The sequence below is a fragment of the Eublepharis macularius genome, chromosome 8 (assembly GCF_028583425.1).
Source record: "Eublepharis macularius isolate TG4126 chromosome 8, MPM_Emac_v1.0, whole genome shotgun sequence".
Classification (NCBI taxonomy): domain Eukaryota; kingdom Metazoa; phylum Chordata; class Lepidosauria; order Squamata; family Eublepharidae; genus Eublepharis; species Eublepharis macularius.
Window position 1 is genome coordinate 128128065 of NC_072797.1, and position 144179 is coordinate 128272243.

The 144179-nt window shown below is 44.1% G+C and overlaps 2 protein-coding genes across 2 annotated transcripts; both read right to left on the minus strand.

Annotated features, from left to right (window-relative positions):
- Window positions 1-77544: 77544 nt before the first annotated feature.
- TMEM38B (transmembrane protein 38B) lies at window positions 77545-117819 on the minus strand. Its single transcript, XM_054987665.1, has 6 exons — window positions 117689-117819; window positions 104161-104317; window positions 94942-95126; window positions 92347-92434; window positions 81215-81332; window positions 77545-80157 (listed from the first exon to the last, which is right to left on the minus strand). The coding sequence occupies exons 1-6, from the start codon at window positions 117798-117800 to the stop codon at window positions 79942-79944; spliced, it is 876 nt and encodes a 291-aa protein (XP_054843640.1). The 5' UTR covers window positions 117801-117819; the 3' UTR covers window positions 77545-79941.
- A 25642-nt stretch (window positions 117820-143461) lies between these two features.
- On the minus strand, window positions 143462-143815 carry TAL2 (TAL bHLH transcription factor 2). Its single transcript, XM_054987669.1, has one exon. It carries the CDS (start codon window positions 143813-143815, stop codon window positions 143462-143464), a length of 354 nt encoding a protein of 117 aa, XP_054843644.1.
- Window positions 143816-144179: the final 364 nt, after the last annotated feature.

The window sequence follows — 144179 nt, forward strand, 5'->3', positions numbered from 1 at the left end:
TTTTAGACGCCTAAGACTGAAAGAATTCTTCAACCACTCTGCTGGACAAAACGACGAACAAAGCACTGAACAGACACCATCACAGCAGCCCCCACCCCCCCAACCCAGCAATACACAACCATCATTACAAAACTCCAGGAAAAAGAATTCCACATGGACACCCCCTGAGGGCCGTAACTCCTCATTGGACTTTTACATTGAATGCTTCCGTAGACGTGCTCAGGCTGAGATAATTGACAAACAACAACACCTAAAGCAGAACCTCAGCCGTGGAGAAAGAGAGGCCATAAACAGCCTCCAAAATAATTCTGGCATCGTAATCAAGGAAGCTGACAAAGGCGGAGCAGTTGTCATCATGGACAAACAAAATTATATACAAGAAGCAGAAAGACAACTCTCCAACACAACATTCTATAAAATACTACCTTCTGACCCCACTGAACAATACAAAAGGGAACTCAATAAAATATTAAAAACACTCCCCATGGACATACAAGAATGCATCCATACGGACACACCCCAGGAACCACGACCAGGAAGATTCTACCTACTACCCAAAATCCACAAAGCGGGTAACCCAGGATGCCCAATTGTTACAGGAAAATGCACCATCACAGTAGGAGTCTCGGGATACATGGACTCTATCCTCAGGCCCTATGCCACCAGCACACCCAGCTATTTACGGGACACCACTGACTTCCTCAGGAAAATACAGTCCATTGACAACCTACCAGATGACACCATCCTAGCAACCATGGATGTGGAGGCCTTGTACACCAATATCCCACATGCAGATGGATTGCAAGCCATACGGAATATTATCCAGGACAAAACCACAGCAAACCTCGCCACTGAACTTTGTCACTTCGTACTCACTCACAATTACTTCGAATTTGGTGACAACTTATATCTACAGGTTAATGGCACAGCCATGGGCACACGCATGGCACCACAATATGCTAACATATTCATGGCGGACTTAGAGCAACGCTTCCTCAGCTCCCATCCACTGGAACCACTACTATACTTAAGATTCCTGGATGACATCTTCATCATTTGGACCCATGGGAAGGAAGCCCTTGAGAGATTTCATCAGGACTTCAATAACTTTCACCCTACTGTCAACCTAAGCCTGGACCACTCTACACAACAGGTACACTTCCTGGACACCACTGTACAACTACATAATGGACGAATAAATACCACCTTATACCGGAAACCAACAGACCGATACTCATATCTACATGCCTCCAGCTTCCACCCTAAACATCCCACTCGATCTATTGTCTACAGCCAAGCCTTACGTTACAACCGTATCTGCTCCAATGCTCTCGACCGAGACTCACACTTAAGAGATTTACAACAAGCATATTTGAGACTACAGTACCCACCAAATGAAGTGAAGAAACAAATCAACAGGGCCAGACTAGTACCCAGAAACAGTCTGCTCCAGGACAAACCTAAAGGAACTAACAACAGAACACCACTGGTTGTCACCTATAGCTCCCAGCTCAAACCCATCCAGGACTCTAATCTGGAGAACTGGATTTGATTCCACACTCCTCCACTTGAAGCCAGCTGGGTGACCTTGGGTCAGTCACAGCTCTCTCCGAGCTCTCTCAGCCCCACCCACTTCACAGGTTGATTGTTCAGATGATAATAATAACAAACTTTGTAAACTGCTCTGAGTGTGACATTAGGTTGTCCTGAAGGGCGGTATATAAATCAAATGTTGTTGTTGTTATAGAAATGTATCCCGAATCATAGGACAGTGGGAAGCACCATGCCATCATGGTAACATCAAAGACTTTTCTCACACATGTGGATAATGGAACCGGGTTCGTATGTGAAAGAGAAAAGATAGCTAGTACAATAACTCTATTATATAAATGCCACCATCCCCAAGGCCAGGTCTATAACATTTTGATGGCAGGATAAACATAAGGCCAAACTAGTGATCAAGTGGAGTGCAAGTAGAGCGCAAGTGAACAGGGAGGAATACATGTGAATCTGTTCACTTGCCTTTCAAGTGTCATTCGTCACTTGTAGCTTGGCCCATAGTTAATCCTATAAACGATGAATTCTATCTTACCTGTCTTTGATGAAATTGAGTTTTCATTCCGTCTGTTTAAAACCATTTGTTTGGTGGAATGTTATCAACTGGACCATGTCCTTGTGTTCTGGAAAATCCTTGTGATCTCTTTACCAAGATTTTTTTAAAACTTATTTGGCTGTAGGCAAATCTAGACTTTAGCACTCATGGCCACTGCAGTTGGGGAACTGAGATTGAGAAGCTGGCCTCAAATACAGCAAGCAGCAGGTATCATTCTCTAAACCAGGCAAATACAGGAGGTCAGAATCCAGTCTGGTGTAGTGATTAAGAGCAGCAGGACTCTAATCTGGAAAGCCAGGTTTGATCCCCCACTCCTCCACTTGAAGTCAGCTGGGTGACCTTGGGTCAGTCACAGCTTCTAGCTCTCTCAGCCCCACGCACCTCACAGGGTGATTGTTGTTGTGGGGATAATAATAACATACTTTGTAAACTGCTCTGAGTGGGTGTTAAGATGTCCCAAAGGGCGGTATATAAATTGAATGCTGTTGTCGTTGTCGTTGTCGTTGTCGTTGTCGTTGTCGTTGTCGTTATTATTATTGATGATGATGATGATGATGATGATGATGATGATGATGATGATGATGATGATGATGATGATGATGTAATATCTGATCAATCTAGGATTATCATGTGCCATTCAGTCCAAAGGGGCAATATTGTACACCCTGATTACCATCTGCAACTGAAGTGGACCCTACATATCTGACATCTTCCTGAGGTTCTTAGTTCAAACCTTGTCAACACCAAGACAGGACAACCAGAACTACAGCAGTATAGTGTACATCTTGCAACATTAAAGAAGAAACTGGCAAGCAGGGAGACGCATATACTGCCTTCTTTCATATCTTGTGCAATAAGTCGGCTTTCCTTTTTCGTTATCTGGCAAGGTGACAAGATCCTAAAAGGAGCTGGAGAGATGATTGATAAGTGCAGGAGAGGAAAGTGCCATTAAAAAGGGCAAAAGATCACTCTGTAAATATGTGCTTCCTATGGAGAAAGGTTCCTACAGATCCCTCTGCATTTGTAACCTTAAAAAAGTCAAATAATTCTGAATGGCTTATTGTGATACTTATTATGGAGGAAAATATCTACTTGGTTCCAAACGTCCAGACTGCGCGAGAAACCGGATTTGTTTCTGACCTCACCTCTTGTCAGTTTAAATCCACAAAATGATCATGGTTTAGAATTGCAGGGCATGACTTTCTGTATTATCGACGGTTTTTCTCCCCACTCAACTTAATGTCCTCTTAAATGAAAGAGAAATGCTGACGTGTTCTGCAAGATGTTTCCTCCTGAAATTTGTTGCCTGCGATTCTTTTCTTTCTCCCCTACCACGGTTCATTGTAAAGCTCTAGACAATAGGAGGGATATGTAATGTACTTCAGATGTATTTTTGATTGAAAGGGGAAAAAACAGTCAAGCTTTGTTTGCGTTTCTGTTCTCATTCATCAGGCGTAGGTAGGTATGGACTCCCCCCTTCCCCCATAGCAGGCCTCAATATCATGGTTCCTGGATCCTGCCCTCTTCCCCGTTTAAACAGAACGAGGCAAAACTGAATCACTTCCTGAAATGTAATTTCATAGCTGAATGCAGAATTATGCAGCTTCGATAAGGTCACAAACACATAGATCTGTCACCAGACAGATATGCTGGCCTACTTAAGGCGGAAAAAATAGACTCGACAGAGCAGACTGCATTATTGTTTTTATCATGGGTGGAAAGAAGACAGACAATGACCACGGCGGGGACAGAGATTGCGCAGCAAAGCTAGCTTCTCACCTATTGTGGCAGGAGAAAGGGAAGGTTCTTAGAGGTTTAGCAGCCTCAGATCTTTTAAAGGAGGATCAATATTGCTCAGAGAAAGGGAGAGAGACAAACAGCCAGAGAGAGAAGAAAAAGAAAGCTATTGCAGTGTGCCCCATTTGGTACAAGGGAAGATAAAAGCTTGCTGCATCATGAAACCTAATATGACACGTCGCCTAGAATGAACACCTCCTCAGAGAACCAAACGACGTCCTGTTCTTTTCCTATCTCCACAGTTCCTCAAACTATGTGCCTCAATCTCTGGAAAACCCTTAAAGAGATTAGATTCATTAAATTCGGCATTCGTGGCCAGTACAATGATGGAGTAGGTGTTGTGTATATTTTGCATAGTATGCTTGATACAGTGTGGTGCCAAAAGCATTCTTCAGGGGGAAAGATATTATGGTACATACAGGGCTTTTTTTCTGGGAAAAGAGGTGGTGGAACTCAGTGGGTTGCCCTCGGAGAAAATGGTCACATGGCTGGTGGCCCTGCCCCCTGATCTCCAGACAGAAGGGAGTTTAGATTGCCCTCCACGCCGCTCAGTGGCGCGTAGGGCAATCTCAACTCCCCTCTGTCTGGAGATCAGGGGGCGGGGCCACCAGCCATGTGACCATTTTCAAGAGGTTCCGGAACTCCGTTCCCCCACATTCCCCCTGAAAAAAAGCCCTGATGGTATATATATACTCAGCTGGTAGAGTAGGGGAGGGATCCATAGCTCAACCACAGAGCACATGCTATGAATGCAGATGTCGGATCCAAGGCATCTCTGGCCCTCAAGGGAGATACCTGTGAAACTTCTCAGGTATCTCCCTTGGTCCCTGGTCCCTGACCTACACACCTTTCGCCGTGCCCTTAAGACGTTATTATTCCAACAAGCGGGGCTGGCCTAAATGTGTTTTAATTAGGTTGTCCTGTTCTGAGTTAAACTATTTAATATGTTTATATTTTATATTCTTATTGTTTTATATTTGTATGTTTTATTTTTGCTGTACACCGCCCTGAGTCCTTCGGGAGATGGGTGGTATAAAAATTCAATTAAAGTTAAAGTTAAAGTTCTCTGCTGAGACTTTGGACAGATACTTTCAGTCAAAAGATGTTGAGCTTCATAGACCTATGGCCTGTAGAGGGAGAGCAGCTTCATATGTTCACTCATGGGGGTACCAAAATCATACTTCAACTCTATCCAGAACCCTGGCACTAGGTAAACAAACAGTTCAAGATGCCTTCATTTTTAGAAAATACACTGTCTGCTTTCCCTCCCACCTGAAACAGGAGACATGAACTGGAAATGGTTTCCATATGTCCACCTCAAACAGAATTCTGAAAACGGAAAATTCTGAAAAACAGGGCACTGCTGCAGATGCCACCCTGCACATGGGTGAAATCAACAGCTAGCCATATATATGCATTCTCAGTGGTGGCCCCTGTCCTATGGAACGGCCTGCCTGAGGAAGTCAGGAGAGCCCCCACTCTCCCGGTCTTCCACGAACAATCCCAAACTGAATTATTTAAAAGGGCTTTTTACACAGATAGGAGGGCTGTATTGTAGGGAGACAATCTCAAAGGGATGCTTCGCTAATGAGACAGGGACCATAGACTTCACCATTATGTTACCTCATGTATTATCTGTTGCTTTAAGTATCATCCTACTGGGTAGTTCTATGTTGTCTAATGTCAGTCATAGAACTGCTTGTGCTCTGTTTCAGCATTTCTTCAACTCTGTATCGCCTGTAAATTGGAAGCTGGCCTGTAAATTGGAATTTGCAGTATTTTGAAAGAAGGTTCTTAATTGACTACCAGTTTGCTTGCCAATGCAACTCAAAAAGCTGAGCTTGGCTTTTAAAACACTAAATGATTTGTGACCATTAATGGTCTGAAGGACATGTGAACCAGCTCAGATGTTCAGATCTTCAACTGAGGCTCCTGCAACTTTGAAGGAGAAGGGGATAACTATTAGTACCTGGTCTTTGCAGTGGTAGAGCCTTATTTGTGGGACTCCATACATATTCATCAAGCATGGCCTGCCTAAAGAGATTAGGAAAGCTCCCACTCTCCTGGCTTTCCACAAACTGCACAAAATCAAATTATTCAAGAGGGCTTTCTTACGCAGATAAGAAAGCTGTAAGAGGTACAGGGATAGGGACTAGAGGCGGGCACGGACTGGCAAAAAGCCACGGACCATTGGACCGTGGTCCGTCATGTTTCAAGGACCATGAACTTTTCATAGACCCTCCCTGGTTCGCAGACCAGTTCGTTGGTCCATGGTCTATCCTTTCTGGAGGCCCTAGGACTGCCTCCTTCACAATCAGAGATGCCAAACTCACTGCAAGTTTTCAGTCAGCTCTCCTCCAACCCCCCTCCAAGTTTTGCCAAGATTGCATTTCTGAGGTCTGATTTACAGACCCCCAAAGCGGCCACCCCCAGGAAACTTCCAGTAGATAGAATAGGCGCTGCAAATACCAATTGACTTGCATTGGCTTGCAGCAATTGGAAGAGCCCTAGGCTAGCCCCAAACCCCACAATCAAATAAGAATTGGAAGTGGGGGAAATGAGACCGAAGAGTGAGCCCTCAAGGAGACCAATAAGCTTGTACCCAGAGCCTGACTGGAACTCTGAGACTGAGTTGGGACAGAGCCCAAGGCTAGCCCACCACTCCACAAGCAAATAAGAACTGAAATAAAAAAATATTAAACAGAAGAGTGAGCCCACAGCCGAGGAATCCCAATAAGCTTGCTCCTATCCAGAGCCTTGCTGAGGCATAAGCCCCAAGCCTCCCTCTGGCGCAACCTAAAAAACTCCCACAACAAGCAGTTCCTCCCTCAGTAACCAGCTAGAAAGTGAAACCGCAGTTCAGCGGTGGGTGTTATATATACTGCTTGCTCTCATAGAGAATAATGGGAGTGCTCTGGTTGGCAGCCAGAGCTGCCTATCAAGGATTTCAGGGCTAAGATTGGTATGTTCCACAGGCAGCAGAAGCTCGCCGGCAACTCCCCATGTTGCCTAGGGAATTGATTGCTCAGCACCGGGAGGTCTGGTTTCCCAAAAGTCATTGCATCTGTGAAAAATGCACATCCCATGACCAGTTTGCAGACGCCGAACCAGGCCGGTCCATGTCAAATTTTGGTCTGTTTTTCGGTCCATGCCCACCTCTAACAAGGACTGTGTAATACTATGTACTGTCTATTGCTATAAGTATAGTTCAACGTTGTTCAATATGTCATATCAATATCCTTGTGTTCTGTTTCAGCATTGTTTTCCAGCTCTGTATTCGGATTTCTGCTTGCTTTCATATTTCTGCTATCCAGGCCCTATTGTATTATTTATTGAATGTCCCAGCCATTGATCATATTGACTTGTACTGTGTTATCCACCTTGAGTCTCAGAGAGAAAGGTGGACTTTTTAAAAAGCACCTCCTTTGTTAACTTTGGATCCATGTTTGATCAAGCTTTTAACAATGGTGACTAATTAGTTTCTGCTGTTTTATCTACAGCATTTTATTGAATTAGCTTTGCTATATTGGTTTAACCGGCTGTGAGCCAAACAATTGAAAGACAGGATTGAGGACCATAACACCCTGACTACATTTTAGAAAGCGCCCAAATGGAATTGCTTGGCCCTTAACTATCAAACCTCAGGCCGTGAGGCTGACACCTTAAGACAGGGGTGTAATGTATTTCATATGCTGTATTTCATTTAGATTTCATTTCTGCTCACTAATGTAGGTTTTTTTTAACATCATTGCAGTGAGTGTAGGCCTCTGTGGAAAGAAGGAGAGGGGCTGGATGCGTGAGTGGCAAGCAATCTGATTGGACAGTAGCTGTACCCTAGGGAGCAGACTGTAGTTTTTAGTCAGTGCTGAGGGAAAGTTTTCACCCTTTGTATATCTTAGGGCCAAGCTATAAGTGACGAATGACACTTGAACGGCAAGTGTATTTCTCCCTGTTCACTTGCCCTCCACTCAATCCACTTGCCGTTCAAGTGTCATTTGTCACTTGTAGCTTGGCCCTTAGACAGAGGTTATTCTAGTTGAGTCAGCCAAACTGTGTGGGGCCTCGTAGAGTCTATGTCTATGTGTTTCTGAGAAATAGTATTTATTCTGCCAAGTTCAATGAAAATCTGTGTTCCTGAGAGAACCTGTGTGTTTCTTAGAAGAAGGGTTCTGTTTAAGTCAGGCAAACTGTGTGTGCACCAGCAGCAGTCTGTGTGTATCTGAGAGAGAAAATTATTCTATTTAGGCGAGGCAAGCTGTGTGGAAAGGCCTGAATGAATCTATGTCTGTGTGGAGTTTATTCTGTTAGAGATAGGGTTGCCAGCCTCCAGGTAGTGGCTGGAGATCTCCTGGAATTACAACTGGTCTCCAGGCCACAGAGATTAGTTCACCTGGAGAAAATGGCTACTTTGGGGGGTGGACTCTATGGAATTATGCCATGCCAAGGTCCTTTCCCTCCCCAAAACCCACTTTCTCCAGGTTCCCCCCCCCCAGATCTCCAGGAATTTCCCAACTTAGAGCTGGCAACCTTAGTTAGAGATGACCTGAGTGTAAGGTTCCCAGGTCCCTGTCCCTCCTGGTGGGAGGTTGGGGACCTGGGACTTACCCTCTGAGGCCTACAAGCTTAAGAACTATCCTGATTATAATGATAATGATAATGATAATGATAATGATAATGATAATGATAATGATAATGATAATGATAATGATAATGATAATGATAATGATAATGATAATGATAACTGCACTTATATACCGCTCTTATAGATAGATTAGTGCCCCACCCAGAGCAGTGAACAAGTTCATTTTATTATTATCCCCACAATGCAGCTGGGGAGCTTGGGCTGAGAGGCGTGGCTTACCCAAGGCCACCTACTGCGCTCATGGCAGTAGTGGGATTTGAACCAGTACAGTCCTGATTCGCAGCTGAACCACTTAACCACTGCGCTACAGCAGCTCTGAAATGAATACACTTTTCAAAATTTTGCAACCGTCACGCTGATGCACTTAACAAATAAATTCTACTTTTGTTTAAGAAAAAGATCCTTTTTTATCTCACAGCCACTCTCACATGCTGACCATTCTGTCAAACTACCATCTATAAGAAGCCTTTCTATATTACAAGTTACAACAAGGAGGTCTTAGGCAAAAGCCTTCAGTGGCAGTGAAAACCTTTTGAGGGAATTATGGGGCAATATATAAGTCGCACAAACAAAAGAGAAAGTGTTCTTGAGGGGAAAGCTTGGATAAAGCAGAGAACACCTGAATGTGTACGTGGAATTAAAAAGGATGTTGGCTGTGACGAGAATCCTCTCGAGGTATAAGTTTAAGGAGGGGCTGAATTTAAGGTACAAAACCAAAGGTTTAAAAAGATTATCAAACTAAGCAAACATTTCAAGGGGAGTCCATAACTTTTGGGGGGGCTGCAAGAATCTTTGGAGTTCTGACATAGGGTGATGGGCACAGCCACAAAATGTCTGCCACCAGAGGACAGCACCCCAGCACAGACCTCGCTACGTTTCATTTTTAGTGAACTATTGGACGGTGAGAATTCTGTTGCTTTTCTATCCACTTGAATCAGGACAGAGCCAGCCACACTTGAACAGTCATAAATCCTTTTGATTTCAATGCTTGCTATGGAAAATAATTGGATTTGTTGGTGGATTGTGCTCCCAGATTTTGAGGGAGAGGTTGACTGTCTGTAGCAGCCAGGAACGTGCTTCTGTGGTCAAAGAACACAAGCCACATTTACTGGTGTTCTTTCTTGGCTGGTGATAAAAAGGTGGCTGTGGGTTCTAGCTCTCCTCCTACTGAAGCAGAATAAGTATTGGAAAGAAAATAACAGCAAGGCTAAGTAGCATATTGCTTTAGTGAAGGGCAGAAATGTACCGAGGAAGCAACCACTGGAACCTCCTATCTGTAATAAGGTCTGTCAAGAGGCCAAAGTCTCAGGCCAATATAATGTGACTTAAAAAAAAATCTACCCAACTGCATTGCTTACTTTCTAAAGCTAAGCCAGAGGGATGTACATAGTAAGATCTTTGTCTCATTCCAGGGAGGATGCAGGATAAAGATTCTGTGCCAGTAATCTTCCTTGGATTAATGGTTTCTCTTTTATCTGCTGTATTTCTGCTCAGATGTCTTTGCTGGGAATGAGTCAGTGGAATGCAAATGACGGCGAGTACAGTCAGTCTGAAAATATTTAAATCTCACTTTCCACCGCACTGCAGGTTCGCAATTCATATATATATGCCGAAGGAAGGGCAGATGAAAATTATAGATAGAGCAATAATACAAAAAAAATAATAATAACAATAATAATGTAGTGGTCCAAATGAAAATAGACTTGGTTTTCTTTTTTCCTGCCCTCTTTACCTTCCTCTCCCCAACTCCTTCATTTTATAAATAAGATAAACATTTAAATGCCTCGTGCTACTGAGGGTGGGGGAGCTGCAGCCTGCGACGCTCCTTGTCTGAAATGCATACACTTGACAAGAAGGCATCTGTTGAAATGGAAAACTGATTTTATTTCAGCTGCTAAGTGACAAATCTTTATTACTCTGCAAGCATATTTCTTGATACGGTATTGTTTTAATTCTAACAAAGAAGCAGCGAGGTGGTTCAGCCACATTTTTTTTTCTGATTTGCATTTTTCTCCTTTCTCCTTTCAATTTTTTTCTTTCTTTGTTGTTCTGGCTGTTGTTTTGAACAGGTTACAGGGTTTTTTTTCCTATTGCAAAATTAAATGATTTTATGATCAAACAGTGCAATCTGAAGCAGAGTTACACTCTTTGAAATCGATTTAACTTTAATGGACTTTGAATGGTATAACTCTATTTAGGACTTCAGCGTAAGATTGCAATCCCGAAGATAACTAGGGTTACCGCGAAGCAAGCCCCATTGAAGCCATGGAACTTTGGACAGTGTTGTGCATATACTGCTGCAGGAAACACTTGGGTTACAACTATGTACATATGCATTGTCAAGTCGCAACCAATTTATGATGACTCCAGCCATAAAGGCAAGTGAGGAGCAGAGGTGGTTTGCCATTGCCTTGCTCTGCAAAGCAATCCCAGTCTTCCAACATTGAACCTGCATAGCTTCTGAGATCTGGTGTGATTCGGCTGTACCATCACCCACAGATTACACAACTGGTAATGCATTAAATAGGAGCCCCATGGCGCAGAGTGGTAAGATGCAGTACTGCAGCCCAAGCTCTGCTCACGACCTGAGTGCGATCCCGGCGGAAGCTGGGTTCAGGTAGCCGGCTCAAGGTTGACTCAGCCTTCCATCCTTCCAAGGTCAGTAAAATGAGCACTCAGTTTCTTGGGGGTAAAGTGTAGATGACTGGGGAAGGCAATGGCAAGCCACCCCATAAAAAAAAGTCTGCCAAGAAAACGTCGTGATACGACATCCCCCATGGGTCAGTAATGACTCGGTGCTTGCACAGGGGACTACTTTTACCTTACCTAATGCATTAAATGTGGAAGTAATACATGTATTGACATATGCAGGGCTCATTTCAAGGGGGAACACACAGGAACGCAGTTCCGGCAGTTCCCCAAAGAGGTCACATGTCAGGTGGCCTACCTGACTCTTGGCCATTTTGGGCCCGATTCATCCTGGATTGGGGCTGAAATGGCCCAGATTGAGCCTCTGACGGGTGGTGGATCACTCTCCTGCTCAGCAGCGGTCTGATCCTGACCATTTTGGGCCCTTTTTCAGCTCCTTTTTGCCATTTTGGGCCCAATTTCAGCCCTGAATGTCCGGGATTGGGTCCAAAACAGCCAGGATAGGTGATACCAGGGGTTGTGGCATATGCAAATCAGTTGTGCTAATGACACATTTCCGGTGATATCAAGGGGTGTGGCACATGCTAATGAATATGCTAATGAGTTATGCTAATGAGTTCCTCCAGCTCTTTTTCTACGAAATGACCCCTGGACATATGTATAAAGATGCCTGACTTCCACATTCTATGCACCATACAGAAAGAACCAGAGCTGCTTCTTCATGTCTAGCACCCCCTAGATCAACATGGCTGGAATGGGCTACAACAAGCAGCTTTTGTGCAGGAGAATAAATGGACTGTTTACGTTCAATATGTAAAAATCCAGTCCTTTATCATAAATGATCTTATGACAGGTTGGAAAGCTTCTCTCTCGAGATCGTTGAAAGCCTGAATGGTGGGACACAGACAGCACTAGACTAGAATGGCTATCGATCTGCCTCGGTATAAGGCAGCTTCCAGGGCTGAAGAGTGCAAAGAGTATTAATTCCAAGTGCTGGAAAGAAGCTTTTTGTTCTGTGTAGCTAGAATAGACTCCTGGTCAGAATTCTATAATCCTAGCTAGAGTGCTACCGTCCAGCTTTGTCGGTAGAATTAGACGACTGAAAGCATGAAAGATTTTGAATGAGCTGTTTTTTGTTTTTTGGCATAGAGACATACACACTTCCAGCACCGTTTTCCTGCAATAATGGAACATCATGGAAGTTCTGGCTGCATTTGTAGTGTAGTTCCTTAATTTCCCAGAATTACAAGTGTCATGCTAAGCAGTTATACCTTCTAAGCCGACTGATGTCAATAGTTTTAGAAGACTGCAACTCTGTTTATGATGCCACCATAAGTCAACCACATTTCATTTCAGGAGACATTGCTAGACTGCAATCAAAGATTCAGCAACCGGCAATCCTACTCAGTTTTCGGGTGATGTCCTTCATTTGGAGAAATGAGAGAAAAGGAAATCTTGTTTTCTCAAATCTTGGGCCCTTTTCACACTACTTACCTGCTCCCAGAACGTTGCGAAATATCGTGCAAAAAACGCGGAAGATAGCGTCTTCTCACAAGAGACGATGCTATCTTCCGTGTTTTTTGCGCGATATTTCGCGACGTTCCGGGAGCAGGTAAGCAGTGTGAAAAGGGCCTTGGAGTGAGAGATCACACATATTCACCTAAATGCTGGAAAAAGTGTGGCAAAATAGGAAACTATGTGCACGGCTGATGGGACTGTAAGCATACACAAAATTTTGGGGAAACAACAATAAAGGCTATAAACTTATTATGGGTTATAAGGTACCAATGACACCGGAAATAGTGCTATTGAACTATTGTAAGGACCCATTGATCCCAAAGATTAGGAAAAATCTTATCCTAGTACTGTTGCCTATAACCAAGTCCATCATAGCTTCTAACTGGATCCAACAATCCGCTATCAATCACAACTTGGTACAGCCGTCTATGGGAGTATTTTACAATGGAAAAGCTAGCAAACCATATAACACAATTAGAAATGGCAAGATATAATAATTTTTTCAATCAATGGTTACCTGTACTTGAATTCCTTATTGATAATCAACCAATGATTCTATCGATTCCAAATGTGGACTACTATAAAGCACTAATATCTTATTGAAGTTACTAACCGGCATATATTAATAATTTTGTGAATTGTGATACCAAAACTTTTACTAGACTTGTGATACAAAACATTTACAAAAACATTTACTATGACTGTCTGCCGTGATTATTTATTATTTCGTTTTTAATGTTAAAAAGGTTAGTTGAAGTCAAAAGTTTGTTTGTATTATAAAAGTATTTTGAAAAATAAAATAAAATTGTAAAAAAATTGGCATGAGAGGTAGATATAGGATCCTGAAAGATAGGAAATGGTCTTATATGCTTCCGTCTCTCCAAAATATTGGGCAACATTCACGGTTGTTACGGAACAAAGAAGCAAATTTTAGTGATCATAATTCAGCAGCTGAAGAAATATTTAGGAACATGACCCTGAGTGTAAGATAATTGCCCTTTTAAAAGGTTATACACGGAAGTTTTTAAATTCCTGTGTATCACTGTAACTTGTATGCAGGTTCAAGATGGTCCTACTCTTTTTCTTGATGGCTTATATGAAAAAACAGTCTTCCTTTTCAGGTAAATAGGGTCGCATGGGAATCAAAATAACTCACTTTTCCCAAGAACGCAAGTGAAAAAGGACTGCTCTCTTTGGAATCACTTGTGTGTTTGCCACCACTTTGTTCATTTTCTCAAGTGACCTATTCATGATAAAAACCGCAATATATTCTGGATGGGGAAGAGCAGGGAAATGGTCCTTGCTTTACAAAAATACATCCCTGTACACACGCTGTGAATGCAAAAGGCCCAATCACAGGTCACGTGAAAATGACATTCTTGTTTGGCACCTCACTCTGTCTCCGTTGCCTTCCATTTCTTTTGTCCTCCACATACACAACAAGCAAAGAAGGTGATAGATTTCAAACCACATTATCTGCTGCGGTACAGTACTTAGAAGCAAAGAGCGCAACAAACTTTCTCTACTAGCGTGTCCAACAATCATGAAATTAACCTTCAGAGTTATGTAAGGAGATGCGCAGATAGCAGTTTTTGACAAATTCTGTCTTTGCTTACGTAAGATCGGAAGCAGAGGCACGAGGACCTATTTGCTGTCAGAAGGATCTTAGAACCTAGGTCAATGTGAAAAATGAATTAGCCCATTCATGCATTCGACAGGATAATTTTGGTAAAACAGGTGCTGACAGTGTTAAAGGACACAGTGATGGAAGAGCCTAGCCTTGGTGTAATTTTAATTGTCACTATGACTGACGAAAAAATGTGATGCCTTTTCCAGTACACTGATCTCTCATATTTGTAATATCTAAACACTATTCATCGAGCAAAATTCTGTTGCATAAGGGGTCTAACAAGATGAACTAGGGCCACGGCTCACCCTTGGGATTTATCTTGAACAGAATACATGAAGTAACCGCAAAATGGAGAGCATGCCCTGCTTACAAACCCAGTAGAATTCGGACAGATTCTCCTAAACTAGGAAAATCAAAAAGAGTCCAGTAGCACCTTCAAGACTAACCAATTTTATTGTAGCATAAGCTTTCGAGAATCACAGTTCTCTTCGTCAGATGCATGGAGGGCAAAAAGAAACTGGTCAGATATAGAGGAGGAGAGGGGAGGGAGGAGTAGATGCAAACAGCTCCTTCTGATATGGAGATGCAAACAGCTCCTTCTGATATGGAGATCAGTTTGCTTCTGTTAAGGAAATCAGTTACCTCTGATGATGAGATAACCATTCATAGTTCCTATTCAGTCCCAGCTTGACAGAGTCAAATTTACATATGAATTCCAATTCAGCAGCTTCCCGTTGGATTTTGTTTTTGAAAGGTTTCTGTTGGACTACAAAATCAAAAAGAGTCCAGTAGCACCTTTAAGACTAACCAATTTTATTTTAGCATAAGCTTTCGAGAATCAAAAAATTTTGATTCTCGAAAGCTTATGCTAAAATAAAATTGGTTAGTCTTAAAGGTGCTACTGGACTCTTTTTGATTTTGCTACCACTAACACGGCTAACTTCTCTGCATCTATGATGTTGAACTACAGCGACCTTTAAGTCTTTGATGGAATGTCCTGGTAGACTGAAGTGTTCTCCCACTGGTTTCTGGACGTTTCCATTTCTAATGTCAGATTTGTGTCCATTTATTCTTTTGCGTAGAGGTTGGCTGGTTTGTCCAATGTACAGAGCAGATGGACATTGTTGGCACATGAGGGCATATATCAGATTGGAGGATGAGCAGCTGTAAGAGCCAGAGACAGTGTAGTTGATGCCATTGGGTCCTGTAATTGTATTCCCTGGGTAGATATAAGGGCAGAGCTGGCATCTGGGTCTGTTGCAGGGCCTGGTACCTGTGCTGGTGACTCTGCTGGCCGATTCATGATTGTAAGTGAGAAGTTGTTTAAGGTTGGGGGGGCTGTCTGTAGGCAAGGAAAGGTCTTCCACCCAGGGCTTCTGAGAGAGAGGTATCATTTTCCAGGATGGGTTATAGCTCACTGATGATACGTTGGATGGGTTTGAGCCGGGAACTATAGGTGACAACCAGTGGTGGTCTGTTGTTAGTTCCTTTAGGTTTGTCCTGGAGCAGGCTGTTTCTGGGTACTAGTTGATTTGTTTCCTCACTTCATTTCGTGGGTACTGTAGCCCCAAAAATGCTTGTTGTAAATCTCTTAAGTGGGAGTCCCGATCAAGAGCATTGGAGCAGATACGGTTGTAACGTAAGGCTTGACTGTAAACAATTGACCGAGTGTTATGTTTAGGGTGGTAGCTGGAGGCATGTAGATATGAGTATCGGTCTGTTGGTTTCCGGTATAAGGTGGTATTTATTCGTCCATTATGTAGTTGTACAGTGGTGTCCAGGAAGTGTACCTGTTGTGTAGAGTGGTCCAGGCTCAGGTTGATAGTAGGGTGAAAGTTGTTGAAGTCCTGATGAAATCTCTCAAGGGCTTCCTTCCCATGGGTCCAAATGATGAAGATGTCATCCAAGAATCTTAAGTATAGTAGTGGTTCCAGTGGATGGGAGCTGAGGAAGCATTGCTCCAAGTCCACCATGAATAGGCTGCTTCTTCCTGACATGTGGCCAGCATACGGACACAGACCGTACTTTTCACTTTAACAAAATATTTTCAAGCCATTATTGGCACGTTCACAAGATTAACCATTATCCCAACCCCGTTTCTATTAACCTATTAGAACTTCAACATGGCGAATGGGGGAGATAAGATGGCTTTGTGATTGTCACAAGCACCAACCAATCAGCATTCTGTAAAGCCAGTATCTCCCCCTTCCCCCAAAACAGGAAGAACCAGTTATTTTTTCAGCTCAGTTAACTGTGAGGGTTCAGTTAAGCAATACTTCCACCTGTAATCTGAAGTGGTATCATCCTAGAAGAGTTTTGCAATGCAGGCTACAGTTTCAGCAGGCTTGCCCTAACACAGGGGTAAAAGAGTATTGACCTGAAAGTTATTGAATTACTGGGATCACTTCCATGAAGCCAAATGGAATGCTAGTAAAATTCTTTGCTAAATAAGAGAATAATATTATAATGCAAAAAGTTGTATTTACTCCTGGTTAGAGAGGGGCACGAACAGGAAAAAAACCAAACACGGTGTTTGTTGTTCGTTGCCATCCACGAACAGGGATTCACGAACATCGACGAACATGACCTGTTCACGAACATGTTCATAGTTGGAGGTTCATGGGAACCAGAACGGCCCCTTTGGGACTTAGCTGAACTTGAGCCAGGAAAGGCGTGATCCATGGGTCTCCCCCTTGTCATTTTCTCTTCACAGTGGCAAAAACTGGACGGTCTGCTGGAAGCTACTTTGAGGGGCTACAAACTCACCTTCCCAATGTCCAATACCCACCAAAGTTGCAGGGGACATAGTCCTCACTGTCCTCTGAAGATCCCCCCCCCAAGTTTCAGAGAGATTGCACCCTGGGAAAGGCATGATCCATGGGTCTCCCCTTTAATGTCACTTTCTCTTCACAGTGGCAAAAACTGGACTGTCTGCTGGAAGCTACTTTGAGTGGTTACAAGCCAGAAGGAGAGCCAGAAGGAGTTCAGACAGAGTTCAGACAGTCCATGCCTATGTTGCCAAGGGAATTGATTGAAAGGTGCCAGACTGTCTGGCTTTACGAATGGCTGATGAACGCCACAAAGAGGGCTTGAAACGAACACAGATTCACCAGGAACGGGGCCTCACGAACAGCTTGCTCGCAAACAGTGGATTGGGCTGTTCATGGCTTTTTTTTGTTCGTATTGCTGTTCGTGCCCATCTCTACTCCTGGTCCTGGTTGGCGATCACAGCCCCGATCTACTTCCATAAAGAGATGCTGCTCAGTGGAAGAGTCAAACGAAAATGCAATGGAATAAAATTATGATTTATACCAACAATGGAATTTACCCTTTTGAGTCACTTTAGTCTCTAACAGGGCATGAAGGGAATTTTTTAGTTATCTGAAAGTCTCCAAGCATTCTTTTACTTTCTACAAGAAGTTCCGGATTTGGGGAGGGGGGGTTGAAGCTGTATACAGCTTTGGAAAATGACTTCAGTGGTATTTATTGCTTTGATAGGGTCAGTGTTCGTTCTGTGCATGTTGCCTTCTCAACACATGTTTCAGGCGAAGAATCAAAGCTAATTCCAGTGTGTGAAAAAGCAAGGAGATTTCATTACCGATTGTGGCTTCCCTTCAAAATGATAAGGAGGCCGGATACAGGTTCTCAAAACCGAGTGTCCAAATGGGAATTTATGATGTAGAACTTTAGCTTTATCATCCATGGACCAATACAGAAAAGGAGAAATTCTTGGCTTGCAGCAATCTCATAGTTAACTTGCGAGCCGACTGCCTCATCTCTCCTCCACCCCACCTTCTCCATGCAGCTATTTCCTCTTTCCATCACAAGAAAGAAGAATCACAGTTGGCACTAACCCCTTCTGGCATCTGCCAGAAGAGACCTGATTTCTCTTTTTTTTTCCCCTCTCTCATCCCTCCCTGCAAAAGTGTCAGCAGAATTCAAAACAAATTTCAACTAGAAAAGCTGCAATAAAGAACCCCTTTCATCATGAGGATTCTTCCCCTATAATATTCTGGCACAGCGTTAACTGCAAAAAAGCCATTTGTACCAATGCTTCTCTCATTAAACCAAGAGTATAGGAATTACAATAGCTGTAGAATTACTAAAGAGGTAGAAGCAATACTATGAGTACTCGGCAAAAATCTGACAAAATTGTTGTAAAAGCAGCAGATTGGAGACTTTTAGAAAAAAATCTTAGAATAGCAGTAAATTCAGCATCTACACATTTGCAATCCTAAACAGAGTTACTCCTGTCTAAGCCCATTGAAATCAATGGGCTTAGGCTGGTGTAACTCTGTTTAGGATCGCACAGTTAAGCAACTCATCTTAGACACCTTTTTAGAACAAGTCAAATGCCACCGAATTCTGGGAATGTGAATGTCTGCTGAATATCAGCGAGAGGAGACAACCTCAAGGGAAGGAGTTGACCTCTATGTTTGTTGGGCAGCTGCGGGAAACAGTTTCAGGTAGTTAGCCATATTGGTTTGCAGTAGAACGGTAGGATTTCAGTCCAGTGGCACCTTAGAGACCAACAAGATTTTCCGGGTATACACTTTTGAGAGTCAAAGCTCCTTTCTTCAGATGCATATTGTGAATGAGTCTCTCCTACTTCTTTTATACTCCATCACAGAATTAATCAGGTTAGTTTTCTACGCAGCAGCAGCAACAAAAAAGGGGGGGTTAAAAAACGATATTTACCCCTCCTATCCCACCTGAAAGAACTACTTTGATTTCCCTAGCGGTTCAGACCTCACAATACCTGTTTGGTAATTCCGCAAGAGACAATGCCAGAGATGGCTTTGTCTCATGTTGGAGCTACAGCAAATACAACCCCCCCCCCCCAAAGATCACACACAATACTCATAGGGCTATACCATCTGCTGAAGCACTGGAGAAATGATAATCATCAGGCCCTTAAAAAGCTGTAACTGCGGCATCTATAAATAAGATAACGTTAAATTGCTGAGCTGTGCATGTTTGTGTGATGGGATTCTTTCTCTCTCGCTCTCTCTCCCCTCCACCTTTTCCATTTCAAATACATTTCTTGAAGGCTGAACCAAACTACTAGAGAAGGAGCTGAAAGCCATTCCAGAACCTACAAATGAGAGGAACTGGAGGCTGACACATTATTGACTGAGGCAGGATAAAAGAGGAAGCAATTCAACTCTTACATCTCTTTCACTTTGGTGCAATGAAGCGAGATCAAAGGCTTAGTCTCACATTAACCCAGAATAATACATACTCGGTATAAATGATGCAGAGAAAAGGACATATCCACCAAGACGTGACAATCCCATCAAATGCCCTTCTACAAAGTTCAGGTCAATGTAGATATTTTCTCGAGTGGGATTTCCCGCCCCCTCCCTCCATTATGGTCCAAAGTCCGTCAGTGCCCAGCACTAATTAGATGCAAAGGGAGAGATCCAGACGAGTTAGCCATGTTAGTCTATAGTAGCAAAATAGCAAAAAGTCCAATAGCACCTTTAAGACTAACCAACTTTATTGTCACATAAGCTTTCAAGAGCCACAGCTGTCTTTGTCAGATGCATCTGAAGAAGAGAGCTGTGGCTCTTGAAAACTTATGATACAATAAAAATGGTTAGTCTTAAAGGTGCTACTGGACTTTTCGCTAGTATGCAAAGGGAAGCCACTCTGAACTCCCATATTATCTACAATGGCTTCTCAATGCTGCTGAATTTCTCTGGATAAATACGGAAAAGGTGTGCGCACTTTTCTCTTGCTGTTTTCACAAGTTACAGTGAACACAAGTATGATTTCTGTACAGCATACAATCGTTTTTTCTTTATGGCTGTTTTCACATGCACCCGTAAGCATCTGGAAGATAGCACAAAACTCACAGCACGATCCTCTTTAATGGCGCAATGATGTCAGAAATCATGCCATTAAACAGGATTGTGCTGAGAAATCACGCTAGGAAGACGCTTCATGCCGTGAGTTTCACGTGATCTTCTGGAGGCTTTGAGCGTGTGAAAATGGCCTATATGTACATTGAATAATTCTCATGTTTCATTCGTTACCTGTACAGCTCAACATTTATTCAGGTGTTGGTTCCCAGTTCCATTTCTAAAGTGAACACACTTTGCCTCTTTCCTACAAACCGATCTAGACATGTACACGCAGGATCTATATGCATTCACTGTAACATCCGTCCTGAACCTGCTGATCTGCCCTGAGCCTGCTTGTGCGGGGAGGGCGGAATATAAATCAAAAATATAAAATAAATAAAATAAAATGTGAACAGGTCTATCTTCTTAGTGCTAAACAGAGTTGCACCGAAATCAAGGGGCTTAGAAGGGTATAACTCTGCTTATGACTAGAGATGGGCACGAACCGCAAAAAAAACGAATCATGATGTTCGCGGTTTGTGGAGTTTCACGAACCAGGAACCACGAACTGGGGCCAGTTTACGAACCAGTTCATGGTTCGTGGGGTTTAAATGCCCCTTTCCGGCTTAGCAGCAGCAGGGAAAGGGGCATCTGACAGTTTAAAGGGCCCTTTCCTGCCTTGCAAGTGGCAGGTCCCTTTAACCTATCAGCTGGCAGGCGGCAGGGGGGAATCCCCTCCTTGCCACCTGCCAGCTGATAGTTTAAAGGGACCTGCCGCTTGCAAACCCCAGCCCCCAGCCCCCAGCCCCACACTTACCTTGCCTTGCAGGCCCACGGCATCCTCCCCTTCCTCCCACGAGGGGCAGGAAGGCCATTTTTGGCCTCTTCTGCCACTGTGTGGGCCTGCAGAACCACGAACCAGCCTGGTTTGTGTGGTTTTTTGGGTCATAATTCAATTCGTGCCCATCTCTACTTATGACTGCACTGTCAGGTTCCTGTGGCCCATGTCCTCTAATTTGTAATCTTTAAACAGACCCAGACACAAAACCCGCACATCTAGCTTGGCTCTCAGTCACTGAAAGCATACATATGTGGAACACTTAAAAGGCAATAAGATTCTGACAACTAACCCAATGTGCTATCCCTTTCGTTATACCCCAGCAGATCACCTTGCCTCATGGTAGCGTAGTCTTTGAGTAGCTTCTCCTGTAGGGAGCAGGTGTAGAACTATGGTTGCCCATTCCAGCTTGGAAAACTTACGGCGGAAGGAGCTCATCTGCCCCCCAAGCCTGCCATTTTCTCCAGGAGAAACTGATTGGAGATCAGTTGTAATGATGGGAAAACACCAAATCCTCCGCCTTGAGGCTGGTAACCCTATGTCGAACAAAGATTACAGAAGACAGGATAGAATGAGTTTTGCTATAGTGCACTATTGAAGGACCAGTGTGATCTGGAAGAATAAGATAAGGTTCTATTTGTTGAAGTTAAAAGAATGAACCTGATGGAGACCACCTAGAACGCCACGCAAGCTATGCTGAAGCTGGCAAGAGAAGAACAGATAAACTATAATAAATAAAATGATATCATTACAGTAAGGGAAATGTTTTGGAACAGGCAAGGAGAACTATTAAAAATAGTTTATATGATTCTCACAATTTGGGTGTTGCTGAGGCTAGAAGAATAATAAGACCACTGTGGATTCATGTAAGATTTGAATCAGGGACTATTCAGTTCCTAGTCTTAGAAACTGTACTCAATCTGTTCAAATTCCAATACACTAATCTTCCTTATCTGTATAAATAAGTCCACAAGACTTCTTCTGCCTGAGATCTGCAAAAGGATTCATAGCTAAAAAGACCAAGGCCTATTTTGATTAGATTCTAGAAATCTAGACTCATCCTGGTTGCCGCACAATACATTCGCTCTAGGCAATAATAATTTTCTGCCCAAAAGTATGATTTCATTTCATGTAAGATTCTTGATGAGGTTTCATGGTAACTTGAACAAACATTGTCTTCATGTTGCATTATGTCCCTGACATAATTCTATCTGGCATCCTGTGCGCTATTTCCATAACGACTGGCTTTGAAAGAATTTTTCCAACCAAAACTTTCAGTATTTCTTCTCTGGCAATTTTTCCCCCCAGTCCCAACGGTGCTCTTTCTTTATTGATTCATTATTGATCCCAAGTTTATTGCTTTACATCTGTCTGTATCATCTTGGACTACCTACAGGTTTTGCGAGACAAAGAGCCCAAAACCTGTTTCAAGAATACACTATATATAATGCTAGTATTTAATTAACAGATTAATGAAGATTTCTATCTTGTGCTATCCTCAAAAGGCCCAGTGTGAGCTAGAACATGTTTTAAAAAGTTATATTAAGGATAAAACACTATAGAATCCAATAAAATTAAAACCCCAGCTGTGTCTCATCCCCTTATACAAATTTAATTACTGCCATTAGGTAGCCCAAGAGGTCCTCAAATCTAGTCAAATATTCAGGAATACAGTCTCCCGACATATTGCTTATAGCCATGTATCACATCAGAATTCATACAGGTAACTTTTCCCCCCCTTCAAATGTTCCTTCAGGCCAATTTCTTTACACCTGGAATCTTACAGCCCAGAGAACCACCACCCAGCCTAGCTTTCCATGTGCAAGTCAATCACCAGATGAGTATGACACATTAAAGAATTTCTTCACCCCCTGCCTTTAAAGGGTAACTCACTGCAGCTCAGAAGAACACCAATAGGAAAGGAAAGAGGGGGGGACCCCACACATACTAACAAAACGGTCAGAGTAGTTCAAAAGTGGAATCAGCTGCCTAGGGAGGTGGTGAGCTCCCCCTCACTGACAGTTTTCAAGAAGAGGCTGGACGAATATTTGTCAGGGATGCTTTAGGCTCATCCTGCACTGAGCAGGGGGTTGGACTAGATGCTCTGTATGGCCCCTTCCAACTCTATGATTCTATGAAAACAAGGTGAATAGGTGCAGCTGAGCTAGAATCAAACTATTAGTCTGCTGTGGTTGGTAGCTTCCACTGGGCCTGGCAGCAGCTCTTAAGGGTCTTTCATCTTACCTATTCCCTGACCTTTTACCTGGAGATGCCAGGGGTAGGGCCTGAACCATCTGCCACTCCTGTTGAAAGAGAAGCATGTGTACAGGACAAGTCCCCAAGGAAAATCCACAGGGTGGAGGCAGGGTTACAGCACTCGTGTCGACAGTTCCATGTGCAACAGTGAAGGGGCTCCACTCAGCGTAGCTTTCCTGAGGGCTCTACCATCTTTCCCCTATATCCCTTTCATCGTCCCTAACTCAGCAGTTGTCCATAATCTTCCTTTTCCTGTCCTTGGTGTGCCTATTCTTGGCACAGCTCCTCTGGTTCCAATTCCTTCTGACTCAGGCCCTAACCATTCCTTGCAGCCTATGTTCCCCTTCCAACAAAGTGAAACCTCTGAGATGTCCCTGAACTGTGTCATTCTATGATAGCCCTGTACTGACGGAACACATAGTGTGCTAGACAAAGCTAGTTGGATTGTCTTCAAGGGCTGATTTACATTATAACAGCCAGTTGGGAGACCTGCGAAACAGCTCTCATATGGCTGCTCCATGTGGCGAACACAAGGAGATTGTCCCTATCTTCTCACATGCTTCATATTATAGCTAGTTGCTATCAAGAATATCTACGTGGGGATATGAAGGCTGACCGCGAGATGGAAGTGATTCAAAAGATCAAGAACTCAACACACTAGGGTATCAGGACCACAGCCAAAGAAACTTATCATATCTTGATACAATTATTGGCTCTTTTATAATAGAAATGTCTCTTTATGCCATGGTTTAAAGAACCATGCAATGCTAGGATAAGAGATTCGGGTCATTTGATCAATCTGAGAGGCAGTAGATAAACCCTTTCCATTTGCAGATTCGTGACTCACAACTTGCTTGCTCCAACAGTGATATGGTTTCCGAACTGGGTCGAATCCACATTCACTCATTACCCGCATGTTTATCGGATATCTTCCGTTTGCCTCCAATCCGCGATTTTTTCCTCTTCATTCACATTCCTGCTTCCAATCTGTCTTTCTCGCATGTCCCTCCGGTCACACGGCCGCTCAAAAACCGCTTTTTTTGGGCGGGACCTTTTTTTCCCACCCATTTTTTTATTTTTTTGAGCGCACTTTTCCGTTATTTCGATCTTGCCTTATAAAGAAACATCATTGAAGATAATGATGCCTCTCTTCCCCCCACTGACAGCACTGATGTCTCTCTCCCGTTTCTTTTTTGGAAATTTGGAAGCATGTGGGAAGCTTTCATGGGCATTTCCTATGCAGGACAGTTCAGTGCCTGAATTTTACTGAAGTTTCACTTCCTTGGAGTGTCATTATTTCGATATTTCGTAATTTCGATATTACAGTAATATAAAACAAAAAAAATAAAAAAACAGTTAAAAAGGAAGTTTCGCGAGTCCGTTCTGAGGATGGATTCACCCCAAAATGATTTTTCAAACTACCAGATTTGATTCAGAAACAGCATAATCAATAAATCCAATGCTATGAAGTCAAAAACAGTCTTTTGCAGACTACGGAGCACTTGCAAGTTGAATCAGCCAATACGAACTCTCGGAACGGCCGGAGAGACAGGAAGGGGGGTGGTTTTTTAAAAAACCGCGTAAATTGCGCATTGGCCCATTCACGGCCACCGTGAAACTCCCGTTGAAAACCTGTGACCACATATTCGGGAGAAATGCGAATGAAATGCATCTGTTTAATGAGGTAATGTGACCGGCACTCAGGATTGCGTGGGGAATGCGGGGAACATGCGACTTAGAATGAGTAATGTGGATTCGACCCTGTTCTTGCTCCCATCATTACATTGTTAAATTTTGAGATAAATTTGGTTGATTTCTTACTGGGAGGCAGAGGTCTGCTGCCTCCCAATATTGGTGGATTTCGCCATTTGCAGAGATCCCAGGAACGGATCCTCCATGAGTGGTGAGGGCTTACTGTACAGGAAGGGCCACAAAAGAGACATACTATACCACGTATAATGCATTCATTCCATTGTGGCAGAAAGTTCCAAAAGCCACTGGCCTTAATGACTATTTTAAAGGGTTGGGTTAATTCATAAGGGAATCTATCAATGACTACTTAAGCTATGACAAATGGAGTCTCCATTTTGAGAGGCAGTGGAATTAATAATAATAATAACATTCAATTTATAGACCGCCCTTCAGGACAACTCAACACCCACTCAGAGCGGTTTACAAAGTGTGTTGTTATTATCCTCACGACAATCACCCTGTGAGGTGGGTAGGGCTGAGAGAGCTCCGAGAAGCTGTGACTGACCCAAGGTCACCCAGCTGGCTTCAAGCAGAGGAGTGTGGAATCGAACCTGGCTTTCCAGATTAGAGTCCTGCCACTCTTAACCACTACACCAAACTGGCTCTCTTCAGTTACTAGTTGCTAGGAACAAGCCTCGGAGGTTGGCTTTCATCCCCACTTTCAAGCGACATCATGTCAGATTTCCAATGCTGTAAATTGGGTTTGTGTTCCAGCTAGCCATATGATCATCTCTGTGTCAGGAAACTCTGGTATAGTGGTTAGAGTGCTGGACTATTACTGTGGAAAACTAGATTCAATGCCTAGACAATCATGAAACTCACTGGGTGATCTTGGGCTGCTCACTGTCTCTCAGCCTACCCTATCTTACAGTTCAGTTGTGTGAGAATATAATGGAGGAGGGTTGAACTCTGCACAAACTCCTTGAAGGGAAAGAGGGATAAAAAGGTAACAGATAGAAGTTTGGAGAATGAGTAGCAGGGCTTTTTTCCAGCTGGAACATAGTAGAACGGAGTTCCAGCACCTCTTGAAAATGGTCACATGGCCGGTGGCCCCGCCCCCCTGATCTCCAGACAGAGGGCAGTATAGATTGCCCTCCATGCTGCGGCATGGAGGGCAATCTAAACTCCCCTCTGTCTGGAGATCAGGGGGCGGGGCCACCGGCCATGTGACCATTTTCACGAAGGGCAATTTAAACTTTTAAAAACTCCCCCTTTGTTCCAGCTGACCCAAAGTGACATCATTGTGTGGTCCTGGGAGCATGTGCACACTTTGCGCGTGCGCATGTGGTACCAGGGGCACCACCTCCCGCCAGGAGTTGCCCCCTGCGCTGGCAACCCACTGAGTTCCACCACCTCTTTTCCCAGAAAAAAGCCCTGATGAGTAGAAATAGTGGCTAAAGGTACTAGGCTATGTGAGCTTCAGCTCACAATGAGGCCTTCTGCAAACCTCTATTCTCTCTCTGCAGCAAGCCCCTTAACTGAAACGTAAGGAGAACACCACCTGACTTTTCACGAGTGTTGTTAGGAATGTTGTGATAAAAAACATATAAGGTCCCTGGACCTTTGCAAGGCGCTATGTAAATGCTGGTTTTTGTTATATTGCTATAGCTTATGAGCAGGTCTCATTTTGAGGGGGAACGCGCTGGAACACAGTTCCGGCAGTTCCCCAAAGAGGTCATATGACAGGTGGCCCCGCCCACCTGACTGCCATTTGGGGCCCATTTCAGCCTGGATTGGGGCCGAAATGGCCCGGATTGGGCCTCTGACGGGTGGTGGATCACTCTCCCGCTCAGCAGCGGCCCGATCCTGACCATTTCCGGCCCTTTTTCAGCCATTTTCAGCCCCTTTTTGCCATTTTGGGCCCAGTTTTGGCCCTGAATGGCCAGGATTGGGTCCAAAACAGCCAGGATAGGTGATGTCAGGGGGTGTGGCATATGCAAATCAGTCATGCTAATGACACACTTCAGGTGCTGTCAATGGGCGTGGCATATGCTAATGAGTTGTGCTAATGAGTTCCTCCAGCTCTTTTTCTACGAAATGACCCCTGCTTATGAGTTGCTCAGAAGAATATGCTAGAGAGAGAAAGGGCAGAGCCCACGCTGAAGTTTACTTTCAGTCTGATCCAGCAAGGCTATTCTTATATAAGCGGTCTCACACTTCCAGACTCAGCAGAAGGGCAGCATCCAATTTTTCCCCTTTTAAGCAAAGGTGCATTATGAACAATTCCTAAATCATCGTTTACCTATCAAAATAAGTGGCTTGAAGTTCAAAAGTGCTGTGAATGTTAAAGTCTGCAAGATACACTGCATTCACAGCCCCTTCAAAAGTCCTATCACTTACAGGGGACCACCTTTACCTAACTTATCAGTCACTGATTAACTTATGGAACTCACTGCTCAAAATGTAGCAATCAAATTCACCCTGTGGTTCAGATACATTAGATTGTACCTTGGGAGCATCTAAAGTAGACCTCTCTGATTTTGAGGGAAAAGAAAAAAAGTAACTGCAAGAAGTTCTCCGAAATGTATGCCCAATTGACAAGAATTTTCAGGAACAATGCTACATAGATTAGTTTCATATGCCTCTGATGGTAAGCCAGAGGCATATGGTACCTTTGTAAGACTTTCTTTTATTTACAAATACACAGTCATAGTGTATTGGAAGCAAATAGACAGACACTCTTTCAGCAGGCAGGAAGCCTGCTAGCCTTGCGTTACACTGAGAGCCAAGCTACAAGTGACGAATGACACTTGAAGGGCAAGTGAACAGACAAATGTGTATTCCTCCCTGTTCACTTGTACTCCACTTGCACTCCACTTGATCACATATGTGATCACTATGTGACCAAGTGGAGTGCAAGTGGAGTGCAAGTGAACAGGGAGGAAAATACGTGAGGGCGAAGCTACAAGTGACGAATGACACTTGAACAGCAAGTGTATTTCTCCCTGTTCACGTGTTCCACTCAATCCACTTGCCGTTCAAGTGTCATTTGTCACTTGTAGCTTGGCCCTGAGTCTGTTCACTTGCCATTCAAGTGTCATTCATCACTTGTAGCTTGGCCCCGACTCTTCAGGAGGGGAAGTTGATGCACAGCCTGACGCTATGCATGTTTACATGGAAGTAGGTCCCACGGAATTCAGTGGAGATTATTGCCAAGCAAGGATGGGTAGAATTGCAGCCTCATTCCTGAACAGTCTTTTACACTCTGCTGTGACTCTTCCTTTATCCCATCACGATCTCTCTCTGCTCCTCTACTGTGATCTAAAATGGTACCCCTCGGCTTTACTCTGTGCTAAATGGCGCTTTTCTGGCTAGAGCATCTACATCTGTGGTCCTCCGTGTGTCATTCCTGATTCAGCAATTGCCATCAGCGAGGAAAGAATGAAGGTTAATGGGGTGTGCGTGCGCGTGCATGCGTGCGCACGCGTGTGTGCGTACGCATTGGGGATCTCAGTACCAGAAAAGCAAAGTCAAAGGAGGAATGTGCTTGGCTACCCCTTGCAACTGCTGCACAGAGGCACTGATTTGTTTACAGTATGTTCACAGAACTAGCTCTAACCAGATCATATCATCATGTATGCATGAAACTCAGCCGCCACCAATAAATACAAAAAGGGGAAAAATTGCTACGGGAGAAACTATTTTTTTCCTGAATATTAATCATTGTGCTGGTGATAGTGAAGTGATACAAGTAAAATACAAAAGCCGAGCATTGCTGCAGGGCTAGGCACAGATGAGTGCTGTAGCAAAGCCATTTTTTTCTTCTCGAGATAACTTTGCTCACTTCGAATCATTCTGCAGTAGAGAGTTAATGCAAAACAGCATCACACCTTGGCCTCTCCCCCAAGTCCTAAATAGAATTAATGTGACTTCCCAGCTGAGAGTTGGATTCAACAGCTTAATTTAAAAACACACACACACACACACTAAAAGAAAGTTCCATAGGGGTTTTAATCTTAAATGACAAAAAAAAAATCCTACACCACAATATGCCAGATGATAACACAGTATGTTCCTGCTCATATTCGTTTAACAAATTTAAATAATGTTTCAAAGGGCTCAAGCAGTGGCTAAAGAACCAGGAGTAGTATAAAGCGAGAAAGTGTGAATGTTGATTTTTATTGGACGATAGTTAACTTCAGCCCAAATGTTTCCATTTAACAAAACCACTCCTGGCTGCCTACATTTTCCTTGCATTTCAGCATCATATGCCATGGAGTTGCACAGGACTGATAGCCATTCCTTTATTCATTGTACCTATCACCTAGTCTTTTCTCCGACAGCACCTAGTTGGAGAAAAGACTGCAAGCCAACTACCTGAAGGACGGCCTACTCCCTTAGTAACCACTGCAGTCATCTTTGGAGGCCCTGCTTTGTGTGCTACCACCAGGGGTCATTTCGTAGAAAAAGAGCTGGAGGGACTCATTAGCATACCTCATTAGCATATACCACGCCCCTTGACATCACCTGAAGTGTGTCATTAGCATAACTGATTTGCATATGCCACAGCCCCTGACATCACCTATCCTGGCTGTTTAGGACCCAATCCTGGCCATTCAGGGCTGAAATTGGGCCCAAAATGGCAAAAAGGGGCTGAAAATGGCCAAAAAGGGGCCCAAAATGGTCAGGATCAGGCCACTGCTGAGCGGAAGAGTGATCCACCACCCGTCAGAGGCCCGATCCTGGCCATTTCGGCCCAAACCAGCACAAAATGGCTGGAAGTCAGGTGGGCAGGTCCACCTGTCATGTGAACTCTTTGCGGAACTGCCGGAACTGTGTTCCGGCGCGTTCCCCCTCAAAATGAGCCCTGGCTACCACTTTCTGAAATTAAACAAGTGACGACCCAAACTCTCCACTCCGTGAGATTCATCTGTCCTTTCTGTTGTCATCTGTCGCCAACGATGGAAGACTGGTTTTGTTTGATATTTCCTCAGTGATCCTTACTTCATGCCCAATGTTTTAATTGTTGTTTTTGTCTGTAGCCCTGGATTTAACAGTTTTAATGATGTGTGGTTTGTTGTTATTGTTTCGCTTGGTTTTTAGTTGTTTTAAAATGTGATTTTATGATGTATGTTTTAATTTGTTAGCCTCTTTGGGGGTCCTTATGAGGACAGAAAGGCAGGATATACATTGTGTTACAAATAAACAAGGAGGAATCCCTGGGTAGAATTAAGATGTGACTATGGGGACCCAACTACCTTCCATTTGCCAACCCAAGGACGGCTACTATTTTTTACTCTTAGAAACTTGCCCTTCAATCCCAGGGTCGCCAGCTCCAAGTTAGGAAATTCCTGGAGATCTGGGGGGTGAAACCTGGAGAAACCTGGAGAAAGTGGGTTTTGGGGAGGGAAAGGACCTTGGCATGGCATAATTCCATAGAGTCCACCCCCCAAAGTAGCCATTTTCTCCAGGTGAACTGATCTCTGTGGCCTGGAGACCAGTTGTAATTCCAAGAGATCTCCAGCCACTACCTGGAGGCTGGCAACCCTATTCAATCCCTTTTCCCTCTCCTGTATAACCAAGGTTGCCATCTCCCCCCCCCCTTGCAACCAATGGAGGATGGGGGGACAGACAAGGTTGCATAGGGGCTTGTTGGCAGTGTACTCACAACGTCAGCGACACATTGAAGTCACTACCATGTGCCTCGAAGTGATGTCAGCACATTTCTAGGGGATGCCAGTGACACTCTGGTATCTGGGGAAAACCAGAGAATCCCCAGCATACTCTGATGACATGCTGACATCAATTCAGGGTGCATAGGAGGGAAGGCAGCATGTCAGGACACTGTCATTCCCGCTATTTTTCCATACTGGCCATCTGACTGGTGGTGGGGAGCACCTGCTGACAATGGGGGATCTCCCACCATCAGCAGGGGTGGGGTGGCAAGCCTGTGTACATCCCACTGGACAGCTCCTTGGTTTCTTTTCCTAACTATGATAACCCATCTCTCCCCTTTATTCACAGATTTTTATGCTGGTCCCCATTCACCTGCACATGGCCTTTGCACCTGCTTGCACATTCCCTTCTGCTGCCCTAGCCAGAGGGTTGCCAGTCCCCCCGTGAGGATGGGTGATCCCCCCGCTCCCAGCCTTCACCATCCACCATCACTCATCCAGCCAGCAGGGGGGGGGAGGCAGAGGAATGGGCCTCCTGGGATGTGGTCCTGACACAGCATGACAACATCGCTCCCAGGAGTGACATCATCACACAGGCCCCCAGAGTGCTCCTGCGCTTTGCACCAGGCCGATCTGGGCCCCAAATGGGCCAATTCTTTCAGAATCAGCCTGGTGTGAAGCACAAGAGCATTCCCGGGGCCTGCATGATGACATCACTCCCGGAAGTGACATCATCACACCAGGAGACCATGTGTACATGCAAGGACATTCAGAAGGCGATTACCAATCCATCCCCACACTGGGAGGGTAAGGGGACCTGACAACCTTACTTAGCCTTTAACTGACTAAATTTTATGTCAAAACATCCAACACAGGAAATGTATTTTTAATTAATTTATTTACTAGCTTGATACCCGTGCTTCACTATATTTAACTACTTTAAATCCAGTTATAATACTTATGGGTATGTAACATTTTTGGGTTGTATTTTTTTTTGAGTTGGCAAACCTAGTGAACTTTTAGGGGAAGACTGGGAGGTGCATTTTACCTCAGGACCCATTCAATGACTCCCAATATCAAATGTATACTGTTGGGTGGGGGGGTGGGGGGTGAGGACAAATCAGGCCACATATGCAAATGACCTGTGTTCCAACTGTCTCAGAGGGGGGTGAGATGTGGAATGTTGGGAGCCCCAATCACACCACATATGCAAATGACCTTGAAAGGCTGGCCCAATCAGGGAAGAGTGGCCGAGCTGGCAGTGGGCAGGGTAGGGGAAGCAAGCAGCAGCCTGCCAGCCACACAGGGAAGCTGTATCCCTTTGGGAAACCACATTTTACCCCTTTTTACCCCCTTAGTGGGTGAATTTCTTAAAATCTTAGTGGGTGTTTACATCATGAAAGGAATGTTCTCCCCAAATTTCATGTTTCTAGGTCCAGGGGTTTGGGCTGGGCATTGATGAGTCAGTCAGGACACTTGTATTTATATAGATAGATAGAGGCTAGGGACCTTTCCCATATTGCTTCGTTTGCCACTTGCAGCAGTTGTTATTTGCACAAATCTAGTAATTAGCCTTCTGTTTAGGACCTCTTGAAGGAGGACCAGTAAAGTGATTATTGATGCCTAAGCTTGAGACCCTCAAATCTCTCAGAGATCAGTATATAAGTCCTTTCTCCTAAGAGATCTTTAGTGACCTCATTTCAAGTACCTTTTTTTTGTAGTATTTTTAAAGCAAATGTGAGCGCAAGAACAACAGTTCATTGGCACCATCTTATATACTAATAGCCACGTGGCAAAGATCTCAGGATATTTAAATTTAGAGAATGGAGACATGAACAGACAAGACACTTGAAAAATATCCCAGGTTTGCAGAAAAATCTGAAATCTAAAAAAAAATGTGTTTTTTTTTTTTAAACAACTCCAAAATGATAAAAGGAGTACCTATAGCTTTATCCAGATGCCCTCAGTGGCTGTTGCTAAGCCACTATAGCAGTTTATCCAGTATTCCAGGTTTGATAAAAAGGAAGGGGGAAGGGCAGAGCGCTTTCCAGGACAGCTTTGGCCTTTGAGGTAGGACTCACTGGGAGCCAGGCCCAGATGTAACCTCTAGAGGACTTGATACCACATGACTGCATGACTCACCCGGGCCTGACTGCTTGCTACTGTTCAACAGCACACACACACACAAACACACACACACACACACACACACACACAAGTCAGTGTGGTGTAGTGGTTAGAGTTTCAGAGTAGGCTGTGGGAGACGCAGGTTCGAATCAACACTCCCCTGAGCAGCGCGGAGGGCAATCTAAACTCCCCTCTGTCTGGAGATCAGGGGCAGGGCCACCAGTCATGTGACCATTTTCTCCGAGGGCAACCCACTGAGTTCCACCACCTCTTTCCCCAGAAAAAAGCCCTTCCCCCCACTGTATAACACCTAGGATTCTGCTGAATGCTGTCAGCATCAAGAGAACTACCTCCTCATGCCCCCCCCAAAGCTGTACACCCAATAAGGGTTAGGTGTACTCTCTTCATCCATGATACCTCAAAGTGCTTGCTGTGTTTCCTGACCATCTCTGTTTTTGAAAAATTCCATTTATTTATTAGTTTTAAAACTTTTAATAAAAAGCAGGGCTCATTTCAAGGGGGAACGCGCCGGAACACAGTTCCGGCAGTTCCCAAAGAGGTCACATGTCAGGTGGCCCCACCCACCTGACTCTCAGCCATTTTGTGCCCATTTTGGCCTGGATTGGGGCTGAAACGGCCTGGATTGGGCCTCTGACGGGTGGTGGATCACTCTCCTGCTCATCAATGGCCCAATCCTGACCATTTTGGGCCCCTTTTCAGCCATTTTCAGCCCCTTTTTTCCGTTTTGGGCCCAATTTCAGCCCTGAATGGCTAAGATTGGGTCCAAAACAGCCAGAAGGGGGTGTGGCACATGCAAATCAGTTACACTAATAACACACTTCCGGTGATGGCAAGAGGTGTGGCATATGCTAATAAGTTATGCTAAATAGTTGTGCTAATGAGTTCCTCCAGCTTTTTTTCTACGAAATGACCCCTGATAAAAAGTAATCAAACTAAACAGAACGTACGGTCAATTTGTTTTCTGCTGTCCTTTACAGGGTGTCACGACCTTTTATATCTGCTCACCAATCATCAGGTAACAGCCTGTCTCCAACAGATGAGGCAGTCCATTTTGGGGTACCCTTTTATAACAGATTGGCCAAGTCCCCCACTACAGCAGGAGACCTCCCATCCCTGGGTTTCCGACTCCTGCTGCTGCTTGGTGAAGCAGTAGGAGCAAAATAAAGAGAAAAGCGGATCACTTCCAGTTAAGTATCAGGAAGTGATGTCATGGCATGGTGGCAACGCTCTAGGAATTTCGCAGATCTCTATGGGTTTTAATTGTAGACTGCAACATTGGCCTGCCCCACCCCCAAAGCACCTAAACCGAACCTTATTTTGGGGACTAAGCTGTGAGACCATCCGCCTCATAGCAATTGATCAGAACAGTAGGCGGAAGGTTGTTTGTATATGCAATTGGAGAAACATTGTCTTCGGAGTAACGAAGATCCCCACCACCACCACCTTTGGTGTTCTGTTTTGCTTTATAATAAGATAATAATAATAACATTCAATTTATATACCGCCCTTCAGGACAACATAATGCCCACTCAGAGCGGTTTACAAAGTATGTCATTATTATCCCCACAACAAAACACCCTGTGAGGTGGGTGGGGCTGAGAGGGCTCCAGAGAACTGTGACTTGCCCAAGGTCACCCAGCTGGCTTCAAGTGGAGGAGTGGGGAATCAAACCTGGTTCTCCAGATTAGAGTCCCACACTCTTAACCACTACACCAAACTGGCTCTGAGGATATTCTCAGAGGATATTCTCTGAGGATTACAGTCTGAGAATATTCTTATGTTATATAGCAATGTCCTAACATTGAGACTGGTGGCTAAATGCTCCGCTCTTTCCCCGAAGAATAAGACATTTCAAGGGCAGCACTAAGAGGTTTAGTTTCCTTTTGATGAGATATCACAGCAAACTTTCATTATCACTGCAGACTGCACAATTTGATTTATTTACAAAAATACCAGGTGATGGCAAAAAAGACATTCCTGCTACAGACAGGAAATCCACCAACCCACCGTCAGAGCCGTAACTTGCTCCTGAAGGTGTTTCACCTTCAGCCAACTTCTGTCTCCAACCTTATCAGCATGCTTTCCACATGCAATGTTGGTTTTAGCTGGTATAAACACATTCTATGCCACAGATCATAGCGAAGCCTGCGCTCGTCTATCACTTACCGTCTCACACATTAACCTGTACTTGACTATCAAATTCTCATCACACCCCTCATTTCAGCTGATTGCAAAATCAACAACAAAAGGAGGTTAGTATTTTACCACTAACACTCAACAACCACATCTTTACCTCTAAATCAATGAGATAACCCACAAATATCACAATGCTTAACAATTTCTCTGGTTTCTCTCTGAAGATATTAACAAATCTACCTATTCCCCATTCAGAAGCGTTCCACGAATGCATAATTGTTGGGTTTTACAGAACATTCAATGAAACAAAAATTATTGGTTTGAATTTTAAAAGTATCTAGAATTACATGTTTACACACTGCCCCACAGAGAATGTAAGATGGTCGAGGGGAAGTCTTTGCTCTGGGATTGCCGCTACAGGAAATCATTTGCATGTTATACTTTTAACCAGGGCTCATTTCGAGGGGGAACGCACAGGAACGCAGTTCCGGCAGTTCCCCAAAGAGGTCACATATCAGGTGGCCCCACCCACCTGACACTCAGCCATTTTGGGCCTGTTATGGCCTGGATTGGGCCGAAACTGCCTGGATCGGGCCTCTGACGGGTGGTGGATCACTCTCCTGCTCATCAGTGGCCTGATCCTGACCATTTTTGGCCTCTTATCAGCCATTTTCAGCCCCTTTTTGCCATTTTTGGGCTCTGAATGGCCAGGATTGGGTCCCAAACAGCCAGAATAGGTGATGTCAGGGGGTGTGGCATATGCAAATCAGTTATACTAATGACATACTTCCAGCGATGGCAAGAGGCATGGCATATGCTAATGCGTTATGCTAATGAGTTCCTCCAGCTCTTTTTCTACAAAATGACCCCTGCTTTTAACAGTAATTTAATGATACATTGAGCCACTGGAGATCTTTAGCTTTCCCATTGGATGGGGCAAAGCACAGAGACGAGTGGGACACTCAAAGCAGCCTACAGGAGATGTTTCCGCAACAACTGTACATTACAAGACTTACCAGCACAGTTGTGACTGTGTCGATGCCCATATCAAAATGTGCCTACTTGATATTACACTGACAGTACCAAAAATATATTTGAATTTCAAACTTGCTGAGAAGCCTGGGATACTTTCCCAGAGGGTAGATAAACAAGATGGATGGGCTAAACTTGAAATTGCTTAATGATCAAAAATGCGGCAAAAACTGTCATCGAAAGGACTGCTTCGCTCATCAAAGCTGACTTTATGGTTCCTGCCAAGTTATCCCTGCCTTTACCGAGGGCACGGACCAAGTGAGTAATTAAGTTAATGAATCCAAACTGTTGACCTGATAGTTGCCTACCCATTTAAATATACATCAAGAGGCCGTTTTGAAATAAGAGCATCAAAAAAAAGTCAAGGACTAGATGCAATAGCATCAGACAAATCCAGATCACGATCTTAGGGTAAAGATTAATTCTGTGGATTAAATGAAGAATTCACTGAGAATCGAGCTTCTCTTGAATAACTTGATTTTCTAGTCAATGGTAGCGCAATCCGAGGCAAAGTTATACCCTTCTAAACCCACTGAAGCCAACGTACGAATGATCAAATAAATCGGTAAACGTAAGCAATTCTGAACACAAATGCTGCAATCGAAGTCCAGTCCGGAATCGGCACTTTTTAAATGGAGCATCTGCATAAATTTCTTCAATGGATATTAGTGGGTCTTCTTGAATAATTTGGGCCAGAGCTTTTTGCCCCATCTTCAAGTCTCCCAATATCCAGTTCTTTTAAAAGAGATCCAGAATGCTTAGCATCTTTGCACTCAGTAGGCGCATTTGAAATTCCTCACAAGCAAAGGAATTTTTATGGTTGATTAATGTCTCCTGTAACATTTATCTTGGCTAGCAGGGATTTCTCATTTTGCTAGCTAGCTTTGTTTGGTGCTCTGTTACCAAGCTCACTCTCTTGCCCTCTCTACCATTACACAGTTTTACAAATACCCCCATCATCTAGACTTATAAAGATGACAGCCGTTTCATTCCTCAGAACTACCGGGTAGGTTAGCCCAAGAGAAAATGCTTACAGGAAAAAAGCATAACATAAATTAATTTAAAAACTGGGCAAGAGTTTTAACTTGGTGCCAGGATCAGGCTGAGGTCATGATGCATCACCATACCTAAAACTGTTGTAAGAGACTGCGTTCTGTACCCCAAAATTCCTGAAGTCAGTCGTTGAGAAATCAAGAAAGGAAGGAGGCCAGGTTCTTAGTATTTATACCATGCATGACCAACACAGAAGGATCATACTGTCTATCAATCACAGAGTAAACACTATTTCTTCTTTCCCTCCTAGGGTTGCCAGCCTCCAGGTAGTGGCTGGAGATCTCCTGGAATTGCAACTGGTCTCCAGGCCACAGAGATCAGTTCACCTGGAGAAAATGGCTACTTTGGGAGGTGGGCTCTATGGAATTATGCCATGCCAAGGTCCTTTCCCTCCCCAAACCCCACCTTCTCCAGGTTTCTCCAGGTTTTACCCCCCAGATCTCCAGGAATTTCCCAACTTGGAGCTGGCAACCCTATTCCCTCCTCCTGATAACTCCCCAATTCTCTCCCCTTTCCCCACTTCCTTCTTAACTTATTGGCCACATGGACATTACATATAGTGATGATATAAATACATGTATGCATGTATTTTAAGCTGCTTTTTTAAAAAAATGGTTTGGTACCTAGGGGTCCCTAAATTGGGTAGAAAGGCAGCAATACAATGTTTTACTAGGTTATGCACAATTATGAGTGATTCCGCACACGTTGGATAATGCACTTCCAATCCTCTTTATAGATCATTTGGAATGCATTTTTTTGTGTGTGGAACAAAAAATCCACCTCAAACGATTGATAAAGTGCATTGAAAGTGCATTATCCAACGTGTGCGGAATCAGCCTATATTAAGTTATGACTAGATGTAAACGATGGTCCGCTAAACATATGTGATCAGATCTGCTTTGGGCATAAACAGGATGGCACATTTTAAAGCAGAGTTGCATCTTTCGTGCCAGTTAGTCTGGCGAAACCCCACTGAACCCAGCAAAACAGCTTTACCACCCAAAACTTTAATCCCAACCACAATGAAGGCTGTTTCCATGCAGGGGTGTGAAAAGCTGCTCCTGGTGTGAAAGCAGCAGCAAGTGGGACTACATGTGCACACTTTTTCCTTGCGCCGGTCACTGGTGACACAAACACAGCAACAATTGTACTGGGATCCCCTCTTCCCCTTTCCCAGCTGAGCTGCTGTTAAAGCTACACTGTGGCTCAGATGGAAACAGGAGAAAGCTAAAGAGGGATGAAATGCGGAAGTTAGCGCCACCATTTTGAAGGCAAACCTTGGTTTCGTATTAGGGTTGGGGCTGAGGCGGGGGCACAGAGTCAGTGAGGTGCTTTCCTCTCTCCCATGAGCAGGGCTTTTTTTTTCTGGGAAAAGAGGTGATGGAACTCAGTGGGTTGCCAGCACAAGGGGCAACTATTGGCGGGAGGTGGTGCCCCTGGTACCACATGTGCACGCGCAAAGTGCACGCATGCTCCCAGGGCCAATGATGTCACTTTGGGACAGCTGGAACAAGGGGGGAGTTTTTAAAAGTTTAAATCGCCCTTGGCGAAAATGGTCACGTGGCTGGTGGCCCCGCCCCCTGATCTCCAGACAGAGAGGAGTTTAGATTGCCCTCCACGCCGCTCCAGCTATAAGCCAGGGTCCCCTGTCCGATTGAGCCTATGGTCACTTTTGGAATATAGAAGATCTGCAGTGCGGACTACGATCAAATAGCTGCCACAATAACAAAATGGCAATCACAAACTAGCTGATGGCTGATGTGGGCAGCGAGACTATTATATGCGCAAAAATGGAAGACTCCAACACTGCCTGCAATAGATGAACGGTTGATAAAGGTGTTGGAATTTGCAATAACGGCAAAACTTACTTCGCTGATTAGAGAGAGGACAATAAGTTTGTTTATTGTTGAATGGAAACCCCTTATAGACTTTTTGCATGAAATTCTTTATGGAATAAGGAATTCTTTATGGAATAAGGAATCTGGACATTAGGGAAAAAAGAGCCTTTATTTCTAATAAAAAGGAAAGGAAAATTTGGAAATGACACTTATATTTGCTGTGGAGAAAACCAGAAGCCTTTTAGTTTATGTAGTTTTTTTATTTTGTTTGTTTTGTCTATATGTTTTGTTATTTTTTATTGGTTAGTTGATGTTTTTTGGTTTGGTTATTGTTTGTGTTAATTGTCTTTTTGTCACTGTCTTTTTCATTATATAATACTGTCAGGTGCTTAGTACCCCCTGTCACACCCAGCAACACCCTGCTGTTATGATTGTAGTCTAATGCTTTATGTTATGATTATAGTTAAATGCTGAAGCTATTCTTTGACTGGACTGCAAATGTTACTCGCCTTGTCTTTCGGACCCGTGATATGAAACTATGCAAGGGACGTGTTTGTTCCTGCTGTTATCTGTATGCTCCTGTGAACTGTACCAGGGCCCTCTCCTTAGTCTGGGGAGAGGCGCCTGTACAGACACCACGACCTTGAAAATCCCAGACATCATTCCTGCTGTTTTCTCACTTAGAGCCAAACTACAAGTGACGTCTTACACAGGTTGGACACTAGTCGGCTTCCCTCAAGTTTTGATGGGAAATGTAGGCGCCCTGGTTTTACAGCTTGGCTCTCCATTACAGCTGCAAGACCAGGATGCCTACATTTCCCATCAAAACTTGAGGGAAGCCGACTAGTGTCCAACCTGTGTAAGACGTCACTTTTAGTTTGGCTCTTAGATGCGTTCTGCTGCACTTAGCTGACCATTAGACCTGGGGGCGGGGGGGGGGGGGTTTAGAATTTGCCTGCACTTTGGAAGCCTATATATGTTTGATGCTTGCCTGTAAACATTATTCCTGGCAAGGATGGAGTAAGCTCATGATACTAGCAGCTTTTCAATAAAGTTCTTTTTCTGCCTGCAGTGATGTTGAGAGGTTGCAAGTCAAGTATCCTTCAATGACAGAGGTGGTTGTTTCCAAATGGGCTTTCCCTGGATACTCAGTTGATGACTCTTGGGGTTTTTTAAAAAAAGCAGCTTCTACACCATTGAGGTAGAAGCTAGTCAGGACTAGCTTTTTGCTTTGGAGAAGACACATGAACAACAGTAACATGGCCGCCATGTACAATATGAAGCTGCAAACAGGCATCAAATAAACTGCAGCCATGAAACTCACTCAGTATAACTTTCCCCATATTTTGAATGAATTAAATCTTGCCCTCGAGTCATAATAACTGACATATGGCAACCCCTGGTGGGGTTTTCATGGCAAGAGATTAACAAAGGTGGTTTGCCATTGCCTGCCTCTTAGGATAGGATAAAAGGGGACTATCTCATATATAATACCTAGGACTTTTTTGAGGTTGGATACATGCAAGATAACTATAGGTGCCATCACTGTTCCTTCTTATTTTTCAATAGTGTGGGAAGCAGGGCTGTATTATTCATAAGGCTGACTAGGCCGAAGCCTAGGGACGTCGCAGGGACTAGGCTGTGGCACACCCCCACATAAATTACAATTAATTGATTCTCCCCTATAACCTATATTAATAAGATAGTTAACTGCTTCCTTACTGAAGTGAAACAAATTGTCTCTTATATTAAAACAATGATCCATACATTATATATTTTAATAAATAATAAAAAAATTATTCACTTCAAAATATTACAGTATTGAACCATGATACCCCCAAACTGTGCGTTCCTGAAGAGTTCTACTCACACAATAAAAGTATTTTTTTTTAAAATGTGAATAGAATTCTTCAGAAGACCCTCAAAATGGATATAGGGCTATGCACTGCGGTCTAGTACCTACCTGGGCTTACCATTCCCCCACCCAGGACAGGGGATCCCTTGCTCCCACCTACCACCCCCTGCCCCCATTTACCAGACCCACGAGGGGGGGTGCCCCTGCCCCCCCAGCAGCACGGCACACCCCCGGGTGGCACTTTTCAGGTGAATCGGGCCCTATGGGAGGGTGGGAGGGTGAATCAGCCCTTTGGCGAGCACAGGAGTACTCCCAGGCTGCCCTTTGACCCACATGATGATGTCACTTCCCAGAAGTGACATCATTACGTCAGCTGGGAGCGCACACATGCTGGGTGGGCGCACAAGAGGAAAATGAGGCGAAGGAGGGGAGGTAAGAGCCAACGTCCCAATCTCCTGCCAGAAGAGTGAAGGGACTTGGGAACCCTATACCTACCGTACCAGGGTCAGGCTGTCGGCTGTAGTGGGGTGAAAGATTAAAGTGCTGGAGGGGGCCCATGAAATACCTGAAAGCCTAGGGGCCAGGCCATGGGTTAATATGGCCCTGGTGGGAGGAAAATGTTTCATATTAGAATCCTGGAATTTGCCACATTCCATGTGTTAAAAATTAGATCCTTTCCTTGAAAGAGCGAAAAGAGGAAGCTCTGCCAGTTTACAAACACCTTGGCAATAACCTAAACCAGCAACGTTATTTTTATTTCCACTTCATTTAATTCAAGAATGTCATCGCTGCAAAGAATGTGAATCTGTCCCAGTTTCAAGAAACAAGACAACATCCCACAACAATTTCAGTTTGCATGCCAAGAGACCTTTGCTTTAAATGCAAAAATCTTGGCGTTTAATAAACCAGTTATAGAACCTTGAAAAGAAGACACCTGACCAATTAACAAAACAAGATGTGCCAGGTAAGGCCCAGTTGCCAAGGGTTTTTGTTCACAGAATCCGTATTTCAAAATGCATTAGGGTTCTAGGACTAGCAATACTGCTTTTACTCCCTGACTTATCCCAGTGCAAGCCAAGTTGTGGGCAAAGGGCTCCAAACACACCTTTTCCAAGGTAAACAGCAACAGAGACTTTTGTGTCTCAGAACCAAGCTACAAGTGACGCCTGACACAGGTTGGACACTTGTCAGCTTCCCTCAAGTTGTGATGGGAAATGTAGGCATCCCAGTTATACAGCTTGGCTCTCCATTACAGCTGCAAGACCAGGATGCCTACATTTCCCATCAAAACTTAAGGGAAGCTGACAAGTGTCCAAGATGTGTCAGGCGTCACTTGTAGCTTGGCTCTCAGCTGCTCATTCCTGTTTTCCTGAACCCTGGAAAGGTGAGGCAAATCCTCTGTTCAAGCAGCCGGGGATGGGATTTAAAATCCCTTTGCACAAGTTCTGGCTCAGGATAAAAGCAGACGAAGTGCACAATAAGGGACAGCATCTTCTGGATTAGGATCTAAACTGGGGACTAAACAAGACACCACCAGGTGGCCAGATTGGACCATATGGCTGGCAGTTGGACAATAGGAAACCCCTATTTAAGTGTTTCCATTGTCCTCCTCCTTAAATAATGTTAAAGTGCAAGGAATAGGGGGCACCTATTGAGGTTACAACCAAGTTAGTTTTATTGCCTGAATCTTTATGACAACAATATAAAGCAACTTCCACAATGCCCCAAAGATAAGCTCTTTAAAAGAAAACATAAAAGCATTAACTCGACAATTCATCTAAACTTCATCATGCATCGTAGACATTTTTTTTTAAAGTTTAACAAAGAAAAGCACATCATTAAAGAATACGGCTCCGTTGCCATTCTTATGCAAATCCTTTCCAGATAGTTGGGTGGAAAAATTCCATCTCAGCACGCAGCAAGAAATAAAATGTTGCTGGGTGGAGACTTCTGCAGTACCAAGTGCCTCTATCACTTGTATAATCCGAAACTCCTGTATATGTGCCCGGACTACAGAATTAGTATTGATCCATTCACCATGTAAACATCAAGTACTTTCTATTATTACCTGAAATCGCATGCTATCACAATTTCTATTTCCTTCCCCCCTATCTTAAATAGAAGTTGTGCACATTAGCCCTTCCTTTGGCGTCCTTCTTTGCACAGCTATCTAACTACAGTGTGCGAGGTTTTTCTCCCTCCCCTACCAGGTTTCCTGCAGACATCTGCAGTGTTACCATCAAAGCACTTTACTTTCAAGTCACCTCTGATGGAAAACAATGCAACTATCATTTACCCAGAAACCCATTTCCCGTGTCTTAGTTTGGTGGAGGCACAATCGGAAGCCATCATTTCAAGGCCACCTTTATCGCGTCTGCCAATCCAAGGAACATCAAATGGAGGTAGGGGGTCCAAATATTACAGACCTTAGCAGGACCTCTTGGAAAACTAAGAGCACTAGTATGAAAGATGGTCATACTGCTTGAAAGCATAGAAGCAGAAAAAGCACTAGTCTTTTATTGCGGGTGATCTCTCAAAGAAAAGAAATGCCAAGAGTGTTTTGGACAATGTAGTGCTATGCTTAACAGTTATCATCATTTTGTTATCGCCTAGTTTTGGAAGATCACGTGTCTCCACAATTCATCAGTGGGTATTAAAAACCAGAAACCAGGGACAGCTAAGTTTACCAAACTCAAGGTGGGGCCTTAGGTTCTCCTGGAACTGAGACATCTCCAGACTTCAGATATCAGTTACCATGGAGGAAATAGTAAAGAATCCAGTAGCACCTTTAAGACTAACCAACTTTATTGTAGCATAAGCTTTCGAGAACCACAGATGCATCTGATGAAGAGAGCTGTGGTTCTCGAAAGCTTATGCTACAATAAAGTTGGTTAGGCTTAAAGGTGCTACTGGACTCTCTGCTATTTTGCAACTACAGACTAACACGGCTAACTCCTCTGGATCTATGACGATGGAGGAAATGGCAGCTTTGGGAGAAGACTCTATGGAATTACATCTCTGCTGAGCTCCCGCCTCAAACTTCACTCTCTCCAGCCATCACCCCTAAATTTCCAGGAATTTTCCAAGTTCAAGTTGGCAACCCTACAGACAGCATGATTGCACTGTGTGCAGATGAACACACTAAAGTTATACGTTGTCCCGTATGCCAGATTTATACATCATCATCATCATCATCATCACAACAATGACAATAATAATAATAGTACTTACACAGATCAGCACCCCACTCGGAGCAGTGAACAAGTTGGTGTTATTATTATCCCCACAATACATGCAGTTTTTATCGTTTGCCTGGCAGACTCTCCAGCCAGTACGAGCTCCAGTTTAAGACTGATATAGTGCTGCAAACTTAGATTTTCCATTATGTCCAACAACACCTTTCTCTCTCCGCTTGTTTGTTTTAAGAGGAAGAGGAAAAGAGGGGAAAGTAGTGCTAGAATGCAAGGCTTTTTTCCAACTGGAACGTGGTGGTATGGCGTTCCGGCCCCTCTTGAAAATAGTCACATGGCTGGTGGCCCCGCCCCCTGATCTCCAGACAGAGGGGAGTTTAGATTGCTGGTGCAGAGGGCAATCTAAACTCCCCTCTGTCTGGAGATCAGGGGGCGGGGCCACCGGCCATGTGACCATTTTAATTGAGGGCAATTTAAACTTTTAAAAACTCCCCCCTTGCTCCAGCTGACCCAAAGTGACGTCATTGCGCGGTCCTGAGTTCCACCACAGAGTTCCACCACCTCTATCCCCAGAAAAAAAGCCCTGCTAGTATGACTATCACTACTGCCATCTGGAAATTTTGCTTGCTACTCTGCAATACTTTAGTGGGTCCAATTCAAGTATCACTTTGCTGTTGGCTTCTGGGTTTCTTCCTATGGGCCTACACATCTGCTTATACATTTTTCAACCACTCTAAGGGTGGAAAACCACACGTGGAAGGTGGCAAAAATAAATGTCACTCAATAAAGTAAGAGACGATGGTTATAGAATAAAGAATTATGAAGTGTGAGTATATTATGTAAAAATACAATAAGTATATTACTAGGCTAACATCAACTATTGTACATATGCACATAAACAATTCAAAAACTGTGCAGAATAAGTAATAATAAATCAACAGGTAACGTTTGGGAAGACACTCAACAGGTAAGCTTCCACAAAGTGATACGCAAAGACTCAAGGTCAGTACTGCTAAATACACCACCTTTAAGGACAAAAGAAGAAGGTGAGTTTGGCTCCACCTTATTCTACACGGTTTTTGAATTGTTTATGTGCATATGTACAATAATTGATGTTAGCTTAGTAATATGCTTATAACATTTTCACGTAATATACTCAGAACTCCTAATTCTTTATTCTATAAGCATTGTCTCATACTTTATTGAGTGACATTTATTTTTGCCACCTTCCACGTGGCACAGAATTTTGGTGTTCCACCCTTAAGAGTGATTGCAGTAGTTGGAAGGAAACTCCTCGTTTGTCTTTGTTCTTTACACATTTTTCAAGAGCAAAAGATTCCCAAGCAGGCACTTTTGGGATTTTGTGAAAAGATGGGGGCACCCCTACAAAAAGCTGTTGGGCGGGGAAAGCTGTAGGAATTAGTTAGCAGAGTAGAGTATTGCGCATTTGGACATGATAAGAACAGACTTCCGGGTTTAGCTCTAGAAAAATACTTTACTACATTTCAAAGTAAAAGTTTACATTGGTAAGAAAATAAAGAATAGCTATCTAGTTGGCTACATCTTGGTAGAAAAGGGGTTACATCTTAGACATTCAGCAGACTGATTTGGACTGAACAAATAGCAATAAAAACTTAGTATATGTTTCTAGCCAACAGCCCCGCAATAAACTGGTTCCCCAATAGTGAATCCCAGATCTTCTTCATTAAGCATAAAGACTCCCCTATCTATAGTGGGAAACTTGACAGCTAAACGGTCCTATGCAAATAAGTTACTAAGTATCACAACAACAGTTTAACACTTTTGTGACTGAGTGCAGGCCACTTGTTAAATCCCAACAAGAGGTAGAGGTAAAGGTAGTCCCCTGTACATTACTGTCATTACTGACCCATGGGGGGACGTCGCATCACGACGTTTTCTTGGCAGACTTTTTATGGGGTGGTTTGCCATTGCCTTCCCCAGTCATCTACCCTTTACCCCCAGGAAACTGGGTACTCATTTTACCGACCTCGGAAGGATGCAAGGCTGAGTCAGCCTTGAGCTGGCTACCTGAACCCGGCTTCCGCCAGGATCGAACTCAGGTAGCGAGCAGAGCTTGGGCTGCAGTACTGCCGCTTACCACTCTGTGCCACGGGGCAAAATGGTTACCATAGTGTTGCCAGGTCCAGGTTGGGAAATTCCTGGAGATTTTGGGGTGGAGCCTGAAGAGGGTGGGGTTTGGGCAGGGGAGGGGCCTCAGTGGGGTATAATTCCATAGAATTCACCCGTCAAAGCAGCCATTTTCTCCAGGGGAACTGATCTCTGTCACCTGGAGATCAGTTGTAATTCTCTAGCTATCACTTGGAGGCTGGCAATCCTAGGTTACCATGATGCCAACCACAGAATTTTGGGAGTTTCCAAGCCAAACATCCTCCTAAGGAAGAGGCAGCTGATCCAGGGAGGAGCGGGGGGGACTTTCTTATTCCTCCTGGGCTCTTCTGAAGTACCTCCAGCCTGATGAGGAAAGCCAATACTGGCTCTTTGCTTTGGGGAACAAATGCTTTTGTTGAAGAAAGAAAGGGGCACCAGGAAACAACTGGCCATAGAGCCCACAGGTGCCCTCTTGCAAATCATGTATCTCCAGGATTAAATAGTTTATAAACGACATTTAGAAATTAAATGTAGCTATTCAGCAACATTTAACAGTGCAATCCGAAACAGAGTTATTCCAGTCTAAGCCCACTTACTTCAATGGGCTTAGACTGGAGTAACTCTGTTTAGGATTGCCTTGTAAATCTTCATTCAAAATACTATAAAGCTCCCGATTTTTTTTTCCCTCCTAACTGGCCAGGTCATTCATACGTTAGCATGCAATTATTTATTTAAAGTTTTGTTATTAGATTTGAGCTACAGTGGCTTTTTTAGTGTGCAGTGAAAAGGAGAAAAAGATTTCCTATCAGAAACAAATTAATGAACCAACACAGTTGGGAAATATATCACGCAATAGATCATTAGCACTGTGATATAAGCATTCCGGTTTCTTCTGCTCACACTCTCCCACCCGTACTCGTTCATAATGAAATAATCAAGCTTTGCATATAATCAACAAGGAGGTATCTGAAATCAATTAATACACAAGAGCTTATTTTGTAGTTCACCATTAGCAACATGACTCCAGCCCCAGCTTTTATGGGCTGTACTGCTAACGAACGCTGCGCTTTCCAGAAAACAGAACTTTTGCCACCACAGTTGGGAATGAAGAGGCAGACGCATAAGTTGGGAACTAAAGGGACGCTTTATTAACGTAACAGCAAGACATATTCTTAAACACGGCAAGGGCCTAAAACTAGTGGTACAGGTCGGGCCCTGGGGTCACTCCTGGACCTCCGCCCCGACCTGTCTGGGCGAGTCACCCGCTGCCCCGGGTGCAAGCCATCCACTAAATGGCTGGGACCCAGCCTGGCTAGGCTAATGCTGATTCCGCACACGTTGGATAATGCACTTCCAATCCTCTTTAGAGATCATTTGGAACTGAATTTTTCGTGTGTGAAACAAAAAATCCACTTCCAAACGATTGCTAAAGTGCATTGAAAGTGCATTATCCAACGTGTGCGGAATCAGCTTAAGTTGTTCACCCCCTTTAAAGCTCCCCCACCCGGCTGTAAAGCTGTGGGGGGAGACTGGCTTGTCCAGGGGTTCCCCACCAGGGGGTCTGTCCTCGCAACTGGGCCGTAAAGCCGCCAGCCGCTCCTGACAGACCCCAGTTTCCCTACCAATGCAAGAGCCTAGAATTTTCCTATCCATTTAAGTATCGAGGTTCCCCATTCCACAAGAATTCTGCAACGTCATTTGGTGAAGGACAGATGTTGAGTGCGACTATTAATTTAGCAGAGATTTTAAAGCTTTAAATATTGACAAGCCCCCAATTGCCTCTTGCTGGAAGCCTGTCTCCCTAAGTCACTGGTCCAATCTTCTCTCCTTAGGGCTGCCATCTTTTTTACTGGCCTCTGGCACCCATGCCATTACCCCCCGTTTATATACCGACATTATGAGGCTATTTCCACGTTATGAAAACTTGCTGATTCTACATTCCAAGTTGCACAGGACCCAAACAGATGCCTGAAGGAAAAAAAATCCTGTTCTTTTAACAGAGACTTAATAGGATATTACATAAGGGCACTCTCCATAACCACTTAACAAGTGATGTTATTTACCACCATTCCTCCCTTGAAAAGCATTTAACTGCACAGTTCCACACCTTAAAGGGACAGGACATTTTTCTCCTAACCTGCTGGCAATCTTAGATGCAAACCATTTTTCTGTCTTGTTGGTTGGTTTTTGGCAATGCCGACAAGTGATAGTGTTGGATTTTTCAATATTTCTAGTTTTGGATACTGCACGGAAACATTGGCTTTCAATTACAATGCAATCTTTAGGATACTTTCCTTGGTGTAAGCTGCACTGAATATACCTGATTAGAATTCTGAGTAGACCTACTTAGGACGGCTGTCTTGGAAACTTAGGCCTCAGGCCATACAACGGCCAAGATTTGAACCAGTTCTTACAGCTCTGCTTTGAACTGCAGTTCGATCTGTGAAAATGATGAGATTTAATTGTTATCCATAAATCAAGCGGGTGATGTTTATATCCCATACCAATTTCAGCAGAATCACTAAGGCACAAAAGATATTATTCCCTATTTATAATATTTATATTTATATATTTATATCCCCTCCTGATAACAGGCAATAAGGTTGTAGTTAGCATCTAAGATTTATAGGCAGCCACCACAGCTTTGTTTCTTGCTTTCACTACACTAATCTTTATTGTATTGTTCTGCAGCTTTGAACTCCAACTCTTGCATGGTTTAGTATGCATTACCCTTAGTGCATGGTTTAGTATGCATTAGTGCATGGTTTAGTATGCATTAGTGCATTGTTCTTTAATTTTGAAATCCAGTTTTATTCACTGTTGATTGTATGCAGGGCTTTTTTTCTGGGAAAAGAGGTGGTGGAACTCAGTGGTGGAACTCAGGACCGCACAGTGACATCATTTTGGGTCATCTGGAACAAGGGGGGAGTTTTTTAAAGTTTAAATCGCTCTCAGTGAAAATGGTCACATGGCCGATGGCCCCACCCCGATCTCCAGACAGTGGGGAGTTTAGATTGCCCTTCGCGCCTGCGGAGGGGAGTTTAGATTGCCATTTTCAAGAGGTGCACGAACTCCGTTCCACTGCATTCCAGCTGAAAAAAAGCCCTCGTTGTATGTTTTATATTGTTCTTACTGTTTTTGTTTACTAGTGTATTATGCCTTGAGTCTTAGCAAGAAAGACAGACTATAAAGAGGTGCACGAACTCCGTTCCACTGCATTCCAGCTGAAAAAAAGCCCTCGTTGTATGTTTTATATTGTTCTTACTGTTTTTGTTTACTAGTGTATTATGCCTTGAGTCTTAGCAAGAAAGGCAGACTATAAATCGAGTAAAAAAATAAATACAAAAGTAAACAAGGTTTTTTTTCCCCTGCTACTCTCTGGAAACCAGACCTAAACCAGACCTACGCAGATGAGAGCAGGAAGGGTTACATCAGTGGTTAGTTCTCATGGCCCCTTCTTACATACCCAGCACTAATCAGCACTTCGGGGCCAGGAAGAAATTTTCCCCAGACCAGTTTGGCTACGACAGTGTTTTGCCATCTTCTGGGCATGGAGCAGGGGTCACTGCGCAGGCGGGAGGGGGGGTAGTTGTGAATTTCCTGCACGGTGCAGGGGGTTGGACTAGATGACCCTGGAGGTCCCTTCCAACCCTGTGGTTCTAAAGCAGAGCTCACACTCAGGCGTGGGCAGGAATGGTGGCGCTGTCTGCAGATTAGAGTGATCACCGTAGGCCTGTTCACATTACAGTGAACATAGATATATCTGGTTGTAAGAAAGAGCCAACAAGTGTTCCCTTTACAAACAACACTGGGGGCCAGTACCTGAATAAATATGGGGTTTGTACAACATGTTCAGCTGTACATATGTGGACCGGAACATGAGGCTTACTCAACACATATAGAACCGCAGGATTTGAGGCCAGTGGCACCTTAAAGACCAACAAGATTTTCAGAGCATAAGCTTGCGAGAGTTAGCGCTCCCTTCTTCAGAAGCAAGGAGGAATGAAGATCCTTGAGCCTTGTAACACCCCACCCACCTCTGGCTGGGATATAAAGGCTCAGAGATCTCCATTAGGAATAAGAAAATAAAGGTCAAATAAAATAAGGGTGGCGCATGCAGTGTGAGGACCACAGAACAGTGAGCACAAATTGTAGCTGCATCTGATGAAAAGAGCTGTGGTTCTCGAAAGCTTGTGCTACAATAAAGTTGCATCTGACTAAGAGAGCTGTGGTTCTCAAAAGCTTGTGCTACAATAAAGTTGCATCTGACGAAGAGAGCTGTGGGTCTCGAAAGCATGTGCTACAATAAAGTTGGTTAGTCTTAAAGGTGCCGCTGGACTCTTTCCTATTTTGCAACTACAGATTCATATGGCTAACTCCTCTGGATCTACCACCACAAATTGTAGAGGATGGAGAGATGCCGTCTTCCTCTAATGAGGGGACGCAGTTATTTTTTAAAAAAATATATTTTATTTTATCAAAGTAAAAAAAAAGGGGGATACAAAAAGAAAGAAGGGGGGAGGAAAAAGTTAATAAGGGCAAGATTTTGCGACTTACCGCTACAAGAATTCTTAGAATACAGAGTACACAAAAACTTAATCTTTTTCAATATTTATCGATATAGCAATAAAGATTGCAACTGTTAAGTCCCATTACTATATATTATTCCTCTATAGTACACAGACTTAGAGCCTCCCACCTCCTTCACACTTAGTAATAAAAACACAGGGGATGCAGTTACTGAGATTCAGGCTGACTCTTGTGAATCCCTTGTGAAGGCAAAACTGAGCAAGTCTGTTAGTTAATTCTCCTGGGAAGACTCCCGCAGCTCCAGAACAGCCCGTCCTGCGCCCCAAATGCGGCGAGTCTCGACCTGCAGAGGGCGCTGCGGCGCTCTGCCACGGCCGGGGAACCGGGCGGCCGCGGAACAAAGGCTCGCCTGCCGCAGCTCCGGGCAGCCACCTGCGGGCCATCTGCGGGGAGGACGGAGCCGCCCAGAGTCCCCGGGCGCGACCGGCTGCCCCTGCAGGGCTTGCGGGGAGGCTGAAGTCCGCCGGGCGCGCTTGGGGAGGAGCGCACGCAACGCCTCCGAGGCGCCCGGCGGGGAAACGGAGCGCAGGAGCCCCCTGCCGGCCAGCGGGAGCAGAGGAGGCGGGCCGGGGCGAGACCCCTTCCAAGGGGCTGGGCGGGCTGGCGGAGAGCCACGTGGCGTCTGCGGGGAGGCGCCGGGACTGGGACGCGCCGCGCTCGCTGCGGGAAAGGCGCGCGGCTGCTGCGGGGCAGGCGGAGCGGCGAGAAACGAAACGCGCGTTTCGTAACGGCGCGCTCTGCCCGGCTCCCGCCGCTCGCTCTTGCTTTCCGTGTAAGAGGCGGCCCCGATCCCGGGAGGCGCAGCACCAGCCCTGCCTTTCCTTGCCGATGGCCTCCAGAGCGCAGCGGCTTGCATCGCCTTCGGCGCGGGATTTGCAGCGAGGAAAGGGGGCTCTGGCAGAAGAGTTGGTGGGCAAGACAGAGCGGCAGAGGGCTGACTCGAGCGCCTTGCTCTGTAGAGCTTCGTGCATCTGGACGATGGGACCGTCGTATTACAGCTAGCCACTGGAGTTGCCAACTTCCAGGTGGGGCCAGGAATACTGGAATTATCACTCCAGAGGCGGTAGCCGTGTAATTGCAAAATAGTAGAGTCCAGTAGCACCTTTAAGACTAACCAACTTTATTGTAGCATAAGCTTTCGAGAGCCACAGCTCTCTTTGTCAGTTGCATCTGTGGTTCTCGAAAGCATATGCTACAATAAAGTTGGTTAGTCTTACAGGTGCTACTCGACTCTTTACTATTTTGGAATTATAACTGAACCCCAGACTACGGAGTTGAAATGCCCTGGAAGAAGTGGCAGCGTCCAAGGGTGGCCTCCATGGCTGAGCTCCTTCCCCCCCTAACCACCACGTTCCCCAGATCTCCAGGCACTTCCCAGCTAGATTTGGGAAATATATATTAACAACAGTGTGTGTTCTTACATCTTATATAGATCCTCAAAAATACCATAAACACAGTATACTGAATGTTAACCTGTTTTAAATGTAACCTCAAAGTAAGTGCAAAAATCTTCAAGTGTCAAGGGCTTAAAATAAATAATCGACCCCATATTCCACAATCACATACTAATGCCATATCCCTGCATATCAATAAATACATCAATCAGTTAATACATAATAAATACTAGAATAAATAAAATTATTCATGGCCACAAAATTCAAAGGTGTATATAAGCTGAGCTGATTCGGTGTAAATGTTATTAATCCATTTTTTTTTCTTGCAGGTGTTTCTCCAGCTTTATCCTAATTTTTGATACTTGCAACTCGTGATCTGTATCACAATCAGCTCCTGGTCTTGTTTTAGCAGAGAGAATGGAGCTGCTCCAACTTCTGCTTCCAATTATGCAATCAATTTGGTTCCTGTATTGGTCACCTGGTGATTTCCAGGTATACAATTGTCTTTTAGGTTGCCTGAAGCCAACAGGTTGTTGGCTTAACAAAATCCTATGAGTTGCTCTGCTTCATTTCATGACCCTAATCCAAATTTTCCAGCAGTGTTGATTCTGCTTTGTCACCTACGTTTGCATTCCAGTCACCTATGGTTATCAGCATATCTTGTTGAGGTGTGTCATTAGTTTCTTCTTGGACACCTGCATAAAAGTTTTTTATTTCTTCCTCCTCATCTGTAGTTGGGGCATAAACTTGAATGATGGTCATGTTAAGAGGCCTTCCGTGAAGTCTGATTGACTTTGCATTGTAGCTCTGGACTGCTTGTGCTGGGTCTTGCCTCACTATTACAGCAACACCGGTTTTTTTTTTAGTTTGTCATTTCCTCAGTAAAACACCTTGTGGTTTTCTGACTGAAAATGTTCTGAGTCAGTCCACATTAGTTCGCTCCTATCCAAGATTGCAATGTTTAAACGTTACATTTCTTGTTTTACAGTTTGTAGTTTACCTGGCTTCATACTTTTCACGTTCCCATCTTCCTATTATCACACAGGTTTGGATGTTCTTTTTGCATATATTCACATCCAGGGCTTTTTTTCTGGGAAAAGAGGTGGTGGAACTCAGTGGGTTGCCCTCAGAGAAAATGGTCACATGGCTGGTGGCCCTGCCCTTTGATCTCCAGACAGAGAGGAGTTTAGATTGCCTTCTGCACTGAGTGGCACTCTGGCAAAAATCGGGCCCAAAATGGCAAAAAGGGGCTGAAAATGGCCAAAAAGGGGCCCAAAATGGTCAGGATCGGGCTGCTGCTGAGCAGGAGAGTGATCCACCACCCGTCAGAGGCCCGATCCGGGCCATTTTGGCCCCAATCCAGGCCGAAACGGGCCCAAAATTGCCGAGAGTTGGGTGAGCGAGGCCACCTGACATGTGACCACTTTGGGGAACTGCCAGAACTGCGTTCCTGTGAGTTCCCCCTTGAAATGAGCCCTGGCTTTAACTCATGTCTCCATGGACTCGTGCAGTGAAGTTACTGAGATCTAAACTGGCAGTCCCCGACACTAGCCTACCTGTCTGAGTTCTAACTCACAAAAGCTTTGGGCTGGAATAAATTTTAGGAGCCTTTCAGGTACTGCTGCTTTGACTGGGATGGCTCAGGCTAGGCTGATCTTGGCAGATCTCTGAAGCTAAGCAGAGTTGGTCCTGGTTCGTACTTGGATGAGAGACCACCAAGGAAGTCCAGGGTCTCTACACAGAGGCAAACAATGGCAAACCACCTCTGAACATCTCTCGCCTTGAAAACCCCTCTAGGGGTCACCATAAGTTGGCTGAGACTTGATAACACTTGCTACCACGAAGGTACCATTGGACTCCTGTTTTATTTTACCTTTGTCAAAAAGAGGACAGGTTTTCCTTTTAGCTTTTTGCTGCAGAAGAGAGAATTGTAGCAAGTGCAGTTTGCCATAGGTTTGACCTGCAACCTGGGGAAAGACTTGCTTGACAAAATTCCCTGTTACACACCAACTATGAAAGGGTTGAACTTCCTGTGTTTTGTTTGGCCAGTTAACATAAGAGACTGTTGCTGATTCCGCACACGTTGGATAATGCACTTTCAATGCACTTTATCAATCGTTTGAAGTGGATTTTTTTGTTCCGCACACGAATAAATCCGTTCCAAATGATCTATAAAGAGGATTGGAAGTGCATTATCCAACATGTGCGGAATCACTGGTTCCCTGCATGTTCCCTATAAAAATGTCACTACTGCAAGCCCACATACTTTGGGGCACACTGAACTAACGGTAGTGTGACGCACCAAGGTCTACAGAGACCTCATAGTTTTATCACTTTTCTGGTACTGCAAACAAAAACCAAGAAGGTTGTGAAGTACTTGGCAGGCCACCGTATGTGGATGGTGGGCTTTGTTTATCTTGGTGGCCAACGTCCAATGTGACGCTATGGTAAATAACTGGTTGCTAGGGTGCTTGGTCTTCTACATAATTATCAGCTTCTTTAAAGACCATCAAATGCAGGATTTTTAAAAAAAAAACAAAATACCTCCTTATTTCCTTCTCAGGAAAAGTGTCAACAACTAGCATTTGAAAACAGAAGAATTCAACAGACTTCCTTGCTTTTTGGTTAAGCCTCACCCCTGCCAAGGAAATAAAGCCACCTCATTGTTTGCTGAAGCAACAAAGAGAGAGAGCTGACTTCCTGGAAATCTGAGTCTGTCCCAGGATGTGATGGATGTGCGTTGTTCTAACTTGCCTTATCCATCAACGTCTCGGCTGATCGTTTGATCCCAAGAGAGGAAACGTTCCAATTTGAAGAGTCTTTTTGGCGGAGGTAACCATAATTAATACCCAAATGCCCTTTTTGCTTTCCCAATAAGCATCTTTTTTGCAAGCAAAACTACAGCCTTAAATTTTTCCAATTCTTGAAGAAAGTTTCTGGGCCACTGTGAACTACATGGAAGAGAGGGTGAATCTGTTGGCGGTCCTGGAGCCCAGGCCTAGACGATTTACATGTCACAGCACAGCCAACCAGTCCTGTCAAGTTTCTGTTGGCTACAATGTACAGCTGGTGGAGGAATGGTGTGTGTGTGGGGGGGTCAAACTTGGGGTCTGCAGTTGGGGGGGGGAGAATAAGTGGAAATCACCCACCCCTCTTCTGCCAACAGTGGGACTGCTATTACCTAGGTGGAACAGCACCTTAGGATCCATTCCAGTCCACTGTTCGAAGGAGCAGTCGTCTTTTCATTCCCTGTCCCATTTACACACTAGAACCAAAATTACTCCAAGTGTGTCCTTCACTGACTGAAATTGACCCCCAGTGATCATTCAAACGAAACCTCAAATGATTAATCTGCTGTTTAAACTTTTTAAAGCATGCAAGGCTCATTCTTGCCTTTGGTCCAGAAAAATTAGGGCCCTGTAGAGTCTGGGAACTTCACACAGGTCAAAACGGCACAAGGCAACTCAATGTGGTCTTCAGGGCTTTTTTTCAGCAGGAACATGGTGGTACGGAGTTCCAGCACCTCTTGAAAATGGTCACATGGCCAGTGGCCCCGCCCCCTGATATCCAGACAGAGGGCAGTTTAGATTGCCCTCTGCGCCACTGACATGGAGGGCAATCTAAACTCCCCTCTGTCTGGAGATCAGGGGGCAGGGCCACCGACTATGTGACTATTTTCGCCGAGGGCGATTTAAACTTTAAAAAACTCCCCCCTTGTTCCAGCTGACCCAAAATGACGTCATTGTGCAGTCCTGAGTTCCACCACTGAGTTCCACCACCTCTTTTCCCAGAAAAAAAGCCCTGGTGGTCTTTAATATGTACAATAGCTACTTAAATAAATCAAAATGTTTGAAGAAGACAGGCTGAAAAGTTTGAGCCCCTCTCTTTCTGGTCAGGTATAAGAAGCAAAAGGGTCCAATGATTTAATGCGAACATGTAGAAAGAAAGAAAAACTTTCTAGAAAGTACAAGTGGAAAAAAATTACCATAATGCTTTTACAGAAGAATTCTTCCTCCTCAATAAGGAGAGTTGATAAGAATGTAGTTTAGCTATTTTAATGCCCATAGAGAGCTGGCCAAGTTGTTACTGAAATGAGATTTCCATCTGACAGGAGCCCTATAAGCTCTAGCGCCAGATAAATCCTGCTAGAACTCTGCACGCACACACAAAAATCCCAATTGTTATCTGTGCATTGTGTCTTTGTATTAAGGAAATGGAGTTCTGACAGGACAAATTAATGCACACCAGCCCAAGTTCCCTCCTTTATTCCTTCCTCTCTCGCGTGTAGATGTCACAGTTCATTGGTCTGCTTCGGTAGTCAAGTAAAATCTTTAAAACTTTGGGTGAGATTTGAAGAGAAACTCTTAAGATATTTAATAGCCTAAATCAGGGCTTTTTTTCTGGGAAAAGAGGTGGTGGAACTCAGTGGGTTGCCCTCAGAGAAAATGGTCACATGGCTGGTGGCCCCGCCCCCTGATCTCCAGGCAGAGGGGAGTTGAGATTGCCCTCGGAGGGCAATCTAAACTCCCCTCTGGAGATCAGGGGGCGGGGCCACCAGCCATGTGACCATTTTCAAGAGGTTCCAGAACTCCGTTCCCCCGCGTTCCCCCTGAAAAAAAGCCCTGGCCTAAATTAGAAACAGGCAATTGGCAAACCTGGAACTCAGGCTGACCACCAAAGGCTTTCCAACTGATCCACCATAGCCTTCCACACCCTTTGCACCTCAACGGCTTTCCTTTGTAGCAGAAAAGAGCAAGAGTCCAGTAGGGCCTATTAGACTAACAAAATTGGTGGTAGGGTATGAGCTTTCTTCAGATCAAGTGAGCTGTGACTCACAAAAGCTCGTAGCCTACCACCAATTTTGTTAGTCTTATAGGTGCTACTGGGCTCTTGCTCTTTTCTGCTGCTACAGACAGACTAACACGGCTACCCATCTTGATCTGCTTTCCTTTGTGTAAGCTAAGATACAAGCAAGGGGCTCTTTAACCCTTTCCTTTCTATTCTGATCAATTCATCCTTCACATAAATCTCAGCCTCTACACTAAAGACAGAGGCAAAAGAAGCAAAAGGCGCTAGCCCTTTGTAAGGCAAATATCAGCAGAACGCATATTATAGAGGAACAGGGAAATGCGTAAGAGATCTGCTTACAGGCTGTTTCACACGGTGGCCAACTAGTTGCCCTACAGGGCCAACAAACAAAATACTGAGGCCCAGGCCTTTACCTAATGTTGTCTCCTAGCACTGGGATTTAGAGTTTCACTGCCGCAGGATGTGGAGTTTCATCATCGGTCTTCTGTGCAGTCCCACTTTGGGACTGCGCAGGCGCAGGCTGGCCACCGGAAAAGATTTTCGAGCTCACAAACAGTAGGGAGCGCTCCCTCCCATCAACACGAGTGCGCAGAGTTTTCCCACCGAAATGCGGTGTTGCTGGGCGGAGTGAGCCCTCTTCCCCCTAAGAGGCTGCAAGTCAAAACTGAGATTCTCACAGCGGGGTAGGAGGGAGGGGATGTGTGCCTGCACAGAAGACACTAGGACAGTGATGGCGAACCTTTTCGAGCCCGAGTGCCCAAACTGCAACACAAAACTAACTTATTTCAAAGTGCCAACACTGCAATTAAACCTGAATACTGAAGTTTTAGTTGAGAAAAAACAACTCATACAGTTGTCCGAACTAATTAACATCTTTCTCTCTCTCTCTCTCTCTCTCTCTCACTCACTCAGGAGCCACGAATGAAAGTAAAGCAAGTTAAATCAAAGCAGTTTGCCCTTCTTTACACCAGCAGCCCGGCTTGCAGTCAGTCAGTGTGTGTGTCTCTCTCTCTCACTCACTCACTCAGGAGCCACGAATGAAAGTAAAGCAAGTTAAATCAAAGCAGTTTGCCCTTCTTTACACCAGCAGCCCGGCTTGCAGTCAGTCAGTGTGTGTGTGTCTCTCTCTCACTCACTCACTCAGGAGCCACAACTGAAAGTAAAGCAAGTTAAATCAAAGCAGTTTGCCCTTCTTTACACCAGCAGCCCGGCTTGCAGTCAGTCAGTGTGTGTGTCTCTCTCTCTCACTCACTCACTCAGGAGCCACAACTGAAAGTAAAGCAAGTTAAATCAAAGCAGTTTGCCCTTCTTTACACCAGCAGCCCGGCTTGCAGTCAGTCAGTGTGTGTGTCTCTCTCTCTCACTCACTCACTCAGGAGCCACAACTGAAAGTAAAGCAAGTTAAATCAAAGCAGTTTGCCCTTCTTTACACCAGCAGCCCGGCTTGCAGTCAGTCAGTGTGTGTGTCTCTCTCTCTCACTCACTCACTCAGGAGCCACAACTGAAAGTAAAGCAAGTTAAATCAAAGCAGTTTGCCCTTCTTTACACCAGCAGCCCGGCTTGCAGTCAGTCAGTGTGTGTGTCTCTCTCTCTCACTCACTCACTCAGGAGCCACAACTGAAAGTAAAGCAAGTTAAATCAAAGCAGTTTGCCCTTCTTTACACCAGCAGCCCGGCTTGCAGTCAGTCAGTGTGTGTGTGTCTCTCTCTCACTCACTCAGGAGCCACAACTGAAAGTAAAGCAAGTTAAATCAACAAGTAAAGCAAGTAAAGCAACAAGCTGGAAGGCTCGCTTAGTGCCCCTGGGACTTCTCGTTCGAACCCCGCTTAACATACTGTGCTGGCAGAAAAACACCCTCCCTTTTTCCCCCATTTCGCTTTATTTATTTTTGCTGCAACAAACTCAGGGAACCTGTACTTATATCCGCAGGTCTCCCCAGGATATTTTCACTACAGAAAGGAAAAGAAGGCCGGGAGATGAGACACTTGTGTGTGTGTCTCTCTCTCACTCACTCACTCAGGAGCCATAACTGAAAGTAAAGCAAGTTAAATCAAAGCAGTTTGCCCTTCTTTACACCAGCAGCCCGGCTTGCAGTCAGTCAGTGTGTGTGTGTCTCTCTCTCACTCACTCACTCAGGAGCCACAACTGAAAGTAAAGCAAGTTAAATCAAAGCAGCTTACTCTTCTTTAGAAAGCCAGCCCCAGCAGCCTGGCTGCTGCCTCTGCTTCCTGCTGCTAAAGAGACGGGCAGCAGGGAGGCAGCCTTGAGGAAAAGGAATCACGTGGGCAGGGCCAAAACCCATGTGATCTCTGCTCAGAGCTACTGGAACGCCATTCCAGGCGTTCCCCCTCCAAATGAGCCCTGGACATAGCGATCCGGCGACTTGGCTTGCATGCCCACAGAGAGGGCTCTGCGCGCCAGCTGTGGCACGCGTGCCATAGGTTCGCCATCGCTGCACTAGGAGAACAACAGTTACAGGTGAGTGTAACGCTTTAATCTCACTTGAAACCATCGGTTCTAGAGCCCTTTGCTTATGCGTCTCCTTGAGCAGAAATGAATCAGTAAAGCTGACATTGCTGGTCCTTCATTAGTTTCAAGTATTTTTTTAAAATAGTATTTCATGATTTATGTCATTTATAGTCCACCTTCTCCCTCAGACAAGGTAGATTACAGTGAGAGTCAATACAGCCAATTTCAAAGACATTTCAACCAACAATGTAACAGGACAAATTTGCAAAGATTTAAAGCCTGCAGAAATCCAATATAGAGTTGAAGCAATGTTAAAAAGGAGCTTAAGCTATTCTAAGATTGGCATGTTGAACAACATAGAAACTATTCTGTAGGATCATAATTACAGCAACATACAGTACATAGTAGTAAAGTCTATAGTCCCTATCTCTTCACTGATGCAGCTCTTTGAGACCACTTCCTTACAGTACAGCCCTCCTATCTGAGTAAAAAGCCCTCTTGAATAACTCAGTTTTGCATAGCTTGCAGAAAGTCCGGAGAGAGGGAGCTTTCCTGACTTCTTCAGGTAGATCATTCCATAAGGTGGAATGCACCTGAGATTCCATGTGCACATTTTGCCCATGAGCAAGGTGGCACCTGCAGAAGGCCCTGTTCAGATGATCAAAGCTGCCATGGTGGAACATAGGAAGAGAGGCAGTCCCGTAGACAAGGGTCATTTCATAGAAAAAGAGCTGGAGGAACTCATTAGCATAACTCATTAGCATATGGCACGCCCCTTGCCATCACTGGAAGTGTGTCGTTAGTATAACTGATTTGCATATGACACAACCTCTGACATCACCTATCCTGGTTGTTTTGGACCCAATCCGGGTCAAAATTGGGCCCAAAAAGGCAAAAAGGGGTTGAAAATGGCCGAAAAGTGGATCAAAATGGTCAGGATCGGGCCACTGCTGAGTGGGAGAGTGATCCACCACCCGTCAGAGGCCCAATCCGGGCCGTTTTGGCCCCAATCCAGGCTGAAATGGGCCCAAAATGGCCGAGAGTCAGGTGGGCGGGGCCACCTGACATGTGACCTCTTTGGGGAACTGCCAGAACTGCATTCCTGTGCATTCCCCCTTGAAATGAGCCTGCCCGTAGATATGATGGACCAAGGCCATGAAGAGCTTTTTATGTGACAGCCAATACCTTGTATTGAGCCCAGTAAAGCCAACTGGGACTCTAAACCAGGGCTGGGATCGTCCAATAGCCCATTAGCAGGAGGATTAATTTCAGCAGCATTTGCAGTACTTCAAGCAACAAGTTGCCACTAAGTCTAATATCACTGCGAGGGTTGCCAACAACCTGGAGGAAAAAAATGTTTTGCCCATTTTAACAGAAGCGTAACGGGATGTTATTTGTTAAGTAATGTCATTTGCCACCGTCCTATGAAAAGCTTGAGCTTCCCATTTCTACACATTCAGCCTCTGTTAGAGGGGCAAGATGGTTTTTCTCCAGATTGTTGGCAACTTTCACTGTTGCCCATTTCCATTACCGGAAATTGCCTATATCGTAGTCCTTACCAGTGCGGAAGAACATGATGAATGAACCGGACGCTGTTCTTGAATGCAGAGTTTCCACTTGCTACTAACAACAATTGATAGCTCTGTCCTCCAAGAATGTGTTTGGTCTTCTACTTTCAGAGGCAATTTCCAGCACAGACTTGCCCAATTTGCAGTGTAAATGATCAAAACGCTTATAAAAATGCATTTTCATATCTGTGTTGCATTACGCCTCCCCCCACAAACACAAAATGCTTTCCCCTTCAAGATATTTCTGTATGTGTCCGGCATGATTAATGGAAGATCAGCAAAGCTGTAGAGTAATCAAGCAATATGTATTAGTACATTTGGATAATGCAGGTTTACCATGACTACAAACCAGAATGAATTACGGAGCTCGGATTTTATTTTTTCACCCTTTGTAAAAGATAAACCATTCTTTTTGGTGCTTGGCGTTCTACTAATTATTTTGTTAATTTGTGAAAAATAGAATTTAGAATATAACAGTACAATCTTATGCAAAGTTACTTCAGTCTGCTAAAATCAATAGATTTAGACTGGAGCATCCTCATAGGTTTGCCTTCCGAATGACATATTTTACTTCCCAAATGAGACACTTTTTAATGTTTTCTTGATCATTGAGGGAAACGCTTTGGAAGCTTAAACCCAACAAATAATTGCTGTCAGATGTATAATTTCAGGGATAAAATACTTGCCTTCCAATAGCTTTTGTTTTTGTTGTGTCCAGTGGCATGGCCTATCTGCCAATATCAGGCTGTGGGTTTGTGCCATCGTTGAAGATAAGATTGCTCATGTCTGCCCAACAGCGAAGTCTGCCTTTTAAGTTTGCTTCCAGGTGCAAGTCAGAGTGCTGGTTATAGCCTACGTAGGCCGAAAGAGCTTGGGACCAGGGCACATGGAAGTCATCCATGTCTTATGTGATCTTAGATCTTCAGTTGGTGCCCTACTTGGAGTACATCCACCTTCAACCGTTAGGGAGTGGCAACCAAAGTCCGAGTCTTCGCTATTGTGGCATCCTAATTATGTAACACTGTCCTCAAACATATAGCATCCGTTTCACTATCTTGCAGGCTGCAAATGAAAATGAGCCAGCTGCCCAAAGGTTTGGGCCGTTTTCACATTGCTTACCGGCCACAGAACATCGCGCCATGCTCCCGGAACGACAGCATCTTCCTGGCGTGATTTTGCGCGAGAACGGCAGTGCTGGGAGCTTGACACGATGTTCTGTGGCCAGTAAGCAGTGCGAAAACGGCCTTTGGCATGATACAATTTTGGTACCGTTTATGGTATCTAGGATGCAGGGAGATTGTGTTTGCTATAGATTTGGATATATTCTGGTTTGCTCGTTTTTGTATCCTATCGTTTTTCACATTTGAATGTAAGCTGCCTTTAGGGACCGCTGGCAAACAGTTGCTTCAATTGGAAGAGTGGAAGTTGCACTATTTCCCCTGCTTGAGTGTCTTCTGCAGATTGCCTAGCTGATAATCCACACACCCCCTTCACCTCCATGCTGTTTCGGCTTGTAGATCTTAACACCTTCACATCCAGCCCATAAAACTCCAGAGTGTCTCTCCTTCTCACTCCAGAGGCGAAAAGGCCAGCAACCCAGAGGTGCTTTCTCACACACCCAAACCACTGATGCTGTTTTCTGCCATGGTCCTGCTATTCCCTCAAGCCAACAATATCCTATACGATTTAAATTCTAAGCAGATCAACTTGATATTATAACTGGGGCGGGGGGAGCAAAAAATATCCCAGCAGCATTTGCTGGAGATTTCCATCACTCCCGTTCTGCTATACTCCCCCCAACCCCTTCCAAATGCAATGTTATGCGATGGCATCAGCCATTGCAGCAGGCGAGTCCGTCTCTCCAGCTGGATCCTCAGCGGGCCCATATGGCTTACAAACACATGCTAAGGGGGGGGGGAGCTCTCAATAGTTTGCTTACGAGACTAAACACAAGGGCTCGAAGACAGCCTCGTGAATGAAGAAAGAACAAGCGTCTTAAGGCATGCCTTTTACACAATGGGCTGTGAAGGCATTCGTAAGCCGCCCCCCTCGCTTTGAAGAGCCTGAAAAATGGCAGGAAAATGACTGAAAAATGGCAGGAAAATGACTGAAAAATGGCAGAGCCAGACCCTTGGAGCAGCCAGGTTCTGGCAGCGAACAGACTAGCAGGAACCAGCCATGGACTCTGCCCCACAAAGGAGCCACTTGGGGTTACCGTCAGTGTGGGGAGGTTCAGGTTCCTCTCCTTGGCCTCCAGCCTGAGATGGAGCTATCTGCCAAGAGGCTCTGGCTGCCCAGTTCTCAGTCCCATTGGAACGGTGAAGAAAAGCTTCCAAATTGCTCTGGCAGTTCAGGAATACTCCCCCTCAACAGGGTGGGGGGGGGTTTGCCTATGCATGCTGCTGCTTACATAAGAAGCTGGTCCCAGATTAGTAAAAAAAAAATTCTGAATGGCCCCACTCATCCTCATTGCCAGCGCCACTTCTTCCCTGCCAAGCGTGGAAACCACAAGCAATTAACCACCATGGCAAACCTCACATTTGTATAAACACTGCAACGTTTAGCACGCTGCACAAACTGGAGCCGGCAGAATTCCCTGCAGCAACACGTGTTGAACTGGAAACGTTGCTTCACAAATAATCTCCGCTCCTTTGCGGCGTTTCCCGCTCCAGATTACATTTTTCGGGGTCCTTTGACCTGTAGGAAATAATTGTAATGGGGGGGGGGCGTCTTTGGAAGAACAATGATGCGTATCCTGCAGTCCACTTATAATGATGATGATGATGATTGATTGATTTCTATACCGCCCTTCAGGACAACTTCTGCAAGTGCAACTGCCCCTGAATTAACGAAGATGTTTTTAAAATTGGCAGTACTTTGTTGTGCCCAGAGAGCTTGATGGTATCCACCCAGGCATGTTCACTTGTGCAAGTACTAGCACTAAGGGCTACAATTGTGGTTTACGTTTGTTATTATTTAATAATGTACAATGCTACTTGACTGGGGTGCACGGTTAGCACTAACATTGCACAAGGATCATGGACAGAGATGTGGCCATGTGGGCAGAGATCCTTCCATTAACAGAACTGCACGACCTCAGAGATATTCAACCAGCATTTTGTTGGCTGAGCACCAGTTTTCTGTGTGAATGAGAGCCCTGAAATGACATTGTAGCGATGGGTTCCTGTGACAACCTGCTCATCTGCCAATGTACAAAGTGCACAGGTACTGCAGGGGCCCCCAAGCAAGCACACAGGCCCTTCTATAGTCACTGCACTATGAGCACTTGGGATCTGCAACCATGAATGTCTCCCTAAATACACTTTTACAAACTCAGCATGAATATAAGAAGAGCTCTGCTGGATCAGACCTGCGGTACAACACCAACAACATTCTATTTATATACCACCCTTCAAGACAACTTAACACCCACTCAGAGAAGTTTACAAAGTATGCAAAGGAGTTCGCCGTGTTAGTCTGTAGTTGCAAAACAGCAGAGTCCAGTAGCACCTTTAAGAGTAATCAACTTTATTGTAGCATAAGCTTTCAAGAACCACAGCTCTCTTCATCAGATGCATCTGAGAGAGCTCTGAAAGAGCTGTGACTGACTTACAGTCACCCAGCTAGCTTCAAGCGGAGGAGTGGGGAATCAAACCCAGCTCTCCGGATTTCAGTCCCGACTCTTAACCACTACACCAACCTGGCTCTCAGCATCCTGTCTCATAGTGGCAAACCAGTTATTCTGGAGAGTCAGCATGAGGACATCGAGGCCGAGGCCTTCCCCTGCTTCTGCATCCCAGCACTCATATTCCTAGGCTTGGCAGTGGAGAGTGCCCTCAAGTCATACTGACTTAAGGTGACCCCTGGTGGAGCTTCCATGGCAAGAGACTAACAGAGGTGCTTTGCCATTGCCTGCCTCTGCAACCCTGGTCTTTCTTGGAGGTCTCCCATCCAATTACTAACCAAGGCCGACCCTGCTCAGCTTCTGAGAGCCAAGCCACAAGTGACGCCTTACACAGGTTGGACACTTGTCAGCTTACCTCAAGTTTTGATGGGAAATGTAGGCGTCTTGGTTTTACAGCTGGGCTCTCCATTACAGCTGCATGACCAGGACGCCTACATTTCCCATCAAAACTTGAGGGAAGCTGATAAGTGTCCAACCTGTGTCAGGCGTCACTTGTAGCTTGGCTCACAGATCTGACCAGATCTGGCCGACATCAGCTATCCAGGTCAGGGTATTCATAGGCTTATTCCTTCTGTCCCCATGGGTAGTAGCCACTGATGGACCGCTCCTCCACGAATTTACACAACCCTTCTATAAAACCATTCACACTTGTGGCCATCACTACCTCCCACTGGCAGTGAAATCCAGAGTTTAATTATTCCTTGAGTAAGGAAAGTATTTGTCCTGAACCGACTTCCCAACAACTTCATTGGGTCCCCTTATGTGCCCGCTGCCCAACTCACACATTTGACCTGAGACAATGCCTGGAGCAGCTAGGTAACACGGTGACTGAAAAAAATTGTATGCCATAGGTAAAGGTAAAGGTAGTCCCCTGTGAAAGCACTGAGTCATTACTGACACATGGGGGGACGTCGCATCATGACGTTTTCTTGGCAGACTTTTGTTACAGGGTGGTTTGCCATTGCCTTCCCCAGTCATCTACACTACACAGGAAACCGGGGTACTCATTTTACTGACCTCGGAAGGATGGAAGGCTGAGTCAACCTTGAGCTGGCTACCTGAACCCAGGAAAAGAGGTGGTGGAACTCAGGACCGCACAATGACATCGCTTTGGGTCAGCTGGTACAAGGGGGGAGTTTTTAAAAGTTTAAATCGCCCTCAGCGAAAATGGTCACATGACCGGTGGCTCCGCCCCCTGATCTCCAGACAGAGGGGAGTTTAGATTGCCCTCCGTGCCAAGTGGCGCAGAGGGCAATCTCAACTCCCCTCTGTCTGGAGATCAGGGGGCGGGGCCACCGGCCATGTGACCATTTTCAAGAGGTGCCGGAACTCCATTCCACCGCATTCCAGCTGAAAAAAAAAGCCCTGGCCATAGAAGAAGCTGAACCGTGCCTTGAAAATTCCAGCTACCATCTTGCATTCATCTATCACAACATGTAGTTTTCATTCCCTACTCTATCAATACCATCACAGCAAGAGAAGGAAAAGGGACAAAGCAAGATTCTCTGATCTGTCTGCAGAATAACCCCATAAACACTTCAATTGTCCAGCAGGCACAGTCACGCCCAGTCTGAGCCTTTTTGGTGCAGGCAAAAATGGCTGATTATTAAGTGTGCTGCCTTATATTTAGCCAGACTGCTCATCTATCAAGGTCGGAATTGTCTACTCTGACAGGCAGCAGCTCTCCAGGGCCTGTGCTCAAGGCCTTTTCACATCACCTGTGTTTAGCAGGAGATTCCTGGAGCTGGACCCAGCCCCCCTGCATACAAAACAGACGCCCTGCCCCATGGCCCTTCTCCCAGTTGGAAGGAGACCCTACACATTGCTTTGGGAAATGATCAAGAGAAGACATGTGAACCTTTTTCTGGGTAAGGGTAAAGTGTGCATCCAATTTTAAGTCATAAAAAAGCTTTGCCTTAAATAGTAAAAATCAAACAACTGAAGAAGCCAAGCAGGGCCCATTCTGAAGGACTAAGAGTCTCTACACGAGACATCTTAAACGGGATGCTCAAGTGTAGGGAGATGCAATGTAAGCCGGGAAGTGGAGTTTTAAAAGACAGAGCTGGCGGAGAGCGCTCCTCAGAGGGTTTTGTTAATTTCATCTTCGCCTCCCTGAACGCTCTGTCAATTTCACCTACCCTTCAGGGTGACGAAGATGAAATGAACAAACTCTCCTCTGGGTCTGTCTTTTTAAACTACCCTCCAGTAGAAAGGTGAAATTGACAGAGCCTTTCACTCTTGTCTTTTTAAACTATGCTTCCCGGCTAACATTGCGTCTCTGTACACTTGAATGTTCCCGTGTAAGTTGTCATGTGTAGAGAGACTATAAGTTCCAGGGCATTGCTGGATAAGAGGGTGACTGCTCATCCGCCATTGGCATAGTTTGGATCCCAACTGTTTACAGAATATCCAATGAGGCAGAGCTGAGGAAAGAGGGGTTGTGCAATCTAACTTTTTGTGTCTGTTTCCAGCAAAGAATGTGCATAAATGTCACAACAAAACTGCACAGCCTGTTCTCCTCTCCCCTGTTCTTACTGAAAATAAAACAAGGGAGAGAAGAATGAGAGAAACCACACAGCTCTCACACATCCTTAGGCCAGAGACAGGACGACAGATTTCAGTGGATCTCAAAGGGCAAGATTCCTGGCTACATTTAGAGGGCCCATGAGTAGACACATAAAGCACAACAAGTTCCCAGTTTTGTTTTTGAAGAACACTTACTGAAGTTAATACTTTATCCCTCTTGGTAACTGAAGCAATAGGTATGGTCAAGAACAGGGCGTTTTTTCCGGGGAAAGAGGTGGTGGAACTCAGTGGGTTGCCCTTGGAGAAAATGGTCACATGGCTGGTAGCCCCGCCCCCTGATCTCCAGACAGAGGGGAGTTTAGATGGCCCTCTGCATCGCTCAGCAGCTCGGAGGGCCATCTAAACTTCCCTCTGTCTGGAGATCAGGGGGCGGGGCCACCGGCCATGTGACCATTTTCAAGAGGTTCCAGAACTCCGTTCCACCGCGTTCCTGCTGAAAAAAAGCCCTGGTCAAGAATCAAGGTAACAACTATAGCACTATTGTCAATTCCAGTCAGTTTTTCTTTTTTCCCTGAACGATTTGTGCCTGTGGCATGCACGCGTAGCACACTGGGTCACTCTAATATAACCAGGCAGCTAGACATGATCACGTATGGCTTGAAACCCAGGGAGACATGATCTAAGTGGCACCTCAGCTCTGGACTCAGCTTCAATATCCTGGGACCATAAAATATGCCTCTAATGAAGAAGAAAGAGAAGCCAGAGGCAGATGGATATAAATGCAGTGGAAAGCTACAACATTACCCACAACAGAGGTCTGGCTGGAGAAGATGATGGAGTATGCTCAGATGGCCAAACTTGTGTCTTTGATTAGAGAAAAGTCACTGGACAAATATATTGCTACCTGGAAGCCCCTTATAGACTTTTGTGGAAAACAGAGAGAAATGAACTGATGGTCTGTGTGTCTGAAGATTGGGAGATAAGAGAAAATGTTTTAGAGGGGAAGGAGATGTAGTTATTTAAGATTAATTTGGAATTAAGGTATAATATTGTTGGTAAAGGTAAATTTGGAGTTAGGGTATAATATCTAATACATATATCTTTTCAAAGAAAATTAGTAATTATTCCTAATTTCTCTTGTTGTTACTGTTGCTTGGTAGATATCTGTTTTTCCTTTTTCTTAGATGGTGTTAATTTCAGGTATGTTCTCTCAGTCCCTCTGATCATGAGAAATGCCTCAGCCCAGCCCAAGCCACCCCCGTGCATGGGTGGGCTGCCTATCCAGCTTGATTCCCATGCAGATATCCCAGAAGAAGGTTCCAACAAGACATATCCCAGGGGACCAGGTGGATCGCTCAATCACAAAGTAGATTTGGAACAGCATACTGTAGTGCAGCAACATCTAGAACAGCTTCTACTAAATAAAGGAGAAGCACCAAAGCTACGCTCACTTCAAGTTCCTGGAGTGATACAGCTTGCAAGGTACCCAAGACTGACTTACAGCTCAAGGTTGTCAACGAATCCAGCTAACAAGTCCACAATCTGTCAGGTAACCAGTTTTGGGATCTACAAGGGCTTCTTAAACCTGAGACTTTACCAGGTTCTAGTGATTAGCTTCTATAAGCCCCATTCCACAGCCTGTTGACATTTCAGCTTCTGCTCCGTTTCTGTCCTTGGCCTTCCTGATCAAGCCATGGTCCTACTTGGCCTACCCAGTCCTACCCAGTAGACCAGCAGTTTTGAAAACATCTGCAGCATGAGATGCCTTCATTAGCAACTTCTACAGGCTGTGCCATTTGCACTGCCAGTTCTGCATCTCTGAGGAAATCATAGAATCATAGAGTTGGAAGGGGCCATACAGATCTTCTAGTCCAACCTCCTGCCCAATGCAGGATCAGCCTAAAGCATCTCTGACAAATATTCATCCAGCCTCTTCTTGAAAACTGCCAGGGAAGGGGAGCTCACCGCCTCCCTAGCAGCTGATTCCACCTTCGAACTACTCTGACCGTGAAAAAGTTCTTCTTAATATCCAGCTGGTACCTTTCTGCATATCATTTAAGCCCATTGTTTCAGGTCCTACCCTCTGCTGCCAACTGGAACAGCTCCTTGCCCTCCTCCAAATGACAGCCTTTCAAATATTTAAAGAAAGCAATCATGTCCCCCCTTAACCTCCTCTTCTCCAAACTAAACATTCCCAAGGCCCTCAGCCTTTCCTCGTAGGGCTCAGTCTCCAGACCCCTGATCATCCTCATTGCTCTCTTCTGCATCCTCTCGATTTTGTCCACATCCTTTTTGATGTGAGGCCTCCAGAACTGCACACAGTACTCCAGGTGTGGCCTGACCAAGGCAGTATAGAGAGGGACTATGACCTCCTGCGATTTCGATGCAATGGCCCTTTTGATGCAACCCAAGACTGAGTTTGCCTTTTTTTGCCACTGACTGCTCATATTTAGTTTACAGTCCACTCTTACCCCAAGATCTCTTTTGCATACAGTACTACCCAGAAGTGTATCCCCCATCCTGTATTTGTGCTTCACATTTTTGTGGCTCAGATGTAATACTGTGCATTTATCTATGTTGAATTGCATCCTGTTCACAACCTCCCACTTCTCCAGAGTATTTAGGTCTTGTTGAATTTTAACTTTATCTTCTTGGGTGTTTGCTACTCCTCCCAGTTTGGTATCATCAGCAAATTAATGAGTAGCCCATTTACCCCTTCATCTAGATCATTGATTAAAATATTGAAAAGTACCGGACACAAAACCGAGCCCTGCAGCACCCCACTGGACACCTCCCTCCAATCTGATGGAACGCCATTGACCACCACTCTTTGGGTGTGGTCTTCTAACCAGTTCCCTATCCCCCAAACGGTCCTATTTTCCAGTCCGCAGTCTTCCAGTTTACCCATTAGAATGCCATGGGGGACCTTATCAAAAGCTTTACTGAAATCTAGGTAAATCATGTCAAGTTCCCACGATTCAGTAAGCTCGTCAATCGATCAAAGAAGGAAACCAGGTTGGTCTGACAAGATCTGTTGGGGACAAAACCATGCTGACTTCCCCGGATCACTAAGCGGTCCTTCAAATGCTTACAGATCGGTCCCTTTAAAACCTGCTCTAATATTTTCCCAGCAACAGAAGTCAGACTGACCGCAGTGTCTACCAATGTAATTCCCAAGAACCACATCCTGCTTCCCCTCAAGCACCTTTTCTACACTCCTTACTTTCCTCCAACTTAGGGCCAAGCTACACATGACGAATGACACTTGAACAGCAAGTGTATTTCTCCCTGTTCACTTGCCCTCCACTCAATCCACTTGCCGTTCAAGTGTCATTCGTCATGTGTAGCTTGGCCCTAACTGGAGCAGGAAACATGTCAGAAAAGTCCAGGATACATCACCTTTATATCTGCAGGGAGTACCCATTCAGAAACAGTTACCGCCATCACAAAAGGGCACTGGGCTTGGAACCTATCAAAATTCTGTGATTGGCCCTATGGCAGCCATTTTATGGTTAGCTGTGTTCCCCACGGCAGCCATTTTGCAGTGGCACCCATTGTCTGTTTTCAAAAGTGGCCATAGGCTCAACAAGTTTGGGTAACTCTATTCCACTTGTTCACTGATAAGAAGAGCCAGCAGTTGTTACAGACATGCTTTGCAGTTATACAGCAAGGCCCTCTAGGTTTTTGATCTTGGACAGTGAGCAGGAGACAGCATTTGATAGCCAGTCACAAATCTAAGCCTGACGTGTGTTAAGCACTTCTGCCTATGCAGGGCTTGAAATAAACTTTTTTGGGTCAGCTGTGGTCAGTTGGTACCGCTTTCTGTGAAGACGTGCCGTGGCTTTTATTGGGATTGGTGCATAAAACCAGCTGTTTCATCTGTTTGAAAAATAATCCAACTTTGCCAAATACACCATAAGTCTTTCTATTCAAAAACAATCAGTCCACAAATGCTCCCTGCCCCTCTCTAAAATAACCTACCCTTCAACAGTGGCTTGCTTAGGCAACATAAATCCAAAGCCTGGAAAGATTTTAGGACACTCTACTCCACTTATTAATATAGATTTTGGGGGACTACAATTCCCAGAATGCAGAGAGAAAGAAAAGCAAATTAACCAAGATGGATATGAGCTAAGTGGAGGTCACACATTTTCAGCTACAACCTGCATTTGGGGAGCCTGAAGAGCCAGCCTGGCTGGTTCAGTGTCCCATAGCCCAGTCCTGGTGGCCCCGTTGCCATTGTGTTGACAACTTTTAAATTCGATATATTGTCTAAGGCTTTCATGGGTGGAGAACGATGGTTGTTGTGGATTTTCCGGGCTGTATTGCTGTGGTCTTGGCATTGTAGTTCCTGACGTTTCACCAGCAGCTGTGACTGGCATCTTCAGAGGCGTAGCACCAAAAGACAGATCTCTCAGTGTCAAACTGTGGTGAAGATGTTAGCAGGTGATTTATATCTACTCAGGAAGGTGGGTTTGTGTTGCGTCATCCTGTAAGAGTTTCCCAGGGTGTGGAATGCTAATGGAATGCCAATGCTTCACTGTATCCTGAGGAGGTTCTTTGCGTATGGATTGGTGCTTGATATGCTAATCTTATCTGCAGGGCTATTGTAAGATGTAGAGTATTTTGTTAGCCTGTTAACCTTCCTGAGTAGATATAAATTACCTGCTAACATCTTCTCCACAGTTTGACACTGAGAAATTCTGTCTTTCCATGCTACACCTCTGAAGATGCCAGTCACAGCTGCTGGCGAAACGTCAGGAACTACAATGCCAAGACCACGGCAATACAGCCCGGAAAATCCACGACAACCAACTTTTAAATTCATTCTCACACTAGCAGTCCCCTTGAGTTTGATCTGCAATTATCAGGTGATACAATTCAGCTCTACCCTTCAGTCGTCCATTTCCCCACATTAAATCTCTACTAAAATGCTAGGACATATTTTCCTGGCCAGTTGGCAACCTTAAATGCCATTCAGCAGAAAAGGGATCCATCCGTTCCATTCACAGAGGTGCCTTCTCCTGGTGTCTCTTGCATAATGCTGCCAACAGGCCAGGGGAAAAAAACCCTGCCCCGTAAATAGAGGATTAATGAGTGGAAATGGACAGCTGGAGCTTTAACGACAGAGGTAAATAACATCAACAGCTAAGTAACTTCTCATTAAGCCTTTGCTAAAGGGACAGGACATTTTTTCTCTCCAAGCAGCTGGCAAACCTGGTCTTGGAGTTCACCTTGATTGCACACAACAGGCTGAAAGGAGGCTTCCACATCCGTTTTCAAAAACGAAATCACTCCCTCTTGTTCTACACAATTATACACCTTTTCACTGATCAGATGATTTGTTTTCAAGGTTTTTTTGTAGCACACCTCAAGAGGCAGCGTTGTGTAATGGCTAGAGTTCCAGACTTGGATTTGGGAGACCTAAATTCAAATCCCCCTCTGCCATGGAAGTTCACTGGGTTCGGGCCTGTCACTCTCTCAGCCTAACCTTCCCCCAAAAGTGGTTGTTGTGAGGATAAAGCAGAAGTGAAAATAACGTTATAAGCTGGTATGAGTCCCGCTGCAGAGAAAAGCCCGGAATACATATAAACGTTGAGGTACCTGCTGCAAGTCAAATCGTCATTACCACAATCTTCAGTACAATCATCACTGCTAATGGAACTGACTATGTCCTTAGGTAAAGGTAAAAAAAGGTAAAGGTGCAAGCACTGAGTTATTACTGACCCATGGGGGGATGTCGCATCACGACGTTTTCTTGGCAGACTTTTTGTTACGGGGTGGTTTGCCATTGCCTTCCCCAGTCATCTATGCTTTACCCCCAGGAACCTGGGTACTCATTTTACCGACCTCGGAAGGATGGAAGGCGGAGTGAACCTTGAGCTGGCTACCTGAACCCGGCTTCCGCCAGGATCGAACTCAGGTCATGAGCAGAGCTTGGGCTGCAGTACTGCAGTTTACCATTCTGCACCACAGGGCTCTTATAAATGTACAACTGTTAACTGTTGTTAAATATCTCTTGTTTAGTGGTGGTGGGGAGTGCCCTCAAGTCATAGCTGATTTATCGCAACCCCTAGCAGGGTTTTCACGGCAAGAGGCTATCAGAGGTGGTTTGGCATTGCCTGCCTCTGCATAGCAACCGCGGCCTTCATTGGAGGTCTCCCATCCAAGGGGGATGCAGCTTAGCTTCTGAGATATGATGAGATCAGGCTCACCTGGGCTATCCAAGTCAGTCTGTCCTTAAGTAACCACTGGATAATACTCAACATGTCAAGAGATAATTCTCACCAACTCCTACTCCAAAATACATTCAAAGTTATAGGAATTGATTTTAGGTGTGTATACATACACACGTATGTACACACATACACACTTCACATAACGGTATAACATGGTTCTGAGAAATAAGAATGATGCCCGCAGTTCAGGTATTGCCTCAGTGCTAGGCCCTAAGCATATCTGTTGTCAGCAATGCCGTCTTATTTCACAGAGCTGCAGAGGTAATGTATTTAATACACTTAATGCTGAAATAATTTATTTGATACTTGGAAAAGCACAAGACATTTTGATGAAGCTCCAAACAGTGTCCCCTGGAGCTGAAATATATGCCATAAATGATTGTCAGTTAAACAACAGACAATATACTGCCCTTTAATAGTACCCCACAATCTGGCGCCTGAGGGGGGCCACCTCACCCGAACAGCAGGGCTAGCCCTGAGGATAAATTAAACACAAGGCTCATTCATCTGTCCACTCACTTTGGAGAGCTCGTTTCTGTTTTCTATGGTGTTAACATTCAGAAGTGAAGTGCTAGAAAACTTTGGTTCGAGAAAAAACCTTTGGATTGATGGGATGCTCGCTGGTGGTCCAAAGATGGAGAGACAAGACAGAGAGCACCAGTAGGTCACGCCACGCTCCTCCCGTTTCCAAGCTGCTGCCTCATAACTGAAGAGAACTAAGTGTACTTTAAAGACACTACTAGGGAACGAAGTTGCGCCGCCTGAAACAACTCGAGTACAAAAAACAGCGAGCCCGCTGGCTCGGTATGACAGCCTGGCATGAACGTAACCCCTCAGAGTTCTTCTACTCTCGGCTCACCTCAGAACACAGCATTCGGCTCAGAGGTTCTGCCCTGATGTTCAAAGCCCTCCATGAGATTGGCTCTATCAATCAAAGCGACCACTTCTCACTCCAAGAACATGATCTCTCATGCCAGCTGTGATTCACTAGGGGGAAAAAAAATTCAATTGCTTCCAGACAGGGAAGGATTGGGAGGGCAAGGTGCAAAACTGTTGAAGCTGCCAGACTTAAGTCTAGGAAATTCACTCTTGGCAAGAAATGAGCAGTCAAAAACCAGACAATGGCTTGAAAGCAGAACTGCTTTCATATAGACAGACACCCACCTCTATACAGCAGAGACAATGCGCATATTCACTTATTTACACGTGTTGATTTCTAAGTGACCTATAAGGAGTAGAAAGCAAATTTGCTTGCCATTTTCATAAGGCTAGCTTGGAACGACAGTGTTTCGCTTTCCTCTCATGCTTTTCCCCCCATTTTAAAAAAAATTATTGATAAATTTAAAATGCCCTTAAAAGGGGGGAAAAACAGGAGAAAAAAGAATAGAAACTAGAGAAAAAACGAAAAATGATACATATATAAGAAATTATTTTCAATTTTCTCTACACCTGTAATATCCTTACAAACATTACACTTGTCGTCTTAATACCTAAAAATTTTACCTTTTCTGTATTCCCCCCTTTATTTAATTCCCCCAACTTTATCTTCTTGGAAATCAAATCCACAAATCATCCCCGTTTCATGCAGAAAGTCAATATGGGGTTTCTGAATTGTTATGAATGTAGACAATGTTTTATCTCTGATCAAAGCTGTAAGTTTAGCCACCTCAGCTAACTCCGTCATTTCCCTCTCATTCTTGATAACAGTTATCTAACAGACCCCAATGCTCTTGAAGTGAAGCCTCAAACAAAAAGAGAAATGCACAGCAGGAAGGTGCAAGAGCCTTCTAAAGCAGAAGTCATGAAGAATGAAACAGCACAAGCCAAGGAAACATTTTCAAACAAACAAATCACTTCAGCAAGTTATATCCTCAAACATACCTTGCCCTCCCAAATCCCCCCTTTCCTCCCCCAGTGGAGACCCCAAAGCAGCTTACGCCATTATTCTATCCTCCTCCATTTTAACTGCACAAGTCTGTGGCACAAGTTGGACTGAGAGCAGCTCGCCCAAGACCATCCGGTGAGCTTCCAAGGTAGAATGGAAATTTAAATCTATTTCTTAAAATATTTGCATGCCCACCTTTCTCCTGAGCATCAGCTTAGATTGCCCAGATCCTAGTTGGATACCCTACCCCTGTACCACCACTGGCTCCGGAAACAACTTTTTTCCACCGGTGAATCACAGCTGGTATGAGAGATCACATGTCTTGAATTTAGAAGCAATCACTTTGATTATCAGAGCCAATCAGGGCAGAAGCTTTCAGCGGAGTGCTGTCTGATGAGAAATGGAGTTTGAACCGTGTTTGTGTCCATCCCACCCTGTGAGCCGATATGTCAATTAAGGTAAGAAATGCTTTTCATTACAGTTTCTTAAAATTTGTTCCTCCGAGCTTCTAAGTTTAACAGGAAAGCTGAATGAGGAAGATAATTGCTCCTCTGAGCCACTGTAGGAGCTAACCTTGGGTTGGATCCAAAAAAGCTCCACTGGCAAGGGTGAGTTTTGTTCGTCCGTCCCCCTCTCACCCACAGCCCCTCAGTTGGTCACACATGCAGTTCCTGAAGGTCTACTGACCCTGCCCAGAGCAGAGGAGGTTGTACCAAGAGAGGAAGGGGGAGAAGTCCCCCTCTACAAGCTTTATTTGGTAACCATGCTTTGGATCGAGCTCACTGGGATTATTACCAACTTAAATAGCCCTAGATCAAGATAGGTAACCGTGTTAAGTTTGTCTGAAGCAGCAGAAAAGAGCTAGAGTCTAGTAGCACCTAGAAGACAAACAAAATTGGTGGTAGGGTATGAGCTTTCGTGAGTCACAGCTCACTTCTTCAGATAAATAGCCCTGTAAAACTAATAACAGTTTTCAGGGTTTTTTTTACATGGGAGTCCTTGATTTTTTTAAAAAAATGTCTTTTGACTTAATTGGAGATGTTTGGCCTTAAAATCAGAGGACTGAAATGTTTTTTACTACCGTAAGAAATTAATGTTTAAAAAGAAAACTCGTTTTGATCCATACATTCATCACAGAGTTTAAAAGGGCTTAAGTTTGGGTTGGGACGTAGGAGCGATGGTCCTCCAGCGTGATCCTTACTGCAGAACAAACTGTCGTGGAGAACGCCGATGAGGATAAAGAACCACAGTGCAATGTATTGTCGAAGGCTTTCACGGCCGGAGAACAATGGTTGTTGTGGGTTTTCTGGGCTGTATGGCCGTGGTCCTGGCATTGTAGTTCCTGACGTTTCGCCAGCAGCTGTGGCTGGCATCTTCAGAGGTGTAGCACCAAAAGACAGAGATCTCTCAGTGTCACAGTGTGGAGAAGATGTTGGCAGGTCATTTATATCTACTCAGGAGGGGTGGGGTTGGGCTGAGTCATCCTGTAAGAAACTCTGGGGAACTCTGGGAAACTCTTACAGGATGACTCAGCCCAACCCCACCCCTCCTGAGTAGATATAAATGACCTGCCAACATCTTTTCCACACTGTGACACTGAGAGATCTCTGTCTTTTGGTGCTACACCTCTGAAGATGCCAGCCACAGCTGCTGGCGAAACGTCAGGAACTACAATGCCAAGACCACGGCTATACAGCCCAGAAAACCCACAACAATCACAGTGCAATCCTGGTTTAGATCCAGAGGTGTCTCGCAAAGTCTCTTTATTTGCAGTTGCGGCAAGAAGCAAAGGTGGTATCTCTCAGTGCTTTTGGATAGATAATTTGCTATTAAATAGTGGCCCTTTTCACACTGCTTACCGGCCACGAAACATCATGCCAAGCTCCCGGAACGACAGCGTCTTCCTGGTACGATTTCACGCGAGAACTGGTACGATTTCGCACGTGAAAACAGCCAGTATCGGGGTTCTATCTGATATTGATGTATTGACATTTTGTAGTTTACAGAGTTTATGGACTGTATATTAATCATGTGTTTTAAACTATAAATTTGCTATGGCCAATGGCTAATTGCAATAAACTTACCTTACTTACAGTGCACTCCTAGGCAGATTTACTCAGTCTAATGGAAACAGACTTTCCATAGGACTGCACTGTCAGCCACACGCCATGAATCTCAATGCCTAAACTAGTAGGGAGGGAAAATATACACATAAAATTTATATTCAAAACACTTTGTGTAGTTTGGAAAATGTGCAAAAGTTACAACAGAACAAGGAAACAATGGTATTGCTCATTAAGTGGTTATTTTCTCAGGTTCATATATTAATAAAATAGAACAGAGTTTCAGGGTTTTTTTAATAGCAGGTGTGTAAAATGCACAGTAAATGCAAATACAAAAGAGACCTTTTTGGCCCAACTATAAATGCATTTTTACAATATTTTAAAATACATTTCCACTTCAGTTGGTGCTAAAATGACAACAGCGCAGTCACCACGGAGGTGGTTTAACAACAGCACCAAACACAGTACAAAAATCTAGTACCCCAAAGCATCAAAAGACACACGGTCAGCCCTAAGATATCGCTGAGTTTTCTGGCATAAGCACTGGAAGTACAACATTTGCTGGTGTTTGTCTCAGTGTTTTTCAGCTGCCTGCTAACTAAATTCAAATAATACTATCTTGAAGTTTCTGAGTAAAATCCTTTTGGGATACTGACCCCCCCACCCCAAGGTGGTATCCTGAGCCCAAAAAAGTTGTAAGGCAAAATGCGGACATTCTGGACTTGGCATTCTGAACACTGCACACCTGTTCACACCAAGGTGTGTGACCTGGATGACATATTTTCATTACTTATCAAAAGGATATTGTTCCGCAGGGAGCAAAATAATATATGAAAAGAGTCTGAGCTTGGCTCGGTATGCTCTTTGAACATTCACAGGCTATGCTCACAAAAGTTAGATTTTTTAAAAAAAAAATTGGGCTGTGTTCTTAAGCACCACCGTGACTTGGAAGTCACCTCCACTCAGAGTCAAAACAACTCCCTTCTCCATACCATGTTGACGTTAGTGTTCCACTCCAAATGCCAAAGAAGTTTGGATGTATCTCCTCCGTGCAGACAGGCTGTTAGCAAGAGAAAGGGATAAAAATATTCCTCCGGCATCAGCACTGCACAATGTGACCCAACAAGCCAATGGCAGAGCACTGACCGTGTATTGTGGGCCAGCAACATTCCTGTTCTCGTAGTTCCATGCAGACGGGGGGGGGGGGAAGATTTGTCAGCCCGCTGGGGTTCCACTCTATGTGGCTAACGGTAGGTCACAAGCTGTCCAGGCCTAGCCTACCTCTGACTAGCATCAGAGAACTGATGCTCTGAACGCAATTTCTATTTTGCTAAGAATAATCTGAATTGTATTTGGAGAAAGGCCCATGTTCCTCCCAGAGGAAGTCCTGTCAGATTAAAAGTAGGACTTCATTCAATATGAACTTTTGCTTCAAGTTTCATCGCCCTCTTAAAAGCCAGCAACAAAGGGTGACACTTATGTTTACCGTCGGCTTATCAGAGCATTTCTACAGACGGCAGTTTAAGGCCGTAGAGCCTAAGTTGCCTACATCCCCTTCCTTGCTGCAGCTCAAACTGGCTCCCGAAATGCTCCTCCGGGGGAGGGGGCTGCAAGAACATAATTTTGAGGAGTATTTGGGGCTGCAGAGGAAGGGGGAAGGCAAGAAACTCAAATCCCACAAGGAAAAAGATTACTGTCCAAGTAAACACTCCATTGGATCCTCTGAGTGTACGAAGTTTTAAAACTTAGGAAAGATTTGTGGAAAATGACAAGATTTCTTGTGATTCAAGCCAAGCATGGAAAAAATTTGTACTTCCAGTACAAGAACAACAAGAGTTAAGAAAAATCTGAGTGTTCAGAGGAAGTGACTGAAGACTGAGCTAGCTTCTGAAGTTAGATAGTACAAGTGAATTATCATTTTTTTCCATTGCTGAACGTATTACTTTTTCACAAAAATGCTTCACATTGTTCAACGAGATTAAAACAACATTTTGCATATTACATATTGGGACGGAAACCCTCTGATATTAAACTCTAGGGTAGAATCCGGCCAAGATCAAGTGCTCGCCAGTCCCACATCGTTTCAACAGGAGAGCTCAGTATAAACTTCTCTCTCCCACACTGGATTTGCAAGTTCTTAACACTGGCTGGACCGTACCCAAAATAAGTTATCATCAACAAAAAGAGTCAAGTTTAGCTGTCACATTTTACTGCTACTGGAAAAAAATAATTTATATAAAGTTTTTTTTAAAGCAAGGGGTTTGTTCTCTTAACTAGAAAACTGAACCACAATAAAATTTCTCATACAAGTTAAGATTAAATATAGTCTCATGTTTTATCATTTACATTAGAAAAAATAATCTAGCATGATGTCTAGTGTCCAAATATGAACTCTATTTCACACACGCACACACACAAAATCGGAGGCGCCATGGACCCACACAGCAGTAGCAGACAGGAAGTCCACGGACAATGTTGTCTGTCGGGAGCCCCACTGAAATGGGGCTTAGGCAGGAAACTTCCCTCCAGACTGATCTCTGGAGATAATTGGAGCGTGCCTTTTGCTGCTTGAGTTTCCTCGCACACAATTGTCATTACACATCATTGGGTGGGAGAAACATTAAAATGCATGTATGGCCACAAGCTATTTTGGGCCACCCGCTCCCCACGCTTTTTATTCGGTTTTCTTCGCGTGTCTTTTCTTAACACTATCCCCCGTCTCACCACCGGAGGTGCATTCGCTGACTACTGAGGTGCTGCCGTTATAAGACACTTTGGCCTTGCCCTTTGCTTTCAAGCAGGCTGGCTGGAAACCAAAGAGGAAAGCGCCCAATGCGTTCTCAAGCACAGCAAATGGGGAAGTCCTACATTCCGTCAACGTCATGGTTATCTGCAAAAGGAAAAAAAGCACAGCCAGGACGTGAATCCACAACTAAAAGCAGAACCAACGTGGATAATACCACTAGCAAAATTAGTTCTAGGCAAAACTGTAGGCCACTTCGCAGGATCAAACCCTCATGATGTTTGGACTGCAAGCCAAGTGGATCCCATGCCCAGTTCTGCAATGCACCGAAGTTGCTGCGAATCATTACAAGATGGGTTTGCTCCTAACCACAGCTTGCTCATTGCATCAGGCAGTCCACCTTGAGAACCATGTGGGTTAGTAGGTGGGACAGAAAATATTTTAAGGAAAGAAACACAAACACACAACACCCAAAAAGCATAGTCGAAGGCTGGTGCATTCTTTTATGTTGTGAGACTATGCAAATCTTCCACAAGTTTTGCCATTGCAAACGTGAACAGGCTAAGAAATGCCATTGTATGGGAACTGGTGATGCTATCAATATGTCAATCACAGGAAAACTGCATTGTGGGTAACGATGGAGGATGTTAACTTATCACGTATGTAGTGGTTCTGCGTGGTGACTCTTGAAAGAATTCCCCAAATTAAGATAAATATTCATTTATGAATCTTCTATGATCACTGCTAAAGGGCTCCCTCCTCTGTGTCTTTCTATAGCATAGATGTACTACAAAATAATAATCAATCATGTAAAAGTATCCACATTCAGACTGACAAGTCATGTCAAAGTGCTGTTTAAACTGCCACTACATCTGGGGTTGAAAAGTAGATTCCTGAGCAAAGCCATTTCATTCATCCCTCAGTAGAACAGACAGGGACTTAACATAATTTAAAAGCCATTATAGACTTGGTTTGCAAGATCTGAGCAAGTCTGTTAATGACAAGATGTTTTGGAGGTCTTTCATTCATAGGGTTGCCGTAGGTCGGAGGCGACTTGACGGCTCATAAAACACACACCCAGATTTGGCCTATGAATGTCCATTTCTGAAAACTGAAAGAAGGTCAGATAACCAAAGTGAAAAAAATGGTTCTTTGACATAAGTGCTATTAATTATACCTGCAAACATGTTTTAAAAATACTTACCTTTGTAACTACCAAGAAGACGGTGTAGAAAAACATGAGGTTGTGAACTTCTACTGGAAGGTATAAGGTGTGCTGCATTGTGAAGAGCACTGCCCCTACCAAGCTTATTTTCACAGGGCTAGGAAAGAAAAACACACAAACACAAAAAGGTAAGGCGTACTGTTCTACTCCACAGCCACCACGCATGCACAATAATAAAACGCTGAACATGGTGGCCAGTTATTTGTTAAAAAAAAGTCACCACCATGCACAAGAGTGATCTAGGCTGAAAAGAGAGGCAAACTGTCAATCAGCTTTAATTTATTGATTGCAATTGGTCCCGACCAACCAACAGGCATCATGGTGCAATTTCTAAAGCTGTTTTAATCCAGGGGTGTTACAGTACTCGGGGGGAAGGAAAGCTCATTGATTTTTTTTTCCTGCTAACCATGAGTGGTAGTCTCTTCTTTACTTTGTACTTCCTTCAAAGATCGTTAGCATTAAGACTTGGTTAATATGTACACTGATTTAAATGTAACTGATCAGTGAATAGACTGAGTATTTGAAAGAAGTGGCAAATCAACCAAAAATTCCTTTGTCAACTGACAGCCCCGATGGAATATTTCTGAGAAATGTCTGCTTGCCAATCTATGAGAGAGACAATCCCTACCACGCAGCAACTTTGTTACCTACTTTAGTGCATCCCTCCTGGGTTTTTGTAGAGCTAATCACAAGTAACAATTTATATACTGCTTTGGAATGTTCAAAACACTGCACGTACATCACTTCAGTAATCCTTACAAAAACTTTTAAAGACAAGTTGGCAGTATTGGATCCAGGCTGCGAAAGCAAGGGAATGCCTTGTGCTTGTGGCGGGGTACTGCTTGGTTTTGTTCTTGTTTCCCCACTGACTGAACCCAGTGTCTGGATGCTGTGAATGACACTGGTTCTGCTGAGCTAAGGGGTCCTACATCACATCAGAGAATCACGTCCCACTCAAATCAAACTGAAGCCAAGGACACTGTTTAGATCTGAAGTGATGTACATGCAGTGTTTTGAACATTCCAAAGTAGTATATAAATATATAAACAGTGTCCCTGGCTTCAGTTTGATTTGGGTGGAATGGACGTGATTCTCTGATGTGATGCTGGACCCCTTGATTCACTTCAGTTCTGGGGGGATACATACCCGTGCTTTAGTTTACCTCTGCTGGACTAAGCTGCAACAGTGCCCTTTGCTTCACTTTGGTTTGGGTGGAATGGGCGTGATTCTCTAATGTGATGTTGGTCACCTTGTTTCACTCTGCTTCAGTTTGGTTCTGTTGGGCTTTCTCTGTGATGAATTCAGCTTGCATCTGGGAGCATGCCTTGGCCATGGCAGCCTTGTCCCAGCGTGTTTCTGCAATGGGAGTCAGCTTTGACTTTTTCCCCATAAGAAACAATGGAGTGGCTGGGGCACGTTCAGGGGCCCATATAATTAGCCCCTGGTGTCCAATCTTCCTGAAAGCTGGGGGGGGGGGGTCCTTTAGAAAACAGCCAGGAGTAGGTTCCCTCCAAATTTGGTGAAGTTTGGTTGAAAAATGCCCCCCCAATGATATACACCCTCCTAAACATCTATTGCTTCTTTGGTTACCCTAAACTAATGCTACGTTTTTCTAGTATTAAAGGTTACATAACTCTTTATCAATATTTATAACATGTTAAAAGTTCCAATATTTATGAGAGGCACTTTGTATGTATGCTTGTTAGTTTGTTCTATGTTGTTACAATGTTATATTGTTAATTGTTATTCAGTTAATTGTTATTCAGTTAATTAAACTAAATTAAAAAAAATTAAAATCCCCCCCCCCCGATAGTCCCCGGAGTAGCTGAATTTTACAGAATTTTTTGGAAATAAGGGAATTCTGCATTTTTTTCTCAGATTCAGCAAAAAAAAAATCAGATTTACTGATTTTGGGGGGGGGGGTGCACCCCTTCTGGAGATATCAGGGACTGAACCTGGGACCTTCTGCATGCCAAGCAGATGTTCTACTACTTAGCTGCAGCTCTCTCCAATTTAGGATATAAGATGTTGTGAAACGTCATTACATTTGGTTATGACAAAACCTGCCCAACCACAGCAACACAGAAGGCAATCTATATGCACATAAAGAAAGAGAGGAAGACAGCAAGATGGTCTGCGTCCTACATTTCCACTAGAGCAGCTAAGGATACTTAAGAGGCCAGAAACTAAATCACAGCTTGTCTCTTGAGCAGTGCTAAGAACTATGGCAGAGATGTCAAAAATTAAAGACTCCCCGCTTCATCGGATCACCATCTAGATCAAGTAGCCAAGAATATTCTCTATTGGTTATTTACTATACCAACAGTGCAATCCTATGGAGAGTTACTCCAGTCTAAGCCCATTGAAGTCAATGCCCTTAGACTGGAGTAACTCTCCATAGGATTGTACTAAAAGTTTAGGCAGGCGGAAAGGTAAACGTCATCCTTGACATCCATCATCCGTTTGTTTTTGCCCAAAAAGCTTGAGCATTTCTTCTCTGAATTCACTTTTAACCAACCCTAAATTTCAGTAGTGTAATGCTTTCAGATTATTCATGTATCGCAAATCTCTTTTTTAAATCCTACTAAGTTCTTGGCTCAACAATATTTGCCACAAGATGAGGTCTGCACAAAACATTTCCCCTTTCATCACTGAGTTTTCAACATTCCTTTTTTCATTTGGTTTGCTGCCATTTTCTACATTTAAAGCTCTGTTTTTCCTGGGCCAGTATATATGGAGTGGGGGGGGGGTAGCTGTGGTACTTAATCTGGCAAAAATTATTCTCTCCCCCCCCCCATCATCACTGAAGGATTTAGGTCACATTCCAGAAGGACAGCTCATACCTCAATAAAAAGCCATGCAGGAGCTGTGGCGGAAGAAAGAGACACATACACAAAGCTCACTTTTGGCAACAGCCTGGCTTCCATTGCTGTGTTTCTCTCCTGTCACTCTTTATTACCTAGGACAGTGGCATGGAGGCAGGGTGCCTAAGTGCTTTTGCGCCCCTGCTGTTTTTATCACACTAGAAGTCACAACCTTGTTTTCGAAATAATCGCTTCCACAAAAAAAACCATCAGGAACTCATGCAGGAAGGGCAAGGGGACTTAAAAAATGCCCACTGTGAGCTCGTTTCCCCTTTACAGTGGCAGTCTATGGCCTGCCTGCCAGTTTGGCTTCTTACTTCCTATGGCAGAACTTAAAGTTGGGAGTGATTTAACATTCCCAATTTAGCTTCGGCAAGCTTGAGCTGAAAGCTGTAACTCAAGCAGCACTCCTTGTGAGCACCAAAGGCACGGCTTTCTCTCCCGGCATACTAATGCATCTCACTTCATAGCAGCCTTTTGAATCCTAGCAACAACAACAACAACAACAAAAGGACTTCCATTTGCAATTAATTTTAGTTACTGTTTGGAGATTTACACTTATTGGAAACTAGTGAAGTGTCCATCACTATGACGGGGTGTGCAATTATGAGTGATATATGTACGCCTGCAGCAGGTTCAGTATACTGCAGGGATTCTTCGAGTGACTCCCATCAGGGTAGCGCAGGGCTGTTTGGTGGCAGGACGGGAGTGACTGCAGGTTTCGGTCTCACCTCAGCTGTCCTCCCAAGGGCCCAGGACTGTCAGAAATAGGAATAAAGAAAAAAAATAAAATAGCAATAAATAGAGATTGATTGCACTTGAGAACAAACTCCGATATTGCACTGGACTAATGGGGGCCAGGTCTCCCTCTATAACAGGAGACCTCCGAGCCTGAATGCTCCATTTGCCACTGCTGCTCAACTGGCCAGAGTGCTGGCGCTGGAGAGAGCTCTTCAGAATCACACTTCGCTTCCGGCACAATACAGAAAATGCTGTCAGGGAGCTGCGCTAGCGTTCACCAAAAACACAGAGCCAAGGGAATCCTGAAGCATAACGACCCCAACGTGATGATGTCACTTCCACTTTTGTGCCGGAACTGATGTCACGCACTGGTGCAACACCAAAGATCTTGCCAGTGTCCCCCCAAATCTTGTAGAAAGGTGCCGGCTACAGCTGGCAGCCCTAGGCTGGACCATGCAATGTTACAGCTGTGGAAGATTTAGCTTTACTTAACGCAGTTCTGCTTACGTGTGAGCTCCTGTAAGACTGAAGGCTGATTTTTAGTTTTTGATTAGTGTCGCCGTTAGCAAAAATCAAAAGGCTATCTGAGGCCATCATCACAGTCCAACTTGGAAGCGAAATACAACTTCATCAACAGTCGGGGGGCGCTGAAATACATCCTGCAGAAGCAAAATGCAAGACATACTTGCCCCAGATCATTTGGAGTTTTAAAATCTACACCAGCACTTTTGCTAGAGACCAGTGACCACAGCAGCAAAGCTCCTTTAGGAAAGGTTGTATAGAGTTTCCTACAGCCTGCTGCTGAAAATGTATCTGCATATTGTAGTTTCAGAAAAATGTTCATGGAGAGGCCCATGCAAGTGCTCGTTACAGAAATCCTAAAGGGAGGTAGATCTATGAAAAGGTAGAGCTGGTGTACTAAGACTTCGAAACCACAGCCATTGGAGAATCAAGCAAATGGGTTGTAGATCAACACCCCCACAGTGAAAACTGATCCTTCAGTGGATTTATGCCACTATCCAGAATAGGTGGGTATCTGCTCTCAGCATACCATGATTGCAGCCCTAGTCCGTTGCCTAAGTTGAGACCACCGGTACGGGAGGTCCATCCCTAAGCTTCTTACTACTCACTTGCTTAGTGAAAATGTCTGTCAAATTTACTATTCAAGTGCAGTTGGGAGCTGGGAAATATGGGAGTAGGACTTACCAAAGGCACCCAACATCAACCTTATCCAACCTCTCTAGTATTCTCCCTACTGACAATGGGGCCAGTTCCACCCCACTCCCCACCCCACTACACGAATACTATGCAATACCAGATCTCTTAGGAACAAGGTTTCATGCACTGCTGGGATGTTGCAGGATGAGAAAACTGATGTGGCTTGCCTAACAGAGACTTGGCTACAGGAAAATGACAAGGTGCGTCTATCCCAACTAACTCCCCCTGGCTATGCAGTCCTACACCAACCTTGCTATGGAAGCTGGGGCGGGGGAGTTGCTATTATTCTTCGCGAGTCCTTCCACAGATCTCCGGTACAAGCTATAGCTGGTATTGACTGCTTGTTCCTGTCCCTGGGAATTAAAGACAGACTGGGGGTATCCTGCTTGAGTACAGACCACCCAGATCCCCCATAAGCCCCCTTTCTGAGTTGACAGAGCTGCTAGCAGACACGGTGCTGGAGACACCTAGACTTATTGTCCTGGGAGAAGTCAACATCCATGCTGAGCGTTCCAAGTCAGGCCCGGCTCTGGAATTTATGGCTTCCCTGGCAACCCTAGGCCTCTCTCAAATAGTGTCAGGCCCTACACAGGAAAGAGGCCACACACTAGACTTAATATTTTGCACTGAGCCTCTGAGGAGAAGTCTTATTTCAACATCAGAGACTCAGTCTGAACCATGGGCAGATTACCATCTGCTGAAGACAAAAGTGAATATGGCCCCAACACCTCACAAAGTAGGGGGCCTGGTTAAAATGACTGGCCCACATAGGCTCACAGACCCTTCCAGATTCCAGAATGTCTTGGGGGATTTTAGAATTCCAGACGCACGCGCCACAGAAGCTGCTGTAGGAGTGCGGAACGCAAAGCTCCTTGAAGCTATTGACACCATTGCTCCTTGTCAACCCCTCCGGCCCTTGGGACAGAAGCCGGCACCATGGTTCACCTTCTAACTTCTACAGACACCTTCTAACCCCTAAATCTGAACCTTTACAGTCCCAAGAACAGACGATTAGCTGCGGGGCCTTTGCTAAGTTTTTTGCTGATAAAATACGCTCTGATCTAGACGCTAGCTGCGATGAAAACGGGATGGAAGAAATACTTAATACTCCTTCTGGCCTATATTTGGACTGCTTTGAACCAATTACAATGACAGACCTTAACAGGATGCTGGCATTCATGAAAGCCACTACTTGTGTGCTTGATCCTTGCCCATCTTGGCTGTTAAAATCAAGTAAAGAGCACATAAATGAACCACTGAGATCTACTGTAAGTCAATCACTAACTCAGGGCACCTTCCCCTCTGCTCAAACAGGAAGTTATTCATCCGCTAATTAAAAAACATCCCTAGACAAAACTGATGTGGCCAATTATCGCCCAGTCTCTAATCTGTCCTATGTGGGCAAAGTGATTGAGAGGGTGGTAGCTGACCAACTCAGATCTTCTTGGAATACTCTAGCACTCCAGACCCTTTCCAGTCTGGATTCAGCCCAGGGCGTGGGACAGAGACAGCTCTAGTAGCATTAGTGGATGATCTCCGTCTGAATATAGACAAAGGCCATGCCTCCTTACTGCTCCCCCTGGATCTGTCTGCAGCCTTTGACACAGTAGACCATGCCATCCTGTTGAGGCATTTAGGAACAGAAGTGGGCATCAGAGGATGTGCCCTGGACTGGATTAAATCATTTCTCATGGAACGGACTCAAAGGGTTGCCGTCGGAGATCAGCTATCTCCAGAATGGGAGCTATCTTGCGGGGTTCTGCAGGGCGCAATCTTATCTCCCATGCCAAACCTTTAGGAGAACTCATTCCCAGCTATGGAGTTGGATGTCATCAATAGGCAGAAGACACCCAACTCTATATCTCACTATCCAGGTCCCCACAGGATGCAGTAGACATCTTAAATCATTGCCTGACAGCCGAGGTGAAATGGCTGAAAAATAACAAATTGAACCCAGACAAGACTGAAGTGATGCTTGTTGGGAAGCCAGAGATCTTGAAAGACATTGTACTCCCCACTTTCAATGGAGCTTGTTTGACCCTGGCTGACTCGGTTAAGAGCCTAGGGGTTATACTGGATCCAGCGCAACTACTAGAAAAACAAGTTAAGGCAGCCGCAAAAAATGCTTTCTACAACCTCACTCTACCCTGGAAGATGGCTTCTTACCTCGACACAGCTGACCTGGCCACCCGGATCCATGCTATGGTGACATCAAGGCTTGACTATTGTAATGTATTATACGTTGGTCTCCCATCAAAGTTAACTAGGAGGCTCCAATTGGTGCAAAATGCTGCAGCTCAACTATTAACAGGAGCATGAACATCACTCACATCCTACAGTCACTCCATTGGCTACCTATCAGTTAATGTGCTCAATTCAAGGTACTGGTTATCACATACAAAGCTCTTCATGGCCTTGGCCCAACATACCTATGGGACAGCCTCCCTTCCTATGTCCCTCCATGGTAGCGTCGCTCATCTGAACAGGGTCTCTTGCGGGTACCAGCCTGCACATGGGTGAAACCAACACCAAGCCCGTACACGGGCTTTCTCTGTGGTGGCCCCTACCCTATGGAACGGCCTGCCTGAGGAGGTCAGGAGAGCTCACACACTCTTGGCTTTCTGCAAACAATGCAAAACTTATTGTAGGGACGGGGCCTGAGAAGTTTCACTAATGAGTTAGGAACCATATACTTCACTATTACGTTGCCTTACATATTATCTGTTGGTTTAAATATGTACTCCTATATACTACTTGTGCTTCATGTTGTCTAATGTCAGTCCTAGAATTGATTACGTCCTGTTTCAGCAATTCTTCAACCTCGCATTGGATCCTTGCTATTATTATTTCGATTTATAAATGCTATGTCTTTGTAATCTTGTATTCAGTTACCCTATGACATTGTTTATGGAAATGTCCTTGACACTGTATGGAAATGCCTGCCCTTGTCCTTGCCACTGCTTGTATTGATCTCACACTATGTAATCTGCCTTGAGTCTCAGCGAGAAAGGCGGAATATAAATTACATACATAAATAAATAAAAATAATCTCCATCTTTAGCAAGATTGATTTCTAGCCTACTGGCAACAGCCAGTCTACCGCTGCTTCCCAGACAGCCGTTCAAGGGTTCCACTGCCTCAGTGGAATGAAAGGATTTTATTTCATGCCAAGCATAGCTCATCTTCATGGGATCCTATGAGCAATGCTAGTTGAAAGAATGTTTAGCTGTGTGATCCTACTTTGAATTGGTTTTAACCTACTTGAAGTATTTTCTTGCTGCTGCCCATTGCATCAGTGGTCTTTTGAGGTCCAGCAGCACCCCCACCCAAGCTACAATCCTGCTCTTTCAGGGGGAGTGCAACCTCCTCCAAGGCAGGCCGAATCCGGGGTCCTTGACCAGCCTCACCATTGAGAAACAGGACCCCAAGTCTTGTCTGGACTGAGCTGTAGTTTACTGGCCCTCATTCATCCCATTAACATCTCCAGGCGCCCGCTAAAACGGCCCCCTACCTTGACACAGCTGATCTGGGCACCTGGATCCCTAGCACAGTGACTTAAGAGACTCGACTGCTGCAACACCTTCTACCTAGGTCCCCTCTTGAAGTCGACTCAAAGACTCCAACTAGAGCAAAATGCTGCAGGTCAATTATCATCAGAAGCTAGGTGGAGCATGCAGTTTACTGCCATTTTGCAGTCACACCACTGGCTGCCCGTCAGTTACTGGGCTCAATTCAAGGTATTGGCTTTCACATACAGACCCGTCATTGCCTTGGTCCCTCCTGTCTATAGGACTAACTCGAGTGAAATGTCCTGCCCCTTGAGGCTCCCTGGCACCTACCCTACTCTCTTTTAGGTGCAGAGCAAAACCATTTCTGTTTACTCAGGCATTTTTTAATTATATTTTTTGAGTTGCTTTTACAATCTGCTTTTAGCCCAAAGAATGTTACGAGGATTGGCAAGATGGTTTACGTTCGAGGTTTTTAACAGTTTGATTTTATCCTGCTGTAGTTTGTGAGCCACCTTGAGCAGGTCCTCTGAAGAGGCAGCATACAAGTGTTTTTATAATGGCTTTCAAATTCAGGTTTTCACATTCTGAGTAAGAATACCGCAGAGATCAACAGACTGACGGAAAGCATAGCTTGGCACAGTCGTTCCAAAGCTAGACGAGTTTTAATGACCTTCAACTTCTTAAACATGCAGACTCACAGAACATTTCCACCAGCTGATCACGTATCCTCATTGCGCCATCAGCATGGAACAAACTGTCCAACTTCAACGTTTTAAAGGCTGCACAGAGCCAGTCTGATACAGGGGCCGGAGTGTTGGACTAGGAACTGGGCCACCCACGTTTGACTCCTTGCTCTGCTACAGAAACTTGCTAGGCAACCTTGAGCCAATCCCACACTCTCAGCCTCTTCCCTCACAGGGTTGTTGTGAGGATAACATGGAGGAAAGAATGGTATAAGCTGCTTTGGGCACCTACTGGGGAAGAGTACCAATGTAGCAAAATAAATAAATAAACAGACCACACTTACAGGGGAGAAAATCCCATTCGAAGCATTAACTGCTTAGCAATGAAAAACTTTAAAAAAAAACAGCCACGTTTTTCCAGCTGTGATACAGGGAATCCTGGATCCTTAAAAGTTTATGAAATTTATTACACAATGGAAAAAAAATCAGAGCTAAACTACAAGAGATGAATCACATGACAATGCTCGTGTGAAAGGAGTTGCAATGTTAGCTGGAAAGTTGAGTTTTAAAAGACAGATCGGAAGGCTTTGTCAATTTCCCCTCTCTACAGAGCCAGCAAAGATGGCTACTCAGAGGAATTTCCTCTTCTCCTCCTAGAAGGGGAGGTGAAACTGACAGAGCCTTTGGGAGGCAAAGAGGAAATTAACAAACCCTCTGAGGAGCCATCTTAGCTGGCTCTGTAGAGAATGGAAATTGACAAAGCCTTCTGATCTGTCTTTTAAAACTCAACTTTCCGGCTAACATTGCGACTCCCTTCACATGCGTGTCCTTGTGCAATTCGTCTCTTGTAGTTTAACTCTCAGTAGAACTTTCTTTAGAAAACTGCACACACCCTTATTGAAGCTTTCCCTTGCAATACACTATCACAGGGAGTGTTGGGATTAAGACAGGGTGACAGCAGGAGTATTCCGTATGGAGGCAGGACACAGTGGCCCTATTGTGGAAGCAGCAGCAAGCACCACGGCTTCCTCACAGCCCTACCATTAGTTATTTGCGTTGTTGAGAAAACCAATGCAGGGACAACTGCAGCTCCCCACCAAGCACCATATTCATCTTAAAGGGGAAAAAAGGGGCCTCACAAGTTGTGTGTTTGGACTGAACATGAAGTTATATGGAGACTTTCCAAAACAAGGGGCATCCTGCTGTCCACACAGGGCAAAACCAGGGCTTTTTTCCAGCCAGAATGCAGTGGAATGGAGTTCCGGCACCTCTTGAAAATGGTCACATGACCGGTGGCCCCGCCCCCTGATCTCCAGACAGAGGGGAGTTGAGATTGCCCTCTGCACTACTGGAGTGTCACGGAGGGCAATCTAAACTCCCCTCTGTCTGGAGATCAGGGGGTGGGGCCACTGGCCATGTGACCATTTTCACCAAGGGTGATTTAAACTTTAAAAAACTCCCCCCTTGTTCTAGCTGACCCAAAGTGACGTCATTGTGCGGTCCTGAGTTCCACCACTGAGTTCCACCACTTTTCCCAGAAAAAAAGCCCTGGGCAAAACTACAATAATATACAACATTCAATTTAGATACAGCCCTTCAGGACAACTTAACGCCCACTCAGAGCGGTTTACAAAGTGTGTTATTATTATCCTCAGGACAATCATCCTGTGAGGTGGGTGGGGCTGAGAGAGCTCTGAGAGAGCTGTGACAGACTCAAGGTCACCCAGCTGGCTTCAAGCGGAGGAGTGAGGAATCAAGCCCGGTTCTCCAGATTAGAGTCCCGCCGCTCTTAACCACTACACCAAATTTACTCTCCATGTGGAACTCACCAGCAATGTGCTTTGTTTGACTGTCGCCTAGCATGTGTCCTAGAATCCCCCGTGGTGTGCACGGGACCCAAAGCAGATGCTCAGGGAGTTTCCCAACTGACGAGTCAGTGTGGAAAGCATCAAGGAAGAAAGCTGGGAAGCTGCTGTTTTGTAGCATACATTTTAAAGAGTCCAGCATCTGAAGAACTGCTCACACAGAACTTTGAATGCACAGGAAAAACCATTCCCGGAACTGAGTCCAATTGTCATATGCTTTTCACCACTTACTAGGACATCTTCAGCAGTTCATTAGTCTCCGGCCTCCACACACCTCTCACCAACTGTTCAAAGTTAGATATTAGGCCACCACCGGCTCCTGATAATTCAATGACAAAAAAAAAGGCATGTTAGACATCTGTAAAGCGGTTCAAAAAGGAATCCCATAATTCAATCCAGCTTCTAGTTAGGCCAACTGCAAAGTTGTAACACTACTTTCTGAGGGAACAAGATACACCCCTCAAGCTATAGACATGAAAACAGCGACCTACTTTACAGTCAACGAAATTGGATCCTCAATTTGCAACTCCTTAGGAAGCATCCTATTATCAGAGGGCGAGCCCTAATACATTTTATGAGGAAGAAATTCAGCCAGAATCATCTTCAATTCTGTCAAAGCTGAACAGTGCAAAGAATAGAGGCAGCAAACATCACACGGAACTCTGGAACTGAGAATTTTTAACTGTCTCATTTAGCAAGAAACCAGCAAGCTTCAAAAGAGGGCAGCCTTAAATCTTCCTGGGAAGAGAGGCAATCCAGAAAGCATAAGACATGAAACTGTCTTATGAGGTAGGGAGTGTCAGTAGTGTACACAGGGCTTTTTTTCAGCGGGAACGGGGTGGAACAGAGTTCCAGAACCTCTTGAAAATGGTCACATGGCTGGTGGCCCCGCCCCCTGATCTCCAGACAGAGGAGTTTAGATTGCCCTCGCAGAGGGCAATCTAAACTCCTCTCTGTCTGGAGATCAGGGGGCGGGGCCACCAGCCATGTGACCATTTTCTCCAAGGGCAACCCACTGAGTTCCACCACCTCTTTTCCCAGAAAAAAAAGCCCTGAGTGTACACAATACCTGTCTAGCAAGCATCAACAACTGGAGGCTGCTAGACCAAATCCACTCCCAACAGGGATTGTAACTCCAACCCTGGCTGATCTAGAGGCAAGACACATTCACAGAGAGGGCAATTTTGCATAGGCAGCTAGCCAGAAAATTTTGTGACACGATCTCTTGCTTCTTCTTTTTATGCCACATACGGCCGGCATAAGTAACGCGTGGGCAAGTTCACCAAAATGGTTACAGCAGAATGTTTGTCAAGTAGCAGCTGGCTGACGACGACCCTGTAGGGGGTGATTCAGAGATTGCCATAACCTGCCTCTGCGTAGCAACCCTGGACATTCTTGGTGGTCTCCCTCCCAAGTCCTAGCCAAGGCCGACCCTGCTTAGCTTCTGAGATCTCATGAGATCGGGTTAGTGTGGGCCATCCAGGTCAGGGCCAGAAAGTTACTAGAGTCTTAAAATCTGACTGGTTGAAGCCCTGTACTTACAACCACCATATTTTTTATATAAATCTCTCAAAGAAACAAAAATGTTTTTAAAGCACAGGAAATATAAGGTATAGGCACTTTAGTCAAGAAGCCTACAGATAAGAAACTCTCTTTAGCAGAGATGATAAAGTTCTCCATTTAATAAATTTTATCCACCACTCCTCCGAGAAGTTCAGAGTGGCATACGCTACTTTCCTCTCCTTCATTTTTATCTTCACAACAAACCTGTGAGTTAGGTTTGACTGAGTGTGCATGATTGGCCTACGGTTACTCAAAAAGTTTCATGGCAAAGGAAGGGTCTGAAGCAGGGAGTCTCAGAGCAAAACTACAAGTGACTTTCTTCACGTGGAGAACACTAGGTTTTTCTTGCAAGGTTACCTGGGAAGTGAAGTCCAAGTGGTCCTTCCCCTCTCTGTTGGAATCGCTGCCTGAAGAGCCACACGAGGGCTTCGTTTGGGGGCGGGCAGCTGCTACTTTCTCCCAGAGCATCCTGCAGCAGATCCTTCCATTGTCGCTGCGGCTGAAGCTTCACCGATGCGGCCGCTTTCTCCAGAGCAGCTCCCCGGGAGCAGGCAGCCTGCAGGATGCCCTGGGAGAAAGTAGCAGCTGCCTGCCCCCAAACGAAGCCCTCTTGTGGCTCTTCAGGCAGCGATTCTAACAGAGGGGAAGGACCACTCGGACTTCACTTCCCAGGTAACCTTGTGAGAAAAATCTAGTGTTCTCCACGTGAAGGAAGTCACTTGTAGTCATACTCTTAGATCCTAATCTGACACTCTGGCTACGCAGTGCCTAAATTCACAATTACTTGAAAGGGATCCTGCCGGCGTTATGCCTCCTAGAGATGGAACTCCCAGAACTGACGCAGTACTCAAACATTTTGTGAGTCAAGGAAAGTTATTTTCCCTAACTGCCAGCACACTTGGCCAACTCTAGCTCAACTGCAGCATTAGCCATTGGAACAAACAGCTAAACTAGGATCCTTTTATGCACACCTAACCTTGTACTAAACCGAAGTAAGTGGGACACACTTCCAAGTAAATATGCATTGAACTGTAATCCTAAGCATGCCTACCCTTCTAAAATCTGATTAACTTCTGAGTAAACGTAAGTGTGTGAGGCTCTATATGTTAAAAAACAAGAGAAGCCAAGAGAAAAACAAAAGATGTAGGTAAGTTTGCCTGTCCTCGAAAAGGACGCCATCAAAAGAGTCACCATTAAAGCCCTGATCGGAAGTATTCAAATAATTTGCTATTTTTTTAAAAAAAGAGAGTTCTCAGACATTACCTCTGGCCCAACCGACTGCTATCATGACTATCCACGCATTTTTGTAGTGGCTGTGTGCATGAGTGACTCCACCCGTTATTTTCCACGTCCTAGTCACTTCCTTCATCCCTGAAACCAACAATCTAATAGGCAGGCAAGACACGTAACGATAGAAAAGATTGTGCGGACAATAAAATATAAGATACCTAAAAAAAAAAAAGAAGAAAAGAGTTTTAACTTTAAGACACAAAAACACATTTGCAACTAGGAAAAAAAGCTGACAAAGGGGAAACAAAGTGCAGAACTCTTTATGATTTTGAAGTTAAATAACTGCAGAATTATCAGTGCTGTCGCCCATTTAAAAACTCTTCTATCAACTAATTCTCCTGGATTTTCAGTAAATGAATTTCAATAAATGTAACAATGTACATCTGTTAAAATATTCATATATACCCAAGAGGAACACTACCCTGTATATAAGATGAACAGGTAAGAACTTCCCCCAAGCTCTGCTCTGTGCCTCCCCGCCCCCCCCCCGAGGTGAGCAATCAGAGACATGGCTTTTTCAGTGGTAGCCCCTCACCTCTGGAACAAACCACTCCTTGGAGTTTGCCTGGCAAAGACCCTACTCTTTTGGGCACCAGACTAAAAATTTTCCCAGGCTTTTAATCAAGAGGCTGTTCTTTTAAAATCTTTTTTACAATCTGCCTGGGAATTCTTTTATATGCCTCTTAAAAGCTGTTTAATGCTTTACTTTGTAAGCCACCTCTGGAGAGGCAGTATAGAAGTTTAATAAATATAAACCAGTAACTTGTATGTGAATTCAAGACCTCTCCTTTTTTTTTCTTTGACAGCACATGTGGAAAAAACTCTTTGCTTTCCTTTCAGGTAAATAAGGGCAGGTGCTTTCCTGATAATAAGAGAAGACAGGCCTAGTTTTCTCAAAACAATGAGGAATTTTTAAAAGGAATTACAGGGATACCTCTAATAAGCTCCTTAACATCAGTAACTCATGAAATGCAGTTACTCCCTCTTTCAAAAACATGAAACATATATATATATATATCAAAATCTGACAGTGTCCTTTATTACAATTTTGTACACATTCCAACTACTGTCATGTTTGCTAACCAAACATTTAAGACGCACTGAACGTAGAATCCCACATGAGGAACTCAAGTCTATGAGAAAATGATGCCAGCAGTGCTAACCCAAGAAGCCAGTGGCAGTAAATCTATACACAAACACACAAGGAGAGCATCGACACTTGGTCATGATACAGTGGCACAGGGACCCAACAGGCACTCGGGAACAGAGGGAAAGACCGGGAGGAAAGGGGTAAGAGTTAAAAATCAGGACAGCACAAGAAGCCCCATCTCAGTTTACATGCTGCATTTAAGAACCTACCTGCAGTTCTGTAACAGAGTTTGAAAGACTACAAAGAATTCTAAAACCCACTTCATACACAGCTGGGACAGCAATAAGCTTTGTGGTGTGGAGAAACATCATGGGCAGCCTTCCTTGTGCCTCATGGATAACGTCACCTGTGCCAGGTGCTTCACAGCATCACTAAACTGTGTGCAGGTCCAATTAGCATCATTCTGCCATTCGAAAGAGGGGATGGGAGGCATACATGGGCCAGACCACGGCCTCATCAGACTTGTGTGGAACGCCCTGCTCAGAAGTGATGAACGGGCACCTACACCACTATTCCAACACGTGAAGCCAGTAGCCAACCTAGCTATGCATGATTCGGGCTTCTGCTCCTAAACCTTTCTGTAAGTTGTTTATATTCTGTATATTTTTGAGCTTATGTTAAGGACGGTTTCTTATATGAATATGGATTTTTTTTCAGCGTGGGAGAAAAGTGGGTGAGAGTGGCAAGTCCTTGAGAAAGACTATTTGAAATGAGGCGGTCATGCCGGCTCCTCGTCGGACAAAGCCGTGGTTATGTTCTTACTCGCAACGAGGAAGTAATCACTTTATTATATTGTTGGACTTGCCCTGCATTACTTATCTGTGGTTAACTATTGGCACTTTAATTGTAAATCTAAATTGGAAGTACTGTAACTCGTGACTTTTGTACCTATTAATGAATTGATGTTTAGTAGGTGTGGTATTATGTAACTATTTATGATTTAAAAGAATGATAGACTTTTTTCCTGTACATGGTTATGTCATACTATGAGTCTCATTGGTGTTAGTTAGTTGGCACGGCTGTGATCTTGGCTTCTGCCAAAAAAAAAAGTTAAGGAGGACGCCGCCTCTTGGAGGAAACAAAAATGATATAGTGCCTTATACAGAAGTTGTAGTTTAATCTAAAGTGCAAAAAATATATTTACAACTTGTAAGCTGAATACAAAACAATTTTGACCTAGAGTTCAGAAACAATTTACCCAGCTATTCAAAGCATACAGAAGAGATATTTATAACAACAGTACTGGTGAGACTAACATGATATCAAATGCAATATTTATGCATATAATAATGACGTGGTTTTTGAAAAGTATTTTTTCTTCTTTCTTTCAGGTTGTCGGGTGTATATATACCCGAAACTTTTGTTTCTTCCAAGAGGCTGTGTCCTCCTTATCTTTGTGTTTGTAGCGGGAGGAACCCTCCTTCGTCTCTTAAAAAAAAAAAAAGTAGCAGAAGTTAACCAGTCAAATCCCAATCTTCTGCTCAGAGGCAGCGTAAGATGCTCTGATTCACCATAGAAGAGCATCGTGCTCAGCTTGCCTTCGAAGAGCTGAGCCTTCTGACAACAGTCCACATGAGGCAGCTACCAGCAGAATACCACACTGCTGCTATGTGCTCAAACGAGAGAGTACAGCCGAGAGCTACGTGAGGTGCACATGCAGGAAATCAACCAAAAGCCAGAGGAGCATTTCAACAAGAGCAAACCTCCTAAGCAAAACCCGGGCCCCTGAGGCATAGTAGCCAGTTCAGCGGTCAACCCAAAGAGGCAAGACGGGTATAAGGACAAACGGCGGAGACTGTGGCCAATGGAATTGCTTGGCTGTTCACTGCCAGAAATAGGGCAGGGTAGTGCTGTTTACCATCATCCACTGCTTCCCCAGGGTGCTAGACCAACCAACCGTGATCACCTACTGACTGATTGCTCAATACAGATTTTGAAAGCCATTTCCCATTTTCTTCTGTTTTGAGCAACATATACACAAATACTAGTGCAGAGCCACAATACTTGCAACGGTTTAACACCTATTACACTTTGCATACACGTGTAGAAGACCAACGGATTGACGTTATGAGCTGGTCTGATGTAAAATTAGATGCAGTATTTGGTTCTACAGCACTAGAAGCAGCTACTACAAAGACTTGCCTCCCTTCAGAATTTCTAATGATATTTCCAGTAGATACCAGTAGATGTCACTAGTGGATAGCTATTTTAGAGCCAGCAGTGGCAATTGTTGACTCAATAGGGTCCGGAGGAATCAAATTGCATAAAACTGGGTCATATGTTTAAAACACAGAGGGGAAAAGCTAAGCTGTTTCAACTGTTCTGCTATCTGATCTTACTTTGAGATTGCTCTATGAAGCATAAGAGTTCCCCCCCACACATGCTTTTATAGGCAACATACCGTTAGTACAGGGGCAAATTTTATTATGAAAAGATCCAGAGGGCAGGAGTCATATTTGTACACATACTGTATTTGCTCGTGTATTATTTCTCTAAGTCTCATGAGAAGAGCTAGCAGATGTACACAGTACAACAGGACTGAGCCTGGAGTAACTGCGTAGTATTGTGCTACAAGTTTCTTAACACTGGATCCCTCCCACCCCCTGCCCCAAGCTGTTCATTTTACATGTGACAACTTGGCCTCCATAGGATTTTGGTTCATTTGTTCTACCTCAATGCTTTGCACATATAGGGGCTGCATCTATTCCCCAAATGGCTCCTTCCACCTACCTGACTTCGTTCTATGAACACCATTTCAGAAGAAGAAGAGTCGTTTCAAAAGCTTAAAAGGACTCTCTTAAATATATTCTAGTTTAAATTACAAAAGGAGACAGTATTTGTTGTGGTCAGTTTCGAAAAGTAATCAAAAGACTAGAAAGCCGCCTTTTCCTCCCCAAAACAATGAGATTTTATGCCTCTGGTGTGCCTATCTAGGACATATGCCAGGGGTCACCATCCTTTTCTTTAACGAGAGCTACTCATTATGAGTTATGAAAAATATCCTGCCCTCGCCACACATATATGCTACCAAATCCTAGAAACAGATCATGGACTAAGAAGAGCACCAGAAATGAAGCTAAGCAGCATAGAGTAAAATCCTATGAAAAAGGCTATTAAAAAAAACTTAAGAGGAAATCTTTTTGCAATCTTTTCCCACAGTCTTCTAATCTAGGGTGCACAAGCTACCTGTCACAAACTTGGGACCGCTACTACTGTGTGTGAAAATGCACATCCTCTGTGAAGCTCAGCACCAGCTTTTTTCTAGGCCTGGCATCTATCAATCAAGAAGGCAGCCAAAACATATGTAAGAAGCTGTAATGTAGTCTCAGTATGAAAAAAAATTACTTTTCTAACACAGAACTGTCTTTATATCAATACTGCAATGCATAAACTGCATCCAAACCTGTCCTATCAAGAAAAAGCAGCATACACAGAGAAAAAACCCCAACGGATTACCAACTTCATTCGGACTTAGTTTTCCTGTTTAACAGCATTATCTATTTTAATTTATTTTAATTGTTTAAGTCATAAAATAATAATTCTCCAAGTAGTACGACTATATACTAGAGATGGGCATGAACCGGGGGGGAAATGAACCATGCGGTTCGTGGTTTGTCAAATTTCACAAACCACGAACTTTCACGAACCTGCCCCCCCGGTTCGCAAACCGATTCATTTGGTTCGTGAAAACGTCACATCCAGGTCAGAAAATCATCACTTCTGGGCCAGCAGAAGGTCTGCAGGAAGTCCATCCCCTGTAGCCTAAGAAACCGATCGGCACCAGGCTGTCTGCAGTGACAAACCAAAAAACGAACCAAACGAACCAGCTTAAAGTTCGTGGTGGTTTGTCAGAAATGGGGTCTGACAAACCGCTGGTTCACGAACCACAAAGCGGCCTAGTTCGTCATGAATTTTGGTTCGTATTTTGGTTTGTGCTCATCTCTACTGTATACACAAGGTAACTTTTCGCTGCAGCTTCTTTCCACTTCAAGCAACTGCTTGCTAGACATCTTCTTATAAGCAAAGATGTAATTACTTCAGGGTATGCAAGGATATTTTCCAAGAGTAACCTAAAGGACAAGTTTTGGTTTTCAGACCACGAGTTCGGCTTATTTAATAAAATTGACTTAAGCCAAAAACGTACTCTTACATTCAAGGCCAATAAAAAACAGTTTCTGTACCTTAAAACTGCATTAGATTAAGAAACTACTGCAGTTAGGACACAAGAGCCATTCAGGAAGCAACAAACTCTTCCCACTCAGTCCATTAATTTAGCAAAATAAAGGGTAGGTTCTCCCAGAAGTAAGGCTGTTAGTGGCAAACCAATTTAGTAGCTCACAACTTCCTAACAGAGGGGTCGAGATTCAAAAGTTCAAGACTGACTCAATACTGGTTTTGCTAATGAGCTAGACTAATTAGTCCAAAAGAAACAACATGTACTTTTAAACATCCAAAAAGCCACCAAATACTCCTTTGTGTCAGCTACAAACACTACTTGAAAACAAAGCATTCTGTTGGTAGTACATTAAAAATTCAGAGAGGACATTCAACCTTAGCTCACAGCAATTGCTAGTCTGCATACACAGATTTTTATTCTTCATTATTATTATTCATTATTTTTGTTTCACAGCCTTTTTAAAGCTGCAAGCAACTCCATAAAGTAATTAGATTTCTGGCTTCCATGTACACCACTAGACGTGATGAGGGCAATCTGATCCTGTTTTCCTTAATTGGGAAACAAATTTTATTGAGCTTCCATCTCTCAAATGCACACAGGACTGCAGCCTTCTTGCAAAAAGGCATCTCAACGCAGCTAAAAACAGAAGTTGCTACGACTGCCTCTCCTGGCAGGGCAGGCCAGGCCTCCACCCTTCGTTGCTTTAGGGCCAAGCTAGAAGTGACGAATTACACTTGAATGGCAAGTGAACAGACTCGCATGTATTCCTCCCTGTTCACTTGCGCACCACTACGTGATCGAGTGGAGCGCAAGGGGAGCGCAAGTGAACAGGGAGGAAATACATGCGAGTCTGTTCACTTGCCATTCAATTCGTCACTTCGTCACTTCTAGCTTCGCCCTGAGAGACAAAAGTACCTGCCAGCCCTCTGAGCACAGATAGCCTTGCACTCCCATTCTGTCCACACACACTTCTCCAGTACTTCAGGCAGGCATTTTTTGAAAATGCTTGAGAAGTGGTTATCTACTTGCATTGCTTTTACATTCAAAAATAAGGACTGAAAGGAATGCAATCAATGTTTAAAAAATAAAACTGTACTTGAGGTGTGGGGATGGGACTGTGACATCCCAGCTGCCAATCAATCAGCATGCTACACAAGACCGTCAGAACTTTCTCACAAGCTGGTCCTGGGGAGAAATAAGCCCATCAACAGACAATGTTGGGACCGAGGCAGCACCTGTTTTTCTTTCTTAAAAATGTATCTGTACATACTGGGTTTAATTCCGTCCCTAGGCAACCAAAGTGCTTTAAAATCAGCTAAAGTTAACTTCAACTTTTAGTTAATTTAAAAAAAAAAAATTTTTTTTTGCTATCTTAATCAAGTCCCTGAATACCAGACTTTTAAAAAAGATTGATTGATTGATTGGATTTTTAGCCCGCCCTCCCCACAAGCAGGCTCAGGGCGGGTTACCATCATAAATAAGGTACAACAGGTAAAACCAATAAAATAGCATCTCATTGCAAACATGGATGTCCGCATTCCAGATGGGGCTCCCTTCCCCTTTCCCCTGCCCACCATACACAAGGGAAGAAAAGGGTGGAAGGAAGCCCTTGAGAGATTTCATCAGGACTTCAATAACTTTCACCCTACTATCAACTTAAGCCTGGACCACTCTACACAACAGGTACACTTCCTGGACACCACTGTACAACTACATAATGGACGAATAAATACCACCTTATACCGGAAACCAACAGACCGATACTCATATCTACATGCCTCCAGCTTCCACCCTAAACATACCACTCGGTCTATTGTCTACAGCCAAGCCTTACGTTACAACCGTATCTGCTCCAATGCTCTCGACCGAGACTCACACTTAAGAGATTTACAACAAGCATTTTTGGGACTACAGTACCCACCAAATGAAGTGAAGAAACAAATTAACAGGGCCAGACTAGTACCCAGAAACAGTCTGCTCCAGGACAAACCTAAAGGAACTAACAACAGAACACCACTGGTTGTCACCTATAGCTCCCAGCTCAAACCCATCCAACGTATCATCAGTGAGCTACAACCCATCCTGGAAAATGATACCTCTCTCTCAGAAGCCCTGGGTGGAAGACCTTTCCTTGCCTACAGACAGCCCCCCAATCTTAAACGACTTCTCACTTACAATCATGAATCGGCCAGCAGAGTCACCAGCACAGGTACCAAGCCCTGCAACAGACCCAGATGCCAGCTCTGCCCCTATATCTACCCAGGGAATACAATTACAGGACCCAATGGCATCAACTACACTGTCTCTGGCTCTTACAGCTGCTCATCCTCCAACCTGATATATGCCCTCATGTGCCAACAATGTCCCTCTGCTCTGTACATTGGACAAACCAGCCAACCTCTACGCAAAAGAATAAATGGACACAAATCTGACATTAGAAATGGAAACGTCCAGAAACCAGTGGGAGAACACTTCAATCTACCAGGACATTCCACCAAAGACTTAAAGGTCGCTGTGGTTCAACAGAAACCTTTCAAAAACAAAATCCAACGGGAGGCTGCTGAATTGGAATTCATATGCAAATTTGACTCTGTCAAGCGGGGACTGAATAGAGACTATGAATGGTTATCACATTACCACAGGTAACAGATTCTCTTTACAGAGGCGTGATCTGGGGGAGCCCAGTGACGCCTGGTGTGGGCTTTCGGGGACCACAGTTCTCTTTGTCAGATGCAGCTGGCAGGGAGAGCTGTGGTCATCGAAGGCTTATACTACATAGGAATTGGATACCTTCACTGCTACAAACTGACTGCACACCAAAAGGAAATGTTTACATTTCCAAGCAAAGGAATGTTTTGATAGCCTCCATGCTAATTGCATTCTGCCTTCTTGTGATTTATGCCCCCTCCCTTTTTTTTCTCTCTCTTTCCCCCTCCTCTTCTGTATCTGCCCAGTTTTGATCAGGCATCTGACGAAGAGAACTTGATTCTCGAAAGCTTATGCTATAATAAAATTGGTTAGTCTTAAAGGTGCTACTGGACACTTTTTGATTTTGCTACTACAGACTAACACGGCTAACTCCTCTGGTGTGGGTTGGTGAACCTCTAACTCCTCAAGCATGGGGAGGCAGATGGACCATATGCTCCCCCCACTCACAGGAGACCGGCAGGGAGTCTAATTAGATGGATCCAGTGCCGGCCTCAACCATATGCCTGGCGGAACATCTCTGTCTTACAGGCCCGCCGAAAAGATACAAGATCTTGGCGGGCCCAAGTGTCTTCCGACAGAGAGTTCCACCAGGTTGGGGCCAGGACAGAAAATGCCCTGGCCGAGGCCAGCCGAACCTCCCTGGGGCCAGGCACCAACAGTAGGTGTTTACTTGCAGATCTAAGAGCTCTCCGAGGTACATATGGGGAGCTGTATATTATTTTACTTCGAATACTTGTAAGAGTCTATATAGCAGCATTTTGAAAGAGGTGTGCTTTCTTCTTGCATATAATCGGTTGGATCCTGCAAATCATTTCCACAGAAAAACACGGGTGATTTTCACCAACTCGTTCCCCATATATACTTCCTGGGAATTTCCTGTCTCCCAGGAGCAGCATGTGGGGGAGGGGGGGCACGTCTGGGGCCCTAGCAGGAGCAGAGAGGCCACTGACAAAAACCTAAGCAAGCTCCAAGTCAACGCGTCTTCTAACGCCTTCAGTTGTTAAAGCTGCATGCATATTTTAAAATCTCTACAACTGATACTAGCTCTAAACATTGCTCTTTCAAATCAGGCCAAATAAAAAAGCCTTAGCTTTGAAACTATGTTTTATCAACTACTGGAAATGGAGACGACAAACTTAGTTTTAAAGCTGCTTACCAGACTGATGAGGCAAGGAGTATATTTGTAGTATTGGCAAGGAAGGCAACTGGAGGCTCCCCAAGCATCAAAGACGACAAAATCGACCCACCAAAGCAGTAAAGCATAGCACTGAACCAGCATGCGATTGGGCTGTGGCATGATATTTCCACTGCTCCTGAAATGACAAAGAATTCAGACAAAACCAGTTGTTTATTAAGAGGTCTTCCCATCAAACTAACTTCCTCAGAAAAGGAGAACACAATCAACGCATGGCCCTCGGAACAGCTCCCAAGGTTCTCCTACTGGGCCAACGAAGGAAAAATTCCATCCTACACAGAACCTTTTTACATTTTTACGCTGGATTTAATTATTTTATTGATTGATAAGGATGTATTGTCATTGTTATGGTCTCTGACCGCAAACAAATTCATTCATTCACAGAACCTAAAATGAATCTTCAGAAGATATCAAAGCTCTCCACAAGGAAACTAACTTGAAAAATTCTTATAAATTCTTATACATTTTTTCATTTTCTGTGGGAGATACTTAACCTATTTAACTGTAAGCACATCTTTCACCACAGAAATAGAAGCTATCGTTCATGGGTGCAACAACTGCACTATGATTAAATAAGGTCTGAAATTTTGAGTGATTTTAAGCTTCCATGACCACTATTAATAGTAAGACGGAACAGAATCTTTCGGAAGGGGTAGCATCCTCAGAATTACAGTAGCCCCCTGTATGATTCAATTCTGACCACCCTCAGAAACACGCTCAGGGTTTAGTCTGTTTTGGAAAACCTAATTTTTTCTGTTCAAATTAATTGGGCCCTCTTTAAAGCAATATGAATCTGACATATTGGCCATAATGCTACCAGCAACGTATTTCATTTCTAGGCACCGAGCACCACTGTATCAATCTATCACGTGCGCAGGAATACATTCACAAGACAAGCTCAACTGTAGCTCTTTCCAAGAAAGATTCTCCATCCTATTAGCAACTCCATACTATTTGGACTAGTAACAACTGTATGCTTTCCTTCCAAGAATGTGCAAACAAGAAAACACAGGCATTCAAACTGAGAAGAAAGCTCGCCTGACTTGACAAGGTGGGAATGGTTTTGAATAATTTGCTTGAAATCAAACATTGGAAGGAGCCATTCATGGCTTGAGTTCTTCTCTGCTCTTCATTCACATCAAAGAAGAATGTGAAATGTCTTTTAAAAGGCTGGATCCACAGGCTATTTCTGCTGGCATGAAGAATTTCTACCAGCAAAAGAGAGGCGGCAACTTTTCTCAATTACTCCCTGTGCTAGAACCCCCAACCTGCAGACCTCCCCATTCCTCTTGTTGTTCTCCTGATGGTCCGCTCTGTCCCCTACCCCCAAAGCAGCCTTTCAGGGAACTTAGGAGACTGCATCAGGAAGAGGGAATCAACAAGTTGCAAGACAAGTTCAAGGTATTGGTGTTAACCTTTAAGGCCCTTAACAGACCGGGACCTGCGTATCTTTGGGACCGTCTCTCCCTATATGTTCCCCACAGGACATTACGCTATGTAGATCAACATCTACTGGTGGTCCCTGGCCCCAAGGATGTTCACTTGGCCTCGACCAGGGCCAGAGCCTGGTGGAACACTCTTCCAGTTGAGATCCAGGCCCTGCAGGACTTATTACAGTTCCGCCAGGCCTGTAAAACAGAGAATGGTTGAGGATCTGGCGAATTATTCTGCTGTTTAAACTTTTTAAAGCATGCAAGGCTCATTCTTGCCTTTGGTCCAGAAAAATTAGGGCCCTGTATAGTCTGGGAACCTCTCACAGGTCAAAACCGCACAAGGCAACTCAATGTGGTCTTCAGGGCTTTTTTTCAGCAGGAATGCAGTGGAACGGAGTTCCGGAACCTCTTGAAAATGGTCACATGGCTGGTGGCCCCGCCCCCTGATCTCCAGACAGAGGGGAGTTTAGATTGGCACAGAGGGCAATCTAAACTCCCCTCTGTCTGGAGATCAGGGGGCGGGGCCACCAGCCATGTGACCATTTTCGCCGAGGGTGATTTAAACTTTTAAAAACTCCGCCTTTGTTCCAGCTGACCCAAAGTGACGTCATTGGCCCTGAGAGCAGGCATGCACTTTGCGCGCACACATGTGGTACCAGGGGCACCACCTCCCGCCAAGAGTTGCCCCCTGTGCAGGCAACCCGCTGAGTTCCACCACCTTTTCCCAGAAAAAAAAGCCCTGCGTATTGATATTTTATTGTTTTATATGATTTTAAACTGTAATTTATTGTACTTATTGTATATATATCTTCTTGAAATTGTGGTTTTATGAAGTTGTGATCCGCCCTGAGCCTGCTTGCAGGGAGGGTGGGATATAAATCCAACAAATAAAATTAATAAATAAACATCACCCCCTCTCTTCCACTGGCAGAAAACTGTCATTGGATCCAATTTATTCTGCAGGCTATTTTGACCACAGCAGACTAACATAGCTACCCCTCCAAAATTTGTCTCTGGAATTACTTCTACAAAAGCAGATCAACACTTGTGTACAGATCAGCAATATTTAAATATAAAAACCATTACGCTATAATACTGGTATTGCATGACGCTACGGGAAGGGCTGTTCAGGCCTAAAAGATCGCTGTTCCGTTCACATAAACCCTATCAGCATTCCTCTTAAGCGCTGAAGTTGCAGTTAATTAAGCTTAATTGTGTACTTGACAAGGTTAACAAGGGAGATAATGATCAGGATGAACTATCAGGTTTACCTAATGAGAAGTCTGAAGCGCACGAGTGCCGTTCAATCCGGATGCCCCAAGTACATATTCCTGAGGATTTATGAGGAGGCCTGAAGGCAGGCAAACATTTCAGAAATCTAATTTCCGTAAATTAAAAAAGAGGTATTGACTAAGATGTGTTTAATATCATATTTGGTGTTAAAATACTGTATATGGCACACCATTTCCTATTCCTCCACATCTTCACAGAAGCAGGCTATAGCAGGGAAAGAGAGAGAAACACAGATGAATATTTCTGTGTCATTTCCCCATCCTGAAACAACAGATTTGTGAGACTGAAGAAGAGGACAGAATGCAGGCAACCAAAATAATTTAGAATTTTAGTGCAACTCCTCTGCGTGGAAAGACTAAAGCGGCTAGAGCTAAAAATGACCGGGGGGGGGGGGGGGAGGGTAGAGAGATGAAAAAAAGTTTTAAAAACTATTCATGATCTAGAGAAAGCGATGAGAGGATTCTCTTTCTCCTACTATGACAGCTTCATTCTTCGGGTCAGGCCTTTTTTGTGATGGTACTCGCCAGTACTGAGTACCATTACCGTGGGGGGAGGGGGGGGCTTCCACGTCTTGATCCTCAAGTGCCAGAAAAAGAGAGAGTGGACCCCCAGTAACAGTCTAGGAGGAATCTGCAGAGGGAGGGGGGAATAAGTGGAACTGGTAGAAATTGGTGCAGCCTTATATACAAGTAATGGCATCTTTTTTTAAAAAATACACCACAGATCTGAGCAAAACCATCTGAACGTGTGCCCCCCTGTAAATGGGCACAATCAGTGGCTGCCCATGTCTTGATCATTCTCTGTTGTGGCCCCCTCTGTTGTGGAGATCAGGTAGGCTTCCACACTTCTGTTTTACACATTCTGTGGAATGACAGAATTGTTCAAGAGGCATTTTTATAAAGGAAAATGGCTTGTTTTAATTTCTGAAAATTTTCATTCCATCATACCTTATTGCACTGTTTTCTAATTCTGTAACCCAGCTTTATTACATTGTTTCTTCTACATATTACTGCTTTGATTGAATTGTTTCCCCAATTTTGTAACCTTGGCGGTTTTTTGGTATTGTTTGTTGTGCATGCTATATTGTTATTTCTGTGGAGTTCACAGTTTTAATGACTGTATGTATTATACTGTATTTATTAAACAAGTTCTTCATTTATTTACATTATTTATAGGCAGCCTTTGTAGCTGAGACCCAAGGCAGATTACACAGAGTAAGTTAATATGGTCAATGGCTGGGACGTTCAATAAACAATACAATCAGGGCTTTTTTTTCTGGGAAAAGAGGTGGTGGAACTCAGTGGTGGAACTCAGGACCGCACAATGACGTCACTTTGAGTCAGCTGGAACAAGGGGGTGGTTTTTAAAAGTTTAAATCGCCCTCGGTGAAAATGGTCACATGGCTGGTGGCCCCGTCCTCTGATCTCCAGACAGAGGGGAGTTGAGATTGCCCTCAGCGCCGCTCGGCGCAGAGGGCAATCTAAACTCCCCTCTGTCTGGAGATCAGGGGGCGGGGCCACCAGCCATGTGACCATTTTCAAGAGGTGCCGGCGTTCCCGCTGAAAAAAAAGCCCTGAATACAATAGCATAAGGATTGCAGGTATTAAGCATAAATCCCATATGGAGCTGAAACAATGCTGAGACAAAATATAAACTAAACGACATGTCATATTAAACGTTGCTGAACTATCCAGTAGGAGCCTACTTGCACCAACATATAGCACCTAGTAGTATAGCCTACAGTCCCCATCCCTTTACCAATGCATCTCTATGAACCATTTACTTACAGCACAGTCCTTTTACCTGTGTAAAAAGGCCTTCCTGTATAATTCAGTTTTGCATTGTTTGAGGAAAGCCAGGAGAGTGGTTCTAACCTTTTCAGGCAGGCCATTCCAAAAAAAATCCCACATTTACGGGCAGCTGCTGTCCATTTGCATAGTGGCACCTGCAAAAGGCCCTGCTCAGTGAGTGAAGCTGCCATGACAGGGCATACAGGAAAAGGCAATCCTATAGATAGGAGGGACTAAAGCCACAAAGGGTGATAGCCCAAACCTTGAACTGAGCCTGGTAAATTATGGAATATGCCTTGAGTCTCCGTGAAAAGACAGACTATAACTGGAATAAACAAATAATAATAACAACGCAGCATATACAGGCTTAAAAATAACTGATTGGGACGTGAGCTGGTACACACCATGGTCCCTTGTGGCTGTAAACGTACTGGGGGACAAGTAGCAAGGAAAGACAGTTGCTTTTCTGCCCTGTTTGTTTGTTATGTTGTTTATGTTGTTATGTTTGTTTATGGATATTCCACCTTTCTTTCGGAGACTCATGTTGGATTACATAGAGTGAGCCAGTATAGTCAGTTTCAAAGATATTTCAATAAACAATGTGATAAGGTATATAAATGTAAATTTGCATTTTTAAAACTAGCAAAAGTCTAATGGAGTTGAAGAAATGCTAAAACAGAGCATAAGCAATTCTGAGTGACATATTAATCAACACAGGAACTATCCAGTAGGATCATACTTACAGCAATAGACAGTACATAGTAGTAAAGTCAACAGTTCCTATCACTTTACTTATGCATCTCTTTGAGACCATTTCCTTACAGCACAGCCCTCCTGAGTAAAAAGTCCTCTAGAATAAATCAGTTTTGCATTGTTTGCAGAATGCCAGGAGAGGGGAGGGGCTCTCTTGATCTCCTCAGGCAGTTCCATAAGGTGAGAGCCACCACAGAGAATGCACGTGTATGGGCAGCTATTGATTTTGCTCATGTGCACCTGCAGAAGGCCCAGCCCAGAACAGCGAAGCTGCCACAGTGGAACATAGGCAGTCCTGTAGAAGGCAGAACTGTAGATATGCCAGACCAAAGCTATGAAGAGCTTAGCATGTGAAAAACAGTACCATGAACTGAACGCAGCGGCTGACAGGTAACCAATGGAGTAACTACAGAACTGGAGTAATATTCATGCTCCTCCTAGATCCCAATAATAACCAAGCTGCAATGTTCTGCACCAACCGGAGCCTCCGAGTTAACTTAGAGAGGAGACCTATGTACAGAGCATAACAGCAGTCAAATCTCAATGTTATTCTGGCATGGATCCAAGCTAGATTGAGTTTGCAAGAAAGCATTTTTGCAGCTGCCTTAACTTGCTTTTCTAGCAGTAGCGCTGGATCCAGTATAACCCCTACTCTGCAAAGGTCAGATGAATTCCATCAAAAGCAGGGAGCACAATGTCCTTCAAGATTTCTGCCTTCCCAACCAGCATCACTTAGCTTAGGAGCCTCCCTGGGCATTTCTGGAAACTGGACACTTCTGGAAACTGGATGCTTGACTTTGAAAACGGACACTGCATCTCAAACAGGGCTTTGTCTAGATTCTTAAAGCAATGGGAATACATTCTAAACATCCCTCTTATTTCTATCACTTTCATGCAGGAACCATGGAAGGACCACAAGGTGTCGTTGTAGGACTATTCCCCTGAGCAAAACTGCAAGGCCAGCACCGGAGTGAGTGCAATGATATCCTTTTGGCATTAACTCTCTCTTGTCTGTGGGAGGACCTGAAGTTCTTTAGTTGGTATCACTTATTTTATTGAAAAATGTGCACCTTGCTTTTTAGAAGGCCATTCAAAGAGGCTTCTGATAAAATCATATGCAAGCATACAATAAAAAGCAAAGCCAAAAACACGCAGTCAGCAAATGGACATAAAGTGAATAATCAGTAAAACTGCACAGACTAAAATCCAGAGTGATCAGAACCCAAAAGTTTAACATCAAACTAATACCTTCACCCACGGCTTTTTTTCTGGGAAAAGAGGTGGTGGGACTCAGTGGGTTGCCCTTGGAGAAAATGGTCACATGGCTGGTGGCCCCGCCCCCTGATCTCCAGACAGAGGGGAGTTTAGATCGCCCTCTGCGCCGCAGAGGGTAATCTCAACTCCCTTCTGTCTGGAGATCAGGGGGCGGGGCCACCAGCCATGTGACCATTTTCAAAAGGTTCTGGAACTCCGTTCCACCATGTTCCAGCTGAAAAAAAGTCCTGCCTTTACCACAATCACTAACTCAAACTGAAAGCTCATCAAAACAGAGTCTTTAATCTGAAGGTTTCAAAAGGATGGGATCCAATGGGTTTCCCAAGGAAATATCGTTTCAACACTAAGTAGGCCTTCTCACACGTGGCTACGCTGAAATAACTCCAGAGGTGATAAAACCCAGAGTAATCCTAAATGTACAGAGAGACTCATTTTCGAGCGACTGATGTTTTCTAAAGGGATGGGCAACCAGTTCCAAAACCAGAAGGCTAGATTATAATTTAATATATAATATAAATTACCTACATCATCCTATCATTAACGGACTTGCTCAGATCCTGCAAACTTTTATGATAGGCCATTTGGGAGCTCTTTAATTCATAGGGTTGCCATAGGTCGGAGGCAACTTGATGGCACATAACACACACACCTACATTATAAGTGAATCTATTTATCCAATTTCTATTCTCTCTCTACAGAATTTCATAACTGAAAGGGTGACAAGTCTACTGTTATCATCTAATAAAGGAGGTAATGTCTCCGTATGATCTATATTTTGGAGCAAAGGAAAAACTAAAAGATTTCTAGCCTCTGAAAAATGGCTGCATTCAAGTCATATGCTATATAGTGTGTCTACTCTACCTACAGCAGTCACATACTCTATCAGTGTATGGTGCCCTACAGTACATCTCTTACAAACCTCCCAATTTCTATTTTAAGTGTCCTAAAGAAAGAACAGAGATACAATTTCCTTTGCATCTAATACATAACAAAGGGAAAAGAAAGTGAGCTCTTAATAATATGCTGAGTGCTGAGAGTTCATCTGCTCTCGTAGAGCAACTGTAGTTCTACGACAAGCCAAAGAGATGCTTAAATAGAGGGTTCATAGCACCTTTGAGACTACAATTCCCAAAATTCTTTTGGGAAGCCACGGCAATTAGACTGTGTAAAAGCAGTATAATTTGTAGAGCAGTTGAGCCCTGAGGAGCCATATATGCCCATTTTGTTCTTCTGCAGAGGAACCTGATACAGCAAACTATTTATGGGGAAGAAGGTCCAAAAGTTTAAATCAATAGTTAACAAAATGTTAATGTTCTACTTTGCAAACAGAGCCTGACGTTTGCTGTGTTCCTAAGTTCCTTTGCCATTTATTTTATTTACTCTATACCCCACCTTCTTCCCCAATGGGGACTGAAACCATTGTTCTCCTATTCTTCATTTTATCCTCACAACAATCCTGTCAAGTAGGTTAGGCTGAGAGTGTGTAACTGGCACAAGCTCACCCAGCAAGCTTCCGTGGTAAAATGAGGATTTGAACCTGGGTCTCCCAGAACCTAACCTGATCCACTAGCCATTACACCATACTGGTTCATTTTATTTTACATTTCTATATTTATTGCAAGTGGGACGAAACAAATCTGTAAGCAATTTATACATCATCTCCCATTTGAGTCTATCCTGCAAGACATCCTTTGCAATGACGAAAGGACAAAGAATAATAATTATTGTGACGAGTCCAGTAGCACCTTTAAGACTAACCAATTTTATTGTAGCATAAGCTTTCGAGAACCAAGTTCTCTTCGTCAGATGCCTGATCAAAACAGATGCCTGTTTTGATCAGGCATCTGACGAGGAGAACTTGATTCTCGAAAGCTTATGCTACAATAAAATTGGTTAGTCTTAAAGGTGCTACTGGACTCGTTTTGATTTTGCTACTACAGACTAACACGGCTAACTCCTCTGGATCTATAATAATTATTGCGAACAGTTATTCAGCAAATGTATTAAATTGATACCCCACCTTTCAATTCATTATAGGGCAGCTTGCAAGTGATGGCAAGATTGAAAGACAAAATCAGAAAAAAAATACAAAAAACACCCCCCAAAATTAATACAAACTACTAAAAGCACTAGAAGGTGAAGTGATTGCAAAATAGCTAAAAAGTGGATACCACCATTAAAAATACTAAGCAGTAGCCAAGGCAAGGCAGCCAAGAGCTACCACATGCCTCCAAAGAAAGATTCCCTCTGCCTGCCCTTCACCTCCCTCGGTCACAAGCCAGTCATCACAGGATACTAAACCCAAAACTAGAGACACCTCCAAATGAAACTGGAATGGAAGGGTGGAAATCCACAATTGGAGGAAAAGGGTGAAAACCCCAATGGAAGTTTTACTTACACACACACACGCACACACACACACAGGGGTTTTCGCCCTTTTCCTTCAATTGTGGATTTCCACCCTTCCATTCCAGTCATTATAGGATAACAAATGATCTGCATAACAAGACAACTGAGAAACCCTGGAATTTTGGAGATGGGTATATGAATTGCAGAACTACCGGAAAATTTCTGGCTATGTGGCTAAGCTGGGCAATGTTTGAGATAACCTGGCTCTGTGACAGGACATTCTCTTCCATGAATTATGAGATTAAAACTGAGAACCGCCATCACTGATGTAAACCTCAAGTCAGAATGGAGACGGGCCCTGACCCAATGTTCTCAATAGATGTCTGTTAAATACCAGACTTCATCAAAATTTATCAGAAACTAGCACTAGGCCTGTACCGGTGCCCTTTTGTGCGATTAAAGTTGATTGAGATGGTTTTTGGACTGCTTTTATGTTGCTTTTTTAAAAAAATCTTATTTTTAATAGCTTAACGGGCTATATTTCACCATCGTTACCAATAAAACATTCAAGGGGCCAGCACATATATAAATTTCTGATCACATGGCCTGCTACGGAGAAAACCTGGATGCCCCACATATATTATCAAAGCTTTATATCCTTTCCCACCTTGAGAATCCAAAGGACATCACACAAAAAAGTGGCATCAAGCCAGTATAGCCCTACATATATAGCAAACCTCTTAAGAATTTTAACAGGATTTTCAAAAGCCATTTATGATACGGTGTGCAGTTCTACTATTCAAAACTAGAATGTGCGAGATAAAAATATTTGTACCGGATTCTCTTCCTTAAACAAATATTTTTGAGTACGTGCATTATGTATCCTATGAAGTTTGTACAGCCGTTAAAAAAAAAAAACCTCAATAAATTGGGGAAAATAGTTATGTGGTAATGTCAGAAGTCTTTTTGCACGTGCATCTTTGAATTCAAAAGTGCTACAAGATTATGCTTACATAAACATCAACATTTTCAGGCACAATCACAGCCTTCCTAAAAAAGTAAAATAGAGAAGACATAAAAAAAGAGATGGAGGGGGACAGAAATACATACTATACTTACTTTCCTATAAAGCTTAAGTTTACGTTATTGCTTTAACCCAAGTTGCATATAAAATTGTAAGATTTGGTGTATTTATGGTATTTAAAAGTAAGCAGAGTTAAACCGTTCTAAGCACACTGACTTCAACGGAATTACAAGCGCGCAACTTTGCTTCGGTCGGTGATGTTAGTTTTCTACAGGCAAAATTGTGTGCATAACTAATGCGCAAGACAGACTGCTGCATTACGTGCACTATTATTTAATATATTTTTAAATCTCCTTTCCACCCAATTTAGGCTCCCTCAAAAACTTAAAACAAGGCTAAAAACATATATAAATGAATAAAAACAACTGAAACAGAACACAAACAATAAAGACGTGAACAGGAAGAAGGTTCAAGGAGAATCAGTCGGGGAAAACCACACAAATGAAAAGTCTTTAGGCAATGACAGAAGGGGACAGACGACTCTCCCAGCGAAGGGAATTACTAATTTGAGTGCCAAGAATCAATTTCTAATGCTATCGGCTGTCTTACATAAATAAAACCTCACTGTACGTTCCGCATGACTAAAATCTTGCCTTAAAAAAGTGTTTCACTCATTCCCAAAGGAAAATTTCATGAGTTTTTTTTTCCCCAGGGCCACCCCAAATCTCTAATTTTTCCATCAGAAAAACAGGGGGGGGGATTCTAAATGTGTGCTATTCCCCCCCTGTGTTTTTTCCAGGTCTTCATATTTCCACCCCCTCCATCGTAGATCCCTACCAGAGTTTCTAATACATGTCTTTAGACTTCTCTGGTGCCAGTAGGGTGTGGCAGAACTTCTAGCTCCCTAAATACTCCTGGCCTCATCTGATAGCTGTGCTTGGGCTCCGGTCCATTATGGCATCAAACAGAGGGTCATTAAAAGTTCAAATGTTTACTGACAGGTGGGGCATGGACGGCACAAGAGGAGATCAGCAAGACACATAAGCCTGACGTGCAATTTTTAAATAAGGCAATGCTGCTTTTAAAAGGAAGGTAAGAACTGTCATTGCCTAAGTGAGAACAGCTGGCACCAAAGCTCAGGGAGAGTCATTCTTACTCCCATACATGGTGCATGTTTCAGGTGGGTGAACGTGTGAACTTTTTTATATAAGGGATAGATTTTTGCTGTTGCTCAACACAGCCTAAGAAAAATAATCTCTCAAAAAGTTGACTTTTAGCATCTCCAAAAAGAAGCAAAAGTCACCACTCAGCATTTCTGCTTTACTGATAAAGTCAACAAACCTCCACCAGGAGATGAGCAACCTAAATACCATAAGGAAAAATTGCTTTTTCGACAGCATCCAGTTAAGTTCCTCTAGAAGCTCACAAAGAAAGCATGATACTGTGATATTGGTTTTCCCCTCTGGGAAAATCTCTGGTTCAGAGGAGGAATGCATTATGTTTTTACTGGCTGATGCCATCCCAGATGTTACTTTTAAAGTGGCCACTTTTATCTTTCTATCAACAAACATAAGGAAGAGACTAATCCCAGCCGCCCCTACAAGATTTTTAGCTTCCACAAGAATTTTAGCCAAATTATAAATATATTTTATTCCAGGGTTTTATTGTACCACTTATTTGTACAGATATTTTAAATTCTACTAACTTGTATTTTGTTATGATGGACTGTCTAACTGGTACTGAAATGAATTGTGCGATGGGGTTAGGATGTTATAGCCCACGGCTACAACAAATACTTTTGCTTTGCACCCTCTGGGAAAATTGCTTCTGAAGAAAGAGCTCCGTTTTTCAACAATTACAACAAATACAGCTATAATCCATTAAGTGTGCCCAATGGTTTCTTGGAGCCATTTAAGTCTCTACACATTGTGGCAAAGTAAAGTTTGCACTGCGCAAAGAAATGTTTCCTTTGGCCGGGCCAGAATATACCAGCGACAGGTGATTAGAGGCTGCAAAGTAGTACAGAAGTTGGAAAATGAACTCTTTTTTGGTTGTTATTATTATTTTATTGGTTTCAAAAAGACATACACATACACATAGACATCACATCAGGGGATATCAAGCGCAACTTCATAAGAAATCAAAGGTAACAACAACAAACTATATATTATACTCATTTTCCATCTCTACATTTCCTTCCTCTTTATATCTTGTTTTCCTTATCCAAAACCTAGTTTTCCTGTAAGGCTACCCTGCTTAATTCCTGTAAGTATTCTCTCCTATCTTCATATCCTATACTTAATTTCTTGTTCCATATTTTGATTTAAGCCATCTATGAAAGGGTGTCCATCTTTTCTGCAGATCGCTCCTACTTTGTTCTTTTATCAAGTCTGTTAAGACATCAATTTCTGCCATTTCTAAGATTTTTTCTATCACTTCTCCTTGGTATCTCTAGCTTCTTCCAATACCTCGCATATATTATTCTTGCCACCGTAATAACATGAAGCATCAAATTCCCAGGAAAATGAACTCTTAATGGGAGAGAATGGCAGAGGAGGCTCGCATATGACCCCAGGGGGCAAATAGCAAGATGCTTGTAAAGAGCAAGCACAGCTGCTCCTAGAGGGCTCAAGGATGCCCTTCTAACTTCTGGAGATGGTATCACTTTGGAATTGAAGCTTCAGAATTTATCTTTTCATATCAATATTTAAAGAATGATGTTGGCCATTGATATGAGCAAAAAAAATCACTCCGCATACGGTCAGAAGAATCCTCGATCATTATTTCCCATACTCAAAAGTTACTGACAATAGGTAAAGCCTGGCACACACTCAAGAAAAGAGCAAGAGTTCAGTAGCACCTAGAAAACTAGCAAAATTGGTGGCAGGAGCAAAATTGGTGGCAGGGTGTGAGCTTTCGCGAGTCACAGCTAACTTCTTCAGAAAAGAGCAAGAGTCCAGTAGCAGCTATAAGATTAACAAAAATTGGTGGCAGGGTATGAGCTTTCCTGAGCCACAGCTCACTTCTTCAGGTACATGCAGAAAAGAGCAAGAGTCCAGTAGCAACTATAAGCCTAACAAAATTGGTAGCAGGGTATGAGCTTTCCTGACTCTCAGCTCACTTCTTTAGATACCTCCAGACATCTGAAGAAGTGAGCTGTGACTCATGAGAGCTCCCATCCTACCACAAATTTTGCTAGTTTTCTAGGTGCTACTGCACTCTTCCTCTTTTCTACTGCTACAGACTAACACGGCTACCCATCTTGAACACACTAAAAAAGTTATGGCCGCCGGCCCATTTTGGCACCAAGGCCCAATTCAGGTTGCTCAGTAATGAGAGACGCCCACTCTGCACATGGTCAGAGTTGTTCTTGTAACTTCCTACGCCCTGCTTGAGCGAAACCTTGACACCGAAGACAGCTCCTGGGATTGAAGGAGCAAAAAAATGTCAGCCCGGCGCCAAAAGGTAGGAAGGCACTCTGCACACGCCCAGAGGCAGCGTTACCCCTCCCGAGGAACCAGCGCGAAGCCTTAGCGGCCAGTCGGCCCCGCCTTCCCGCCAAGCCGCCTCACCTCGCTGCTCCTTCAGCGACATCACCGAGGCCGCGTAGTGGGCGAGGTCGAAGAAGGGGAACATGGGCAGCCGGGCGAAGCGCCGCGGCAGCGCCCCGAAGAGCGCCTCCATCTCGGCCGGTCCCCTCACGCCGCGCGCCTGCGCAGAAGCCAAACAAAGGCGCGAAGGTGGGAGGCGGAGGTTCGCGCAAGGTGGAGTGGGCGGGGCTGCCCAGGGGCGCCCCGCCCACTCCTTCGTCGCGCTTTGCCTCCAGGAGCGCTTGCGTGCGCGGGGGAAATGATCTGCGCACAGTTTTGTCCTCTACGAAGCGCCGTATGAAAGAGAAAGGGGGGGGAGCGGAGAAAAGAACGCGCGCCGCAGGCTCCGCCCCTGTTTACCGCGAAGGGGGCGGGGTCAGAAGGGAGTATTACTGGGAGGCGGGGCTTCCACCGACTTTTTTTTTTAATGGTTGTGGGAAAGCGGCGCTTCTTGTAGGGCCATAAAAGTGGGAATTCCGTCTGAATAAGCGTGAGTGGGGAATCAAGCGCTTAAAGCTAGGACGGCCAGTTTTCCAAATCTGGAGTTCCAGCGTTGTTGAGAAGTTAAACGTGTGAACGCTTGAACACGTGTAGAGAATTTCCTTATATTCCCTGTACACTTGCTAAAAAAATGCACGTCACTGACTGGGTACAGCAGGGAGTCGATTGTTCTTCATACGTACACTTACATTCAACCCATCTATTTCCCCAATAATTGGTTTTGAAAAAATAATAGTAAGAGATAGAAGAAAGTAATAGCAAGGGGGGAAAGGGGTCGTGTAGCATGAGTGCTATACCAAGGCTGAAATCGAGCTTTTTAATATTTTGTTACAGTGACCTGTGAAATTGACCTTAACAACTGAAACTGGATTATTGTAATCCGTGATTTGTGTTTTACGTTTTTAAGGTTGTATTTATTGTTATTTATTGATGTTGTTAGCCACCCTGAGCTTGTTCATGGGAAGGGTGGGATATAAATCTAATTAAATAAATCAATAGTAGTTGTATGACCGAGAGATGGTTATATATAACAAAATATATAAAACACTTAAGTATTTCTTCCTGCCATCCTCTTCATTAAATTTCTTAAAGAAACCTTCTATGACATACAATGATGCTTACTTATATTAAGATACATTTATGTTCCAACATTTTAATTACAACATCGATAACTAATCTGTTTTACTGAGAATTGTTCTTAGTTATTCTTAATTTTTAGCTACATGAGCAAAAAAAGCTTTCAATTTTTCCCGAAATTCCAAGAATGGCCTATTAAGTATGTAAGATATTAGTTTTGCCCCTGACACATATTCATTCACTCTATCAAATCAGGACAGCATTCTGCCTTCCATTTTTGTCATATACTACTCTTGCTGCTGTCACCATATACTTAAATAGTTCGCTATGTATTTTTATAATATTACTTGATAAGATATTTAATAGCATATTTTTAGGGTTCAACTCAGAAAAAAACTTGAGTATCTTTTGCATTTTTTCATGTATCTCTATCCAATATTTCCTCGCTTTCTTGCATCTCCACCACGTGATAGGATGTTGCATCTGTATTTTGACATTTCCAGCACTGTCCACTGTAATCCTTGTTATCTTTTGCAATGTGCTTGGGAGCAATATACCATCTGATGGTCAACACATCTGTTTACTAATTTATATTTTAACCTCGCAACAACAACCCTGTGAGGTAGAGCTGCTGTAGCACAGTAGTTAAGTGGTTCGGCTGCAAATCAGCACTCTACTGGTCTAAATCCCACTACTGCCATGAGCTCAGTAGCCTTGGGTCAGCCATTTCTATTAGCCCCAGCTCCCCAACTCTATTGGGAGGATAACAACAACACTGATTTCATTCACTGCTCTGAGTGGGGGACTAACTGTCTAGAAGAGCGGTATATGAGGGCAGTTATTCTTATTAGGCTGAGAGTAATTGGCCCAAGGTCAGCCAGCAAGTTTCTATGGCAGTGTGGAAATTCAAGCCTGGGTTCCCCAGGGGGGTCAACATTTCATATGAAGAGGGCAATGCAAGGACTTTTTGTGCATGTACAGCTTTGATACACAAGTACTGCATTACCAGTACATACATTCCCCTTTTCACACAAAATGTCAACCGTCTGATCAGGCACATTGGTAACATCGCAGGTAACAGTGCATTCCCAGTGGTCGTTATATCTAAAAAGAGCTTTAAATACTTATTAGCTCGTTTGACTAACATATTTACATACTAGATGTATGTACATTCACTGTATTGCAGGGGCAGAGCTGCCAGCCTCCAGGTGGTAGCTGGAGATCTCCCAGAATTACAGCTGATCTCCAGGCAACAGAGACCAGTTCCCCTGGAGAAAATGGCTGCTCTGAAGGGTGAACTCTATGACATTATACCCCATTGAGGCCTCTCCCCTCCCCAAACCCCACCCTGTCTAGGCTCCACCCTCAAAATCTCCAGGAGTTCCCCAACCTGAACTTGGCAACCCTATGCAGAGGTCTCCACCGTGGTGCACCATGGGCACAATTGTGACTGCCGACACCTTTTCTAGTGACCGCCAAGTGTTTATAGAAAGTGCGTGGGGCCAAGTATTGGCCTTTGGGATATCGATTGGCTGTGCAGATTTTTTAAAACATTGCTTCAACAGAAACTGCTTCCACAGCACAAGGATCTTCACTGTGTGACTGTAGCAGCCATTGTGGCGGGCTCCGTCTCCTGCAGCAGCCATTCTGTGGCAGCCATTTTGTTACTGCACCCACCACACTGTGACAGAATTCCAAATGTACCTGCAGGTTCAGAAAGGTTGGGGACCCTTGCTGTATTGTATGAAAAAGCCAGTTTAGTGTAGTGGTTAAGAGCGCGGAACTCTAATCTGGAGAACCGGGTTTGATTCCCCGCTCCTCCACATGAAGCCAGCTGGGTGACCTTGGGTCAGTCACAGCTCTCTCAGAGCTCTCTCAGCCCCACCCACCTCACAGGGTGTTTGTTGTGGAGATAATAATGGCATACTTTGTAAACCACTCTGAGTGGGCATTAAGTTGTCCTGAAGGGCGGTACATAAATCAAATGTTATTATTATTATTAAGGCTACTATTTGTATGTGTATCAAGTAATTCTTACGTTACATTGTATACATGGCTATAACCCCCGTCTTTCTCCAGGTAACGGCCTCTGGTTTTATTTTTAAAGTGTACACATGTTGAATTTTGCTTATAAACAGATGTTAATGCAATATACAGCGTGTGTGCATATTTAGTGTAATATATGGTCAGGGGTACTATTGGTTTGTTAAGCTTAGCATCGGCAGCTGCTGTCCAGGGTTCCGGGTGCAGATCTTCTCCGTCTTTCCCATAAAGCTTTTAACTGGAGAGGCTGGATTGAACCTGGCACTTTCAGCATGCAAAACAATTGTGCATTCCTTAGCAACCGTACTTAAGGATAGCTGCAATCCCATGCACACTTACTTGAGAGTAAGCACCGTAAACTCAACAGAATTCCAAAGAAACATTCTTAGGATCACGCCAAAAGATGACTACTGCATGACTACCGTTGTCATGTTTGAATGTGCCCATTCGTCCATGCCAGTATTAATTGTATGGCCAGAGTTGCCTTGGTGATGTACCTGGTCTTACGTCGTACCTGTAAGTACATTCCTTAACTTGCAAACCACTTTTGTTTCCTCCGTCTCCCAGACTAGCCGGCAGCTGCAGACAATCTTTTCTATTGATATTGTTTAGAATGACCTTGAGCGTCTGAAGTGTCTTGTCTGCCTAGTGTGTGAACTTCAGAAATGTTTCCCATACTGATTCTGTACTTGTAATCTAGCGGGGAGGAGGTTGGGTGATTATATTGTCCTGTAGTAGTCTGAAACTTTATTCCTTTCAATGAGAAGTTGCTAGGCTCATCTGCCTTTTTCTTCATGTACTCCTCTGGGCCTGTGTATATGTACAAGATTGAATTCCCGAATAAAGATCATTTAGCCAAGGACATGTGTCATGCTGAAGTGATCCAGGGATCTATCTGCCATAACCAGACATCCAGAGTCTGACAACTGTCTTGTCTTAATTTGGTGCACCCAGCCACGCAACTTACTATTGTTTCTTGCCAGCTCCAGAATCCTATTTTTCTTAAAGCCCATTTTCTTTCTATTTCTGAAGATTGTTAGGAAGCACAATTCTGCCTTCAGAAAATATGGGTATAACAAATGTATGAACCAAACACCCAAAATATGAACAAGCAGGAGTAATTATGAGTGGGATAGCAACCCTATTTTATCATTCCACTGATATTACATTATAATTCTAAATCAGGGCTTTGAGTTACACCCACAAGTCTTGAAGTTCCTTATTCTATAACTGTCTTGTATATATCACTGCCATAGAGCAAAATGCATCGTTTGGGGGTTGGACTAGATGACCGTAGAGGTCCCTTCCAACCCTATGATTGGATGATCATGGAAATGACCAGTGGATACCTGGAATCTTGGTGGATTTTTGCTTACTCCTGCAAATTGCAGGTCATTTCTGTTTCAGCAAGATTTGACACATAAGAGTTGCTAGATTTTCAGGGTTTAAGAATCAAAGCTCCTTTCTTCAGATACAGTATCTGAAAAAGGGAGCTTTGACTCTCAAAAGCTTATACCCTGAAAATCTTGTGGCTCTTTAAGGTGTCACTGCAATCAAATCTTGCTGTTCTACTGACACAGCTGTCCACCCAAAACATTGTTTCAGAAATCTGTTCAGCAAAACAGATGATAGTTTTGAAAACAACGGCCTACCACAATGTCTCACCCATTTCTGTAAAAATTGTTTTGCTAAATATAGCTGAAGGGAGAATGATGTATCCCACTTGGGATACAAATATTAAAACAAACAAATAAATAATAGAATGCAAACAAGAGAATAAAAATTGCAATACCTGCAAAAAATGTAAATAGATAATATCTGAGAGCACTGATAGCATTTAACTACTTCTACTACTAAATAAAAATACATCTTAAACTGACAAATGACATTGGTTAGGCAAATGACATTACTCAAAGAAACATGTTTAATATTTTGAATATGGTCTGTGCACTGGTAGAATTTCAAGGATCAGGTTTTCAAGAAGCAAGTCGCTTTTTCCCTTTGTGAAGCAGTTTTATGACAAAGAGAGTTCTTTCCCCCTTCTGTTACACTATTCCGGTGAATGCCTAACCAGCAATTGTCAAAAGATAACCAACGTTGTTTGATGGGATGTGGAATATTTTTATTTCAGACACTTGACTATGGAAGCAAGCAGGCAGCGCCTCCATTCTTTGTAGTACCGGGTTTTACCCACTGAGTGGCATCAGCTTCATTTCTTTGAAATATAAATCCAGCTCAGATGGGTAACTAATTGGCAGTAACCAGGAGGGGAGTGGCACTAATAGTTAGGATAGTGGAGAACTGTCACCAAACTGCTAGATCTAGGCACCAAAACCAATCTGGCTAGCTATTGCTGTAATTAAGGTATGTTTAAAACCTTGCACACTGTTTCAGATCTTTTCCAGTTATGCAAAATATTCTGCATTTTAATATGCATTTTCCTATGATGACTCCTGGATTTTGTACTGAACATTCATGTAATACATAAACCTGAATATTTGTATGCGGTGCTATGGCTAAGCATGTATGCTCTGTAATCTCACTGTTAGATAGGCTCCATTTACGAAGCCTGTAGTGAAATTCTAAATAGAGTTACACCCTTCTATGTCCATAGAAATCAGTGGATTTAGAAGGGTGCAACTTTGCTTCGGATTTGTTGATCAGTTTGTGCAATTTTGGCTCCTGGACCATTGGAGAGAATGCAATAGCCTGTAAGAAAACAGAAATTGGTCATCGCTGGTTTAGGAAACCCTAGGAACCTAGAAATACTTTACGGAGAGGATATTAGGGTTGCAATATGTCATCTTTTAATTGGGTAAAGTATAGGGGGTAAAGTATAGGGGGAGAGTTCTGTGGGAACTCTAAGGATAGCTAACCCCACCAAAAGCCACTGAAGAGGCTCCTTCAGGTCTGGAACATCCATGCATATTGGATGAGCAGCTAAAACCACGGCTAACCAATTCACAGAGATTGCATCATTTGGGGCATGAAAACAAACCGTAGTGTAAACCTTACCAGTGTAAGGTACTGACCAGGGCTTTTTTTCTGGGAAAAGAAGTGGCGGAACTCAGAGCCAAGCTGCAAGTGACGCCTGTCCCAGGTTGGACACTTGTCAGCTTCCCTCAAGTTTTGATGGGAAATGTAGGCATCCTGGTTTTATAGCTTGGCTCTCCATTACAGCTGCAAGACCAGGATGCCTACATTTCCCATCAAAACTTGAGGGAAGCTGACAAGTGCCCAAACTGTGTCAGGCGTCACTTGTAGCTTGGCTCTCAGTGGGTTGCCCTCAGAGAAAACGGTCACATAGCTGGTGGCCGTGGCACGGAGGGCAATCTCAACTCCCCTCTGTCTGGAGATCAGGGGGCGGGGCCACCAGCCATGTGACCATTTTGAAGAGGTTCCGGAACTCCGTTCCACAACTTCCCCACTGAAAAAAAGCCCTAAGGAATTCTGTGGTGTTGGTGAAACCTCCAACATGGAGCAGATCAGTTGCCCAGTTGTGCCAGAGTTTTGGACAATCAAAAGGGGGTCTGACAGCTATTCACTCTTAGGGTCATGGCAGGCTGCCATTGGCAAAGCTGCACAGCTCCGAGGGCCCTTTGGCCGCTGTCCATAATTTGGGGGCCAGCAGCAGGTCAAGGGAAGCATGGTAGAAATGGAGGGGCAAAACAACGGAGGGACCTGGACGCTTCAGTGCAGGCAGGAGTCATAGAAGAGGAGAAGATCAAAGGGCGGAATCAGGAGGAAAATAAAACTGGAAGCGGAGAGAGAAAAGATGCACCCGCCCAGGAAGAGTGGAATTCATTTTTAAACACGACATAACCTTCCAAATCATTGTTTGCAGACCATTAATCATACTTTAATCAGACAATAGCTTGAATCCTCTAGACGTTTTCCACATGCTGTAGGGTTCTTGAGTAAGCAGAAGTGTCTGTACGAGGGGGAAGCTTGCTGTTCTCTTACACTAAAAGTTAAACATAGTTATCCCAAAATGTTACTATGCTTGTAAAAGACATGCAAGAATTTTCTGGGCTCTATAAGATCTAGGAAGGAAAGCACTAGGCATCAGAGAAGGTCTGGCACAAGCAGATTGGCACTAGATCCATCTATGTTTCATCTTGTGCATCACCAGATCCAAGCTGAGTGGATATACCACTCATATTACTTCACCAAGAGACTGGAAGTGGCTGAATACACTTAAGGAAGTTGAACATCGCGTCTTCCACATCAGTAATAATTGGTTCAACAATGCAGCACATAATTTGATCTGGGAAGGGTTAAACCTTGTTTTAATTTTGTTAAAGGCAAGGTGGGGGGGGGGAGACTTGCAATAGGAATGAAGGGCCATTTCCACACACCCTTAAAGGGATGGCCCACTCACTGAACACTGGCGGCTTTTCTGCAGGAATCCAGATGTGTCTGTGAGCCAGTTTGGTGTAGTGGTTAACAGTGCTGGGACTCTAATTTGGAGAACCGGGTTTGATCCCTCCACTTGAAGCCAGCTGGGTGACCTTGGGTCAGTCACAGCTCTCTCAGAGCTCTCTCAGCTCCACTCACCTCACAGGATGATTGTTGTGGGGATTAATAATAACATTGTATTGTCGAAGGCTTTCACGGCCGGAGAACGATGGTTGTTGTGGGTTTTCCAGGCTGTGGTCAAATCCACATTCACCCATTACCCGCATGTTTATCAGATATCTTCCGTTTGCCTCCAATCCGCGATTTTTTCCTCTTCGTTCACATTCCTGCTTCCAATCCGTCTTTCTCGCGCGTCCCTCCGGTCACATGGCCGCTCGAAAACTGCTTTTTTTGGGCGGGACCTTTTTTCCCACCCATTTTTTAAAAATTTTTTGAGCGCACTTTTCCGTTATTTCGATCTTGCCTTATAAAGAAACATCATTGAAGATAATGATGCCTCTCTTTCCCCCACTGACAGCACTGATGGCTCTCTCCCGTTTCTTTTTTGGAAATTTGGAAGCATGTGGGAAGCTTTCCTGGGCATTTCCTATGCAGGACAGTTCAGTGCCTGAATTTTACTGAAGTTTCACTTCCGTGGAGTGTCATTATTTCAATATTTCGTAATTTCGGTATTACAGTAATATAAAATAAAAAAAAACAATTAAAAAGGAAGTTTCGCGAGTCCGTTCTGAGGATGGATTCACCCCAAAATGGTTTTTCAAAATACCGGATTTTATTCAGAAACAGCATAATCAATAAATCCAGTGCTATGAAGTCAAAAACAGTCTTTTGCAGCTTGGCGGAATGTTGGACAAGTGACAGTTGAAAAGTCCGTTGGACAGCAGTCAGAGAGCGAAGCTGCGAGACCAGGATGCCTACATTTCCCATCAAAACTTGAGGGAAGCTGACAAGTGTCCAATCTGTGCCTTTTGTCACTTGTGGTTCTGCTCTACGGAGCACTTGCAAGTTGAATCAGCCAATAGGAACTCTCGGAATGGCTGGAGAGACAGGAAGGGGGGTGGTTTTTAAAAAAACCACATAAATTGTGCATTGGCCCGTTCACGGCCACCATGAAACTCCCGTTGAAAACCTGTGACCACATATTCGGGAGAAATGCGAATTAAATGCGTCTGTTTAATGAGGTAATGTGACTGGCACTCGGGATTGCGTGGGGAATGCGGGGAACATGCGACTTAGAATGAGTAATGTGGATTTGACCTGTATTGCCGTGGTCTTGGCATTGTAGTTCCTGACGTTTCGCCAGCAGCTGTGGCTGGCATCTTCAGGGGTGTAGCACCAAAAGACAGAGATCTCTCAGTGTCTCAGTGTCAATGTTAATAATAACATTCTTTGTAAACCACTCTGAGTGGGTGTTAAGTTGTCCTGAAGGGCAGTGTATTAAACAAATGTTATTTTTTTATTTTTTTATTATTTTACAATAATAATAATGATAACGATAATAATATTGTTGTTGTTGCAAAATGGTTGCGGGCTGTTTGGCTTCCATTTTTTCGATGCCTTTTCTAGGAATGCACTTTCTGCGGTCCCAGAAAAGGCGCTGAAAAAATGGAAGCCAAACAGCCCGCAAACGTTTTCCAAAAGGTGACATCGCCAGCATTCTGTGAGTGAGCCATCCCTTTAAGGGTGTGTGGAAACGGCCAAGGTTTGCACTGGGCCCCGCATTGTAAATTCACGTTCCCACCTTTCTTGCCCATTTAACACCAGCCCATTTGAAACACTCTAAATTCTCAAGAGCTTCGTGGGCTTCTCAGAGTGAGCTTTGTCTTCCAAGACAGGAGATGTTTTATTGTTAACTGATTCACCAGAGCTTTGTCCTCCATAGCTATCCCCCATCGTTCTGCCAGCTCCAGTGTGGGGGCACCCTCCGCGGATCCCATCACAATGTTTGGGGATCACGACGACGTACAAATTAGCATAATCAGATTAGCTGCATGGTGCCGTACATTTGAAAAGGGCAAGGGTTGAGCTGAGAACGTAACAAAAAGAAAAAATATTTCAACAAAGGGAAGCCCTAAGAAGGGCAGAAAGGGTTTTATTGCTATTAGGCCGCGGAGCTGAGGGCTTTGCACCTGCATGGCAAACAAGACCTCTTCTAACGAAGGACTTTTAGATGGTATTAAAACATGGGAGAGAGGAGGGAAGGGAGCAAAAATAAAGAAAAGCAGACTGAATGAAAGGGGGAACTGAATGAATCCGTCTGCATCCCATTAATTGATTTATCGGGATAGGGAATGTGCAAATCACTGACAGTAGTAAAATGGCCTTTTGATTTCTACTCAGCATGGAGAGGAGATCAACCAAGTAATCTGCTGTATCGAGATAAGAGTTTTTAGAGCCTCTGCAGAAGAGAGATAAGGAATGCCAAAATCTGATTGGTGGTTAAAAGTTGGGGGTTGGAGAGGGTCTTTGTCTGTTTAAAACCTTCAGGAATTCTCGCATTTTTAAAATTATGTTTCCAAACATGTAGGCTTTTTCTTTCTTTCTTTCCTAAATTTCAAATACAAAACTTAAGGAGAAATAAAAAGGGGGAGCCTCAGGCAGCAGATTTAGGGGTGGGCATCGTGAACAGACAACGAAGTGTCAGTTATTTGGTTTATGGTTATTTTGTTTTCAGTAAAAGAAAATGGTTTCTCTCAGGCACCATGTGGATTTTCTACCTCAAGCACACAAACGTCTTGAGCTGCCTCTGAAAGTACTAGTTAGCTGCTGGTTTGTTGGAGCTGACTTACATCTCTTAAAACACACATACAGGGAAAGCCGTGAATTCAGATAAGTATAAACAAGTGTCTGGTTTGGAGCTGGGTACAACAAACTTTGGTTTAATTTGCCAGTGAGTTTTAATCAATCAATCAATCAATCAAACAATCAATACTTTATTGCTTCAGCAGAGCCATAGCAAATAACAAGAAAAGTACAATATTATTAATACAAATTACTACATCATAAAATTTAAACCGAAATTGACAAAACTCCATCAAGATCTTTAAATCCATAAAATCCATAACAGCATGTAGTATAATATTATACTACTAAAGGGAACTTATTAATACCTTCAAGTAAATTAAAACTTACTTCCATAGTCTTAAGCCAGCGAGTTTTACTAACTTTAGACCTCCTGCAAAGCTGCTTTGAATAACTACCAGAGGTTTTTGCTCAATAATCTCCTCATCTCCGACTATCTGGAAGATGAACAGAAGAAAAAGCTCTTCCTGGAATTTCCCCCCAACCTTTTTAGCACTGACCAGCTAGGCCAGGGTGTTGTCACGTGGATTCCACCTAAAGATGTTTTGACCGGAGAAGTTCTGCTTGCTTAGAATGTTCTCTTGAGTGTTTGGATTCTGCCACATTCTTGGTCAGCTATGGAAAACCTTGTCCAGTCTGATGGGACAGGAGACTCCATGGCATTTGATTAGTGTATATCCCATTACCCTCACCAGGCATTCACGTGCTCCTCCTCCAAAGTTATAAAGCCCTCAGAAGACAAGGTGTCCAAAGTTTGCCGCCCATCGAGCATACTATCCTGCCCCTTTAACAGAGGCTTAGTGGTGGAAACTTCCGTCAAGTTGTATCCAACTTACGGCAACCCCTGTTGCGGTTTTCAAGGCAAGAGACTAACAGAGGTGGTTTGCCATTGGCTGCCTCTGCAACCCTGGTCTTCTTTGGCAGTCCTCCATCCAGGGCTTTTTTCTGGGAAAAGGTGGTGGAACTCAGTGGTGGAACTCAGAACCACACAATGACGTCACTTTGGGTCAGCTGGAACAAGGGGGGAGTTTTTTAAAGTTTAAATCACATGGCCGGTGGCCCCGCCCCCTGATCTCCAAACAGTGGTGGCGCGGAGGCCAATCTAAACTCCCCTCTGTCTGGAGATCAGGGGGTAGGGCCACCGGTCATGTGACCATTTTTAAGAGGTGCCGGAACTCCGTTCCACCGGGTTCCCATGGAAAAAAAGCCCTGCCTCCATCCAATTACTAACCAAGTCCAACCCTGCTTAGTTTCCAGGATCTAACAAGATCAGGCTTGCATGGGCCAAACTAGACGCTTAATGGGATGTAATTTACCAGGCAATCTTACTTATTTCCATGCCATGGAAACTTTCCACACATTAAGCCTCTATTAATGGGACAGGACATTGTTTTTCTCAAGATGTTTGGGAATACTAATGAGGAGAGAGGTAGGTACAGGCTGTGGAGTTAGATCTGATTGGGAGACAGAACTGCACCGCATCCGGCAGGGATGGAAGTTCTGTTTATGGTAGTGCCAGTCCACATGGTGAATAGCCTTTAAGCATTAGTTCCTGCACAGAATAAAACTTATGGACTCTTCAGCCATTGAAGATGTTAGCTAGCTTAGCACAACAGGAGAAATGGCCAATTACTGCTACTCTGTGTACTTTTCTTGGTTATGGCCATTTCCACAGAGCCGGTCGTTCCCATCCTTTTTGCGCTTATTGTGTGAGTTTTGCTGAGTCAGCCTCCACACACACTCACCTTGAGCTTTAAGGTCGCAGGACAGCGTCCCCAGTTTGCAGAAAAAGCAGTTTGGGAGGGAAGGTTCAGGCACTTTCGGCATCGTTGCCTGCCTCCTTTTCAATTTTTTTTTACTCTGCACATGCGCAATCGCATGCTGAAAGCTTCGGGAGAGAAGCTGGATGGTGTCCGGAGGATTCCTCAGAGCGCTTTAACCATTCCCATGCCCAAGAATGCAGAAGAGGTGCTCTGTCAACCTGTGGCAAAAGAAAATACTAGGGAAAGTTTGATCCCAGAAAAAACGCCAAAAAATGGTAGAAAAACAGCTTGCAAATGTTTTGCAAACTGGAACATGTGGAACCCTGGGGAAAAGCTACCAGAGTTCCGTGGGTGGGCCATGGCTATAAGGACATGTGGAAATGACCTATATTTGAATCTGACATAGATACATCGTCAGGTCTGTTGCCCACTGTCCCTCCATATTGTTACCCAGCTTAAGATATGTTGCAATAGCCTCATGCACCTGTTCCCTTGTTGCTTTCCAAATTCCAGGACAGTCGAGCCCTTATCTCGGATGGCTCACCGCAGCAGCCTTGGGACAGCTCCTTCCCGTCCCGCTACTGATTGTGTTCGGCTGGGAGAACCGGAGGGGTGGGGGGGTGGGGGAACATGCGGAAGGGTTGATATAATGTATCATGTACTCAGTGCGTCATTTTTAACAAGAAACCTGTGTACAGCCAGACGCCTTTAATTGCTTCTCTGTAACCTATGGACATATGTATGGCAAAGCCTATGATATCTCAATAACGACCCATTTACTCAATAGAGCTTGGATTTCTTGCTGCAAGGGTTGGGAGTCACCTTCAACATATCCTGTCTTCCATAGACTGACATACATGTCATTATTTCCTGCAGTTCATGGCCTATTGGCCCTGCTAGGTTTATTTTTGCATAACCTCATGCGTCTGCCTAGTGTGTGTGTGTGTCTGCCTAGTATATATAATGTCTGACTAGTAAGGACCTTCTACACACATCTGATTAAGTGGACTGTACTGCACAAAAGCTTATTCTAGAATAAAATCTTGTTAATTTTTAAAGTTGCTCTCGAGTCTAGTTTATTATTGTTGCAGTAGCCTAAAATGGCTACCCTTCTGGGATTATTTCCCCCAGAATTGTTTCTTAGTAGCCCCTTTGAGATTTATATACTGTATGAAATGGCACAAAGTCTTTCCTCAAACGGGTCAAAAATCAGACCAGTTGCAAAAGCAGACAGCGGCCGTTTTCACACGTCTTACCTGCCGCCAGAACATCGTGCAAAACATCTGGAAGACAGTGTCTTCTTGCATGAAATCACTCCAGGAAGACACTGTCATCTAGGAGTTTTGCACAAAATCGCGTCTTCCTGGTGTGATTTCGCTCAAGAAGACGTTGTCTTCTGGATGTTTTGCGCGATGTTCCGGTGGCAGGTAAGATGTGTGAAAACGGCCAGTGTTTCTATATGTTTGGCAGTTGCATGTCATAAAACTATTACAAATAATAAAATCCACAGCAATTACTATAAACATTACAACGATCTTTCACTTTCTTTGGCCACCAAAAGCAGACTGATATATCGGGCCTAGCAGAGAATGGTGTAGTGGAAAAGCCAGCATGGTGAAGCAGTTAAAGCTGAACTAGGATATGGGAGTCCCAGGTTTAAGTTACCATTCTGCTATGTACGCTAGCTGGGTGACTTGGGCCAATCAGTCTATCTCAGGTAGTTGTTGTGAAGATAAAGTGGAAAAGGAGAGAACAATGTTGTGAGCTGCTTTGGGTCCTTGCTGGGAAGAAAAGTAGGGTATACACATCTATTGATTTCAGTTATACCACCTGTAGGAACAGGTTGCACAACTGTTAGTGCTGTCCTAAACAGAATTACACCTCAGACCATTAAAATCAATGGGCTTAGAACAGGTAACTCCAGGGCTTTTTTTCAGCTGGAACACGGTGGAACAGAGTTCCGGAACCTCTTGAAAATGGTTATATGGCTGGTGGCCCCACCCCCTGATCTCCAGACAGAGGGGAGTTTAGATTGCCTTCCATGCCATGTGGCGAGGAGGGCAATCTAAACTCCCCTCTGTCTGGAGATCAGGGGGCGGGGCCACCAGCCATATGATCATTTTCTCCGAGGGCAACCCACTGAGTTCCACCACCTCTTTTCCCTGAAAAAAAGCCCTGGGTAACTCTATGTAGGACTAAACTGTTGGACTTATCAAGAACGTAGCCCATCAGCCGAGCACTTGATAGGCTGTAACTCTTCTTTCATTGTAGTTTTGGAAAGGCCCAGATGTGAAGTGTTGGACTAGGATTTGGGATGACCAGGTTTGAAATCCCGGTCTGCCATGGAAACTCACTGGGTGACTTTGGGCCAGTTGCATCCTCTCATCCTAACCTACCTCACAGGATTGTTGTGTGGATAAAATGGAAGCGAAGAGAACAACGTAAACTGCTTTGGTTCCTATTGAAGTAAATTTTAAAAATGTGAAAGAGAACAGGAGCTTCTGTCAGTGTATATTATAGACATATTTCAACGGGTGCAAATTGTCAAAGAGGATGGAAAAGGACTCGCTGCTCAAGGCTGCCTCTTCTATACAGCTATTAGATGTACTGGCTGTGGCTGTCCCCTTCACATGGAGTCATTTTATCAGAAATACATGTACAGCTCCAATGTCTTACAGACATCAAATAACAGATCTTTTACAGATTTTAATAATATTCTCTCCTCCCTCCCTTTAGTTTCTCTTGCAACACCTGCTCTTTCAAAAGAACAATCATGGCTATGAGAAAAGAATGACTTTAGAGTCACTTTATCTCCGTCCTTTGGTTCAAACGATGTGACTTTTTAATGACCTTTGACCTGATGGGTCAGCAGTTAAGCTATCCATTCTTTCAATTTTCCTTTTATGGCCGGAGTAGGAAAGACCATGTCAGATCTCAATTGTTTGCTTCTGCCTTCACTGGGTCATCCCAGACAATTCCCTTATGGCTAAAGAGCAAGGTAAATGGTATAGCTTTATCCAACACAGTGGCATAACCTTGGCCGTTTCCACACGGCTTACCGCTGCTCGTAACAACCCGGAAGATTGCGCAAAAACCGTGGAAGATTGCGTTTTCTCGCGTGAGATTTGCGTGACGTCACGTGACATTGCGCAAATCTCGCGCAAGAAAATGCGATCTTCCGCGGTTTTTGCGCGATCTTCCGGGTTGTTACGAGAAGTGGTAAGCCGTGTGGAAATGGCCCTTGATTCATAATTGACTAGCGCTAGCTTCACAAAGCGTTGCTGCCTGCTGCATTTCCAAAGCAGAAAATCCTACAGATGGTAATTTCCAACACAATATCTAACACAGTATCATCCAACCCAATTATCTCTTCCAAACGGAGAACTTCTTCCAATTCTGGGGATAAAGTATGAACCAAGTTCATACATGCATGATTATGCATCATAATTCATACATGCATACTCATCACTTGATTATTTTTTGATAGACAGAACAGATGAAAATTTTGGATACCACATTGCACTTTTCTGTCTACCTAGCCAAGAATAGTGGTTAAGAGTGGCAGGAATCTAACCTGGAGAGCCCGGTTTGATTCCCCACTCCTCCACTTGAAGCCAGCTGGGTGACCTTGGGTCAGACACACCTTCTCGGAGCTCTCTCAGCCCCACCCGCCTCACAAGGTAATTGTTGGGGGGATAATAATAACACTCTTTGTAAAACACTCTGAGTGGGCATTAAATTGTCCTGAAGAGCGGTATATAAATTGAATGTTATTATTATAATTATCTACTTTAACCTGGGCCGTTTCCAGATGGCTTACCTTCTTCCGCTCCATGCCGCAACGTCGCGGCTCGTCCTGGGGCGAATGCGAAATATCGCGCGAGTTTTGTGCGACGTTGTGCAAAACTCGAGTGATAAAACGCGATATTTCGCGTTTTCCCCGGCACGAGCCGCGACATTGCGGTATGGAGCTGCAGAGGTAAGCCATCTGGAAACGGCCCTGGCTTTCTGAGATCATATTAGCTAAAGACCCCAAAAACTGAACCTAAGAACCTCTGCATAAGAAGAATGCACCACTTTAAAATATATGCTCCCATATATATCACCAGCGCAATCTCCAGTGCATTTTTCTTGATACTGCAAGTTCAGGTGCTTTGTGAGACGTGTATAAGGCTCGTATCTGACTATTAGCATATTAGAAATATGTGCATTTTCCTACAAAGTTCTTTACAGATGTAGTGTTTAGAGTGCTGGCCTGGGGTCTGGTAATCCCAGTTCAGATCCCCGCTCTGCTATGGAACCTTGCTGGGTGACCTTGAACTTGCCAGTCACACTTTCTCAGCCCAAACTTCCTCACAGGGCTGTTGTGAGATACAAATGGAAGGAGGGGAGAATGATGTTAAAAGCTGTTTTAGGTTCCCCATTACAGAGGGAAATGGAGTATAAATACTTTTTAAGCATCACAATAGAATTTAAACTTGTCACAGTGTTCCCTTACCGATAAGACAGAGTGAATCAAATCCATTTATTTGGGAAATATAGTTGTGCATGGAAGACTGCAAATTAAGGGCTGAATTTACAAATAATATTTCCTTTTGGTTATGCAACAGAGGCTGGTCTGTTTTTGGCCATTTTCACAATGCTTACTGGCCACGGAACTTCGCGCTGAGCTCCTGGAATGACAGCATCTTCCTGGCGCGATTTCGTTCTCATGTGAAATTGCGCCAGGAAGACGCTGTTGTTCTGGGAGCTCGGCACGATATTCCATGGCCAGTAAGCAGTGTGAAAACAGCCTTTGTTTAAACTGGAAATTGACAGTGGACAACAGAATCCATATTAATAGGTTTTAATAGCTATTCCAATCCATTATATGTCACCTGCCTAAAGAAACTCTCTTTGAATTTGTCTGGTAAGTTGGAAACATATGAGGCTGATTAGGGAAAGCTGATATGAGGTTTTTGGCTGGCAGAAAGAGCTCCTAAGTAGTTGGGCTGATTCTCCCTTGAGATTTGTAATACCTGGATTCCTGCTAGCATCCCATCTGCTCAACCTGTACATCTCTCAAGACCCAACGTCTCAAGTCTTCATTCCTCACAGGGTAACTGACCCCATAAAGCTATCCAGGGCTTTTTTTCAGCGGGAACATGGTGGAACGGAGTTCTGGAACCTCTTGAAAATGGTCACATGGCTGGTGGCCCTGCCCCCTGATCTCCAGACAGAGGGGAGTGTAGATTGCCCTCCGCGCCGCTCGGCGGCGTGGAGGGCAATCTAAACTCCCCTCTGTCTGGAGATCAGGGGGCGGGGCCACCAGCCATGTGACCATTTTCTCCAAGGGCAACCCACTGAGTTCCACCACCTCTTTTCCCAGAAAAAAAGCCCTGAAGCTATCCATTAAACTTCATCAGCACATATAGGAAAAGCCAAGCAATTAATTCTTTGCATAGCAAATGTCAAACATCTTCCAATATCAAGTACTTCATTTTGATTAAATGAAAAGAAGCGACTGATTTTGTAAATAATTTATTTCTGCAATATATTAGCCGTTAAATAACATAGTATACAGGAAAAGGGACCGATCATGCCATATTAGTTCATATCTATACAGAAGGACATCACAAAACATAAAAAGTGCTGACAAAATAAATCTTTGGTAGATAAGTCTATTTAAAAACTCAAGTTGTACAGTTATAGTAGCTAGATACAATTTGTTTTAAGGAACAAACCCTTTTCTATAAAACTAGGCAGGACAGGTCATCAATATGACTACAAGGATCGCTTTTCACATCTCTAACATTAAATACCTTTTTCTTTAGCCTCAGAGCAATCTTCTGTTCAAGGAATGAATAACTCTTCATTTGTTTGGTGTATTAAGAGTACCTGTGACTACTCCAGTGCATAGATCTTGAGACTGATATCTAATTTTTATTATTTTCATCATATTGGGTTGTAGCAGGAAAAAAATTATCAGAAACCTGCTTTATTACTGCGTAATTTCTCAGTAATTACTGCATAATTTCTCAGTATTTTGTTTCTTAGCTAAAAATCTGAGTCTCCAATATTATTTTTTGTTTTAAATGCATAATGTTTCGAGTCCTCCTGCTCAAAACACGTTGTGGCTGTGCTGTTTTTATATATTCAGCATAGATTTAGACACCCCCTGTCTATTATAATACAGTTTCTGATATGGTCACAGAACAGTTGGATCCCCAAGGATTAAGAGCTAAGCTACAAGAGACGAATTACATGAGGAGCAGCACATGGAGAGAGTTGCAGTGTTAGCTGGGAACCTGAGTTTTATAAGAGATTGGAAGGCAATTTCCCCTCTCTACAGAGCCAGGGAGATGGCAGCTCAGAGGGTTTATTTCCTCTTCCCCTCTTAGAAGGGGAAGTGAAACTGACAGAGCCTTCTGGAGGCAAAGAGGAAATTAACAAAGCAGTGATCTCCCTGGCTCTGTAGAGAGGGGAAATTGACAAAGCCGATCTCTTTTCAAACTCAGCTTCCCGGCTAACACTGCGACTCTTTTCATATGCTCCTTCTTGTGTAACTCGTCTCTTGTAGCTTGGCTCTAAGTTATCTAAATGGTCCAAGATCAATGGACTCTGAGACCATCCTGTTTTCAGCAAACTAGATTTTGAGGTGTTTCTAAACTTTTGCAAGTATTAAGGGTCATTTCAGACTCCCTAGAGTTCAAATTACCGAGGTGTCTTTCAGATTACTGGGGTTCTATTACAGGATTTGAGTCCAGTGGCATCTTAGACACCAACAAGTCTTTCAGGGTATAAGCTTTTGACAGTCAGAGCTCCCTTCTTCAGGGTATTATTGTGTGGTCAGTAGAAGACAGCTAGCCAGCCAAATTCCTAGAAGAAGCACAACAAAGCCAGTGATTACAATGGTGTGTATCCTACCACTCCTACCACTGAACAAAGTTGGAAGCCTTCCTTCAGCGTAAGGATCTTTCCTCTAATTTAAGTCAGTATTCCAGAAGAGCCACTTAAACTGGAGGGAGGTTCCTTAGGCTGGAGTTATTTCATCCTGTTTAAGATAGGATACATGTGACGAATACATTTCACACCTTCTTGGAACGTTTGACCATCTGGAAATGAAACTAGCCTCAATAAAGCACTGTACTATTTTTACTAACTCACCTAATCTTACAACGACCCTGTGACATAGGCAAGGTTCAGAAACAGCAATTTGCTCAAGGCCACCTGTGAGCTTCATCACTAACCTAGGATTTGGAAAGGGGGCCTTTTGATGCCCCAAACCCTGCTGCCGTGCTATCAAAATCCCTTGAAAAAATTGCTGATCTCTTTCCTTCAAGCATCTTTCCCAAGCAACATTTCAGCTAGCAGACTTCAACTGCAAGTTAACAGAAGAAAGTGGAAAGCTGATTGTCAGTCTACGTAGCTACTAAAATCAAAATCATTAGCGCTAAAGGGGGAATGAAAGAATTTTGTCTCTTGTTCTTTCACGCTCACCTTATAGACAGTGGCATTTTAAATAATTCACAGATACTGCACCAAACAATTTCAAACATTTCATGCAGCACTGAGAGGTCAGCCCAAAACAGCAGTCACAAGATGAGTGTGAATTCAGACGTGACCACAATAACCTGGTATAGGCATAACACTGAAAGGTTTGTAAACCTTGGTTAAGAGCTAACCTGGTTAGCTTGAGGGCAGTGCAGATTCCATGGTTCAAGCTGAGGAGGGATTTAAATTGGAGAAGTGCAGAGGGAAGGGGAGGGAGCAAGTGGTCTGCTCCCAGTCAAGGTCAGCGCTATGTCTACTGTACTAGGTTATACAACTACCAGACATATTACAAGTACCAGAGCCAGTTTGGTGTAGTGGTTAAGAGTGCCGGACTCTAATCAGGAGAGCTGGGTTTGATTCCCCACTCCTCTGCTTGAAGCCAGCTGGGTGACTTTGGGTCAGTCACAGCTTCTAGGAGCTCTCTCAGCCCCACCCACCTCATAGGGTGTTTTGTTGTGGGGATAATAATGACATACTTTGTAAACTGCTCTGAGTGGGTATTAAGTTGTCCTGAAAGGTGGCATATAAATCAAATATTATTATTGTTATTATTACTGCAAACTAATTTGACACAAACCACAGCTCTGTAGCGCTGCATGGATGTGGTGGTGGAGAGTGCCCTCAAGTCATAGCTGATGTATGATGACCCCTGGAAGGGTTTTCATGGCAAGAGACTAAAGAGGTGGTTTGCCATTGCCTGGCCCTGCAACCCTGGCCTTTATTGGAGGTCTCCCATCCAATTATTAACAAAGGCCAACCCTGCTTAGCTTCTAGGCTTTGATGATATGTAGAGGTGGAGGAAAGTGCCCTCAAGTTATTGCTGACTTATGGTGACCCCTGGCAGGGTTTTCATGGCAAGAGACTAAAAGAGGTGGTTTGCCGTTGCTTCCCTCTGCAATCCTGGTCTTCATTGGAGGTCTCCCATCCAATTACTAATCAAGGCCAACCTTGCTTAGCTTCTGAGATCTGATGAGATCAGGCTCACCTGGGCTACCCAGGTCAGGGTGCAATCCTATGTAGGGTTGAAAAAATGAAATCCTGCCCTCAAGTCATAGTTGACTTGTGGCGACCCCTGGTGGCATTTTCATGGCAAGAGACTAATAGAGGTGGATTGCCATTGCCTGCCTCCGCAACCCTGGTCTTCACTGGAGGTCTCCCATCCAATTACTAACCTAGCTTGACCCTGCTTAGCTTCCGAGAGGGGTTTCTTATTTAATTCTTTTAACGAGAAATACGTCATGCACACAGATCCGCCCCCCTTGTGCTTATGCAATGTTTCCTGGTTCATAGCAGAAAATGGAGAAGCTCCTGCCTATGTGCCATCAGCGCCCCAAAATACACAATTAAGTTGTGATAATGAATCTAATTGGGCAAGTGTAAGAACCAGTTTGCTTTTCAGCCTCAAACTCCGGAGGATTCAGTCTGTGCCCAGAGTATGTAAAATTATGTGTTACATTACACAAATTTTCATTTATTTCTCCAAAATCAGTGTGTGTGTGTGTGTGGTGGGGGTGATTAACTAGGCTGAGAATATAATTTTTGTTGGACTTTGAAGGCCATTGCATTGGAATGCACTGATGACTTCCCCGTTAACATTTAATCTTTACAATCTTCATAAAACAGAGGAACAAATAAATTAATACCTAAATAAAAATAACTTACTGCCCCCGTTTTATCATTCATTGTTTCTGTAATACATTCCAGTATCTGGTTTGTTTTACAGTTCTTCTTCCACTTAGTTAAGGTGTTTTAACAAGGTATACTCAGAGGCCAAAAAGTCAACACAGACACTGATCCCAAGAGTCGCAGGGTCTCGTGCAAGAGGGAAGAAAATGCATTGCAGACTCAACGTATCTAAGCACAGAGACACGTTTGTACCAAAAATAAGGATTTCTTCACAAGCTAGTTTTAAAATTAGGACTATAATATTGGCAGCATTTTGTTTCGACTTTTGCTTGAAATCAAAATCAAGACTCCTGCAATCTGCTTCCATTAAGAGCATGATTTAAAAAAAGTTAAGCGCTTTGATGTCTCGTTAACAACTGTGGGAGATTTATAGTGCAGTCTTACACGGAGTTACACCTTTCTAAACTAATTGACTTCAGCAGATTTAGAAGAGATCAGAATGGTGTAACTGTTTAGCATTACGTTATGCATGACTTAGATCAATGATTCCAAAAACTTTGTACCAGGGCACACTAATGGACTGTCTGAAACAGAATAGTTCAAGACTTATGTGATCTTATGGCATACGGCTACAGAGGAGGCTGTACATTGCATCTCTGAATCCATTTCTGGATGGATGGGTAGTTCTGCCAAGACTCGGCCTTAGATTGGATTGTTCCTGATGGAGAAACATGGGCTGTTTTCACACTGCTTACCGGCCACGGAACATCAAGCCAAGCTCCCAGAATGATAGCGTCTTCCTGGCGCGATTTTGCGCGTGCCAGGAAGACGCTGCAGTTCTGGGAGCTTGGCACGATGTTCCGTGGCCGTCAGGGGTCATTTCATAGAAAAAGAGCTGGAGGAACTCATTAGCATCGCTCATTAGCATAACTCATTAGCGTATGCCATGCCCCTTGACATCACCGGCAGTGTGTCATTGACATAACTGATTTGCATACGCCACACCCCCTGACATCACCTATCCTGGCTGTTTTGGACCCAATCCTGGCCATTCAGGGCTGAAATTGGGCCCAAAATGGCAAAAAGGGGCTGAAAATGGCTGAAAAAGAGCCCACAATGGTCAGGATCGGGCTGCTGCTGAGTGGGAGAGTGATCCACCACCCATCAGAGGCCCGATCTGGGCTGTTTTGGCCCCAATCCAGGCTGAAATGGGCCTCAAATGGCTGAGAGTCAGGTGGGCAGGGCCACCTAGCATGTGACCTCTTTGTGGAACTGCCGGAACTGCGTTCCTGCGCGTTTCCCCTCGAAATGAGCCCTGGTGGCCAGTAAGCAGTGTGAAAACAGCCATGGTTGCCTAACATCAGAGTCGGGTAGGACCACTCTGGGACTAAAGGGTCTCTCTGAGAGCCAATCACTCAGCACATTCAGGTCAGGTTTTCATGCAGAAATTCAAGGGGCTGTCTTTCCAGTGGCACTTAATTTTTACACTTGCAAATTCCTTAAAAAAAAAATTGGATTCAAGTGCGTGTCATATTTTATTTCAGAATAAAGTAAGCCTCCGCGCCCAGTGATTTTGGGAAACTGCTTTAGGCTACTTCCACACAAGGATGATTCCTTGCTGTGCTCTCAAGCAGAGCAGCATTGGGGGGTGGAATTCTCCATGTTTCTCTAGGTCCCCCCACCCAGGTTGCCAAGCCACTGACTTCAGCTCCTGTTTCCCACAAATGCTATGGTGACCAGCAGGAGAATAATAATCTTTTCAAAAGATTATTGGGTCTGTCATCCCCCCCACCACATACCATGCTGCTGGCAGGCTTTTCCTCATCATCCTGAAAAAAAATCGAAGTCTGAGGAAATACTAGAAAAATGGCGTCAATGTGGGTGGGAAGGTCCAGAAATCCACACCTTCCTGTCAGTACCGTGACAAAACTCCAAGTACAGTCCTTCTGGAAAAAATGTCCTAAGCAGGGCTTTTTTTCAGCAGGAACGTGGGGGAACGGAGTTCCAGAACCTCTTGAAAATGGTCACATGGCTGGTGGCCCCACCCCCTGATCTCCAGACAGAGGGGAGCTGAGATTGCCCTCCGCGCCGCTCGGCGGCGCGGAGGGCAATCTCAGCTCCCCTCTGTCTGGAGATCAGGGGGCGGGGCCACCAGCCATGTGACCATTTTCTCCGAGGGCAACCCACTGTTTTTCCCAGAAAAAAAGCCCTGGTCCTAAGGTTTAGAAAACAACAAAGGAATCTACGGGAGGAGTCGAAAGGGGAATGGGTACACTGCATAATGAAATTTTGCAGAAGCATCAAGAAAAACTGCAGAAGTCCCTGCGAGAACAACCTTAGATATGTACCTGGAACAAGAAGCACTTGTTTTGTGCGTCCCTGGAGTGCAGAGCTTATTTTTTTCTTTGTTGCAGATATATCTATATACGTAGCAATGCACTGGGTTTCCATTAGAAATCACTGAACAATTCATATATGCTCCTCCAAATTAATCTGACTTTCTTTGCCAACATTGAACCTGGCAGGCTGGGCACAATCTGTCCCCTTCGTTGTATGCATTTTCATTCTGCAAACATGCAAAATATTTTCTGCTTGCATTCTATTAAGCTTTTCTTCTGCCGTAAGCTGCCATCAGAAGAAAGGCACACAAGCTGGAAATGAGACGGAGATACTCTCACAATTAAGATAAGTGCCCTGGCTGATGAAGGGTGTATGTGGGGAGTGACGCCCCATTAGCAGAACTGGCCTTAGAAGCTTTCGCATCTAAATAGCAATCTTAAAAAATCTGCTACATGAAGCAACTACAACCTATTCAATCTTAATTTAAATTGAAAATGAATTTCTTCCCCCTCCACAACCCAGTTTATGGATTAATAGGCAGTGGAGGCGTGAGTACGTGCTCTTCCCTTCACCATGGACATCTTGAAATGTGAAACCACTCATACAGAGCCACACATATGATAATACAGTTTCCATGCTTCTTCTCTCTAAAGAAGCAAAGGGGGGCAGGGAAATCATATGGTCGTTCTTTTATAGAAGATCAAGGGGAAGATCACCTATCCACCCGGAGTCTCTCATCATGAGACGCCTCGGTGTGTGTTCATCAAGTGTAGAGAGAGACAATGTTAGCCAGGAAGCGTAGTTTTAAAAGATAGAACCAGCAGAGATTGCTCCTCAGAGGGTTTGTTAATTTCATCTTCGCCTCTGTCAATTTCACCTCTCCAGTCTAAAACTGTGTGGGATCTCAATCAGAGGTCAGCAAGGAATGGAAATGGGCTGGAGCTGCCTTCCAGAGCCGGGCTTGGACCTGGAGAAGTTAGAATAGGCTGAAGCAGGGCTCATTTTGAGGGGGAACGCGCAGGAACGCAGTTCCAGCAGTTCCCCAAAGAGGTCACATGACAGGTGGCGCCGCCCTCCTGACTCTCAGCCATTTTGGGCCCGTTTCAGCCTAGATTGGGGCTGAAATGGCTTGGATTGGGCCTCTGACGGGTGGTGGATCACTCTCCCACTCAACAGCGGCCTGATCCTGACCATTTGGGGCCCCTTTTCAGCCATTTTCAGCCCCTTTTTGCCATTTTGGGCCCAATTTCGGCCCTGAATGGCCAGGATTGGGTCCAAAACAGCCAGGATAGGTGATGTCAGGGGTGTGGCATATGCTAATGAGTTATGCTAATGAGTTCCTCCAGCTCTTTTTCTACGAAATAACCCCTTGGCTGAAGTATCCTTTCTGGCATTTCACAGCCTCTTCACACAGCTCCAGTGAAGCCTTTGCTTTGCCACCGGCTCTGTTGTTTTAATCTACCCTTCCTGGCTATCATTACATCTCCCAACATGTGTTCTTCACATGTCTCATGTAGAGAAACTCCCAGTCAAAGCAATCACTCTCTGCAGCTGAGCGATTGTACCATTTTAACCTCGAAATGAAGCTTTTGCTCTGCCAGTGCCAACAAACGAATAGTCCCAATTGCATTCTTCAACGTACAGGACAAGCAATCCCCCCACAGCTTTCTGTAGCCTGTGTAAAGACCCTTGGCCTTGAAACCAAAGCACTTTCTGGCAAGTTGTGTGGATAAAATCCTGATTATTTTCCAGAGGTTCAAGTAGGGTTACCAGCCTCCAGGTAGTAGCTGGAGATCCCCCGGAATTGCAACTGGTCTCCAGGCCACAGAGATCAGTTCACCTGGAGAAAATGGCTACTTTGGGGGGTGGGCTCTATGGAATCATGCCATGTCAAGGTCCTTTCCCTCCCCAAACCCTGCTTTCTCCAGGTTTCTCCAGGCTTCACCCCCTAGATCTCCAGGAATTTCCCAACTTGGAGCTGGCAACCCTAAGTTCAAGTGTCCTGTTTTAATGACTGAAAGCCAATCCTCATCCCCAAAAGACCTTACACTTGATAAAAGATAAATACTATACATAGGCGAAACAACCCACAACTTATGTAAACGGGCACTATCAGGTTACTAATAGGCCGGCACCCCTGACTGGAGGTTCTTCATGGCGATGATTCTTCTGACCAGCACTCTGGGATGCTACTGCTCGTGTCAGGAGAAGGCACCTCAGAGTCTTCAATGAGCGTCAGTTCTTCCATCCTTTCCGAACGTGGACTCTGCTGGAACAGTCCCAGTATCCTTCCCCGAGGATTCGCCCCCGTCTGCTGCAGGCCTTGGTCCCCCAGCACCTTGACAAGGAAGTTGATGTACCTCATGGCTAAGCGAAGGGTCTCGTTCTTGCTGAGTTTTTTGTCTGGGGGGTGGGTGGGGATCAGCTTCCGTAGCTTCGCGAATGCACTGTTGACGTTCTGTTGTCTCCATCGCTCCCTGCTGTTGGTGAAGACCTTTCTGGTCATTGTTCAAACACCAGCAGAACTGGAAGAGGAGAAAATAATATCGACAGAGATTATTCAAGGAACCATCAAGTAGAGTCATGAAAAAGAAGCTTGCTCCTCTGCCCCTGATTTAGAGCCAAGCTATAAGTGACGCCTGACACAGGTTGGACCCTTGTCAGCTTCCCTCAAGTTTTGATGGGAAATGTAGGCGTCCTGGTTTTATAGCTTGGCTCTCCATTACAGCTGCAAGACCAGGATGCCTACATGTCCCATCAAAACTTGAGGCAAGCTGACAAGTGTCCAACCTGTGTCAGGCGTCACTTGTAGCTTGGCTCTCAGTGGGTTGCCCTCAGAGAAAATGGTCACATGGTTGGTGGCCGTGGCA

Bases quoted from the DNA above. Each gene is read 5' to 3' on its own strand.
- TMEM38B (XM_054987665.1), bottom strand. From the start codon at position 117,800: ATGGAGGCGCTCTTCGGGGCGCTGCCGCGGCGCTTCGCCCGGCTGCCC. The intron at 95,127-104,160 runs GTAAGCAGCTTT...TTTTTTTTTTAG, and splicing joins CTCCTTGCCTCATCAGTCTG to GTATCTTATATTTTATTGTC. The intron at 92,435-94,941 runs GTAATGTCTGAG...TTGAATTATCAG, and splicing joins AGCAGTCGGTTGGGCCAGAG to GAGCCGGTGGTGGCCTAATA.
- TAL2 (XM_054987669.1), bottom strand. From the start codon at position 143,815: ATGACCAGAAAGGTCTTCACCAACAGCAGGGAGCGATGGAGACAACAG.